The following is a 144,179-nucleotide window of genomic DNA, read 5'->3' on the forward strand; positions in this document are numbered from 1 at the left end:
AAACAAATCGGTCTTTTCTGGCCGTGAAAATGGGGATGTCACATAATGCCTTCATAAACTTGTTAAACTATTTTAAACTATTTTTCAAACTCTTAAATTGTTGTTTTTATCAAACTATATTCATATATATATATATATATATATATATATATATATATATATATATATATATGAATATTAAACACATTTCAATAGCATTGTTAATCATTCTTAGTACACACATAACAGTTGTAAACTATAATATGTATAGTTTTGAGATCCTTTCACACTATTATCTAGTTCAATGATACATTACATCAATTAATACATAAGTACAAATTACTTTTCATACAAGTACGTTATTCATTTACAAGAACAAGAAAACATATACACACTTTACGTAAACGAGTTAATACTAGAATGTGAGACACTACTTCATGGTACCTATTAAGGTTCATGCTAAGTCCTATTTTATAACTAGAGTCTCCTGGAAGGAAAGCGTGAATTTGTGTATAGATCTATACAGGACTGACAATCCCATACCTCGGTTGCTAGCTATAGTTTGACCAGCAGGTCTACAGGCGACAAATGTTATAACTTTTCGACGCTTGAAGAATGTCGTGTAGGCCACTAGTCAGTTTAGCATGGTTATAATCTCATTCACATTAAATATTAACTAAAATATTTTGGTTTACAAAAAAACATTACTTCAGTGGTTTTATGTTAAGTAATAGGACTACCTATCATTATTTTCCAGAACTATTACACTACGGAGTTCATACAAGTGCAGTACACTATTTTCTATCAAAGAAAACATACATTTATGGAAAACACACACTCACACCATTTCAGAGTACAATAACATACAAATATTTTGGTCTTAAGGCCTAAGACTGTCTTTCATTTAAATAGAGAAAATATGGGATTTTCTAGGGAACATACTAACATTTTCATGGAACAATTACAAGCTTCAATTACTAAATGCTTATGAACTCACTAACTTAAATGTTGATGCTAACTTTTCAAAATAACTTGTATTCTCAAGGAACCAGTAGATAAGTACACTCACCCAGGTTTTTGAGAAGATGGAGCCTATTCAAGACTCTTTCTTTTATTTTGCGATACATTTTTGGTGTCATACATTCAATTCTAAGAACACACATGTACTAACTGTATTTTTAAATACAATGGATGTTGTTGCTTGTTGTACTATTATGCAATTGTTATGATACTATAAAGGATATCCTCCGCTCCCGAACATTTCCGTCGTTCCAGTTTGGGGGTGTGACAACTTAGGAAGGGATTGCACTGCCGCCACCACCACACCCATGTTTTAGTTATGATATGCTTTCATTGCAATCAGAGGGACCAGAAGAAGGCCGATTATCCGAGTTTGGTTGGAGGAGCGGTTACATCACCCGCTTCGGTGATGTTGAGGATCATTGGTTGGAGGGAAAGCAGGTGGCCCCTATAGTGAAGAGCATGGCTTTTAGCTGCCGACCGAGGAGAGGAATGTGATGTCACACCCCAAAACCGAGAACGATGGAATACGTTCTGGGGTGGAGGACGTCATGTACAGTATCATAACAATGCATAATACTAAGGACAAGTAACAACATCCATTGCATTAGTTTAATAATTGTAATACAAACGTGTTTTGTATAGATAGACACCAAAAGTATAATCAAAATAAAAGATGAGTCTTGTATATATATACTCCATCTTCTCAAAAGCTGCATCTGTACCTGCCTACTGATGACCTGAGAATACAAGTTATTTTGAAAACGAGTATCAGCATAAAGCTGGTGAGTTCATAAGTATTTAGTGTCATTGATTGTATTACAAGAAATCAGAGGGACCACAAAAAGGTCGATTATTCGAGTTTGGTTGGAGGAGCGGTTGTATCACCCATTTCGGTGATGTTGAGGATCATTGGTTGGAGGGAAAGAAGGTGGCCCTTGTAGTGAAGAGCATGGCTTTTTAGCTGCCGGCCGAGGAGAGGCATGTGATGTCACATCCCAAAATCGAGAACGGCGGAATACGTTCTGGGGTGGAGGACATCTTGTACAGTATCATAACAATGCATAATAGTAAGGACAAGTAACAACATCCATTGCATTAGTATAATAATTGTAATACAAACGTGTTCTGTACAGATAGACACCAAAAGTATAATCAAAATAAAAGATGAGTCTTATATATATATACTCCATCTTCTCAAAAGCTGCATCTGTACCTGCCTACTGAAGACCTGAGAATACAAGTTATTCTGAAAACGAGTATCAGCGTAAAGTTGGTGAGTTCATAAGCATTTAGTGTCATTGCTTGTATAAAAGTGTTTAAAACCAAGTAATACAACAATTGTTATCAAGTTTTGAAAATAGTGTTAATCCTAGAAAATCCTATATTTTCCAGCAAAGGTAGCCTTTTACTAGGACTCGGGTATTTGTAAGTTTGATTCTTTGAAAATGTAAGAGTTTTCCCAGTAAAAATATCAGTGTGAAAATATAGTTTTAAAGTTCGTTCGTATAATGAAATTGGAAGAATAGATTTTTACCCCAGCAGTGTCACTGCCGACTTGATGTAGTAGAGATGTAAACTCCTAATAGTATTAAATGTGTACACACCCCGGAAAGTCTATTTTACCTTTAATTCTTAATATGACAATTAAGGTCTGAATGTGAATTCGTATGTAACCATGCTGAGTGACAATAGTATAACAGTTGACCCTCCAAGTCACATGCGCGTAGTGATGTTTTGTCATCCCTGGGCCTAGTCGGCTCGGACTATAGCTAGCAGTTGGGATGTGGGAGTGTCCGTCCCATATAGATCTATACACATAGTGTTCACTCTCCCTCCAGGAGGCTTTACTTACACGACAATCGCATAGCAAAGTGTCGTATCGAGAAGTAGTGCATCACATTCTACTTTAGTATATTTTCTCGTATAGTATATAGTATTCTCTTCATGTAGTATATAGCGTTCTCTTCGTATAGTGTTTAGTGTTCTCTTTGTATAGTATATAGTACGTATAGACTCATAACTGTACTAACAATAGTGAGTATCATAGTAGCAATAGTAATGAGTGGAAACCTTTAACTATACCTATTATAGTTAAATAGATGTTAGTTGAATGCCTTTGATACACAAAGGTGTTGAATGAAGCGAAGGCTTTTATATCCAACACAAATATATATGATATATAACTAAGAATTCAACGACAGTCGGACAGATAACAGAATACCCTAAGTCCACAATCAAACAAGAACAGGAAATATGGCGAGGTATCAGTTCTAAGTCCTTCAATCCTTACTTATATAAATATATTGGTGTAGATATGATTTGAAAACAAAAACAATTTTGAAAGTATTGGAAAATAGTTTTTAGAACAATTAAACATGAAAATAAGTTTGATAAACATTTAAAACAACTTTACTTGCATGGTATTTTGAAGATATAGAAAATCCTTTTGATAACAAGTTGTAAATCACATATGATTAGTACTATAGCTTGTTTGGTTCAACTTGTACTCCCCCCATAAAACGTATAAAAACATTTAGAAGGTTGATTAAGTGGTGTGAACTCACCTGTAGTGAGTGATGCGATGGTAGGATCAGTTTAGGAGGTTGAGTGTTAATTGCGGACTTGAGCACCAACGGATCCTATTAATCATATAATGACATATATATGGGTGTAATTGGTGTTTGGATTAACTATTTATTCTAGTGGGACCTCTTTAAGGACTAGTAAACACTTATTATGAAGTGTTACAACCATATAAGGTTGTATATGAGTGGTATATGACTACACAAGGGAGTGTATGGTCAAAATGTACAACAATTGCGTGTGTGCAGTTGCACACATGAGTGTGCGGCCCTACAATGGGGGTGTGCGGCTGTACACAGGAGTGTGTGGCCGTACACTCTTAATTGGAGCCCAAAACGCCGATTTTTGTGGTGTTCTTAAGTCTTATGAGTAATTGAAGGCCAAACTCTTCACTTTGGAGAGTTCTTAAGGTGAAGGTGTGCGGCCGCACTCCTTCAAAGAATGATGAACACATGAAGAACACTATGATTTTAGGCTTAGATTCAGATGTTTTACCAGAAACAAGCTTATTGATGGAGGTGATTCACATTCTTGAGGCCCTTAGAGTGTTCTTCGGACGAGATTTTTAGAGAGAGAAAGTAGAGAGAGAAGTAGATTGCAGCCAAAGGAGGAAAGAATGAATGAAGGGGGTGCTCCCCTATATATAGACGTGGGTGTGCGGCTGGAAATGGGTGTGCGGCCGCACACACCTATGTGTGGCTGTACACTCAAGTGTGTGGCCGCACACTCCATGTTTTTGAGTGCTTGGCCAGAGTTTGCTTGATACGCATTGTGTTATCCTGTTTCTTGGTTCCTACCTCATTTGTATTACATTTAGAACGCTCCAATAGACCCCAAACAATGTTGAAAGCTCACAAAATGAGTCTAACTTGGATTTAATTGGTCTCTTGTACAAGAAAGAAATTTCGGGTTGTCACATCATCCCCCCGTTAGAGGGAATTTCGTCCCGAAATTAGAGTTTAAATAACTAAGTCATTACACAATAACTAAGCAAAAAGATGAGGGTATTTTAGTTTCATTTGATCCTCGCGCTCCCAAGTGAACTCCGGTCCTCGTTTGGTGTTCCAACGAACTTTCACAATTTGGATGCGGCTTAGTTTCGTTCGTTTGACCTCTCGGTCCGTAATCTCCACAGGTTCTTCCACGAAGTTGAGGCTCTTGTTGATCTCAATCTCGTCGAGTAGGATTACAAGAGTCTCGTCGGATAGACACTTTTTCAGGTTCGAGATGTGGAAGGTAGGATGAATATTACTGAGTTCGCGGGGTAGATTGAGTTTGTAAGCCACGGGGCCAATTCTAGCGAGAATCTCGAAAGGCCCTATGCATCTTGGATTTAGCTTTCCATGCTTTCCAAAGCGTATCAAGCCCTTCCAGGGTGAGACTTTCAAAAGGACTCGGTCTCCCACCTGGAACTCCAAGGGTTTTCTTCGTTTGTCTGCGTAGCTTTTCTGTCGGTCTCTAGCGGCTTTCAATCGTTCACGAATCTGAACGATCTTCTCTGTCATTTCTCGAATGATCTCCGGACCCGTTAGAGTGCTTTCAGGAGTTCGTCCTCTAGCTAATTGAGTGTCACCCAATTCAGCCCAACACAGAGGGGAACTGCACTTTCGACCGTAGAGGGCTTCGAATGGAGCAGCCTTGATGCTCGTGTGATAACTGTTGTTGTAGGAAAACTTGACAAGGGGTAAGTGGGTGTCCCATGCCTTACCGAAGTCAATCACATAGGCTCGTAGCATATCTTCCAAGGTTTGGATAGTTCTCTCACTTTGTCCGTCGGTCTGCGGATGGTAGGTTGTACTCATGTCCAACCTCGTTCCCAAGGAGTTGTGCACCAACTGCCAAAATCTTGAAGTGAATCTGCTATCCCTATCAGAGATAATAGATATGGGAATACCATGCAGTCGTCCGATCTCCCTAATATATGTTCTTGTGAGCTTCTCCATCTTGTTTGTTTCTTTGATGGAAAGGAAGTGTGCGGACTTGGTCAATCTATCGACGATGACCCATATGGTATCATGCCCACCCGTTGTCTTGGGTAGCTTGGTTATGAAATCCATAGTGATCCACTCCCACTTCCATTCAGGTATCTCTGGCTGTTGTAGCAGACCTGATGGTTTCTGGTATTCGACCTTGATCTTGGCGCAAGTAAGGCATTTACTCACGAAGGTAGCGATCTCTGCTTTCATGTTAGGCCACTGGTATAACTTTTTAAGGTCCATATACATCTTATCTGAACCTGGGTGAACGAAGTATCGAGTGTTAAGGGCTTCCTTCAAGACTAAGTCTCTGAAGCCACCGTGGCGTGGCGTCCAGATTCGATCTATGAGATATAAGGCTCCGTCACCCTTGACTTCCAAGTTCTTATCCATTCCTCGTAGGGATTCTCCCACCACATTTTCAGGTTTCAAGGCTTCGAGCTGAGCCTCCTTAATCTGTGCGGATAGATGCGAATGGATAGTCATTGTTAATGACTTAACTCTTCGACCAGAATATCCTTTTCAACTTAGGGCGTCTGCTACTATATTCGCTTTACCCGGATGATAAAGAATTTCACATTCGTAGTCATTGAGTAGTTTGACCCACCGTCGCTGCCTCATATTGAGCTCCTTCTGGTTGAATATGTGTTGCAGGCTTTTGTGATCGGTGTATATCGTGCTCTTTGAACCGTACAGGTAGGTCTCCTGATCTTTAGGGTGAACACAACCGCCCCTAGTTCTAGGTCGTGTGTGGTGTAATTGACCTCGTGTGTCTTCAGCTGCCTTGAGGCGTAGGCGATGACCTTACCTCGTTGCATCAGAACACAACCGAGCCCTTGATTGGATGCATCGTAGTATACTACGAAATCTTCTGTCCCTTCGAGGAGGGATAGTATTAGTGCAGTGCATAAGGCTCGTTTCAGGGTTTGGAATGCCTTCTCTTGTTTTTCTCCCCAGTCGAAGGCCACATCTTTCTGAGTCAATGTTGTAAGGGGTTTCGCGATTCGAGAGAAGTTCTGTATGAATATGTGGTAGTAGCCAGCGAGACCTAGAAATTGGCGAATTTCTTTAGGAGTCTTCGGTGCTGACCAGTTCTCGATACCTTTAATCTTGGATGGGTCCACGTGGATTCCTTCTTCGCTAACCACGTGTCCTAAGAATTCGACTCTTTGGATCCAAAATTCACACTTAGAGAACTTTGCATAAAGCTTCTCCGATCGTAGGGTTTCCAGGACTTGTCGTAGATGACCGCTATGCTCTTCCTTACTTCGACAGTAGACGAGTATGTCATCAATGAAGATGATGACGAACCATTCTAAGTATGGATGGCATACCCTATTCATTAAATCCATGAATATTGCGGGCATGTTGGTAAGTCCGAATGGAATCACTAAGAACTCGTAGTGTCCGTAACGAGTTCGGAAGGCTGTTTTAGGGACATCCTCCTCTAGCACTCGTAAGTTGGTCAAATAAATTGTCTATGCGAGGAAGAGGGTAACGATTCTTGACCGTTAGTTTGTTGAATTCTCTGTAATCGATGCACATACGGAACGATCTGTCTTTCTTCTTTACGAACAAGACCGATGCTCCCCAGGGTGAGAAGCTTGGTCTTATAAAGCCCTTGCTGAGCAGCTCGTTAAGTTGACCAAACAATTCTTGCATCTCAGCAGGCGCTAAACGATAGGGCGATTTGGCTACGGGGGTAGCTCCTGGAATCAAGTCGATCCTGAACTCAACCTCACGTTGGGGAGGTAGTCCTGGTAGTTCTTCTGGAAAGACGTTGGGGAAATCACATACTACTGGGAAATCTTTTAGATCTTTCGCTTTCCGGCTCCTATCGACGACGTGTGCAAGGAATGCACGAGATTCTTTACGCAGGTATTTCTGGGCTTGAATACTTGAGATGATACGAAGGCTCGTACTGGGCTTGTCTCCGTAGATCATCAAGGTTTCGTTATTCGGTAGATTTAGATGGATGGCTTTTTCGAAGCACTGGATATCGGCATGATGAAGACTCAACCAATCCATGCCCACGATGACATCAAAACTTTTGATCGATACTGGTATGAGGTCGATTAGGAATGAGTGATTATCTAGCGTGAGAGTGCAACCCATGTAGATCTCGTTAGAACTCTCTGTCTTTCCGTTAGCCATTTCTATGACGAAGGTTTCTTTTAACGGTTGCGGGGATTGTTTAAGTAAGTGTTTAAAGTTTTGATTTACGAAGCTTCTTTCTGCCCTACTATCGAATAGGATACAAGCATAAGAGTTATCAATAAGGAACGTACCCGTGACTACTGTGGGGTCTGCTACTGCTTCATTGTGGCCAATAGCAAGTAGTCTTCCTGTTCGTCCAGTATTCCCAGTTTTCGGATAGTTTCTTTTGAAATGCCCTACTTCGCCACAGCCATAGCAGGCCTGGCTTACTCCCGTGCTGGGGACCTAAGAAATGGGTTTGGGTTGAGACTTGCAAAACCGGACGGTATGGCCCTTCCGGTTGTAGTTAGTGCAGTGCAATTCACGGCAGGGGCCGTTATCATGAAAAGGGCACTTGGTGCACTTGGGCAGGTTCCCTGCATATGTTTTGGTTGACACAGAGGCAGCAGGAGTAGTGGCAACATGGACAGCTACCACTTGTTGGTTCTTTGAAGACGATTGGGTCGATTTGCCCTTCTTCCAGTCCCACCATTTCCTCTTGTTGTCGGATGTCTTGATGGGTGCAGTAGCAATCGTCGTTATCGTCGATGGAGTGGAAGAAGCTTCATGATCAATCAACCTATGGGCCAATTCCTTGGCGCTATCAAAGGTCGCAGGGCGTGATGCCAAAGCGTTCCCTCGATACGGGGGTACTAAACCCCAGATGTATCGTTCAATCTTCTTGTCCTCAGTGGGGATCATGTTAGGGCACATAGTTACTGGGTCGCAGAACCTGTCCGTATAAGCCACCACGTTGGTCCCTTTCATCCGGAGGTTCCAGAGTTCCTCCTCGAGTTTCTAGATTTCTCCCCTATGGCAGCACTCCCTTGTTAGAAGGTCCTTTAGCGTGTCCCAGCCCATGGCATTGGCTGTTACCAAGGAGAGTGATTTGACATGGCCATTCCACCATGTCAAGGCCCTTTCGGTGAAGGTGCAAGCAACGAACTTAATCTTGCTTTCCTCGGGGCACGAGAAAATCTCGAAGACGGCTTCGGTTCTTTTGATCCATTGGGACAGTGCAATGATCCCTCCGGTTCCATTGAAGAACATGGGTTTGCAGCTCATGAAATCCTTATAGGTACACCCTTGTGTACGAGAGTGGATTTCACCATGTCTAGAGTTGGTACCCATTCCGGCTCCACTTGCATCGCCAAAATTTATTTGGACCATAGCTGCGGTTAATGCTGTCTGAAACATCACCGGATCAAACTGTGGAGGAGGAGGAGGAGGAGTTTGGTTTGTAGGCGTGCCTCTGATCGGATGCTTGCGAGGTGGCATCTTTTACTGAAAATTTATAAGGATGACGACAATAGTGAGAAACAATTGTGAGTATGATGAGAGCGTTTTATGAATTAAATCACCACAGAAAAGTTGTCAGACAGAGTCATATACCGAGTAGGGAGACATAAGAGTACAGACTTTTCCCAATAGGTTAGAAAACTGTCAATACTACTGGTATTACTGATGTAAATAGGTTCTAGAAAAATGGCCTAACAGTAGACCTTACATCAAACCATATGAGGGGAAAATGATTGACAGTTTAGAAGACTACATAGCATACTGAAAGATGGGAATATTATATAGGCAAGTGTTTCATTCAAGCGCAGATGCTAAAGGCTATTCCTAAGTCAAAAGAAAAGATGTGCTAGTCATCTTTTAACGGCGGTGGCGGATGTTTCTTGGGCGAACTCTAAGGTCGGCCAGTTGACGTTCTATGTCGAGGAGGTGTTGCTCGTAGACCTTCTGGCGAACCCGGAGCTCTATGACTTCAGCCCGAGTCTTAGCTAATGCCTGAAGCAAAGCCTCGTGATCTGCTACGGACCTCTCCCTAGTATGATCCAGGCGGCTGGTGAGAAGGGAGTGCAGTCCTCCATTTGTATCAACCTCTGCGATACGCTGGAGGGCTGTCTTGCCTTGGATTTCATTGCGGGCAACTCTTCGGACCAGGATGGGCAAGACTCTGTCTGCCGAACCTCCTTCGCTCGTGTCATAAAAGCTTCGGTCTCCATTGAATGGCATGGCTTGATTTTTCTCTTCACTCCACGTCTCTGTGCATTCCACCCATGCAGGCGTCGGGCCTTGGAAGGCCTGGCGGGGGTTAGGGTTTGGGACCGGGGCCACAGGGGGTAGGTTGTTGACTTCAGGTTCGGAGTCAGACCCATCCGAGAAGCCTTTTGCTTGGTGGTCATCCAAAGGGATTTAATGTTCCTCATCGGGCTCTTCTTCTAGCAATCCCGCATTGCCGTGATTTGGGAAGTACGGGTCACCATGATGAAATCCGGCCATGATATCTATGCGAGAAAAGGGAAAGAATAGTTAATTAGACATACTAATCTAAGATACTTATAAGAGGATCATTATTAGTCAGACCAATACTTGCATAGTACATACTAATTACATGCGACCGAAACAAGATAGACCTTCGAATAAGTGATCCTAACTCTAAATCCACAACCAAACAAGGAATAGGAAGTAAAGAAAAGATCACAGATTCTAAGTCTATAACGTCTTAGTCACATGTAACCGTAGAGTATCCACTTAGAAACTATTGCCCTACTAGTAACGACCTTTTTAGTTCTCACGGAATACTCCTATAGTATTCTTGTTGTAATGTTCTTGTAGTACAGTCGGTAAGTTTTTAGACTTGTTGAAACACCACAACCATCCTTAGGCACATGCTAGTCACTCCTAGGAAGATGTAGTTCATCAGGCTACATCCACTCAGATTTGACTATATGTCTCTAAGCCTAATTGTGTTGTTCAACAATTTTAATATTTTTGTTATGTTCTAGTATGATACTGACCCTGTGTATCGAGTGGATGTTTATATATACTTAGTTAAATATTTTATTACTTAAAAGTATATATTCTTAGTCAGAGTGTTTTAATCCCAAAGTGTTTATAGTCCGTATATCTTTTATGGGTTGATATACTTGATTCACTATAAACAATGCTCTGATACCAATCTGTCACACCCCAAAACCGAGAACGACGGAATACGTTCTGGGGTGGAGGACGTCATGTATAGTATCATAACAATGCATAATAGTAAGGACAAGTAACAACATCCATTGCATTAGTAAAATAATTGTAATACAAATGTGTTCTGTACAGATAGACACCAAAAGTATAATCAAAATAAAAGATGAGTCTTGTATATATATATATATATATATATATATATATATATATATATGTATGTATGTATATATATATATATACTCCATCTTCTCAAAAGCTGCATCTGTACCTGCCTACTGAAGACCTGAGAATACAAGTTATTCTGAAAACGAGTATCAGCATAAAGTTGGTGAGTTCATAAGTATTTAGTGTCATTGCTTGTATAAAAGTATTTAAAACCAAGTAATACAACAACTGTTATCAAGTTTTGAAAATAGTGTGAATCCTAGAAAATCCTATATTTTCCAGCAAAAGTAGCCTTTTACCAGGACTCGGGTATTTGTAAGTTTGATTCTTTGAAAATGTAAGAGTTTTCCCAGTGAAAATGTCAGTGTGAAAATATAGTTTTAAAGTTATGTCGTATAATGAAATTGGAATAATAGAGTTTTACCCCAGCAATGTCACTGCCGACTAGATGTAGTAGAGATGTAAACTCCTAATAGTATTAAATGTGTACACACCCCGAAAAGTCTGTTTTACCTTTAATTCTTAATATGATAATTAAGGTCTGAATGTGAATTCGTATGTAACCATGCTGAGTTACAATAGTATAACAGTTGACCCTCCAGGTCACATGTAGCGTAGTGATGTTTTGTCATCCCTGGGCCTAGTCGGCTCAGACTGTAGCTAGCAGTCGGGATGTGGGAGTGTTCGTCCCGTATAGATCTATACACATAGTGTTCACCTTCCCTCTAGGAGGCTCTAGTTACACGACAATCGCATAGCGAAGTGTCGTATCGAGAAGTAGTGCATCACATTCTACTTTAGTATATTTTCTCGTATAGTATATAGTATTCTCTTCATGTAGTATACAGTGTTCTCTTCGTATAGTGTTTAGTGTTCTCTTCATATAGTATATAGTACGTATAGAATCGTAACTGTACTGACCATAGTGAGTATCATAGTAGCAATAGTAATGAGTGGAAACCTTTAACTATACCTATTATAGTTAAATAGATATGTTAGTTGAATGCCTTTGATACACAAAGGTGTTGAATGAAGCGAAGACTTTTATATCCAACAAAAATATATATGATATATAACTAAGAGTTCAACGACAGTCGGACAGATAACAGAATACCCTAAGTCCACAATCAAACAAGAACAGCAAATAAGGCGAGCTATCAGTTCTAAGTCCTTCAATCCTTACTTATATAAATATATTGGTGTAGATATGATTTGAAAACAAAAACAATTTTGAAAGTATTGGAAAATAGTTTTTAGAACAATTAAACATGAAAATAAGTTTGACAAACATTTAAAACAACTTTACTGGCATGGTATTTTGAAGATATAGAAAATCCTTTTGATAACAAGTTGTAAATCACATATGATTAGTACTATATCTTGTTTGGTTCAACTTGTACTCCCCCCATAAAACGTATAAAAACATTTAAAAGGTTGATTAAGTGCTATGAACTCACCTGTAGTGAGTGATGCGATGGTAGGATCAGTTTAGGAGGTTGAGTGTTAATTGCGGACTTGAGCACCAACGGATCCTATTAATCATATAATGACATATATATATGGGTGTAATTAGTGTTTGGATTAACTATTTATTGTAGTGGGACCTCTTTAGGGACTAGTAAACACTTATTATGAAGTGTTACAACCATATAAGGTTGTATATGAGTGGTATATGACTACATAAGGGAGTGTATGGTCAAAATGTACAACAATTGTGTGTGTGCGGTTGCACACATGAGTGTGTGGCCGTACAGTGGAGGTGTGCGGTCGTACATAGGAGTATGCGGCCGTACACTCCTAATTTGAGCCCAAAACGTCGATTTTTGAGGTGTTCTTAAGTCTTATGAGTAATTGAAGGCCAAACTCTTCAGTTTGGAGAGTTTTTAAGGTGTGTGCGACCACCATATGAAGGTGTGCAGCCGCACTCCTTCAAAGGATGAAGAACACATGAAGAACACTATGGGTTTAGGCTTATATTTAGATGTTTTACCAGAAACAAGCTGATTGATGGAGGTGATTCACGTTCTTGAGGCCCTTAGAGTGTTCTTTGGATGAGATTTTTAAAGAGAGAAAGTAGAGAGAGAAGTAGATTGCATCCAAAGGAGGAAAGAATTAATGAAGGGGTCCTCCCCTATATATAGAGGTGAGTGTGTGACTGGAAACGGGTGTGCGGCTGCACACACCTGTGTGGGGCCGTACACTCAAGTGTGTGGCTGCACACTCCATGTTTTGGAGTGCTTGGCCTGATTTTGCTTGATACGCATTGTGTTATCCTGTTTCTCGGTTCCTACCTCATTTGTATTACGTTTAGAACGCTGCAATAGAGCCCAAACGGTGTTGAAAGCTAACAAAATGAGTCTAACTTGGATTCAATTGGTCTCTTGTACAAGAAAGAAATTTTGGGTTGTCACATGTGACTCCTGAAATGGTTACATGAATGTTTCCTTTTATTTATGCTCTTTTATTATTGTTTATTCTTATGTTTCATGTTATAATTCTTAGGAGATGTTCTTAGTGAATAGATTGCCTGTTTTGTTTTTTATTCGGGTGCTACCTGATCGTTTGTATCTATCGTAATCAACAAGATATTGGATGATGCTCCTGGGGAGCTAGATTATCCGTTGGAGGTGGAGATAGCCGATGATCATCCAGTAAGTGTATTGAGAGTTCATCGGGGTTGTACTCTTGAGTTATTCCAAGAGAGATATCTAATCGGTTTAGTTCCTATTCCTTTGTGCAAGAACAATGTCATTGTAGGGATGGATTGGTTGAGCATAATGGGGCATGATCGGCTGTTAGAACTAGTTAGTATGAGTTCAAACCCCAAGTAGGGCAGAACTAGTTACTCATGGCATGGGTGCTCAACGTGGACTGGCTCTATGGTCAACTGTGAGGGCTAGGAGATATCTGTAACATGGTTGTTCAGGTTTTGTGGCTTACGTATTGTACTCCAGGATGGAGAGGATATGGACGATTGAGGATGTGCCGATAGTTTGAGAGTATTCAGACGTGTTACCAGAGGACTTTCCTGGAGTGGCTCCGGAGAGACATATGGAGTTTTGTATTGATCTGGTACCAGGTATGGCTCTGATAGCCAAGGCACCTTATCGGTTGGCACCACCAGAGATGCAGGAGTTGTCTACCCTGCTGCAGGAGCTGTTAGACAATGGGGTTTGTCCAACCGAATAGTTCACCATGTGGATCACTGGTTTTTTTTTTTTTTTTGAAGAAGAAGGATACCTCCCATAGGACGTGTATTGATTATCGGGAGCTAAACAAGCTAAAGGTGAAGAACTGTTATACGCTTTCAAGGATTAATGATTTGTTCGACTAGTTGCAGGGTGTGTCTTGGTTCTCCAAGATCGATTTGTGTTCAGGCTACCATCAGATGCGATTTAGAGATGAGGATGTCCAGATTACTGCTTTCAGGAGTCTTTATGGTCATTACGAGTTTTGGTGATGCCTTTTGGGCTCACTAATTCCCTAGCAGTGCTCATAAATCTCATGAGCTGCGTATGTAGACCGATGTTGGATCGGTCTGTCATTGTATGTATTGATGATATCTTGGTCTATTCTAAGCCCAAGGAGTAGCATGAGGATCATCTATGAGAGGTTCCAGAGACTCTGAGGAGGCAGATGCTTTATGCCAATTTCTCTATGACATCCCCAATTTCACGGCAAAAAAAGACTGATTTCTTTATGCTTTATTTTTAAAATCAGAGTAATCTTTTAAAGAAAACAGTTGTAGAATTGTTCCTAAAACAAAATATGAGAAGAATTTATCAAAGCATTTCTTTAAAGAAATGTATTTTCATTATATAACAAAAATCTCGGGATGTCATGTTCAATATAGACCAAAAGCATAAACAGAACAAAATAGACCTTACAACAGTTATTCATAACTACTTGCCTACAATCCAAAATCTCTCGTTATGTCAGCCAACTTATGCTCTCGTGCCATAACTTGTAATATAAAGAAAACTGAGAGGGTAAGACTTGGGAGCCTGGTGAGCATATAGGGTTTTCAACCCACAATAATATAATTATTATATTCACTTATCAAACAATCAATCCAATTACCCACCCCTATTATCTTCATTTATTTCTTAAAGATTTACCCAATGAACCGATTACCCTTCTCCCATTAATTCCTAAGGATTTCCCTAAGGAATTGGCACAAATTTTAGTGATGCCATGGTTCTTAGATTACCATTGGTGAACATGCAGTTCAAAATAATTAACGAACACCTAGTTCAAGAACAACCAGTGAACACACTCCGTTCAATAATACCTGATGAACACCTAGTTCAAAAACACCTAATGAACACTTAGTTCAAATATCCCTGGTGAACACATAGTTCAAATATCCCTGGTGAACTCAATCACCTAAGGAACACAGAGTACGAAAGCTCTTAGTTCAAAAAAGGTGATAATAATGTATATCTCGATCCTGCAAAACCACTAATATTATTAACACATATAAATCATATTTCTAAAACAATCTATCCTATCCCATTGATCCCCACATATTGACCCTATACAATGACCTTACGAGATCCAGCCTAAAAAATCGATATGAACAACAAACTGACAAAGCTGCTTCGAAAATTCCCTGGCAGCAAACGAGGATCAATAAATACATCAATTGAGGGGAATGGAATAAGTTTCACCATGAACCTTTGGTCGTAAAAGAAAGAACCACAAGACAGTTAAGTCAGGGGTAGTTATCTAGATAACAATGCCTAGGCATGGTCCAACTATCATGAGGTATTATACCCCCAGACTCTCCCTATCCAGCATCGAACTTTGCCTAGCAATGGCCTGAATACATGAGGTATTTAACCCCCAGACGCACCCTATCCAGCAATATAACACTAGGCGTACCTAGCAGTGGTCTATTACCGACATACTTTATTAGGCAGTCTACAAAGTTCCCTTATTTACTTCGTGAAAGAAAACGCTGACATATGAAGCTCGGTCGATCACTTCATAAAAGAAACGCTGAATCCAAAGCTCTCTCAAAATAAAAGTATGGGGAAATACTACTAGAGTACTCCCGTACGCTCCGTAACCGACACATAAAATTGTCAAAAAGACTATGTACATGATAGTACTTTTGGCACATTATAGTACTCTGGTATGCAAAAGACTCGTACCCGAGAACATAATAGTACCTTAGCACAAGCAGGACCCAAGATACAGAGCTTTGTAAAGGACTTTGTACATAAAATGTACTTTTGTACGTAAGACATACTCCATCGATCATCAATCTCACCCCACACGTACTCTTAATAAGAGACTACCCAAAGTCCAATCTTAACTGAACTAAACATCCCTATTTAAGTCTCAACCCATCACCAGGCAAGCCTACAATGCCTATAATCAAATTTTGATACTACCTCCGTTTAGGCAACGCCAACTAGTGTATACTTAACACAAGGTTTTAAGTAATAATATCATATATACACATCTTAACACATATTGAACCATATCTGATTCGCACGTTGTATATCATCAAATATATCTAACACGTATTTCAGACAATTACCAATACTTCACATACATATGTAGATTTCATACTTTAATCAATACTCGTATTAAAATCGTGTTCCTAAAAGGGACTATACACATGATACCTTATCGAATGAACATGTAGTTCAAAAATACATAATCCGTACTCCTGGATCTTAAATTTGCCTCATTACCTAATCCATATTCTCAGATCTAAATCTAACCTCTTGATCTAATCCATACTCTCAGATTTAAAACTAACCTCTTGATCTGATCCATACTCTCGTATCTAAAACTAACCTCTTGATCTGATCGATACTCTCGGATCTAAAACGAACCTCATGATCTGACCCATACACCTAGATCTAAAACAAGTTTATCTCTTTATCCTTTTATCTCATGGTCCAACCCATATTTTATCACCTACCAACAACCTCATGTACCTATGTTCTACCCAACATATTTGTAGATACAAAATACATATATAGTTTAACTCATTAAAACTTATATAATTCCTCCATTCCACGATCATCTCAAATAAACAAAAATATAATATACACATAACACGTATTTCATAGAAAATACTTAATATTTATGTGTTAGAAGAAAGTGACTACACACTCACTTGATCAGAAGATGATCGGGCAGCACTATGGTTTGTATAAAATAGTATTCTTCGTTGAAACTGTGATCTCTTCACGCACCGGGTTTCTCGCGGGCAGAGCTTCGGCTCGGAAACTCTTTTCTTCTCAGGATCTTCAGGGATTCGGGACTTGCTTCGGGTGTCGGGATAATGTCAGGGCTTCGGGAGTACTTCAAGACAACTAGAGAAGGTATCAGGAGTGAGAGACTGAAGGAATTAGCAACCAAAACCCGACTGCCCTTCGATTCTATTTATAGGCCTGATTTTTCGATTTTCACGTCATGAACAGTGTTTTCACGTTGTGGGCTTGAACATCATTGCATGCGTCCACTTGCTCTATCAGGCTCTAGGAGGTGTCAGAAGACATGCAACGTCGTGACCACTGATTTCACGTCGTGGTCTCTGACAGTCTTGGGGTTTCGCACCCTGAACTAGAAATTCATAACTTTCACATACGAACTCCTTTTTCGACGTTCTTTCTATAGGCGCGTAGGTGTGATTATGCTCTACAACTCTCGTTTAGACGTTGTCGGCTAATTTTGACTCTATGTTTAATATATTGTCAATATATCATTTTTAGTAGGTCGAGACAGGAAAACTCTGTTCGAAATTCATAACTCCTTCATCTGAACTCCGTTTTGTCTGTCTTTTTACCGTTGAACTACTATTAACGAGATCTTCGACTCTTGTTTAGATTGTTTCGGCTAGAAATCACTCGATCTCAAATCGAGTATTCGGGTTGCATACCACTAAGCTGAAACTTCGGAAAATCATAACTTCTTCATGCGAAGTCAGATTTGGGCGTTCTTTTTATGCACACTCTCGGTTTAACGAACACTACGACTTTTGTTTAGATCACTAAGGCTAAAAATCACTCCAACGTAAATTCACTTTTTATGTCATTTAGTGTCGTGCCGGTTCTGTCGCGAAACTTCGACATGTCATAACTTCTTCGTTATAACTTGGATTTCGGCATTCTTTATATGTACGGAATCCTTCTAACATATACTACAACTTAGTTAAGATTATTCATCCTACATAATCTTCTATTAAAATGTCATTTTTGACGCTTATCGTCTCTAAATTTACTAGCCATGATCTATGGATGTTACATTCTCCAAGTGCGAGTTTTAGTTAAACGATGTGCAGTTTATTGGGCACATTGTCAATGAGAAGGGGAAACTAATTTATCCAGCCAAGATTGAGGTCGTAATGCAGTGGGAGATTTCGAAGTCTCCATTTTATATTCAGAGCTTTTTAAATTTAGCAGGTTATTATTGAAGGTTCATCAGGAATTTCTCCAGGATTGTAGTTCCATTGACCAGGTTGATAAAGAAGGCAGTTACTTTCCGTTGGGGGCCTGAGCAACAGGTGGCATTTATCACATAGAGACATAGACTATATGAAGCTCTGATCTTGACTCTTCCTCAAGGTGTGGGTAATTTTGTGGTATACTATAATGCGTCGATCTCAGGACTCAGTGTGGTTTTGATGTAGAGGGGTCAGGTTATTACATACAATTCAAGGCAACTAAAGCCTCATGAGGTGAACTACCCCGCTCATGATTTGGAATTAGGGCGGTGGTTTTCGCCCTCAAGATTTGGTAACATTACCTCTATTGGGTCCGTTGTACCATTTACATAGATCACAAGAGCTTGAGGTACTTGATGGGCTAGCTAAATCTGAATATGAGGCAGCATAGGTGGTTGGATGTAGTGAAGGATTATGATTGTTAGATCCTTTATCACCCAAGAAAGGCCAATGTGGTGGCCGACATACTCAATTGCAAGGTGACTAGCGAACCTATTCGAGTTATATGTTTTAGGATGACGGTAATTACTCCATTATTGGAGCAGATTAGTGAGGCTCAGGTCGAGGCCATGAAAGAGGAACACCACAAGAGTGAGCGCATTGTGGGACATGTCTCCTCTTTTTATTACGACTGTAGGGGACTGTTGAACTATCATCAGATGGTTCGGGTCCCGTACTGAGGTGGTGTATGGAAGGTAATGATGGAGGAGGCACACAAGTCAAGATTTTCTATTCGTCCGGATGTGATGCAAATGTACAGAGATCTCTGACCCGATTATTGGTGGCCCTAAATGAAGCGGGATGTGGCTTGGTACGTGGATAGATTCTTGAATTGCAGGAAAGTCAAAGCCGAGCATCAACGACCGCACACCAAAATGGAGTCGTTGGGTATTCCCTTTTGAAAATGGGAAGAGATCACGATAGAATTCATCACAAAGTTGCCATGAATAGCACGAGGGGTGGATTTGATTTGGGTCATCGTAGATCGGTTGAACAAGTGTGCACACTTTATTCCCATTCATGAAAGAATCTTTGTAGAGAAGTTGGCCGAAATTTATATCCGAGTGGTTGTGACATGACAGGGGGTTTCGGTATCAGTAGTCTAGGATTGGGATGTACGTTTAACTTTCAGATTTTAGAAGTGGTTTCATGAGGAGTTGGGTACTCGCCCGCACTTAAGCATGGCGTTTCATCCGCAAACTAATGGGAAGAGTGAGTGGACTATCCAAACTTTGGAGGATATGCTGTGGGCTTGTGTGTTGGATTTTGATGGTAGTTGGGATACGTATCTCCCACTGACCGAGTTTTCTTACAACAACACCTGCCACACCAGTATTTATCGGACTCCTTTTGAGATGCTCTATGAGAGGAAGTTTTAGACACCGATCTTTTGGGGCAAGGTCGGTCAACGAGTCCTGGGTAGCACATAGATGGTGCTCCAGACTATTGAGTTGATGCAACAGGAGTACGTGAGATTGCAGACTGCACAAAGTTGACAAAAGAGCTATGCAGATAGGCACTGATCCAATTTGGAGTTTTAGGTCGGAGATATGGTACTCCTGAAGGTGTCAGCTTGGAAAGATGTCATGCGGTTTAGGAAGCAGGGAAAGCTGGGACCCATATATATTGGTCCTTTTATGGTTATTGCATGGGTGGGCAGGTTTACGTATCGATTTGAGCTACCTAAAGAGCTTAGTCAGATCCAAAACACTTTTCACGTCTCTCAACTGTGAAAGCGTATGGTTGATGATTCCATAGTAATTTCCTTTGGAGGACATTTAACTGGACGAGCGCCTGAACTTCATAGAGAGACCGATCACAATTCTAGATAAGAAGACAAAGACCTTGCAGAACAAGGTTGTGAGCTTGGTAAAGGTGCAATTACAACACAACAAGGGTTTAGAGTGGACATGGAGCCCGGGGATGAGTTGAGGGAGCATTATTTAGAATTGTTTGCAATAGCGGACTTCAAGGACGAAGTCTGATTCAAGTAGGGGAGCGTTGTTACACACGTTTAAGGAATGATCTAATCTATCGTAATATAAATCTCCACTCTGGGTGGTCACAACATGATGAGGCATCACCACCATATGGCAAAATTAGAAGGACTCGCCACTACGTGGCCACAAGGGCCACAACATGGCAACTAATTTTAATGAAACCCTAATTTATGGGCTTTAAGTCCTATTTAAAGGAAAGTGGGAGGCTAAGGTTGTCCATCTTAAGCCTCCATCACTCTCAAACCCAGAAACCCTAACCCTAATCCTCATTATTGCTCTTGTGCTCATTTTAGTGAACTTTTAATGGTTTTGAAGGAAGAAGAAGAATTAGTGTTTGGTTCATCAAGTGATCCTTTCCTCTATTGGTGCGCATCTTCTAGACTCCTTGTAAGTCCTCAAGCTTCAACCTTTTTGTGTTCTTCTTCATAGATCTAGGTTTTGGATCATGATTGGTTCTTTTTGGAGTGGTTTGAGTGATATTAAGAGATAAATTTTGCAACTTTATGGTTCTCTATGTCCCTTAAATGACATATCTCTTAGATCTGGACTTTTGTAGTAAGATGGGAATCATGCTTACATTTTGGGTCATTTGTTCCCTTTTGACCTAGTTTGAATAAGGACATGCATGTCCATAATGTTTGGATTTTTATGGACCATTAGGAGTCCTAGAAGCATTCTGGAAAAGTTGGACTAAGGACTTTCGGGATTAAGTGCTTAATGTTTGAGCCCCTGCCATTTTTAGCCTTTTTGGATCTAAGACTTGAGATCTAGACCTCTTGGTGGGTCTCAAGGGATAAAGGTGGAAACATTCTCCATTTGGACATTTGAAATGATCAGATGTGGACCTTGGAACCTTTAGTTTTGTAGGATTCTACTTAATCCATTAAGATTTGAACCTAGTGCACACGGCGTGGCCTAGGTTACCACGACGTGGAAACTTCAAAAAACGCAAATGTCTTGTCGTTTAAAGGCTATGTTGTGGCAACGATGGCTACGACGTGGAGGGTCATATTTGATCATTGACTTTGACTTTTTGACTGGAATTAACTCTTCACCAACCCTTAGCTTTGGAAGGTAAACTAAAGGTTTACCTTGTAAGATTATCTAGGTATGGTATAGCGCTTGTCTTGTTAGCAGTAGAGCACTAGGAGTTGATCATCGTTGTTTGGTGGGTTCCTTCACTATACTCGTAGGTTGAAGGCACCAATACTGACCCATTGGATTATGTTTGTAGGATGATATTTGTCTTTGTGACACTTACTGTTATCCTTGTATGTGTTTATTGTCTTTGTGACTCTTGCTGATAGGATTGTATGCTTAGCTGTAGGGGGTGAAATAGACCCGATACCGGTTGAAAGAGACCAAAGAGGGTGAAATAGACCAGTACCGGTTGAAAGAGACCGAAGGGGGTAAAGTAGACCTAATACTGGTTGAAAGAGACCGAATGGGTAGACCTAATTATGTTTTGAACTGTTTTATATATATATATATATATATATATATATATATATATATATATATATATATATATATATATGGTATGGGGTATTTTGGGGAAACTCACTAAGCTTTGTGCTTACAGTTTTATGTTTATGGTTTTAGGTACTTGTAGTTTGAAAGGGAAGGGCCCAACATGATCGCACCATATCCACCAACATTCTTCATTTTATGACCTGATTTATACTTTGATAACTATTTTATTATCACGTTTTGATGGATTTTGAAATGAATTAATGATGTTATGTTGGTTCTTAAAATGAAATTTTTACTTAGTAATTTTTGGGACGTTACAATTTGCTTCCTTTCAACAATAGAGGTTGCTACAGTCGGCTTTCCTCTTCCCATCCTCTCCTCCCAATACTTGTTTTAGTTTCTTATCTCTACCCTGCTCCCTTTTGACTTTACAATCATCCTTGTCTCCAGATGACTCTCCCTTCTGTGGCATGATACAAAGGAAATGCCTGGGAATTGAAATTGAAACCTAGTGGAAAAGAGATTATTGGGGTTTGATTTATCTATAATCAAACTGGAGCATCAAAGCATAGGTCGTCTTTACTTTTAGTGATGTTCCTAAAACCAAACCCAAGAAAAACATTGCTCTCGTTTCTTTAATTGAATCAAACCAATTTATGTGCTTCGTACTTAGATAACCTAGTTTATGGCCTAATTGGAACGAAATTGTCTAAATAAAGAACAAGCTGATGTTGGGAACAAACTCGGAAACCAGGAAAATCAATTGGGTTCTTACCTAAAAGAATGTTGGCTTGATTTGGTAGGAGCATGGCTGACAGAAGTTTATCCAACCATTCCAAAAAAGATGAAGGGCTAGTTGACTTACTTAAAATAACGCTGGCTTGATTTGAGTGTTTTTATGATTTTTTTTTCAAATGTGTTCACTCTCGTATGTTGAAATTGGTACCGAAATCATTGAAACCAATCTGAGTTGTTGAATTCAGAACTGATATCACTAAAATCAGAACTGAAGTAACATGTTCAAATCGGAACTAGAATCTCCCTACGTTTTGAAATCTGAACTGAAATCACCGATGATTGAGCTAGGCATATAGGAAGGGGCGATGGAGGAACATAGAGAGAGTCTAAAGCTTATCTTCAAATAAATCCAATCACTTGAACAAGTCAACCATCGTCGCCACCGTCGAATAAAGCTTCACCACCTTCTCTTTCACATCCACCATCGTAACTTCAACCGACCATCATGTTTCCTTCAACCCTTTGGTAGCCGAAATTGAGCGCAAAAGTGAATACTAATTTTGTTTGAAACGACAATAAATTTATAAACCTATAACAAGAACTAACAAGAAGCTAGAACTCTAGAACGTTACAAAAGGTTACAATATTACAAAAAAGAGAACATATGGTTTTTGTAAGCATAAAGCCCAATCTATCTTAAACTTACCTCTATTAGAACACTAAAGGAAAGAATGAGAAACAATGCCATCAAAAAGAGAGGACTAATTATGGGGTCGGAGTGACGTGGATTTACTTTATTTTATTTTTACTTAAGTTAAGTTTAAGAAAATAGATAAAAAGAATTAAAAATGGAAAATAAGTCATTTTATGTGGCTACTAAGTCATATTTGATAAATCATACGGACTATTTCTGCAATTTTATATAAAATTAAGGTTAGAAAATGATTTGTACGGACTGCAGCTGACGTAGACATCAAAAGAGTTTACAAGGAAAAAGGTTTTTCAAAGGAGGCAAAAAGGAACTCCCACTACATTCGCTTTAACTTGTTTGTCGGTTCTTCAGCTGAAATGAAAAGCCCCACCTTTTTTTTTTTTTTTTTCGACCATATTTATGTACCACCTTACGTTTTTTAATAATTAAACACGCAATTATATTAAACTGTATTTGTTAGTGTAAAGAACTGACGTCACCTTTAGTCCCACTTTATGTATTTTCTTTTCGCATAAAAATATGGAATGAGTGACATATGCGTGTGTTTGATTTATTTATCAAATATTGGTATGATGTCAAAAAATTATAACCTACATTTTGTATTTTGTTTGGATAAGATCGTATATAGTTCTTTCCTTGGATTTTGTTTGTGATTGATGTCCGTTTTGAGACTAGTTGTTTGATAGTTTATTAATTTTTTAATTTTTTAGATTCAAAATTTTTGATACTCTCTTAAATCAATCGTAAACGAATGAATTGTATCTGAATAAAAAAAGAGGAACATGTTTCATGAATACCATAATTTTTTTGCAAATCTTTTTTCCACTTCCATTTTTATTTTAAACGAATGTTTTTTTTCTCTCTCAGTGTTCTCTCCTCTTTCTGATCTTTTTAAAATTCTTCATGAGCGGAGCTTCAACAAATATTATTATTATTATTTTTGAAGGGGGGGGGGGGGGGAGGGGGAAAGTATTAGAAACTAAAATTAACGTTCTTACACATAAAAAAACCAATTTTTTCGCAATTAAACACCAAAAATACCAAGGACTAAGGTATTGACACTGTGAACTTGGTGTCTCCACCTATTCCAAAGATATATGCCTATAAACCCATTTAGACTGTAAAACTGTAATTATTGTTTATCACAAAATCATAGGACTACTTGATTCCATCTTACCAAACACTCACCTATGTTTTATTTGGGAACTTAGTTTATGGTTGTGAGTGCATGGAATTATATGAATTTTACCTGACTAGTTTGAGTCTAGCATGAATCCATCATCTATAGCCTCAACATATTACCTGACTAGTTGTGACTACATGGAATGATATGAATTTTACTTGACTAGTTTGGGTCTAGCATGAATCCATCATCTATCGTCTCAACATATTTAGATTGTTGATATGACTCTATGAGTAGTTCCTTAGAAGCAAGTCTAGAGCTTATGTCGAGTTCTATGCTTTGTTTTTTTTTTTTTTTTTTTTTTTTTTTTTTTTTTTTTTTTTTTTTTTTTAATCTAAGATGGTCAAGTTTTGTTGAGCTTAACTACGCATCTACAAGTGAAGTTCTTATGATGCACTATTGAGAACATTGAGAATATGGGGTCATGAAAAATAGTTGATTTATTGCTACTGTCAAGTTCACAATTTCTTGGGTTGCAATGTATCTGCATAAGGGTTTGATTAGATACATTTTTTAAACATTTGGAAGGCAAGAAAACAAGAAGCTCAAGAACCAACAAGCCAAGTTCTGCAAAATCATTATTTCTAAAAATCTTATTTCTAACACACTAACATTGCTTCTAAATTTTGCAAATCATATTTCCACAAAATTTTGAAATCAATTAACTAACAATGTTCCTAAATTCTTCAAATCTTATTTATGAGAAATCAATTAATTAACAAAGAAACAATGCTACTAACTCCTAACAATCAGAAATCAGAAATCAATTATCTAACAATTTTATGAGAAAACTAAAAACATTAATTCACATTCACTGAACACTTGAACAAGAGAAGAGAGAAGAGAGAAATAGAGAGAACTGAGATTCTAATTGTTGAGAAAACAAAACTGACCTAATTGAGTGATTGTCGAGAGTCGATTGCTGATTGATTCTAGGTTTCCAACGGGGAGACTTTAGACTTGGAGAGGAGCAGTGATCAGTGATCAAATGTTCGAAACCCAAAATATCGATCATTTGAAGGAATTGACAGGGACTTTGTTCCAGATTTTAACGAACCATTTGTTTCAGTACCTACTTTCGATACTCCAAATTATATTCATTCGTTTTGTGTGATCTTGATCAAATGTTCGAAACCCACAACTTTTGTTATCCAACAAGATCCAAGTATAATTTTTAGGGGTGAGCATCGGAACAGGGTATCTGCTTTCGGAACCAGAACCGCTTCGGAACTGCCAGTTCTGGAACCGAAACCGCCTTAGGCGGTTCCGGTTTCGGTTCCTAAATTTTTGGAACCGCCTTAAGCGGTTCCGGTTCCGGTTCGCATTTTTTTGGAACCGCTAACCGTCGGGTACCCGTCTGAACCAATTTTTTTGGTATATATATATATATATATATATATATATATATATATATATATATATATATATATATATATATATATATATATATATATATAATGTCGTGTCTTTGATTGTGTTGAAGAATGTGAACTATATAAACTTTGTACCTAATATAGCGTCATTTTTGTGATGTGAGACAATAAGTTCAACAAAGAACAACTCATTTTATCAATGTTAACCACTCATGCACTAACATGTTTGGAAAACTTTAAACAACATGATATTAATATTACCAAGTTCTTTTATCAACATAAGCACAAAAAGGTTGAGGCGTTGCGACTTGGTTATTAAACAGTGAAAACTACCATGTATGAATATGATAAAACTCTTTGTGAATCAATAGATTTTAACAAAATTATTAGCATTATTTTAATGATAAAATACGTCAAACAAGACAATGTATCATAGTAAGGAAGCGAATTACTGGACATGATAAAATTGTTTATATATTAACAATCATAGATCTTTTATTACTTAATCGTGACAACTATATGTAACTAAATTCTTCTAATTTTTTTAAGTGGTTACCCGAAATCGGAACTGGAACCTTCGGTTCCGGTTCCGGTTCCAAAAATCGAGAACCGATACAACTGGTTACGGTTCCGGTTCCAACATCTTAGGAACCGCCGGTTCCGGTTCCGGTTCCGTCAAATTTAGCCAGGTAGGTGCCTATGCTCACCCCTAATAATTTTGTTTTGTGGAATATGATTTTAGTGTGAGTATCATTTTGAATATTCATCACCTGATAAATTTTTCCAAAGCTTACTTGTCACTGACTACACTGGTCATCCAGGAAATTTCATTTACAATTTGTCACTACACTGGTCATCCAGGAAATTTCATTTACAATTTGTCACTCTTATGTTTAGATGTGATTTGTAACAAAATTTTTAGCTACCCATGAATCCTGATAAAAGAAGCCCTTCGATAATTCTTTATAAGTATTCGATTGTAATCCACTAGAAACCACACAAGATGTTAGTCATCTCTCTTGATGAATAACGTACTCATCTTTGCCCAGGATCTTACTGCATTTATGTTGAAATATTTTCGACATCACAAAATCTAAAATTTTCTTGTCTTGCTTCTTATCTTTTTCTTTGGTACACTTTGCACTCACGAAATCCTTGAGGTTCTGAGTAATACCAACTCAGGATGATGATTTAGAAAGTCTAGCACATGATTTCACTTTTAAACCCAAAAGTGAAAGAACCCAACCTCCATATTGAAGGTTACTGACGGTTCTCATTCCATGGGGGCAAGAGAAACATATGACTGATGTGACATTTTGAGTTCCTGTCCGGTTTTCAAAGAAAAAGTGCTCATCACTTTTTCACACTAGGCTAATTTTCCGGCGATTGCTACGATTTTCAAGGAGCCACGTTAGCCACATTTAATGCCAGAACCCGCTTCAAATTCAAATTACGTTTACATATAAAAAGGGGTTTTGGGTTTCATTCCAATTTTACGCATTTTGCAAATCCCGAAATCAAAAAAATTCTCTGTCTTCTTTACCGATTCTTAAAACCCTAACCATGGCTGCACCAAATGTTCTTGTTGATCCATCACAAACCACTAACGACATCACATCACAACCGATGATGAAGATTCGAAGCACAAACTTTCAACTTCAACCAGATGTCTCTCTTTACCCTGAGGAATTGAAGACGCTCATCATTGCTCTTCAAATTTCCGTATTATCCAAGGCGATGTTCAGTTCTTTTTTAGTACTAGTTTCTTGGCTGTCTCTTGTTGGTTCTACGGCTACTTATAGCAAGACGATGAACAAGTGAAATTTAAAATTATGAATGACAAGAAGTTTCGATTGTTAAAAAATACTTTTGCTCAGATTCTCAGTATTCCTTTTGTTAAACCCTTGTACAAGGTAACAAATGAACAAATCATTCATATGTTCAATGAGATGGGTTATCAACCTACTATTACTAAAATCACTGAATTTAAGAAGTCTAGATTACCTTGTATATGGAATTTTTTCTTTGGGATATATCTACTATGTTTAACTGGAAGAACAGTAGGGTTAGATAAAGGTCGTTTTGAGGTTTATGCAATGGTGGTTGGATTATATTACGATTTGTCGGTGGATTATGCAACTCAACTCTGGAATGTGTTTGTGAAAAGTGTCGTGAACACGAATGTAGTTGATGAGTTTTTGTGTGCTTGGTACTGGAGCTTAATTTTACAATTTGCTTACGAGAAGGAAGGTATTTTGGTTCCAGAAAATGAAGAAACTATTGAATTTTCGATGTTCCATCATCCTAAAACTGTTGAAGACGATGAGGAAAATTTTCCAACTGTTGCAAGAATCCAAGATGCAATGCTTCGGAAGGTTGATCCATCTCATCTTGTTTTAGTGAGATATTTGAAAATGACTAATTCTGATATCAAAACTGGTGTTTTGTTAACTACAAACACTAGTCCATCAAAGAAGAAGAAGGGGTCTATGAAAGCAATAAAGGAAAGTCCATCAACAACACAACCTAAGCAAGTTGAGAAGGTTGTTAAGTCTACTACAAAGAAAAAAGTACACATTGTGCCACCTTCGATGGTTGTTTCTAAACTAGTTTCAAAGCCTGTAACGGAAATCTTACCTTCAAAATCTGGTGTGGTGAAAAAGATGGCTCATAAACCTCGCCATTCTCCTGAAAGATCGAAAAGTTTTTCACCAACCTTTAAAGTTAAGCCATAAGTAAGTCGAAAGGGGGTTATGTTTTGTGATGTTCAAGTACATATTTCTCCAGCTTCGAAGAAACAGTGTGCAAAAGACATGGCCAAACGTCTTTCCAAGAGATAAAAGAGGAAGCTAAGGAAGTTAGTTATCCATGATGATTTAATGGATGAGGAAGTTGTTCCCGAGTCTCCAATTCAAGATGATCAGATGGGCCATTCTTCACATGTGAGGGATTCTCCACTCAATTCGAATCTCAAGGCGACTGGAAATCCTGATGGCAATGTGGAAAGTTCTAAAGTAGACACACCCATCAATCCACGTGAACAAAAAAAGACGTCTACTACGAAGCAGACTGACGTCATACCACCCAAAGTGTCGACTGTCTAATCAACTCATGAGGAGGTTCGCACTTCAGGAATCACTACGAACATATCAAATATGGATATAAATGTCACTATGGGTGAGGAAGTATCGAATACATCCGCCCAACGTAATGCTCATCTTGTTGTCTCCTCTACCTTCGTAACATCTCTTTTTGATACTATAGTTTCTTTACCTTTATTTATTATTCCTACTTCAATCAAATCACCTCCATCAAATCATTCACCTACTTTTGATAATATCATGCAACAACCCATTACTTCCTTATTCCTATCCCAATCCCCAAAAGGTCCCAAAACAGTTAATGATGATGAAACTGATGATGGTGGGTTCGTGGGATCTTTTGCTGATATAGAGTTTCATCCTAATGAGGAGGACATTCCCGATCACATGTTGATGTCTGGAAAGCAATTTAAGATTCTTAATCGGAAGCTTAATTCATTGATACAATTACAAGCAGATGCTGGGGGTAAACATTCAGTTTTCGGGTATCAAGGTGGACGTCATGTTGAAAGCTCAAGAGCATCGTATTCAGGACAAACTTGATCGAATTGACAAGAATAATGAGTTAAGGGTCAAAGCTCAATCTGAGCACTTTAATAGAGCTCTTAGAGCTTTGAAGGATGTTGCGAAGGAAAGACATGTTCTGTATATTCAAGATGTCAAGACCATTTGTGAGAATGTCAATTTGAAACTTCAAGAGTTAAGAGATGACATGGCGAAAGAAATTAAAATTTTAACTCGCAATTACTCTACCCTTCATACGAAGGTTGATACAATTGATGATGCTGTCACGGAAGCTATGGAACAATATACTTCCTTGGTTCCCAAATTCAAAAAGAAGTTTGATGTTAATGCTATAAATTTTGGTAATATTGCAAAGTTGTTAGGTGAGTTAAAGGATCTCATGTCAAAATCTGGATCTTCGTCATCTTCTTTATTTACTCCCGAGTGCTTAACTCAAAAGTTTAGCTTTCTAGAGTTAACAATTCACAACGAATTGGCTCCACTTGTGAAACTTCTTCCTTTGATGCCAACGGGTGCCCCACCTGTTGTTACAAGGGTGAAAGGGGGAGAAGAAAGGAATGTTAGCATTGGTAAAAGTGAAGGAGGTTCTGGTAAACAGGTGAAGATGCGAAGGTAGTGGGAAAGGTAATAACTACTCAGATTCCAGTGACAATGCCAAGAAAAACTGATCCAATAACCTCAACAACAACAACAACAACATTGCCTTTGAAGAAGGGAATTATAATTGGTGGTACGAGTTCATCTTCGAAACCTAAGTCTACTGAAGTAGATAAAGGGAAATGGAAATACATAAGTATTGAGCTTTCGACAGAAGAAAAGAAAGCAACTATGGAACAAGAAATCAAAAAGAAAAGACAAACTTAGAGTATTCTTCAACAGAGAGCCAATGATCCACCTGGTCTCAACAAAGGTGATCCTACAAAGCTTTATCGTTATGAGTATATCGAAGCATTGCTTGTCTCTAGGGAGATGCATGAGTTTGAGAAGATTCCCAAGAAGAGCTTCGACACTGTAAACTCCAATATGAATCAATTAGACTTCCTAGTGAACATAATGATGTTCTTAGATAAGCAGTTCGAACTTGCTGACAAGTACAAAAATAAACTTGAGTACAGGAGTATGAAGTTTCGTTTCCACGCTGTACTTGGGAAGAAGGAAGAAGAGATATGGTTATTGGTCAAGATAGTTTGGGTTCTAGGCATAACCAAAGATGTTGGGTTCGAAGCTATGCTACAAAATTATCGATATCATGCAGTTCGAGCAAACAATGTTACATTCGACTTCTCGGTTGCAGACTTTCCGCTAATGAATCTTCATGATTTGTTAGTTGTGACGTTGATCATGAAGAGTGTTGATCTAACAAAACTGACAAACAAAGAAGATTTTTTGAATGCTTTTGATCATCTGAAGGTTTTTATTGATCGATATTATGGAGCTTTAGTCTTAACTAATGTTGAGTTGGCTATGTCTTTGGATAAACGGATCACTGTTCCACAAACTATGCTTATGAGTAAGGCTAGTTTGAAAGATTTCAAAGATGGAGAGATTACCTTGAAACCTTTAGGAATTGTTTTTATTGGAAAAAACAAGAAAGGCTATAATTCTAAATTCTTGTTTCAAGCGTGTGATGTTGAAAGGTATACAACACCTCATTACAAAAATCTCATGGTACGTATGAACAGTTATGGCATAAACAATGATAAGGAGAAAGCTGAGATTCAGAAGATTATAAACTGGTATGCTGAGATTCGAAGGACTATCCATCAAACTGCTAAGGTGTTAACAACTTAGATTCGACATTTCTCACAAAGGGGGAGAATGTAGGGTTTCGAAGGATATTGTGAGATGTCGAATATGTCTTCATTGTCTGTAATATCGAAGTCAGTTTGTAATGTTATTACAAAGGCATTTTATGTTTCGATGCTTACTGTATTTTGTCCATTGTATTTTTTGTGCTTTAAGTATCCCTATAAATATGGGATGGATACACTTAGAGATTAATACTTTGATTCTCATTTTGTACTCATTTTCTCTGATCCTCTTGTATTCACTGATTAAGCAATACAAGGAGCCAACCATATTTTATTTAGATCTCGTGTCTAAATTTATTCTTACTCTGATTTTGTTTCAATACTCGATTCAATCGTCTCTTCAATTAGCTCAATTCAATATATGATTCGTCGTCATATATTAGCTCATACGATTATTTACCCACTTTTCTATTTAACCCTAGGTGTAATGCCCGTAGATCCAGACTAGTCAATTTAGAGATATTAGGGGTCGAAAATGACTTTTTGACAAATGATTATTTAGAATAAATAATCTTAACCAAGATGTATAATATGTCTCAAGGGTTTTGTACATATAAAGAACGCCGAAATCCGAGTTATAACGAAGAAGTTATGGTCCGTCGAAGTTTTTCGGCAAAACCAACACGACACCGGGAGACGTAAATAGTGAATTTACGATGGAGGACTTTTTAGCCTTAGTGATATGAACCAAAGTTGTAGTATACGTTAAACCAAGAACATCCATAAAAAGAACGCCCAAATCTGACTTCGTATGAGGAAGTTGTGATTTTTCTAAGATTCGGCTTAGTAGTGCATGACCCGAAACTCGAATTTTAGTTCGAGCGGTTTTTGGATTACGCGACCTAAATGAGAGTTGAAGATATCATTAATAGGAACTCAACGGTAAAAATATAGACGAAAATGGAGTTCGTATGAAGGAATTACGAATTCTTCGCAGTCATTTAACAGTCTAAACTCCTCCTACTGTTAAATTTAAAATCATCGAGAATTAGGCAACAGAGTCTAAATAAAAGTTGTAGATCTTGTTTTTACCTACGCGTGAATATAAAGAACATCAAAAATAGAGCTCGTATGCAAAAGTTACGGGGTTTAGAAGTCGGCAGGGTGCTTCTGTAAAAGGGCTGATGTGGCTGAATATGGGCCAAGGCTTTCTCCCCAAGAAAAGCCGTCAGGTGATGACACGTGGCATCAACTCGACGAGTCCATGAACCGACTCGGCGAGTCCGTCAGGATTTCACCCTATAAATAGAGGTGTCGGGTTCCCTCATTTCCTCACCCCTCAACCCTCTTCTTTCTCTCTCTAAACTCTCTCTCTCTCTCTCTCTCTCTCTCTCTCTCTCTAAGCCTCCCTAACCCCCAAAAGCCTAGGGTAACTCCCTAGCACAAGGCGGAAGCCCCAGAGCACCCGACGGGTCCGAGAAAAGATCCTTTTGGCTCGGGAACGTTGCTCCAGCGAAGCCCGGTTTTGCGAAAAACCCGCTGTAAGTGAGTTACGCATACGCTAGTTTTAATATAGCTTCTAATTAATTATAGTAACATTATTAGGACCTTAAAATAATTATTTGGGCTATTATTATGAGTTATATTGAATGTTATTCAATGCTTATATAATAATAATAATAATAGCTAGACTATTAATTAGTCACGGTTAACGTCAGACTAAACCCTAGTCATATTGATACTAGGTTTTGTCAAGGAAATTGTTTTAAGAGTAACGAAGTGTTGTCCGAGTGCCGATTCACCACCTAATCAGGTGAGTGCATAGTTACTTTCATCTTACACATAGATATGAAGTATTTTATATAAACTACGTGCTATGTGTGCATATTATCTGAATACTTGTTGTCTATGTTGGATGAACGTTTTTTTTATACATGTTTTAAATGATTTGAACTGTATACGTATTTTAAATATACAAATATATTGGGTAAGAGATGGGTAGATGAATGATGAGAGATAAAAGATGATGTGAGTAAACATTGGTAGCTATAGACTTAGTGCCTAACAAATAACATCAGCAGCTATGGACTTAGTGCCTATTGGACAAACACTGGTAGCTATGGACTTAGTACCTGTTAGGAATTGGTCGCTATGGACTTAGTACCTATTAGATAAACACTGGTAGCTATGGATTTAGTACCCAGCAGCTATGGAATTAGTGCTTTACGAACGAGCATTGGCAGCTATGGATTTAGTGTCAGTCCTATAACTCTGGAAGCAAAGGACTTCAAAATGAACGAATGCAGGATAGATGACTCTTAGGATAGATCCTTAAGAGTAAAGAAGATAATGGGGATGGGTAATTGGGTCGATTGTTTGATTGGTTAAACATAATAATTATATTATTGTGGGTTGAAAAACCTATTTACTCACCAGGTTTCCCAACCTGACCCACTCAGTTTATTTATATTACAGGTGTTGAGATGATGTCACATTACACTGAGAGATTAAAGAGATGTAGATCATTAGTGTAAATAAATGTAAGTTCTGTTTATGCTTATGTTTCTGTATTGACGATGACATCTCAAATGTTTTAAGACAAATTAAAAATACTTTTCTTCGGAAATGCTTTGATAACGTATTTATCATGTTTTACTGGGAACAAATTCCACAACATTTTTATTAAAAGAGGTACTCTAATTTTTATAAAGCATAAACAAAATCGGTCTTTTCTGGCCGTGAAAATGGGGATGTCACACTAGGTTTTGTTGAAAACTCTAGTCCTATAATTTTGCAATTCACAAGATCATAAGATTCAAATTCAATTAAGAAATATTGTCATACAAACTTAATTAAATTCAACAATAAATAGAGAAAGCAGTTATCATAAGCACGGGAGGTTCTTTAATAAGCTAAATCACCAAATAAAAAATAAAACTAAATCCAAACCATAAATCAAACCATAATGAGTCAAGCAACCCTACACTAAAAGAAAGTCATAAGGTTTTAGCCCATGATTTCAGCAATCAAACACATAAAATGAATTTCAGTGTAATAGACATGATTAAACCAAAGTAGAAAGTTGTAATTTAGAGTTGTATTGCCTTAATATTCCTAATTCCCAGGCTATAATCGACTTCTTGACTTCCAAGCTATAAATCAGATACTTGGCCTTCAAAAATCGATAGTTGCTTCTAGGGAAAGTTCTGATTTCGGAGGAGAATGACGTGTATAGTTTCTCGAAAAACAGATCACCACAACGTGGTAAGGCCACCACGTCGTGTTCTTTGTTGTTATCTCGTATTCAGAAAGTCTCCTTAATCAATCAAGAAAGTCCAAATTTCCAAGTTGTGGGAAAGTCACCACGACATGGAGAGTGCATTTTTTCTTCTTTTAAAAATCTTCATTAAAACTTCTAGCTTCTAGCCTCCAACTTCCAGCTTCCTTTTCATTCCAAGCATATCTTTTACCCCGACAACATAATATACATCAAATTAAGTATCTTTTGTTCTATAAAGTACATAAAATTAATTAGAAATATTATGATATGATGTAAAATTATATGTATAGATATGCACATATCAAAAGACCCCACACTTATTCTATGCTTATCCCCAAGCAAGTTGATTTTTATTTCACCATCATTGTATAAAACAATCCATTTCAAATCCAACCATTATCCCAAGACCGTAATGCATGTATTTGTGTCTATGATTCCTAAGAACTTTTCATTCCTAAATACTCACAATCCTTATGAACCTTCACCCCTTAGCTTATACGACAATCATTTTTGCAACCCTCCGAACCCATCCCCATAAATCTTTCTTAAACTCAATATATTTTTGGTTTGACTACCAAGCATACATAAATTCTAGAAAAATTAAAAGTTTATACCACATTGGAGCTCTTTGGAATTCATATCTTCTTTGTTATTTGCCTTTTAATTTCTTTGAATTCGCCACCTTCTTGTTTGATTTTCGGTATCTTCAACTTTTTGAATTTCTTCAGAAATTTGATCTTTAAATTTAATACTTTGACTGCTACAAAATTCTTTCTACTTTTGGTAATTTCTCTCTTTTTTCTTCCTTATATATATATATATATATATATATATATATATATATATATATATATATATATATATATATATATATATATATATATATATATATATATCTCACTTTTTTTCGCTCAAATCCTACATGTTGAGGCAAAGGGTTTAGCTTCAACCTTTATTGATTAAGGTATTAGTCTATGTTCAATGACTACACAAGCTCTCCTGGATGGATTTCAGGTACAGGCTGCAGAACTTGTTACATCATATAAGCTACCACGTTACGTTTCATACCCCATGACTTTTCGCTAGGAAATGGGAAGCCACAAACACACTATAAAATATGTTGGCTCGGGTAAACATTTAAGCTTTTATTGGATCATCCCATCCAAAACTAGCAAAAATTTTAATTAGCTAAGTTTCCTTATTTAAACTATTATTTCAAGTTTATATGAATGCATATTTGTGAAAACTAGCAATGGAAATTTTGAAAAATCAAATGTTTGTTCTCTAATGAAATATACCCCTACCCCACACTTAATTCATGCAATGCCCTCATTGTATGCTATACAAGACATAAAAATAAAAAGCGACATAAAGGAACAGAATCCCCTGGGATAGAAGATGCATCATGAATCTTGTTGTTTGTGTGTAGGAGCGCTTGCTCATAAGTGTGAAAACGGAAGTGCTTAACCGCTACAAAATTTGACTTTAGCAAATGGACATGTGTACTTCATAATCTATAGGATAAGACTCAAAATTCTGACTCAAGAAGGCACCACCTCGTGGTAAGTGGTAACATGTCGTGGTGCGCTTTGTGAAAAATTTGTACGTCTTCTGTTAACGACACCACGTCATGGTTTAGCGTATCATGTCGTGGTGGTAATGAATTTAAAAAAATATGTGATTTTTGCAACAGATTTCTGCGTAATTTTTTTACCAACAAAGATATTCGTTTCTAGAAATGTGACTCTTCACTCAGTGGGTCAAAAAGATACTCGATATGCTCAAATCTCGCCCCTGTCGCCGTTTCTCTAATCTTTCTTTAAAATGCAGCACTCTCTCATGAAAATAACTCTATACTCTAACTTAAACTTCCTGGGAATCTAAAGACAAGAAAAACAAATGATAAAACAAGAAAACAAATATAAGCAACGAAATCCTAAGTGATCATTATCCAAAACAAACAACCAAACAAAACAAACTAAATAAACAAAACCAAAAAGAAATTGTCTTAAATCCACTTCAAATAAAGGATAAAAATCAATCACTCCTCATCATCATCATTAGCACCATCTCCACTTTTGCTTGCACCACCTTGCTGCTAATGCCACAACTCATTCCAACTTGGGACATATAGATATGTAACCGGGTATGCATTGGGTCTCTGAATGTCCATATGTTGCATCAGAATATCCAAATGCATGTTCGTGTAAGTAACACCACATCCCAAGTTATCTTGATATCTCCTTACGGAAACATTGTACAGGTCCATATGAAGCTCGTCTTCTTTCGGAATCACTGGAGGCTCCTCTTCACCCCATTACCACCTCTCTGTCTTACGCGTCTCCCGGGTTGGTTTTGGGAGTTATCAATGGGAATGGAATAATTACCATACCCATTATCATCAACAATGTGAACCCATTTGTAAAGAAGTGGAGAAGAATTTCCGAGCTTGATTATGAGAAAAGAGGCTTCCAGTTTTTCAAGGATTCCAAAAGAGCGTGCCAACTGGGTTATTAACATCCCACCATAAAGAGGAGAACCACGTCGATCCTTGCCCGCCCGAATCGTTAGAAATTCTTCCAATAAAAATGGAATGTCCACACGAATATCCGGTATGATGAGACTCTATAAGAAGAAGACATCCAGTGTTGGGAGTTTGTCCCCCTCTAGCCTTTGATTGATGGTGTGTGTGATTAATCTATGCAGGAGGGGTGTATAGGTCACCGGATCTCACTCTCTTGCGCAGTCCCCGAACTGTACGTGCCATTTGCAATTGTTGGCCAATAAGTTTCATCCTTGAAACCTTCGGTGGTTCGGATACAACTTGCAATGAACTCAAGATATGACACAATATGAACTTCAGATGGGAGATAAATCTCTATCCGCATCGCGAATTCGGCTAGGCTTAGATCGCGCCTCTTTCCCCCAAACAAAAGGTAAGATTTTTTTCCTCATGCGCACCAATTTATCTTTTGAATGAAACCGTTACCAAAAACTCAACCACCAACTCTTTGTAAACTGTTTCCTGAATGTGAAATAAACGCCTCCACACCATACATACAAATTTCCCTTGAATCCCATCCAAAGATTGAACCAAAAATGGTTCCATAGCCTCCTACAACCCGACTTGCTCCATCCAACCCCAATCAATTGTAGTGGGTACATGAACTCGGCGTTCTTTCATCCATGTGAGTCGTCCATTCCATTGTGCTAGAACCCCCAGACTCACTACTAGCGAGAAAGTATACCATGGGAAGTCAGGACGACTCCCAGGTTGGTTTTCCTTCCTCGGATGGCCATAATCTGCAAAAGAAACAAAAAACAAACCCAACGACCAAATACATGTTCACAAAGCAAATCAAAAACAATATGGTCAATTTAAACTGACCACGATGAGGACCATGACGAGTCGTCGTGGTCGACGAACTGGTCAAAGAAATGGGCATAAATCAAACTGATTCAGACCATAATCAACTGCAATCAAGTCTACGGTTTGCTAATGGCATAAAATCTTTTAATTTAATGTCAAATGCAAAGTAAAATCATCGAAAATTAGTTCCGATTTTGACAAAAATCAGAACCCTAACTTATGAAATTAGCCCAAATAATTGTTGAAATCAGTAAATGTTCACCAGTAACAACCAGATACTCGATTACTACTTAAGAAGAGAAGTTGAAAATGTTACCTTTTACTGGAACAAACAAGAAATCAAACGTAGGAGGGGAGGGAGTTCTTCGTGGGAAAGATAGCACTGCGATAGGAATGGAAAGTTGAAAAGTAAAGAAAAATGACCGAATGGTGAGAGTTTAACCCTAATTTTTTACTGTTGTCAAACCGACATCACGTCGTGATGAGTGACACCACGTGGTGAGGTTTTATTGAAATACATGAAATTGCTTTTTGTAAAGTCACCACGTCGTGGTGAATTTTACCATGTCATGGTGGGGGAAATGATTCAATTTTAACCAAATTTTCATAAAAACTACCACCCTACAATCATTCCATATAAAAATTCATAGGAATGAAAAATCAAAAATAAACAAACATACAGAAAATAAAAGAAAAGGAAAGAAAATGCAAACCCAAAACCACAGGTTGCCTCCTGCAAACGCTTCTTTTTGGGGATTCATGAGTCGGAAACCTTCCCGCTTTACGTTGATTCGGCTCGTGCAAATTTCACAATTTCCCCTTATTTTTCTTCATTTGGCATGCCTTCCTCATAGTGCTTTACCCTATGTCCATTAACTTTGAAGGGAGTTCCATCTCTTAATATTAACTCTATGACCCCATGTGGGAAAATTCATTTCACAATAAATGGCCCATCCCAACGAGTTTGTAATTTCCTGGGAAAAAGTTTTAGCCTTGAATTAAAAAGTAGAACCTTTTGCCCTTCTTGAAAATCCTTATGTCCTTCTAACCTTGCGTCGTGTCATTTCTTAGTTTTATCTTTGTAAATTAAAGAGTTAGTGTATACCTCATTTCTTAATTCTTCAAGAGAATTCATTTGCATCAAACGGTTGGTATGAAGTTCAGCTAATTCAAAGTTAAAAATCTTCAAATCCCAAAACGCTTTATATTCAATTTCCACTGGCAAATGGCAATTTTTTCCATATACCAACCTAGATGGTGTAATACCAACAGGTGTTATAAAGGCCGTACAAAATGCCCATAATGCATCATCAAGCTTCTCTAACCACTTCTTATTACTTCCAATTGAATGCTCCAAAATTCTTTTTAATGTCCGATTTGTAACTTCAGTTTGCCCACTTGTTTGCAGATGGTAGGGTGTTGCAAGCCTATGGTGTACACCATATTTTTGTAATACCTTTGCTAATTGTTCATTTGCAAAGTGGGTTCCCTGATCACTTATAAGATCCTTCGGGACACCGAATCATGAAGATAATCTTTGTAGAAAATGAAACAGTACTCGAGCATCATTTGTAGGTAATGTTTGTATTTCTGCCCATTTGGATACATAATCGATCACTACCAATATATATTTATTTCCTCGAGACATCAGGAAAGGTCCCATAAAGTCGATTCCCCAAACATCAAATATTTCATAACCTTGTATTGAATTTTGAGGCATCTTGTTTTGGTAGGAAAATTTTATTGACCTTTGGCATTAATCACATTCATTGAGAAATTGGGTAGCATCTTTAAAAATTTTAGGCCAATAAAATTCAGAATCAAAGACCTTCTTAGCCATATACTATGCTCTATGATGTCCTCTGGTAGGCCTATTATGGCAATGTTTCAAAATATCCAAAATTTCTTTATCGAACACACATCTTCTTATCATTCCATCCACACAACTTCTGAAGAGATACGACCCATCCCAAAAGTAATACTTGACGTTTGAAAATAGTTTCTTCTTTTGTTGGCGAGTTAATTCTTTTGGAAGATAATCACTATCTAAGAAATTGACTATATCTACATACCATGGTACCTATCCTGCGATTACCATCAAATATTCTTCGAGAAAGTCATCTCCAATCTTGTTCTCTTCTAATTCTTCCAAACCCGCATTTTCTAGTCTTGATAAGTGATCGGCAACTACATTCTCAATTCCTTTTTTATCCCTTATTTCTATGTAAAATTCTTGTAAAAGTAGCACCCATCGTATCAATCTTGGTTTAGCATCTTGTTTAGCGAAAGGATACTTGAGGGCAGAATGGTCAGTAAAAACAATAGTTTTAGATAAAACTAAGTAAAGACGAAATTTATCAAAAGCATAGACCACAGCAAGGAGTTCCTTTTTGCTAGTAATAAAATTCTCTTGAACCGGATTTAGAGTCTTACTTACATAATATATAGATTGAAAATGCTTTTCAAGTCTTTATCCAAGAACATCTACAACTGCAAAGTCACTTGCATCAACCATAGGCTCAAACGGAAGGCTCCAATTTGGGGCGATCATGATAGGGGTACTAGTCAATTTCTCTTTCAATAGTTGAAAAGCTTCAAGGCATTCTTTGGAGAAATCAAATATAGCATCTTATTGGATTAGGTGTATACGCCCATAACTATTTTTGGTATGTACTTGATTTGATTATGAGCATGGTCCTCTTGGGTTGACTTCACTCATGCAAATTGATAGGATGACAAGAGGAGAGAAAGTATAATTTATTATATGATTAATAAATTCATACTCAAAATGGTTTTTATTAATATATTACAAGATTAATATATTATTTGGAAATCATATTATTTAATTAGTATTGATCAGAAATTAATTTGGAATTAATGTGGTGATCAAAATAGACTAATTAAATAATTGTGGGACTGTTATGCAAATCATTGATAGTTGCATAATCGGGCTGATGGACTCCATAGAGTGGAGTGACGAAATTTATGGGGAAGCCCATAAGATTTTGTCCACCAGCTCTAAGGAAGGAGTTCATGGGTTGCTTGTTGCCTAAGTTAGGTATTAGGGTTTCCATCTAAAAACCCTACCAGCCCACACAACTATATATAGACCCTTTTGCTAGTATAATTTGTCCCTATAAGTTTCTAGGAAGCCCTAGCCGAATTCTTCCCCTCTCCTAATTCATTTTCTTGCATTGAGTGTTTGTGACTCCATTAGAGGTGCAACACTTGGGGCACTAGGCTTTCAGAAGTCAAGATCACAAAGGATTAAACCTGTTATTGCTACATAACAAGAGAGGTAAAGATTCTAACCCTACTTATATGTTAATTTTGATATATGTATGCAAGTCATAGGGTTATTGCTTTGGTATTCAATGTTGTATGTTCAAGTAAGAAAAACCTAGATCAAAACAATTAGGGTTGCATTTACACCATAGGAATGATGTTATGCTCAAAATCCAACAGTGATATCAGAGGCTAGGTCGTTTTTCAATTGAATAGATGCAAAAGTGAACTGCTAAAGATCAGAAAATCAAAATTTTTGCTATCTGACTGGCTGACTCGCCGAGTCCATGTATGGACTCGTCTAGTTTCATGAACTCAACGAGCTCCATAGTCGACTCGACGAGTCCAGGGCTCTGGTGTCGGGATTTTCAATTTTTTGGCCATATTTTGATGAAGATAACTACAAAAACTCGTTTTTCTTGCCAAAATTTGATTTTTTCAGTTTGGTATGGATATCCTTATCAAAATTTTTGGATTTGGTTAAATATGGATAATATAGGATTATTATGATTCAAATATTTGACCTACTAAGTTTGAAGAGTTTCAAATTACACCCCTTTAGGTTTTATAGTTTAAATTTGAACTTAAAAGTTTTAGTTTTTGAAATTTAAATAGCTAAACCCTAATATTTTGAAATGTTTCAAAATTTGTCCTCAAGTTTTGCAATTTAAAATTTAATTAAAAGTTATTAATTTTGAAATATTAAATTCTAAAACTCTAGTGTTTTGAAAAGTTCAAATTACACCCTTATGGATTTTTTTAAATTAATTAAGAGTTTAATAGAATTAATAAATCCATAATAATATGGTTTAAAGGTTAATCAAATTAAAAGTATAATTTATTAATAGAGTAAACCACCTAGTATTTTAAAAGTATAAAATACAACCCTATACTATATAGAATTAAAAAGTTAAATATTATATATGTATAAGTAAATGTCAGTCTTACCGTTAGTAGGCTTCATTCACGAAGCTGGTCTATAAGGGGTATTTAAGGAAGCGACCTGTAAAATGACCGCCATCGCGTATCCACTCTTACCCACGATACTCTTGACTAGTGGAGGGTCTTTAGCCGAATGGGTAGGATAGGAAACAACCATCCATTATAAGCATAATGAAATACAAAGTAACTAAACAATTTTATAAATTCCCAAATCTTAGTTACTTTAGGAAAAATGTGAATTTTGTGCTAATCCATGAAATTGCACATTGCACCTTGTTAGTCGTTAGTGGAGCATGTGTGGTTAACCGGCACACTAATATGGGACCAATGAAGGATGGCAATGGGTGATGGGTTTTGGTCATAAGACATCCTATGTGCTCATAAAAACCCTAATGCTTAGATCTAGGTTTCTCTATTGTACATGCTTTGAATCCAAGACTATGAACACTAATTCTAGCATATGGAAATCAATATTAACATATAATTAGGTTTAAGATATTACCTTGATTGTTATGTAGCAATAACAATCCCAATTCCTCCTTGAATTGACTTTGGAAGGCTTAGAGTCACAAGTGTCACTCCTCTAATGGCTTACAAACACCATAAGCAAGTGGAGAAGGTATATAGAGAGAGGAGGGAGGTTAGAATTCGTCCTTAGGACCTCTTGGGAAGGGTTACCCGAATTCATAAGCCCTATGGGGTTTATATAGGTGTAAAGATTAGAGTTTAAGTCCTTATCCTTATCTAGTTGCTTGCCCACCAAGCAACCATAAGATAAGTCTTAGAAACCCTTATCCTAGTCGAATTCTAAGGGATTTACACCTCAAATTCGTTCACCATATATATAAGATAATCCTTACCTTATTTTGTAACTATCACATAATTACAATTCAGCCCCTCTAGTTTAATTAATTACACTTGATCACAAAGTTAATTCTTAATTAATTATTGACCAATATTAATTAAACAAATATGATTTCTCCTTTAATATATTATTCTTATAACATATTAATAAATCATAATAACCTCTCTCTCTTTATTTATTTCTCCATTCAAGTTGCTTTGGTGAAGGCAACCCAAAAGGACCATGCACCATCGGGTCAAGTACATACCAAAATAGTTATGGACTTAGACACTAATCCAACAGTTTCCCACTTGGATAAGTCTAACAACTATTCTGCGTATGACTTCGGATCCCGATCTGCAATCGTACATACCAAAATAGTTATGGACTTAGACACTAATCCAACAGTCTCCCACTTGGATAAGTCTAACAACTATTCTGCGTATGACTTCGGATCCCGATCTGCAATCGTAGCTTTCAAAAGCCGCTGTCAACTCTGATCCTATCAAAAACGCGTGTCCTTAGATAAGGGATCATATATTCCTCCATTCTAGATATCATATGAGATATGATTTCAAATCATTCTCTTTGTACTACTTCTCGATTTCTGATTTATGACGACAGACTAATTGAACAAATCAAATTAGCCCTAGCCCGGCCGAGCATTTACGTTTGTCATCACTAAACCATCGAAGGGGCCCAAAGATATCGCTTTTATCCTACTTTGAATAAAAGGAATGGATAAACTTTGATACAATGCTCGCTTGCACTCACGCACCAAATCACACACAACAATATGTTTTATAACACCAAGTTACTGGTGCGTTTACATATTATCAATGTGCAACCGATTCGCAAGATATAACTTACACATCTCGGTTTCAAGAATATAAGATGTTATCATCTCACCAATCACTCGTGATACAATTTCATGGAGTGATCCAAGTGAGCGTGGGTTTAATCCAATGCTCAAATCATATTCATAAGCACTCATGAACGTTGCAGCAAACATTTGCTTATGTCTAATGCTCTTTAGACAATCCACACACCAATTCACGACAGTCTTCATTCATATCTACTTCCAACATATGAACGACTGCGGCCCGTTCGAATAATTCAATTATTCTTAATAAACTCAATTATTCTGGAAGTCAAAACATGCAAAGTAAAACACAAGAATAATACTAATCCCATATGGCCTCAAACCTTTGAGTATAAATAAAACACCTTTTATTTATCACCATATCGATTACTCATTATTTGTCGTTTCGGTTAATCAACTTCTTACTTGAATTTCAACACTTGTCCCATGCTCCTAGCATGCACACAATGTTTACCTATGGTTCTTACTTTGTGAAATAGATCACATTGAACACATTTCCAATCCTTCTCATTTCACAACTCCAAATCCGTTTTCCATAAGTTAAAGAATATCAAATTCATGCTACTTATAGAATATGCTAGATTCTAACATTCTATACAGCTTATCCTTTCGTAATGTCACTGCACCAAAGTCACAAAGACTATTGCCAATGATATTACAAAGTCCTCTATCGTAGATTGTTACAAGACAATTCCATAGATGTGTTGTCTCTTACTCAAAGTACATTCTTTGAACATCCTTTTGCATAGAAGTTTCTAATCTAGTCATAGATTTCTCAATATTCAATTCCCAATATGGACACACTTCCATATGTTCCATATGACAACTCATTCTTAATAGAATCTTATCTATTCGTAATGATGTCGATACGGTCCATCCAATATGGAAACATTTTCATATTTTCCAATACTATACTTCCAACTACTCACAAGCGACCAATCCTCGTTGAACTTTGGGTTGTCCTTTGATAGTTGTTTAATTGTTTTAGTCAAAACCAATTCTAGTCCCTTTTCCCTCTAAATGCGCTAGACATTTGGAAAATTTTAGAATGGTCAAACATTAAAGCATTTGCAATCGATCCTATACCCGAAGCGTATGGGACACGACCCATAATGTTTTATGTGCTATGTTCTCAAAATTCGAATTGTGAAGAGGGATGCCGTAATCATAATCGAAATTTTAAGAACACACTTTGTACCTTTGACTAAATTTTATTAACATTTCTCAACCTAAACCTTTAGATTTGAAATGAAGCATAATATTCTCTCCCTTAATTATAGCAAAACAACCTTTCAACTCTTACAACTTTGCAAAGTATGACTCTTGTTTTCTATAATTAATATTGCTAACCTTGCAATACTTTCCTTAATAATCATACAATCATAACATTTATGCTCCCACTATCATGATGATTATTATGAAACATAACACTTATGCTCCCACTAGCTTCGACATGTATTCATAAACATCTTAACTTCCAGAAAGACAATACTTATTGAATTTCTTAAGTTCATGTTTTTAATACTTAGTGCTTTGATAATCTTTTATCAAGGTTTCTTGAACTTATACACATTTGCCTTCGATAGTTCATATGTGTGTCTAAACAATTAAGACTAATTGCCAAACCTCACAATTCAAATTATGGAAAGGGATACCGTAAGCATAATCGAATTCGAGAATGCAATTTTACAATCACTATCTTCTTAAATCTTTCTTAGTGAAAGCATTTCCTCACAATCATTTTCATGAAGGAGGAAATCTGATGACACTTAGATTTGAGAGGTGTATGTGTTCCTATCCATGTGAGTTTGTCAAAACCAAAGTTTACGACAAATTCAAACTCTTATGGATCCAACTTTCTTGATCTCGATTTCTTGCCTTTATGGTAGCACAGCTACCCACCATGTCTTCCAAGTAGTTAAGCAACTCATCCTTTCCTATCAATGTACCTTTCATTGATTAAGGTGCTTTGCCTTTTATGCGATCAAAATGAGAACTCATAGAACTCACATGCATAATTAACTCGATTGGATTGGCACAGAATCAAAATAATGTCAACACGATAGGTTGTAAACCTCAACTCGTGTGCTAGTGATGATCGATAAGGTTTATTTGATTTGTTCTTGAAACCTTTCAAGACAATTAAGACTCCCACTGACTCCTTGACATATAAGGTTCTCTTGTCAATAACCATTTCTTGACAAACAAATATTCAAGAGTTAGTGTAGCTTTTATCAGAACACTTCATAAATTGGTCCTAGTTGGTCTTTGTCTTATCCAAGACATCACAACCTTACACATTTAATGAAAGTTACAAACCTTCTTAATACCTTTCACTCAATGTCACAATCTTAACTTTAAGACTTGTTATTGGAACGAAGTATGACTGACTTGTTGATTTAACCATTTCTTCAATTCTTGATTCCTCTTCTTAGACATACAATTGTACTAAGACTCACTTAGAGGATCAATTGAGATAAGGTTCTTAATCATTAAGACCTATCATAAAGCATAAAAGGTACTCTCCCTTCTTCTTAGAATGGAGAAACTTTTATCTCTCTGCCTACTTGATTCTTGTTATTCGTTCTGCTATTGATCTAAACCCTTTAATCAATTAAAAGTTACACTTAATCTTGTAAGTATAATCATATTTACTAAACCTTTAGTAAATCATGACGAATATCATTGTTACTCTTATGGTTGACTTTGATCGACACACAACTTTGTGTACTCGATCTCTAGTCCTTCACTTGACACTTTGTCAATGAATTAGTCTAATTTCCAAATACGAAATTTCTCATTCATCGTGCAACCAAGTTGCATGATTCCAAATTTCTGTCCAATTGAAACTTGGGCGATGAGAAAACTCTCCCTATTTGGTAAATTCTCAACTTTCCATAAATAACATAATAAGAACCAAATCCATTATTGCTAATAATAGAAACATTTTAACATCAATTTTTCATACACGCCATTGTAAGGATAAATAAATAAAATTTAAAATCAAAATTTATTTTATTGCGGAAAAATTTGTCCTTACAATGCAATTCATTGAAAAACTTATGCTAATACATCTTTCTTAGCAATCTAATTCTAACTCTAAGTAGTAGCTCAAGAATCTAATCTTCGAGAAACGCGATCGAAATCCATTCCTTCACGGTTAGATTCAGCTCACTTCTTCCCTTAAGCTCCCTTTCTTTTCTTCGATCCTACAAAACATCAATTGTAATCTTATTACATTATGTATTAAGAATCTAGAATAGAAGCTTAAAAGAGTTAGTAAATGGATTTTACCTATATTAGAGCCATACGTTTCGACTCTCCTATCTCTTAGATCTCTTAGGTAAATGGGGCAGCTTCGTCTCCAATGCCCATTCTCTTGGCAATAAAAGCAAATCGACTCTTTTGGAACAGGACATGGAACTACTTCAGACATCGCCTTTCTCTTATGATCAAACTTTTCGATCATAGCATGTATTTCGTTGCCATTGTCTATATCCATAGAAGTCTCGAAGGCAGATTCACCAATCAACTTTGCTTTTCTATTGCGCCAAATCATTGCAGATTCAGCAGCAACAAGCATATAGGTGAGATCTATAAGGATCACGTCGTAGTTCATCATATAGTACTCTCTTACGAACTCACTATATGAGTTGGGAAGTGACTGAAGAACCCAATCAACAGCCATTTCCTCATAGACAACGGATCCCAACATTCTTAACTTATCAATGTGTGACTTCATCCCTAGGACGTGTGCACACACGGACTTTCCTTCTTTATGTTTACTTGCCAAAAGGGCTTAAGTGATCTTGAACTTTTAAAGCCTTTGAACTTGTGGTTTAGGGAGAATAATTGGAGGAGGTAGAGGAAGTGAAGCATGATTTCTTATTCCTCGATCGAATCGTGGAATATCATCTTCATGTGGAATGCTTGTTCCACGGGATTTGATAAGACCATAGTTGTCGAACTTCGACATCTACAAAACGGGAGAAAAACGAATTCAAGTTAGTTGATTGATTAAGTCCTTAGTAAATCACCCAAATGAGATACTAAGGCTAGGACCCAACACAATATTCTACAACTCGGGAGAGGGATGCCGTAACCCTAATTGCAGAATATTTGAAGGTAAGTGAATGACGATTCACTAATTTCCACCACGAAAACATAAAAGAAATTTAAGTTTTAAATCTATGAAAACTCCTAGATCCTTTGAGATTCATTGAACTTTCAATGGCATGTTTGAATCTCGATATTCCCCTCTTGTTTGTGACTGGGATGCCGAGGATCACAAAGCGGGTGTGAATAACCATGCAAACTTACATGGTGCCCTCACATGTTACAGTCACCTATTCGATGTGCCGGTAAACCACACACACTCCACCGAACTATGACAAACATTGAGTCACCCTTTGCTACCTTTGCTTAGACCCATTTAGTGTGCCGGTTAACCACACACGCTCCACTAACGTCTTCGCAAGGGCACAAAGTGTAATTTCATGGAATTGCAGCAATTCACTTTTGCCTAAGTAACTAAGATTGGGAATTTTATGAAAACATTTAGTTACTTTAGTAATTCATTATACTTATAATGGAAGGTTTCGTCCTATCCTACCCGTTTGGCTAACGACCCTCCACTAGTCAAGAGTGCGGTGGGTAAGAGTGGATACCCATTCAATCGCCATTTTATAGGCAATTTCCTTAAACACCCCTTATAGACCAGCTTCGTGAATGAGGCCTACTAACGGTAAGACTGACTTTTACTCATACATATATATAATGTTAGACTTTTAATGTTATATATAGTATAGGGTGTATTTTATACTTTCAAAATACTAGGTGGTTAAATTTAACAATTATACTTTTAATTCAATTAAATTGTTAACCTAAACTTTTATGGATTTATTAAACCTCTTTTAATTATACTCCTTAATTAATTAATAAAACCATAAGGGTGTGATTTGAACTTTTTCAAAACTATACTAGGGTTTTAGAATTTAACATTCCCAATTAAACTTTTAATCAACTTTTAAATTCCAAAACTTGACGGCAAGTTTTGAAACCTTTTTCAAAACATTAGGGTTTCAACTATTTAAATTTCAAAACAACAAAACTTTTGGGGTTCAAATTTAAACTATAAAACCTAAAGGGCCAAATATGAAGCTTTTCATAACAACAAGGTTCAAATAACAAATAATTCAAATTAACATTTAATTACATACTTATCCATATTTGATGATTTCTTGCAAAACAATTTATCAATTTACTCAAAATAATTAACCAATTATCTTATAAGGAAACAATTATCTTACTAATTGATAAATATCTTCAATTAGATCAAAATTATAGTCAAATATATCATATAATCGGATTAATAATGATCTAACATGATAAGGTAACTATCCGTAAGCAAAAACAGCAAGAAATCCCGAAGTACCCTCCATCTGACGAGCTGATTCGTCGAGTCAGGCTTGGACTCGTCGAGTCACCTTGGACTCGGCGAGTTCAGCTATGGACTCGGCGAGTCCAGCCTCCAAAACACCAAAAAATGAATTTTTTTAGATATATCAAGCATCAATACAATAGAAACCAATCAAGGCTCTGATACCACTGATGGGTTTTGGTCATAAGACATTCTATGTGCTCATACAAACCCTAATGCTTGGATCTAGGTTTCTCTATTATACATGCTTTAAATCCAAGACTATGAACACTAATTCTAGCATATGGAAATCAATATTAACATATAATTAGGTTTAAGATATTACCTTGATTGTTATGTAGCAATAACAATCCCAATTCCTCCTTGAATTGACTTTGGAAGGCTTAGAGTCACAAGTGTCACTCCTCTAATGGCTTACAAACACCATAAGCAAGTGGAGAAGGTATATAGAGAGAGGAGGGAGGTTAGAATTCGTCCTTAGAACCTCTTGGGATGGGTTACCCGAATTCATAAGCCCTATGGGGTTTATATAGGTGTAAAGATTAGGGTTTTAGTCCTTATCCTTATCTAGTTGCTTGCCCACCAAGCAACCATAAGATAAGTCTTAGAAACCCTTATCCTAGTCGAATTCTAAGGGATTTACACCTCAAATTCGTTCACCATATATATAAGATAATCCTTACCTTATTTTGTAACTATCACATAATTACAATTCAGCCCCTCTAGTTTAATTAATTACACTTGATCACAAAGTTAATTCTTAATTAATTATTGACCAATATTAATTAAACAAATATGATTTCTCCTTTAATATATTATTCTTATAACATATTAATAAATCATAATAACCTCTCTCTCTTTATTTATTTCTCCATTCAAGTTGCTTTGGTGAAGGCAACCCAAAAGGACCATGCACCATCGGGTCAAGTACATACCAAAATAGTTATGGACTTAGACACTAATCCAACAATGGGTAGCTCGTAGATTATCATAGATCAATGGAGCGTTTGTGGTTAACCGGCACACTAATATGGGACCAATGAAGGATGGAAATGGGTAGCTCGTAGATTATCATAGATCAATGAAGTGTGTGTAGTTAACGGGCACATTGATTAGGTGATATACGTCTTCGAGAGTAAGAAGCTAATTTGCGTTATTATTCGCACCTTGTTTGTGATCCTCGGTATCCCAGTCACAAACTTGAAGGGCATAATCGAGATTAAACATGCCATTGAAAAGTTCAATAAATATCAAAATATCTAGGAATTAAATTCATTTAAAACCGAATTTTCATTTTAGTTTTTCATGATGGAAATTGGTAAATCATCATTTACCTACCTTCAAATATTCTGCAGCTGGATTACGAGATCCCTCTTCCGACTTGTAGAATATTGTGTTGGGTCCTAGCCTTAATATTTCATTTGGGTGTTATATTAAGGATTAAATCAACTAACTTGAATTTCTCCCGTTTTGTAGATGTCAAAATCTAACAACTATGGTCTTCCCGAATCCTTTGGAAAAAGCTTTCTGCGTGAAGATGATGTTCCACAATTGGATCATGGAAATGGAAATCATGATTCTCTTCCTACACCTCCTCCAATAATTCTCCCTGACCCACGTGTTAGAATACTTGAAAAGTTCAAGGTCACTCACGCCCTATTGGCAAGCAAACATGAAGATGGAAAGTCTATATGTGCTCACGTCTTAGAGATGAAGTTACATATTGACAAGTTGGGAATGTTGGGTGTCGATGTCTCAAGGAAGTTTGCTATTAACTTGGTTCTTCAATCACCTCCTGATTTATATAGTGAGTTCATAAAAGTTTACTATATGATGAACCACGACGTGAACCTCATTGATCTTACCTATTTGCCAATTGCTGCTGAATCAACAATGATTTGGTGCATTGGTAAATCAAATTTGACTGGTAAGTCAACTTCCCAAACTTCCATGGATATCGTTGATGGCAACATTGGAAGTCCAGAAAAGTCTTCTCTTCCCAATGGAAAGGGATTGGCCAAGGTCAAATCGTTTGACTGAATGGTAAAGAGAAAGGCTGAATCTGAGATTTTCCCATGTGCTATTCCGAAAGAATCCGTTTGTTTATACTGCCAAGAGAAGGGGAATTGGATACGAAGCTTCCTTATCTATGTGAAGGATCGTGAAGATGGGAGAGTCAAGATGTATGACTCTGCTTCAGGTAAAATTCACTATCTAACTCTATTAAGTTCCTATTTGTAGATTCTTAATACATGATGTGATAAGATTGCATTTTGATGTTTTGTAGGATCGAAGAAACAAAGGAAGCTTAAAGGAAGAGTGAGCTTCCGATCAAAAAGAAATGGATTTCAGTCACATGGTTCGAAGATCATATTTTTGAGCTGCTATTTAAGAATGAGGATAGATTGCTTAGAAATGTATAGTAACATAGTTTTCATTTATAATGGCATTGTAAGGACAAGTTTTTCCGCACTTTTATAAATAAAATAAATTTTGTTTTGTCTTATTTATATATCCTTGCAATGGCATTTGTAAATATTGATGGTTGTATGTCTTATTGATAGCAATATTGAAAAGGATGTGATTCTTAGTTATGCTATTTGTGGTAGTGTCAGAAATTTACAAATAAGGAATATTCTCATCACCCAAGTTTCAATTCGACAGAAACTTGGAATCATGCGACTTATATTGTATGATGAATGAGAACATTCGTATTTGGGAAATTAAGACTAATTCCTTGTTCACATAAGTATGTGAGTCAAGTGAAGGACTGGGGGATCTAGTACGTATTGTTGTGCACTAGGTCAAGTCCACCAAAAAGAACAATAAGAATATTCATCATGATTTGCTAAAAGTTTATGCTTACAAAATTAACTGTAATTTTGAATCATTGAAAAAGTTTCAATGTATAGCAGAACGAATAAGAAGAATCAATTAGGCAGAAAGATAAAAGTTTCTCCAATCTGAAAAGAAAGGAGAGTACTTAAGTATCGTATTTTATGATTAACTTAGTGATTATGAAACCATGTCACAATTGATCCTTTAAGGAAACCTTAGTGCACTAGTGTGGCTAAGAAGAGGAATCGTAAATTTTTGGAATGGTTAAATCAAAAGGTGCGTCATACTTCGTTCCAAAATCAAATATTATAGTTGAACTCCAAGATTGTGACTTGAGTGACACGTCTAAAAGAAGGTTTATAACAAACTCATCAAATGTGGACTAGAAATTATCTTATTATTCCTGCACATTTGAAATTGGTAAGTTGTGATGTCTTAGATAAGACAAAGATCAACTAAAACCAATTGTGTGAAGTGTTTGTCTTGATAAGAACCCGCACTAACTCTTGAATATTCATTTGTCAAGGAATGTTTCTTGACAAGAGAATCTTATATGTCAAGAGGTCAGTGGGAGTCTAAATGATCTTGAAAAGTTTCAAGAACTAATCAAGAGTAAACCTATTGTTAAACACTAGCACACGACTTGAGGTTTGTAACCTATTGTGTTGAGATATTCTTGTTCTGTACCATTCCAGTTAAGTTGACTATGCATGTGAGTTCTATGAGTTCTCATTTGAATGCATAAAGGCAAAGCACCTTAATCAATGAAAGTTCATTGATCTGTATGGTTGAGATGCACAACTCCTTGGAAGACATGGTAGACCCTTGTGCTGTGAGATGGCAAGAAATAAAGATTGACCAAGTTCAGACCATATGAGTTTGGATTTGTCACAAACATTGTCTTGTGATAATGGTGATGACAAAGTCACATGGATAGGAATGCATACACCATAAAATCTAAGTGGTAAGGTTTCTCTCTGCTTCATTGTGAGGAAACGCTTTCACTAGGAAGATTTTAAGGAGATAGTGATTGTGTAAATTGCATTCTCAAATTCGATTATGACTACGACATCCCTCTTCATAGTTCAAATTGTGAGATTTGGAAATTAGTTTAACATTTAAGACTTATTGTTGTAAGTTCTGAAATGTTAGACACACATATGAGCTTTCTAATGTAAGGTGTATGGGCTTATCGAAGCATCACGTATCAGAAATATGAACTTTGGTAAGAAAGTCAATAAGTATTGATTTCTAGAAGTCCAACTATTTTCTGAATACATGTCAAAGCTAGTGGGAGCATAAGTGTTACGTTGGTAAAGATATAATTATCATGTTAGTGGGAGCATGATTATTATGTTAAGTGTTGCAAGTTAGCAATATTAATTATAGAAAACGAAAATTTCAATTTGCAAAGTTGTGGAGGTTGAAAAGTTTTTTTTTGCTATAATTAAGGGAGAGAAATTTATACTTCATTTCAAATCTAAAAGCTTAGATCGAGAAATTTTAATCAAATTTAGTCAAAGGACATATATGAATGTTATGTTGAAAAGGTTCAACATAAGGAAAATCTATATATTGCAATATTATAGCAAGAGACTAGTAAAGTATCATGTCTTTATGTAAGACATTATGAATCGTATCTCATACTCTTTGGGTATAGGATCAACTACATATGCTGTAATATTCGACCGTTCTGTCTTTTCCAAATGCCTAAGGCATTAAGAGGGAAAAGGACCAGAACCGGATATAACTAAAGTAGTTAAACAACTTTCAACGACAATCTAAGGTTCCCTAAGCATTGTCGCTTGTGGGTAGTTGGAAGCATAGTAGTAGATGGACCATATTGACATTATTATGAATAGATAGGATTCTATTTAGAATGTGTTGTCATATGTAAAATATGGAAATGTTTCCATAATGGGAGTTAGATATTAAGAATTTATGTAGATTAGGAATTTTTATGCAAGAAGGATGTTCAAAGGAATGTACTTTGAATTTGAGACTTCATGTCTATGGAGTTGTCTTGTAATAATCTCCAACAGAGCACTTTGTAATATCATTGGCAAAGTCTCGGTGACTTTGGTGCTATGTCATTACAAAAGGATCATTGCATAAAATGTTGGAATCTAACATATTCTAATAGTGGTAAGAATCTGTTATTCTTACACTTGTGGTAAGGGTTGGGAATTGTGAAATGAGCATCATTGGAAATGTGTCCAATTGATCTATTTCTCAAAGTAAGGACCATAGGTAAACATAGTGTGCATGCTTGGAGCATGGGATGACTATTGTTGCAATTTAAGTATTAAGTTGATTATCCGAAACATTATACAGTAAATAATGTGTAATCGATATGGTGATTAAATAAACGGTGTTTTATTTATACTCAAAGTGTTGAGGCCATATTGGATTCAATTATTCTTGTGTTTCACTTCGCATGTTTTGAATTCCATAATAAATAGGTTATTCAAACATCTACAGTCAATCATACATTGGAAGTATGTAATGACGTAAGATTGTCATGAATCCAACTGTAGATTGTCTAAAGTGTTTTAGACATAGCATATGTTTGCTGCAGTGTTCATGAGTACTTCTATAATAAGATTCGAGTATTGGATTAAACCCATGCTCATCTGAATCACTTCATGGATTTTATCACGAGTGATTGTGAGACGATAATATCTTATATTCTTGAAACCAAGACATGTGAGTTGTAGTTTACAAGTCGGTTGCACATTGACATATGTAAACGCACCAGTAACTTGGTGTAATAAAACATATTGTTGTGTGTGGTTTGATGAGTAAGTACAAGCAAGCATTTGAGTCAAATTTTATCCGTTCCTTTTACCCAATGTGGGATAAAAGTGATATATATGGTCCCCTTGATGATTTAGTGATGACACCCTAAGCGCTTGGCCAAGCCTGGACTAAGTTGATGTGTTTAATTGTAGTCTGTTGTTAGTTGGCATAAATCAGAAATTAGGAAACAACAAATTAACAGAGAGAATGATTATAATCTATGTCTCAGTTCATATGATATCTAGAATGGAGGAATATATGATACCTTATCTAAAGGATGCGTTACTGATATGATCAGAGTTCGACATCGGCTTTTGAAATATACGATTACTAATCAGATTCTGAAGTCGTACTTGCAGTAATAGTTATTAGACTTATCCAAGTGGGAGACTGTTGGATTACGTGTCTAAGCCCATTACTATTTTTGGTATGTACTTGATTTGATTATGAGCATGGTCCTTTTGGGTTGCCTTCACTCATGCAACTTGATAGGATGACAAGAGGAGAGAAACTATAATTTATTATATGATTAATAAATTCATACTCAAAATGGTTTTATTAATATATTACAAGATTAATATATTATTTTGAAATCATATTATTTAATTAGTATTGATCATAAATTAATTTGGAATTAATGTGGTGACCAAAAGAGACTGATTAAATAATTAGGGGACTGTTATGCAAATCATTGATAGTTGCATAATTGGGCTGATGGACTCCATAGAGTGGAGTGGATGAAATTTATGGGGAACCCATAAGATTTCGTCCATAGGCTCTAAGGAAGGAGTTCATGGGCTGCTTGTTGCCTAAGTTAGGTATTAGGGTTTCCACCTGAAAACCCTAGCAGCCTACACACCTATATATAGACCCTTTTGCTAGTAGAATTTCTCCCTATGAGTTTCTAGGAAGCCCTAGCCAAATTCTTCCCCTCTCCTAAGTCATCTTCTTGCATTAAGTGTTTTTGAATCTATTAGAGGTGCAACACTTGAGGCACCAGGCTTCCAGAAGTCAAGATCAAGAAGGATTAAACTTGTTATTGCTATATAACAAGATGGTAAAAATTCTAACCCTACTCGTATGTTAATTTCGATATATTTATGCTAGTCATAGGGTTATTGCTTTGGTATTCAATGTTGTATGTTCAAGTTAGAAAAACCTAGATCAAAGAAATTAGGGTTGCATGTACACCATAGGAATGATGTTATGCTCAAAATCCAACACATCTTTCAAGAGAATTTGGGTTAATGGTCTTGTGATTTTAGAGAAATCCTTGATGAATCAGAGGTAAAATCTTGCATGGCCTAGAAAACTTCTCACCCCTTTTGCATTTATTAGAGGTGGCAACTTGGCTATAGTGTCCACCTTTGCGTGGTCTTGTGATTTTAAAACCAAGTTGGTGTTTTCACATCAAAAATTTTAGAGAAATCCTTGAAAGATGTGTTGGTTTTAAAATCCAACTTGATTTTAGAGAAATCCTTGATCCTAATATAATTCCTACTTTGACCATAAAGTGACATTTTTCCCAATTTAACACCAAGTTGGTCTGTTTACATCTTGCAAGCATTAGATCAAGTTTGGACATCCAATCTTCAAAAGTAGAGCCAAAAACCAAGAAATTGTCCATGAAAACCTCCATAAACTTTTCAATCATGTCGTAGATGATGTCCATCATGCACCTTTTGAATGTGGCTGGTTCGTTGAACAATCCAAATGGCATTCATCTGTATGCAAAAGTCCCACTTGGTCAAGTGAACGTGGTTTTTTCTTGGTCTTGAGGATCGATAGAAATTTGAAAGTATCCTGAAAAACATCTAAAAAACAGTAATAGAGATGACCGGATAACCTTTCGAGCATTTGATTAACAAATGGTAAAGGGAAATGATCTTTGCATGTGGTATCGTTTAACTTACGATAATCAATGCACACTTGCCAACCGGTTACCGTTCTTATTGGAATGAACTCATTTTCTTTGTTGATGACTACCATCATTCCTCCTTTTTTACGTACCACATGCACCGGACTCACCCATTGGCTATCGAATATTGAAGAAATGACACCAACATCCAAGAGTTTGACTACCTCCTTCTTCACTACTTCTTGCATGTCCGGGTTTAGTCTTCCTTGGCGTTGCACCACTGACTTAGTCCCTTCTTCAAGATTGATTTTATGCGAACAATATGTGGGACTAATTCCTTTGATGTCGATAATCTTCCATGCTATGGCATTTTTTCATTTCTTGAGTACCTCAACTAGGCTTTCTTTTTCATGTTTAGCGAGACTAGTTGCTTTGATGACCGGTTTTTGTTGATCTTCTTCCAAAAATGCATACTCTAGATGTTCGAGCAAAGCTTTCAACATAATTTTAGGTTTTTGATCATCCACCACGATGTGGGCCTCTTGCCATGTCGTGTTGTCGCAATATTTATTGTTTGATCGTGAAAAATTGGATGACCATGTCGTGGTGTTAGTTCCACATCGTGGTGTTTCTTCAACCTCTTTTTTCAATTTGATGTACTCTCTCCATTCTAGTAGTTTCTCTAACTCTTGTATATCAAGTTCAACATCAAAATCTCCTTATTTTAGTACCATACATCCCTCGGTTTGTTTTTCTTTCCAACCTCCAAGCTCTGTCTCTAGTAATTCATTAAACACATTAACTAAGAAATCCATATCATCACTTATCCTTGAGTGTTGGATTGTTATATTAACTCTAAAAGTGACCGCTTCTTCTCCAACTCAAAGAGTGAGTTTGGACTCTCTAATATCAATTAAGTCTCGGGCGGTGCTCAAGAAGGTCCTTCCAAGAATGATTGGGACTTGTTCGTCTTTCTCCATATCTAAAACAAAAAAATTAGCGGGAAAAACAAACTTGTCAACTTTCACTAATAAGTCTTCACATATTCCTCTTGGAAAGGTCATTGTCTTGTTTGCTAAATAGATGACCATACAGACTGGTCTTGCTTCATAGAAATCTAGTTTCTTGAAGAGAAAAAATGCATCAAGTTAACACTTGCTCTTGAGTTGGCAAGAGCGTGGCTAGTGGCTAGATTTCAAAATTGACACAGAAGTGTTAAGCTTCGCGGAACACCCATCTTCTTTGGTAGCATATTCAACATTGCAGCTAAGCATGTTTCATTAAGTACCACCTTAGACATTCCTTCCATCTTCTTTTGGTTAGTTAAGAGGGCTTTGAGAAACATAGCATATTTTGGCATTTGCGCCAAGGCTTCAAGGAATGGAATATTGATTTCAAGGGACTTGATATGATCAAAGAAGTTTAGGTAGTCTTCAACATTCTTCTCTTGTCTTGATCTACTTGGAAAGGGAAACGGTGGATGATATGGCTTAACAGGATCAACATTTTTCTTTATAGAATCTTGCCACAACATGGTATCACCACCACGTCGTGGCGACTGTTCAAACTCCTTTCTTTAACTTTCTTCTCGACTTTCCTGCTCAACATCCGGGTTGTTTCTGTTAATGGGAGTCAAATGGGTAACAATTTTTCCATATTCTAGTTGTTATATCTTGGATGTGAGCTCCCTTCGAGTTTTATTCGGTGTTTCTTAGAAGTCCGCCTGGTGATCGTTCATTAAACTGCTTAGGTAGTTGCCCAAGTTGTCTTTTGATGTTGAGGATTGAAGCTTTCTTGTTTCTTAGTAAAACTTGTTGATATTTAATTAGAGCTTTTTGTTCAATAATTGTTGCTTTGACATTTCTCGGATGCGGATGCAAAACGTGTAAGCATTGACTCGAAATCGGGTTTCTTTTCAGGAGTTGGTTCCTCTCTCTGGTAAAAGCCTCTTCCTTTTTGTTCATACTTCTCTTCCTTGGCTTTCTTGTACTCATCATAAGGTAACCAATTCTTATTGGGCTTTCTCCAATCTTCATCATATCGATCACCTCTCGAGTAGAAAGCTTGAACCTTTCGGTTTCCATTTTCATCAAGATCACATTATTTGTTTAAATGCATCCTACTACAGTTTTCACACCCCACTCATATAACATGGATTGTTTGATCCATCTTATTCATTCTCTTATCCATGTTATGCAACACTGCTAAGACTGCAAACATGTCCTCTGAAGCTAAATTGTCCGATCCCCTTGCTACATCATCCCTCAGGTTATGCTATTCTCTTGAATGTTTAGAGAATTCCTCAATAATCTCCTTAATTTCATCGGGATTCTTCTTTGTTAATGGTCCTTGAGAATCAAGGAGTTGCCTTGTCATGACAATTACCCCATCATAGAAGATTGAGACTTCTTGCTCTACATTTAGATCGTTTTAGGGGAAATTGTGAAGTAATCCCTTGTAGCGCTCCCATGCTTCATATAATGACTCACCCATTTGTTGTTCAAAATTAGCTATGGCCTTTTTGAGTTTAGCCACCTTTGATGGCGTACGAAAATGTTCTAAAAATTATTTATGCATCTTTGCCCATGTAGTTATTGCGCCTGGTGGTAATGTCTTTAACCAGTCCTTGGCAGCTCCTTTGAAAGTGACTGGAAGCATTCTCAAGATGTTTGTATGCATCTTCATGATCTTCCAGTGAATGGGATCTCTTTTAGAGTGGAAAGGATGTGTCCTTTGAGTTCAAATATGGCAGTAGCTGGAATGGTGGGTTACACAAGACCCGGTATGGTGTTATCACGAATTCTTTTCTTTTATGCCTCCATTGAAATATCAACAATGTCCACCATGACGTTGTCGGGTTCGTTGTCTTGTTCACTTTCTTTTTCCGATTTGGGTTCACTTTCTTTCTTGTCTGTTTCGTAATCAGCGTCCTCTTTTGTAGGATAGTTCTCAATGCCTTTGTCTTTCAGGGTTTTGTTGGATTCTCCCACTTGCTTTACATTCTTCTTACTAAAAACCGATTTGAGATTCTTGAAAGGTGATTTCTTTGGTGTGTTTGATTCTCCTACGGTCATAAACGTATTTTTACGAAAAGCTGACTCCGGGTCTTCAAGTGGTGGAATCTAAGGTGTATTTGATCCATGAGTTATAAACTACCGCAGCAAAAACAAATAAAACATGTAAAAAAACAAAAACAAAAACTAAAATTAAACTATTACGATACCACGACATGGTGAATGATCACGACATGGTAAGCAAAATAGAATAAAGAATAAAAACAAAAATTATAAAGAAAATAGACAAAGAAACCTAATAAAATAGCAGATTCAAAATAACTAAAAATGGACTGTTCCGCAACAACGACGCCAAAAACTTGATGCGTAATATAATTGTGCACTTGTTTATCCTACTAATGTGACTAATTATTACCTTAGACAATGTACATTGTTGAAAATAGTATAGCACAATAGAAAGGTATCGAACACAAGGACAGTATTTTAGCTAATTTTTATCTACTACTAACTAAATTACAAATAAATTTAGAAAAAGGATTTTCTCTAGTGTTGCAGAAATCGACCTTGGCGGCTGATTAATCGTTTGGTGGTCTTCAACCGATTACGATTAGGGTGTTTGGCGGATTGGTCAAAATCGGTAAAAGTCAGGTTTGGCGGTCCTTGGCGGGTCTTGGCGGTCATTGGCGGAAAATATTTGAAAGTTTTATAATTTTTAATTTTCAAATATTATACCAAAATTTTTTAAGTTTTCAAATTTTAAAATATTATACTAAAATTTTCAAATTTTCATATTTTTAAAATTTTAAATTTTCAAATACTTAATTTTTTAGGTAATATTAATTTTTTAAATAATTTTATTTATAATTTAGGGTCACTGATTAATCGCTGATTAATCTCCGCCTAGTCCGATTCATCGCTAATTGCCAGTCGACCATCGCGCTACCGCCGAGCGATTTTTACAACATGTCTATTAAGGCAATTATTAAACTAAAAGCAAGAAACACAATAGATGATTTAAACCGTGGTAATAGATAGACTTTCGTTTAGGTTTGAATTTACTTGCTATTATGGTTGATTTATGAAAGTGTAATGGATTATTGTTTTATTTATTACCGATTCCTAAAATGACTAGGTTAATGTTTATTAATAATCCTTATAACGAATTGATTAAATTGGTTTTTTTTGCTCAATTCAATATATGATTGGTCGTCATATATTAGCTCCTACAATTATTACCCACTTTTCTTTTTAACCCTAGGTTTTGTTCAAAACTCTAGTCCTACAATTTTGCAATTCAAAAGATCATAAGATTCAAATTCAATTAAGAAAGGTGGTCATACAAAATTAATTAAATTCAACAATAAATAGAGAAAGCAGTTATCATAAGCACGTGATGTTTTTTAATAAGATAAATTAACAAATAACCAATAAACTAAATCCAAACCATAATTAGTCAAGCAACCCTACACTAAACGAAAGTCATAGGGTTTTAGCCCATGATTTCAGCAGTCAAACGCATAATTAATTAAATTCTACAATAAATAGAGAAAGCAGTTATCATAAGCACGTGATGTTTTTAATAAGCTAAATCAACAAATAACCAATAAAACTAAATCCAAACCATAATTAGTCAAGCAACCCTACACTAAACGAAAGTCATAGGGTTTTAACCCATGATTTCAGCAATCAAACACATAATAACGAATTTCAGTGTAATAGACATTAAACCTAAGTAGAAAAGTTGTAATTTAGAGTTGTATTGTCGTAATGCTCCCAATTCCCAAGCTATAATCAACTTTTTCACTTCCAAGCTTCAAATCAGATACTTGGCATTCAAAAATCGATAGCTGCTTCTAGGAAAAGTTCTGATTAAGGAGGAGAATGGCATGTATTTATAGTTTCCGGAAAAACAGATCACCGCGACGTTGTAAGGCCACCACGTTGTGGCCTTTTTTGTTATCCCGTATTTAGCAATTCTCCTTAATCAATTGGGAAAGTCCACATTGCCACGTCATAGGAAAGTCACCACGACGTGGAGAGTGCATTTTTTCTTCTTTTTAAAATCTTCATTCAAACTCCTAGCTTCCAGCTTCTTTTTCGTTCCAAGCATATCTTTTACCCCTACAATACACTATACAACAAAATAAGTAAGTTTTGTTCTATAAAGGACATAAAAATAACTAGAAATATTATGATATGATGTCAAATTATATGTATAGATATGCACATATCATGCACCAGTAGTGGTCATCTGCTATTGGTGCAGAATAAACAGAGGACAACACCATGGGCGCTACAAGTGTTGCTTTGGGAAACGACCAACTGTTTTTATATTATTATAGAACAGAGACTGTCATTATGGGTTGGACCTGGGGATGAGGGCACTAAGGATGAGGGTCCTAGCAATAGGGCGAGGGCCCATTTATGGTGTTAGGCCAAATTGCGAACGTTAGATAGGTCCTCCTAAAGATAGCAACTATGTTATCTTTAACATATTTTTAATGGGATATCTTAACATGTCCTCTAGGATAGTAGACGTCAACATTGGCCTAGCGTATTTGAGTTATTCTATCTTAGATCAAGACTCGTGTTTGGCGAAGATGGCCTTGACCTCCGCTGATGTGACGGAGCTGTCTATACAGTTGGTTTCGTCATGGTAATTGTTCGATATTCCCGCTTTGCAATTAAAACTTCTCTTATCATGGACTGTTTTAGTCTTTACACTTCCCATTCTTCAACTACATCTATCTTTTCTTTGTTTACCCTCTTATATTTTCTTCAAACCCATTTCGATTTTATGCCAGAACATGGGGTGTGATATCACAGGAAGGGGGCGAACATTTCTTGACCACCGGAGGATAAGGTCGGAGTACCCATTACGATCTTCGAGACATGTTTGAGGCTGCCGATGACCAAGTTTTTGAAGAGAACATGCATCAATATGGATTCTTCGTGCATGAATTAACTCCCAATGCCATCTACAATATAGTGGATTTCGAATTAGCCTGTCGATCCCTTGTAGTGTTGCCTTAGTTTTGGGCTTTCAAAGCCTATTTCAACTCTTCCAGCCAATTTGGCATCCATACTTTTTCTTAGAGGCGAGGCATTCATGTGTTCATTGATAAACAGAAAGAGCCCAAGAAAAATAGTAGGAAAAGTGGCTTTGGGTGAATCGCAACCTGGTTGGTTACGACTACCCCGGGTGACCATCTTCTCCAACTGAATGCCTCAACTGTGAGGTGCTAGCCTAACAGTGGTGTAAGCGCTGAGGGGAATTTGCTTTAATGTGGAGGACTGGGAGATCACATCCTAGCCGCGGTAGGTATGAGTGTCGCAAGGGACGATGTGACATCCCCATTTTCACGGCCAGAAAAGACCGATTTTGTTTATGATTTATAAATAATCAGAGTACTTCTTTTAATAAAAATGTTGCGGAATTTGTTCCCAGTAAAACATGATAAATACATTATCAAAACATTTCCGAAGAAAGGTATTTTTATTCACTTTAAAACATTTGGGATGTCATCGTCAATACCGAAACATAAGCATAAACAGAACTTACATTCATTTACGCTAGTGTTCTACACCTCTTTAATCTCTCAGTGTAATGTAACTTCGTATCAGCACTTGTGATTAAAATAAGCTTGAGTGGGTCAGGATGGGAAACCTGGTTAGTACATAGGGTTTTCAACCCACAATAATATAATCATTATGTTTAATCATCAAACAATCAATCAACCCAATTACCCATCCCCATTATCTTATTTAATCTTAAGGATCTACCCTAAGAATCAGCTATTCCTCGTTCATTCAATTCTAGGGATTATCCTAAGGAATAGGCATGAAATCCATCGTTGTTAATGACACATCTGTCAAGCACAACTGCTAATATTATCACTTACGCGTGACTTCCAGATTTGTGACATTCTTTATGGGGCGCATCTGCCGGTATAGTCCTTTAGGCGCATCTGACGGGGTTATGAGGTTCTCTATTAAGCGCTTCTGCTGGTAGAGTCCTTTAGGTGCATCTGCCAGGGTTATCTCGCTTATTGACAATATTGTTTTCGAGAGTCCACTCGCAATACATGTAATGGGTTTTTAGAGTACACCGGTGAACTCATCGTTCACAACACCTACAGGTTGTGAGCCTGCTAGTATTCCACTGGACTGTCTAGAATAGTATGTGGTTGTCATTCATACTCTGCTAAATGACGGGGCCATCATTTCGAAAAAAAGGTTTCTCACATCGTCCACCTCTCACCCTTACCTCATGGTATATATTACCTCTCAACTTATCGTCCAACTCATATTTCATCTACCCATGTTTTCCCCAACATATTATGTAGATTAGTAGATATAAATACATATACAGTTTAAATCATATAAAACTTGTATAAAATCGTTCATCCAGCATAGATAGCAAGTATACAGATAATATGCACACATAGCATGTAGTTTATATAAAATACTTCATATCTATGTGTAAGATGAAAGTAACTACGCACTCACCTGATAAGGTGATGACTCGGTACTCGGACATCACTTCGTTACTGTTAAAACAATTTCCCTCGGACAAAACCTAGTATCATTACCACTAGAGTTTAGTCTAATATTCACCAAGACTAATTAATAGTCTTGCTATTATCAATATTATATATAGACAGGGGCAAAACATAAAACACCGGAGGGCAGGACCATTTTGGCATATAGCACTTCAGAAATCCAACAACCCTATGCGGCCCTTTAAACCCGATTCCCCGTACCGTGAGTAGATTAAAAGGTATTTTAACGACACTTATATAACTCATAATAATGGCCCAAATACTTATTATAAGGCCCTAATAACATTACTATATTAAAACATAAGATATACTAACAATAGGCTAGGCGTAGCTCAATTACAACGGGTTTTTCGCAAAACCGGGCTTCATTGGAGCAGCGTTCCCGAGCCAAAAGGCTCTTTTCTCGAGGATTCGGGAACCTCCAGGCTTCCTTTGGGTGCTAGGGGATTTACCTAGGCTTGGGGGGGGGGGGGGTTGGGGCTAGAGAGAGAGAGTTTAGAGAGAGAGAGAAGAGGTTGGAATGGTGTGAAGAATAATGGAACCCGACACCTCTATTTATAGGCTGGAAAAAAGCTCTACTCATCGAGTAGGTCCTCCTACTTGTCAAGTCCATGCCACATGTCACCTTCTGGTGGCTTGCCTTGAGGAGGAAGCCTTGGCCCATATTCAGCTACGTCACCCGATTTCGCACAGCACCATGTCGACTTCTAAACCCTGTAACTTTCGCATACGAGTTCTGTTTTCAACGTTATTTATATCCACACGTAGGTAAAAACAAGATCTATAACTTTCATTTAGACTTCATCGGCTCATTCTCGACTGATCTTAAATTTAATAGTAGGAGGATATTATACTGTTAAATGTCCGCGTAACATTCATAACTTCTTCATACAGACTTCATTTTCGCCTGTCTTTTTGTAGTTGAGTTCCTACTAATGATATCTCCAACTCTTATTTAGGTCATGTAGGCAAAAAAACAGCTCGAACTAAAATTCAAGTTTCGGGTCATGCACTGCTATGCCAAATCTTAGAAAATTCATAACTTCCTCATACGAAGTTACATTTGGGCGTTCTTTTTATTGACACTCTCGGTTTAACGTATACTACAACTTTTGTTTAGATCATTAAGTATAAAAATTCCTTTATCAAAAATTCACTATTTACGTCTCCCGGTGTCGTGTCGGTTTTGTCGTAAAACTTCGACAGACCACAACTTCTTCGTTATAACTCGGATTTCAGCGTTCTTTATATGTACGGAACCCTTGAGATATATTCTATAAATAAGCTTTTGTCTAAAAGTCATTTTCGACCCATATTATCTCTAGATTGACTAGCCCGGATCTACAGGCATTACAGATGATGCCCCAATACTTTGTGGAGAAGGATGGTAAATACTTTTTCCCCCCATCCAAAATAAATATTTTTTGAGAAAATAGGTGTACCCATTTCGTTTACTGTTTTTCTTTGTAGGTCATGAGAGGATTTTTCCCTTTGAAATGGTTATGTGGGGAAAATATAAGGGCAATCGCCAGTACTGTGAGGTACCCTTGGTGGAGATCCTCCCACGCCCATTAGTGCTGATTGAGCCCTTGCGCTTGGTGAAACCCTTATTGTTGGGAATGGAGGACTTAGTCCTTAAGTTGATATGGAATTGGTAAATGACTTATTCGAAGGTTTTTCTCATAATGACCCTATGCCTCAGAACTCTAAAGATGAGTCAGCGAAAGAGGCGGCAATTGGTGGCAGCTGGGAAACTACCAAACGACGGATAGCTTGTGTGGACTCCCCTCTTACCGGAGGCATTTGTTCCAGTACCAGTGGCAAACGTCTTCGCAAGAGTCACAATATGGACTTCTTGTTGGGGGTACCAGATGTTTTGATTACTATCCCTGATGATGATGCTTTGTGCCTGTCGGAGGGGATGGACACCAAGGCAACATAACCTCCTCCTAAACCAAAAGAAGAGTTGAAGGACGACATTGAAATTGGTGGTGGTAATCTTAGGAAAGAGCTAGAGGTCAAAGTTCCAACCTCCTCTAGCTTCACTTCGTCTTCATTGAGAGACATTGCTGACGTGGGTGTTCCCCCTTCACCTCCGATGACTTCTGGTGTTTTTCTCTCGGAGTGGATGCTCACTTGTGAGTGTCTACTTACACAACATTCAGTTACGTACAAGTGGAGTCATCACACGTTACCTCTGGCCACCAAAAAAACATTGGAGGTCCTCTCCAACTCCCACATGGATAACAACTTGTAGTATTCGGCGACCAATGTTACCCCTTAATTGGTGGTGGTGGTCGGGCACCTGCGTTACATTAGCTCGGATTTAGCAGACTTTACTGTCGTCAAGGCTGAGCGTGATGAGCTAAGGGAGAGGGTGTTGGGCCTTGAGATCGGGAATCATAAGTTAGAGGGTCACTACGACATACTGGATAGGTAGAAAGCATCTGTAGAGGAGCATGTAGCGATTTTGGACGTGGAGGTGGAGCGTTTGTCGCAGCGGGTGGCACTACTAGAAAAATAGCCTTTTACGACACGCAAATTACGACACTCATTAATATATGTTACGCAAACGAGAGTGACATTAAAAAAGTGTCATCTCTTCAGAAAATTTAAGGATTTAGGTCACTCATTATTGCGTGCCTTTAAATTAGTGTCAAAAGAAAAAAAATTAAAAACATGGAGGGCGCTGTACCTTAAATGTGCGCCCTCTATATGTGTCGCTTTATAATTTTAATGAACGCGCGTTCCTTAGTTACAAGCGGGAAAAGAAAAGCCAAAAAATTAGAAAAGCCCGCTACCCTCCCTTCCCTGAGCATTTTCACGCATCTTTCATTCTCCTCACACTGTTGTGCACTCTCTTGTATCTCCCTTCCTTCTCTCTGTAAAAGCTAAATTGCCACCACCATTGAACCCTAAAAACTCAATCCATACTTCATGCCTTCTGTGATTCTCTCCTCTTCGACTGTCTAATCTACGATTTCAGTCTGAAAACATCTATAGACCTCCCTGCTTCGATTAGAAAGCCAAAAAATTAGAAAATGTCACATCATCGAGCATGTTGGCGCCGGTGCTCTGGTGTGTACCTTGTCACCATTTTATAAATTTTCCGACCCTTTAATTTTAGCAAACCCACCGGAACCCTAAGTCTTGCCTTTTATGCATTCACATCTTTCCTTCCCTAACCGCCGATATTTAACTCACTATTAGGGCATTTTGGTAAGAACTTAACGATTTCACTATGCCCATGGCAAGTCTCGCAAATTCTGCCATGGAAGCAGCCTCTCGCTCGTTAGCTTCTAATGATTGCAGTACCAGATTCACTTTTTGGAAAATGGCTACAAATCGTTTTAGTCAGAGATGTCGATGGAAAAAGCCTTTTGGGACGCCTTGAACAACGCAATTTCATCCACAATTAAATCACGAAACGCATTTGATGAAACCTCTCTCTCTGATTTCCTTGGTATCTTTCAAGAATGGTGATTTCACCCATAATCTAATCACTAACGTCTCACATTCTCTCCTCCCCTCTCAATTCTAATGGCGATTTTGGTTTATAATTGTTTGTTTTCAGGCGATTTCACCCACACCATCAATTTAATGTTATTTTTTTCGGTGAACAAGCTATGTCCCGAACAATGTAAGTGTTTTCCTAGTAATTTCTTATTTTTAATATTTTCAATTGTTCGATGGCTAATAATCATACTGCTTCTGCTCAAAATTCTTGATTTTAGGTTTCTCGTTCCCAATATTATTTTGGTCCATATGACAAATGGTCAGTTACATGGTAATTTTTTTGCTCTACATTGTATACGTATCATCAAGTCACTTGTTTAATTGATTTGTGGTATGATTTCATTACCTTAGAGAGTTTAATGGGACGAGTTAAATAAGTTGTATCATGTTTGAGTATAAAATCCCATATCGACTCTCTCTGTTCAGGGATAGCTTGAAGTTTATACATCTTTTGTATATTCTCTAAAATCTTGCAGCTAATTTACTTTTCTTATTTTAAACCAAGGATTTGAATGGATAGATGGTTTCATTTTTTTTAATTCAAAAATTGGAACTCTTATAATCTGTAATATTTTTTTTCAGCTGATTTGATACAAGAAATTGACAGCAAACTACCTGTTGTACAACTTGCTCTTGAGCTCACTCACAAGATCTTTGGTTCTTGTCCACCTATGCAAAGTTTTGATCCAGCCAAGATGCTCACAGTAAGATTTTATTTAACTATAACATTGATGCAATTTTCCCTTTTTCCTATTCCTAAAATGAACTGATGGTATAGTAATTAGGACTACGGGAAGCTTCAAACACTTGATATAACGGTTGCATGCAGGAAATCATCATGTTCTCCTGTTTGCTCGCAAATCCCATTTTGGCTCTGTTTTTTTTAATCAAGTGCTGTTAAAAAAAATATATTTTATAAAATGAAAATGCACTTGAAAAATGAAAATGTTTGATGCTTTCAAGAAAAGATACAAACATGTTGCAGGGTGAGAAGCAAGTTGTAGTGAGGAGAAAATTAATGGTGACAAGTCAAGCCTTTTGTCTTTGCCTTTTCTCCTTGTGAAACCAAGGGCTCACATGTACACACTTCAACTATTCAACACACACTCACATACATATTTTTATATGTATTTCAACACGTCTTCCTGTTCACACCCTCCAACTGTTTGATTTAATGTCCCAGTGAGTTTTTATTTTCTATCACTTTTATTATTGCTTCTCTCTCTCTCTCTCTCTCTCTCACAGAAGAAAAAGAAGGGGAGACTCAATTCAGTGTTTTGATTTGAGAAGAAAGAAGAAGATCAATATCTGGATCAAGATGGGTTTTTGTTTCAGTGTTAGACTGAAAATTGAAAGTTCACGTTGTTATAACTTTTATATTTTTGTGATGAATTTTTATATGTTTGTCTAGAAGAACTTATACTTCTCATTTCATTTTCTTATCGATAATCTGTGGATGCATTGTGTAAATATAAAAATAGAACATAATAAAGTTGAATTTCTTCTCATTTCATTTTCTTATCGATAATCTGCCATTTTGTAAGACAACAAAGAGGCAACAAGGTTTCCATCACTGTAATTTCAAATTATAAGATCAGGAGTATCATGTAACGCGGGTGACCCCTAGCAACCATAACCTGCATTTCTCCTCTGAAATCACTTGAATCGTCCTTATTTGCAAATCTCTATTCTTGGCAACAACAGTTGGCTTCTTCATATCATGCTTCCGAAATTACCCCTGCATAATCCTTGGCAGCTAGTAATAACTTAACATTTAGTACTTTGACCTGAAAATTTAAATAGAATTTGTGAGCGAGATGAATATAAAGAAATTTTGAAAATTAAAGGGCTTTATACTTGAAGTAATTGTGAACTAAACGCCCAACTTCAAATCATCAAAATTATTTATAAGATGATCACAGCCTGTTGGTATACGAGTTTTTTCAACTTGTTTTGTCCTCTCCGTAGGCTCCTTTTTATACTTTTTTAAACTTGTTTTTTTTTATCAAAAACTTTCCTAACATATTATTTATTTTTACGTGAAGGAGTTTGGATTGGGAATTGTTACTTAAACTATCAATGAAAATAATGAAGCTTCAAGTTTCCTTTTAAGGTTTTGTATTACATTTTTTTAGGTTTGTGTTATTATATACAAATTGTTCTACTCAATAAACAAGATGTTTGCCTAAAAGAAAGAGAAACATTTGGGAAGGTCTATGGAAGCTCAAAACAAGCTGATCAGGCTGTTGTAAGTCCCCTGTATTTTACAGTTCCTTTGATAGATTCATTCATATAAATCAACCAAAAGCCCTTTGTTACATTGTTTCTGATTTGCAGCTGACAGAAGCATTTGGGAAGTTCTATGGAAACTCAAAACAAGGAACCAACAATGATAAATCTCTTGGTGGTGTTCATGAGAACTGCATCAAGTATATAATCATTCTTACTTTTTTTTCTAATTTAATTTATTATTCTTAATGTAAATGTTGTGAAGGCATAATGACATATATATAGGTTCCACTTCAAGTTTTGGTTCGAAGACAAATAGCTCGGTTGTTGGATCATTGTCTTCAATGTGTTAGACTTGTATACAATGAATTAGTTTCTTTTTCTTTTTCTTTTTTTATAATTCAGAATAAATAAATATTTGGGAAATATTTCAGATCACCCATAGTTGTCTAGTGCATGAACTACAATAGTTTCTTGTTCTTAAGATGCACATTAATGACATTGCTGGGAGTTTTTTGTTTGAAGGTCTTCAACCTTCACAAACAATGATTGGACACTTACTAGAAATGGAGGTATTAGACCAAAGTACTTCAATTGCGATTTTTATACATACATGTTCCTGTTTATTAAACCAAAGTATTTATGGTGTCAGATTACTTCAATAAAAACTTGTAGTTGGTATTCACCATTTACTATTGATTGACTTACTTTTTTTTGTTTGATGCAGAGTCAATTGGTAGGGAAATTGTTAATTTTTCAAAGTAAAACAAAGGGTTGATTGAATGAGAGAAAAGAAAACACCAACACTCCATGGCTAATAAAAATAAAAAAAATAAAGATATGAGGAAAAAAGGTAAAACAAACTCGTATGTATGAATATGATTTGTATGGTAATTAAATTTATAGTGTATGTATGTTTTGGTTTGCATGCAATCTTTGTTTGGAAGCTTGGACAAACTTTGTAGCACCTGATCGTCCATGCCACTCTTGGTAAAACAAATTTATAGTGTACTTCTTCCAATTCATGTTAGTAATTTCTCATTATGATGTGTTGTTTCTTGTGCATTTTTATTTTTAGGAGGTATTTTACTTTCTTTAATATTTAAAGTTACAGGACATGAGTATCGGCACATCATGGAACATTTAGGTTAGTTGTTGTTTTTCCTCTTGGTGATCCATCAATGAAGTGGCCAACATCATGTAATAACATTTTAGGGGAAGACGTATGTATATGTTTTTCTTAATGAATAATGTAATCATATGTATGAATATAAAATACAGTTTGTTATTTGTATGACAAAAAATTTTATGCAATGGATAGTATTTTTTATATATGGTATTTTATTTTCTTGTTATGAGACATTAAATGCAAATTTAATTTAAAAATTAATAAATATATAAATAATTTTTTTAGAACATTTAAAATTATGATACGCAAAAATGTGTGTCATCTTCATTTATGACATGGCCTTTCTTGACAGGGGCTTCCTTGATACGCATTGCATGTCATAAACACGCGCGTCGTAAGGTTACGACACGCAAATGCGTGTCGTCTTCATTTATGTCAAGGCCTTCCTTGATACGCATTGCGTGTCATAACCGCGCGTCGTAAATGCACGTCATAAATGAGCGTCGTAAATGCGCGTCGTCTATAGATGACGCGCAAAAGCGCATCATCTCGCTTTATGACAGGGCCTTCCTTGACGCGCATTTGCGCGTCGTCTGAGCGTTTTACGACGCGCAATGAGCGTCGTAAAAGGCCTTTTTTCTAGTAGTGTGGAGGGCTTGGAGGTAGAGAAAGAGGCATTAGAGAAGAGAGTGAAGTTGTAGGGAAGAAAGTTTGTTGTAGAGGAAAGTTTTAAAGGAAGATGTAGCTTGGCTCCTCCAGAAGGGATTCGTCCATGTGGTGGACCAAGTGATTGAGAGCACTGAGTTCTTACTAGGGATCAGACTGATGAAGGCAGAGTGTATGGCTGCCAGCATGGAGGGTGGAAAATAAGTTGTTCAGGAGCAAGTTTCCACTTGGAAGTTTCCCCTGGAGATCCAAGTGTTATTATGGAGCATACCCAGGTGATGTACCTCTATGAAAACGTTCATGGAGACAGACTTTACCTCCTACCTTTGTCTTGGTGAGACCGATATGGAATGCCACATCAATTATGCGGCGATTCTGGTTCTGAAGATAACCAACCTAAAGGTAGCTCCTCCAAAGGTGGTCCTGCCTCCATTCCTCTTAGAAGGTGATCTTTTCTCTCATGTTTGATGTTTAAGAAACAAGTTTGAACAACATTTGGCTTCGCTTTTGGCTCTGTGTGGCCTTTATCTAATTATGGGGAATGTCCAGCAAACAATATACTTTTACTTGTGGTGCTTATGTTATGGTTGTTCTTGGTAAAAAATTTCATTACTTCTCATCCCAGGTGGTTTATGTTGGCCATTGTGGGTTTGAATTCATCCTAAAGGTTAGAGTTGGCCCTTTGGGGTAGTATACTTTGTGTGTTTTTTTCACCAAAAATTATTGTTGTTTTCCTTAGGAATTTGTCGAGTGTGATTCCCACTCATTTGGTAGGATTTTGGGACCCAAATCATGTTCCCTTTTGGTTAATTAGAGTTTTTTGTTCTTATTCATGATTTTTCAGTTTTAGCCTGAAGGCTCACTCTATTAAGCTCGGGCCTCGTCCCCTTTTTGAGTCATGAGCCTATATTTTTGGGTTAAGGATTTGGCTGGCATTTCACGTGAACCTTGGCTGGTCTATTTTTTTTATTAAGGTATTCCTTTTTGGGTATGGTTTTGCTATTACCATTTCAATACTTTGTTCTAAGTATTGGCCTAAGGGATTTAAACTCCAGTCCTAGTGGTCTAAGTATTGGGCCTAAGGGAAGTTTATGATTCTTTGAAGCCTTTGTTCATATCATAGGCAAAGGTGATAGTCCTTTGATTCAGATTAACACGTTTAGGGAAAGGTTATGAGCCTTTAAAACCTATGGTTGCATTCTTGCAACGATTTCGCTCAAGTGACGTGGATGATCAGTCCTTGTAGTCACTTGGTAAATGTGTACAACCTTTTATTGAAGTGGTACCAAGATTTGATATTAATAAATATATGAATTGTTTTTTGAAATAGTCAATTTTTATCATTCAATTGATAATACTTTTGAGACATCAACTTCCTCAATCAAGAATAACAATGACTAAATGTTGGCACGAAAGTGGGCCTAACACTAGAGCTATTTAATGGGGTGTGATTATCTGCTTGGAGTTAGATCACATTACCCTCGCCCTCAGTGTGCCTTGTTTTACCTTTTCTCCTTGTTCTAGGAGTAAATGTGGTGCAAATTTTGTGTGTTCTAGGTTCGTGGGATAGGACTCTTGTCTTGTACTTCTAGAACATAAGTTCTATTTCTATATGTTTCTATACTCTTTTATGGGCCTTCCCAGGTGACACTTAGTTTTTCCTAAGGTTGTGTATGGCTTGAATCGTTATTCCTCAACATCCATTTTCCAACCTTGAAGTTCTTTACCTACACATGTTTATTGTAGTAATTTTTGGTGTAGACTTTGTAGACAACTTGGCGTAGCTGGGCGGCTTTGCATTTCTCATAAAGTGTGTCCAGTCTTGACGTTGCTTAGTTTCTTTGGCATTTGTTTTGAAGTCCGTTACTCGTAGCGATCCTACCAATATCGCATGTGGAAGAGCTACTTCCATGCCACACGTCAAACTTAATGGTGTCTCTCCAGTGCTGGATCTTAAGGTCATGCAATTCAACCACAGTTTTCTACCCAGGCCCCTTAGACCTTATCATGTGATTTTTATGGCCGTTAACGATGATCATGTTTGGGGGGTGCCACCGAGGTAAACCAATGATGGATTTGTTTTTCTTCACACCATTCTTTGAAGGGAGTTACTTCAAATTAAGTGTCACTTCCCTTGATCAAGACCCTTGGTGTGCCAAACCGTGTGAGGATTCTTTTATACATGAATTTTATCATTTGTCTCCCATGAAGGTAGTTAGGGGCTCGACCTCGATCCACTTGGTGAAGTAATCGATAGCAAGAAACAAGAACTTATCTCCACCTGGGGCGATAGGGAATAGACCAACAATGTCTATACCCATTGGTGAAAGGGCCAGGGGCTGCTGAGACTAGTAAGCGGGACGAAGGGTTGGTTTTCAAAAGGAGAGAAATCTAACACTCCGAGCACCTTTTAGTGAGCTTGGTTGCGTCCTTGTAGATGTCTGGCCAGTATACCCCACGACAAAGTATATTTTCGGTGAGTAGCCATGCATTCTCTTGTGCTCCAAATTCCCCCCACGTGGCTTTCCTCCAGAAGAGAATGTCCTTTGGAGTTTGTTATGCATTTTAGCCATGGTGTCAAATATCTCGTCGTGTATAGTTGCATATCTCTTTGCAAACTATGGTGCCTTAATCTTGATCCTTTTGGCCTATGTAGGATCATCTGGGAAAATCCCATGCAACAAATAATATATGAAGGGTACGGTCCAATTTGGAGTTGTTGTGATAACGCCAACTTGTTTGTTATCAACGCTTCTTTCTAGGAGACTTTCCACCAGGACCGTCTTGGTTAGGTGATCGAATGATGTTGAGGCTAGCTTGCTAAGATCATCAACCCTTGAATTTTATCCTTGGGGGATCTAATTGATCTAGAAACTCTTGAATGATTGCCCCAACTATCATACTATGTTAAGGTACATTTTCATCCTTTGATCATTGGCCTCGTACGTGCCATTGACCTGGTTGGTAATGAGAAGAGAGTCACCGAGGTCTGCGAGGTGTTTTGCTCCAACTTCTTGAGCTACCTGAAGACTTGATAGAAGTGCTTTGTATTCGACCTCATTAGTGGAAACCTGGAAGTTAAAACATAAGGCGTACATGATTTCATCATCATTAGGGTTCTTGAGGATTAAGCGTGCTCTTGACCCCTCCTTGCTTGTGTCTCCATCGGTGTGCAATTCCCATATGTCCCGACTTGCCTACGGCTCTACGGGATTTATTAGGAGAACTGCCAATACATTCTTGAGTGTGTCGGGGATCTTGACTAGGAAGTCTACCAGTGCTTGAGCTTTGATGCTGATATGTGATCGATAATCTATGTCATGCTCACCCAGCTCGATCGCCCACTTCGCTAGATGTCTCAACTTCTCTAGCCTTAATAGGATTTGCTTTATTGAATATCTAGTTGGAACATCAATCTTGTGTGCTTGATAATAGCGTCTGAGTCGCGTGGCTGCATAGATTAATGCATGGACCAACTTTTCCAAGATTTGGTAATTGAGCGCAGGACCCTGTAATGCTCTACTCACGAAGTGTATTCTCAATTGCTTCTTGTCTCTGTCAAGGGTTAGAACTGATGAGATAGCTTCGCCAGATGCAACCAAGCACATCTGCAAAGTTTCTCCCAGGAGGGGGCTCTCCATGGTCGTGATTTGGTTAAGAGATTCTTTCAAATGTTATAGAGCTTTGTCGGCCTACGTTGGCCATTTGAATTAGTTTTTGTCAATGCATGCTTTCAAATTTTGGAAAAGTGGGAGGGCTTTCTCGGCCTACTTGGCGATGAATTTCCCAAGTGCTGTTAATCTTCCATTGATCTCTTGCAATTCCTTGAAGTGGGGGGGGGGGGGGTTAGAGTGGAGGAACTCCTGTATTTTGGCCTGTTTGGGCGATATTCCCTCATTGGTTATCTGATAACCCAAAAACCGGCCTTCCTCCACCCTAAAAGTTCATTTGCCTGGGTTAAGTTTCGTCTGCTCCTTCTGTTGGATTAGCTATCTAAGCAAATAACTAAATTAGTATGATATTGAATTATTAGCAAAGTCCTTTTCAGTTGTCCTTAAGCCTAATAATTGTCTGGATTGCTTTTTGGAGAGAGAGACCAATTTATTAATTTATTATATGACTAATAAATTATTTAGAAATCAAAATAAATAATTTATTAATATATTATCATAATAATGTATTAATTAGAAATAGTATTGTTTAATTAAAAACTAATCAAAAATTAATTGGAATTAATTTTGGGTTTAATTTGATTAATTAAAAGTCGAAGGACTAAAGGTGACAATGTTCAAAAGTAGAACATTGACCAATTCTAGAACCTCCCATGAGACGGGGGACGAATTATAGATGGTTAAGGAGCTTTTCTTGGGAATTAAGGAAACCTAGGAAACCTTAGGGAGTAAGAAATGGGATAAGTGCTTATCTAAGGAAACCTTCCTTATCCATAGCCTCTCTATCACCAATATAAACCCCTTGGGTTATGAACTTTGAAATTCACCTCATTCAAACGAGAATTTTGAAAACTTCTGGTGCTTGCTTTCTGAAGACGTACAAAGGAAAGAATACTAGTTTATTTGCAATATTATACTAAGGTATGTATTTTCTAACAACCTTTTAGTAATTTTGAAAATAGCAATGTAGTTCCAGGGTTCCTAATATTCAATAGTTGTTTGCAAATAATAGTGAGAACATAGATCCTTTAGGATGTATGTGAACTTAGGGTATATGTTTTTCCGCCAAAATAAGATTTGTTTAACATACAAAATCCATCAGCGGTATCAGAGCCATTGTTCTTATTGTTCTTGCACAAAGTTGAATACATCAAAATTAGGGTTTATAGAAACTAAACCATAAGAGGGTATTTTTGAGAATTCCATAGGATCCTTGAAACCCATCAAACCCTAGCCTTTAGGTGCGGGATTTGATGGGTTTTAGCCATAAGAACTTTCCTATGTGCGCATGCAAAACCCTAATACTTGGATCTAGGCTTTCTAATAAACATGCTTTGAATCCAAGACTTCTAATGACTAACTAGGTTAAATAACAACATTGAAATAGATCTAGAACCATACCTTTGTGTTCCTTGTTGATCTTGAGGTCTTGGAGCTTCTAGAGTCACAAATGTCACTCCTCTAATGGCTTACAAACACCAATAGCAAGGAAGATGATTTAGGAGAGAGGAGAGGGGAGGAAATCGGCCAGGGTTCTCTTGCTTTAGGAGAGGTGCCGATTTTCTTATGCCATGGGGTCTATTTATACTTGTAGACTCCTTAAGGGTTACAACCTAAACCCTAATTGGATAATCTTCTCTTAAGGCTATCCATATCCTTTCCATAGATAAGCCTTGGACGATTTTGAAGCTATCCTAGCGTCTAGAATCCATCCCTAGCATATCCATAAGGATTTACAGTCTAAAGCTTAACTATCAAACAATTGACAGTTTATATCCCTTTATTTAATTAATCTCTTTAAGTCACCAAAATTAATTCTAATTAATTCTATGACTTATATTAATCAAATAACAAATATATTATTCATTATATTATTCTCATAATATATTAATAATATTTACTCTCTCGTAATAAATCATCCTATCAAGTTGCTATGGTGAAGGCAACCCAAAAGGACTATGCACAACCAGGTCAAATACTTGCCTAATATAGTTGCAGCCTTAGACACTATTCCAACAGTCTCCCACTTGGATAAGTCTAGTAACTATATTGACAAGTACAATTCAGTTTGCAATTGTAGCTCTCAAAGACGCTGTCAAACTCTGATCTAATCAATCTTGTCCTTTAGATAAGGGAACGTACAATCCTCTGTTAGATATCATGCTGACAATCCTATGGAATGGTTAGTCAAGCATTTAGGTTTCTCGATCTCTGATTTATTTGACATAGAACTTAATCGAACACATTAATTCAGTTCTGACCGGGCCCGACACATAAGTCAAATCAAATCATCGAGTGGCCGAGATATCGCTTTTACCTTCTTAGATAAAAGTTACAGATAAACTTTGACTTATATGCATTTACTTATTCATTAACCAACTATACACAACAATGCGTTTTATAACACCGAGTTACTGATGCGTTTTCGTATTATCAATGTACAATCAATTAACAAATAACAAATCATATATCTAGGTTTTAAGACCATATGATATTATCGTCTTGCGATCACCTTTTATATCATATTCCATAAGGTGATTCCAGCAAGCGCGGGTTTGTTCCAATGCTCAAAACTAGTTCATAAGCACTCATGAACATTGCAGCAATCCTTTGCTATGTCTAACACCATTTAGACATTCTACACACCAATTTATGACAATCTTCATTCATATCTACTCCCAACATATGAACGATTGTGGACCATTTGAACACTTTCTATTATTCTTAATAATCTTAATTATTCTGGAAGTCAAAACATGCAAAATGAAACAATAGCTAAACAATTAACATAAGATAGTAACATTACTCATAAATAAAACTCCTTTATTTAATCATCAAATGTCAATTACATTTATCTATTACACGTTTCTAATACTATCTAATCTATGCTAATATCATCCTTCAGCCCAATACTCCTAGCATGCTGCAAGTGCTTAACCCTACTCAGTCCCTTCGTAAGCGGATTTGCTGGGTTATCTTCTGATGATATCCTCTTTACTACGAGTTGTCCTTCTTCTACACGATGTCTGATAAAGTGATATTTTCTGTCGATATGTCTTGATCTACCATGATCCCTCGGTTCCTTGGTCAAGGCAACCGCGCCTTCGTTATCACAGAAAGTCTCCATTGGCTCTTTTATGGCAGGAACAACTCCAAGATCACCGATGAAGTTCTTTATCCATATTGCCTCCTTCGACACTTCGCTCGCTGCAATGTACTCTGATTCGCACGTTGAATCAGCTACGGTTTCCTGCTTGGAACTCTTCCATGTCAATGCTCCTCCATTTAGGGTAAAGACCCAGCCCGACTGCGAACGGTAGTTGTCCCTGTCGGTCTGAAAACTGGCGTCACTATACCCTCGCACCTTCAAGTAATCACTCCCTCCGAGGACTAAGAACCATTCCTTTGTCCTCCGAAGGTACTTAAGGATGTTTTTCACCGCAATCCAATGTGCTTTGCCAGGATTCCCTTGATATCTGCTAACCATGCTCAAAGCGAAGGCTACATCAGGGCGAGTACAATTCATAGCGTACATGATTGAGCCAACTGCGGAAGCGTATGGTACTCGGCTCGTTTTTGCTATCTCAGCTTCGGTACTCGGACTTTGAGTCTTACTCAATTTGGCACTACTTTGTATCGGTAGTTCTCCCTTCTTTGAGTTTTCCATACTAAAACGTTTTAGTACCTTCTCTAAGTAAGTATTCTGACTAAGTCCAATTAGTCTCTTACTTCTTTCTCTTACTATCCTTATTCCCAAAATGTAAGAAACCTCTCCGAGGTCCTTCATAGCGAAGCACTTCCCGAGCCAAGACTTAACCTCCTGCAGATTTGGGATGTCGTTTCCTATGAGTAATATGTCATCGACATATAGAACGAGGAAGCTTACTATACTCCCACTGGCTTTGACATATACACAAGATTCGTCTTCACTTCGTACAAAACCAAACTCTTTGACTTTCTCATCGAAGCAAAGATTCCATCTGCGAGACGCTTGCTTAAGACCATAAATGGACTTCTCAAGCTTACACACTCTATTCGGATGCTTCGGATCCACAAACCCCTCTGGCTGAGCCATGTAAACATCCTCAGCCAACTTTCCGTTAAGGAAAGCGGTCTTGACATCCATTTGCCAAATCTCATAATCATGAAATGCGGCAATTGCTAGCATCACTCTAATAGATTTAATCTTCGCAACTGGTGAGAAGGTCTCATCATAGTCAACTCCGGGAGTTTGAGTAAAGCCCTTCGCAACCAATCGCGCTTTATATGTGTGTATGTTTCCATCCACATCGGTCTTCTTCTTGAAGATCCATTTGCACCCAACGGTCTTACGTCCGGACACATAATCAACCAAATTCCAAACTTGGTTATCATACATGGATTGGATCTCGCTATCCATTGCCTCTTTCCACTTTGCAAACTCCGGCCCTGCCATGGCTTCCTTATAGCTATTAGGTTCATCAAGATTTATTAGTGTACCATCACTAATATACGTGTCCCCTTCGGTAGTAATATGAAATCCATTAAACTGGGGATGAACTTTAACTCTATCGGAACGTCTAAGAGGTAAGGATTCATCAATCGGTTCAACCGGAGTTTCCTCCTCGGGTTGAGTGCCAGCGGTCGAGGTTCCTTCATCTATCGACTCTTGAATCTCTTCAAGTTCGATTTGCCTCCCACTGTCCCCTTGGCTTATGAGTTCTCGCTCTCGGAAAACTCCTCTCCTTGCAACAAAGACAACATTGTCCTTCGGTCTATAGAAGAGGTATCCAAAGGATGTCTGCGGGTAGCCGATGAAAATACATCGCTCACTTCGAGGTTCAAGCTTGTCGTGAGTATCTCGTCTTACGAAAGCCTCGCAACCCCAAACCTTGATATGTGCCAACGAGGGAGCTTTCCCTTGTCCACATCTCGTGAGGTGTTTTGGAAACCTTCTTAGTAGGGACTCGGTTAAGGATATGGGCGGCAGTCTCTAAGGCATACCCCCAAAAAGAGATTGGTAGTGAAGAACGACTCATCATAGAGCGAACCATATCCAATAAGGTTCGATTACGCCTTTCTGCCACACCATTCAACTGCGGTGTCCTAGGAGGCATCAATTGTGAAACTATTCCACACTCCTTGAGATAATCGTGGAATTCAAGATTTAGGTACTCTACTCCTCGATCGGATCGAAGCATCTTGATTTTCCTGCCCAATTGATTCTCCACTTCATTCTTGAACTCTTTGAACTTTTCAAAGGTTTCTGAGTTTTGCTTGATTAAGTAGATATACCCATATCTACTATAGTCATCGGTAAAACTCACATAGAAGCGGTTCCCATCCTTCGTGGTTGATCTAAACGGTCCACATACATCGGTATGTATTAGGTCCAATAGACCCTCGCCCCTTTCACACGTACTCGTGAAGGGTGACTTAGTCATCTTTCCAAGCAAACAAGACTCGCATGTGTCATCTTCCCTAAGGTCGAATGACTCCAACACTCCATCCTTTTGGAGTTGGGCTATGCGTTTCTTGTTGACATGTCCAAGACGACAATGCCACAAGGATGCTTTATCCATACTGGAAGAATCAATGTTCAAAACATCATTTCCTAAGTTATCAACAATCATAACGGTTTCATATATTTCATTACATGGTATAGCTTCAAAGTAAAAGACACCATTTAGATAAGCTAAAATAGAACCATTCTCATTTTTAAAAGAAAATCTAAATCCTTGTCTATATAAACCATGAAATGAAATGATGTTTCTAGCCATTTCTGGCGAATAGCAACAATTGTTCAAATCTAAAACGAAACTATTCCTAAGCACTAAAGAATACACTCCAATCTTGGTCACAGGCGACGATCTTCTGTTCCCCATGATTAGATTGATCCTTCCTTGCTCCACATCCCTACTTCTTCTTAGTCCCTCCACATTAGAACAAATGTGATAACCACAACCGGTATCAAGAACCCAAGAAATAGCATGATTAGAATCGTTAGATTTGATTGTCTATATACCTGCGAAAGATGGCTTGATCTTTCCTTCTTTGATTGCTTGCAGGTAATCTGGGCAGCTTCTCTTCCAATGTCCTATCTTGTGGCAGTGGTGGCACTCTGCCTCCTTTGGGTTAGGGCAGGGCTTAGCGGGATCAACTTTGGTCCCACTAGAAGGGGCACCATCTCGGGCTTTCACCTTGTGATAGTTCTTCGATGAAGCTTTCCTCTTCTTTCCCTTTCCTTGACCAATAGCCAAGACAGGAGCAACGGGCGGATTGGGAGTAGGTGCAACAGACTTGTCCTTGAAGTTGCTCTCAGCGACCCTCAAGAGACCTTGGAGTTTGCTTAGGGTGACCTCTTCTTTGTTCATGTGGTAGGTCATCCTAAATTGGTTGTACATCGGAGGCAAGGAGTGAAGCACCATATCGATCGCCAAGTCTTCACCGAAGTCAACATTTAACTTGCGAAGGCGGTCGACATACCTTTACATCTTTTGCAGGTGCACGGTAAGAGATTATCCATGACCCATCTTAGCGGAAATCATGTTGGTGAAAATCTCATCACGCTCTTGTCTCGCGTTTTGGTGGTATCTCTCCAATAAGTCTTGGTGCATCTCGTACGGGTACATGTCCTCGTAGGACTTTTGGAATTCGGAGTTCATGGTAGCGATCATGATGCAATGTACCTTCGTTGCATCTCGCTCATGAGTCTCAAAAGCGGTAATTTCGGCGTTGATTTTCTCAAGCTTCTCATCGAGGACATACTCCTTATCCTCATAGCGAGCAATGGTGCGAATGTATCTTATCCATTCGCTAAAGTTCGTTCCATCGAAGGTGACCTTTTGGCAAAGGCTCATCAACGTGAAAGAACTAGCAGCAGCGTTGATTGCGTTCGACATCTACAATTAGAAAGGGAAAAGATAGATTAGAATAAGAATCCCTAATTATCACCCAATAAGAAAAATTAGGGCTAGGATCCAACAATAACATTTACATACTAGAAAAGGGATGCCGTAATCTAACATGCAAATAAATTGAAGGTAAGTGAATGACGATTCACTAATTCTCCATCACAAAACTTAAACTATTAGTCCTAAGTGTTTTTGAGAATTCCTAGGTTCGGATGAGATTCATTGAAACTATTCAACGGCATGTTTAAATCTCGATATGCCTCTCTAGTTTGTGACTGGGATACCGAGGATTACAAAGCGGGTGTGAATTACCATGCAAATTCACATGGTGTCTTCATTGTAACGATCACCTATTCGATGTGCCAGTAAACCACACACGCTCCATCAAACTATGATAAACAATGAATCACCCTTTGCCACCTTCGCTTAGAACCAATTAGTGTGTCGGTAAACCACACACGCTCCACTAACTTCTTAGCAAGATGCAAAGTGTAATTTCATGGGATTGCATCAATTCAGTTTTCCTAAAGTAACTAAGATTTGGAAATTTTTAAAATAAGTGTAGTTACTTTATATTTCTTATTATACTTTTAATGAGAGGATGAGGTTGCCCTATCCTACCCATTCGGCTAACGACCCTCCACCAATCAAGCAAGCGGTGGGTGTGAGTGTACACCCATTAAGCGCCATTTTATAGGCCGCAACCTTATACCCACCTTATAGATCGGCTTCGTGAATGAGGCCTACTAACGGTAAGACTAGCATTTAGTTATACATATATATATTATTCTAGTAATATCATATTAGTATAGGGCTATATTTTAAAACTTTTAAAATCTAGGATTAGAAATTTAAATTGTCTAAATTAAAACTTTTAATCACAAATATAAATTTCAAAACTTGTGGGTAAGTTTTAAACATTTAAAACATGGAGGATCAAATAACAAATAATTCCAATTAACAATTAATATCCTAATTATCTATATTTGATTTTATTCAAGATTTCTTTGAAAGATAATTACCAAAATAATTAAAATAATTAATTAATTATCATATAAGGAAATTAAATATTTTATTAGTTGATAAATACCTTTAACTAGATCAAGATAATAGTCATATATATCAAAAAATCGGATTTAGATTGATCTATTATGATTAAGGTAAGTTTCCATAAGATAATTATGAAAAAATCCCGAATCTGGCCATTCCTGACGCCTGGACTCGCCGAGTGCACAAGGGGACTCGCCGAGTCAGGCCTACTCGCCGAGTCCACCTTGGAACTCGCCGAGTCCATGACTCAGAAACCTAAAAATCGAATTTTTGCAGGTTTGTTTCAGTTAATCAAGCAACAATTTAAAGAAAACCAAGCTAGGGTCTGATACCACTGATGGGTTTTAGCCATAAGAACTTTCCTATGTGCGCATGCAAAACCCTAATACTTAGATCTAGGCTTTCTAATAAACATGCTTTGAATCCAAGACTTCTAATGACTAACTAGGTTAAATAACAACATTGAAATAGATCTAGAACCATACCTTTGTGTTCCTTGTTGATCTTGAGGTCTTGGAACTTCTAGAGTCACAAATGTCACTCCTCTAATGGCTTACAAACACCAATAGCAAGGAAGATGATTTAGGAGAGAGGAGAGGGGAGGAAATCGGCCAGGGTTCTCTTGCTTTAGGAGAGGTGCCGATTTCCTTATGCCATGGGGTCTATTTATACTTGTAGACTCCTTAAGGGTTACAACCTAAACCCTAATTGGATAATCTTCTCTTAAGGCTATCCATATCCTTTCCATAGATAAGCCTTGGACGATTTTGAAGCTATCCTAGCTTCTAGAATCCGTCCCTAGCATATCCATAAGGATTTACAGTCTAAAGCTTAACTATCAAGCAATTGATAGTTTATACCCCTTTATTTAATTAATCTCTTTAAGTCACCAAAATTAATTCTAATTAATTCTATGACTTATATTAATCAAATAACAAATATATTATTCATTATATTATTCTCATAATATATTAATAATATTTACTCTCTCGTAACAAATCATCCTATCAAGTTGCTATGGTGAAGGCAACCCAAAAGGACTATGCACAACCGGGTCAAATACTTGCCTAATATAGTTGCAGCCTTAGACACTATTTCAATAGGATTGTCAATCCCGTATAGATCTATACACAAGTATCACGCTCTCCCTACAAGAGATTATATTATATAATATAGGACTTTAATTACATACTTGAAAGTACGTGAAGTTGAATGTCTCACAAAATTTAGTATCAAATATATTTACGTATGAAAAGTCCATTCGTTCTTGTATATGAAAGTATTTCCTTGATATAGTACTTATAGTATGTAAAATCTCATTAATATCTACTAAACTATACCTATTATAGTTTTTCCAAATGTGTGATTCGTTTGTATAATAAACCCTAGTGTAGTGTCGACTTTGTATGTAAAGTATAACATTTGTAATAACATTATTGAACATTTATACTCAAAATATAAATAAAGTGTTTGATATTTATATAACAACATGTTTCATTCCAGAAAGACAAAGTGTTATCGTGATATGTTGTATGAGAACGTTTTCGTATGATAGTTATAAATCACATATGATTTATTATATAACAAAAGTATAGCAAAAGATTGATGTTTTTCACACGAGGATAACCGTGTGTACTTGTATTCCCCCCCCCCCCCCCCCTAAAAGTGTATAAAAGCATTTACAAAACATTTGAAAAACATAGTTATAAGGGTATGAACTCACTTGATAGATTGAAGAAGGTGAGATGAAAACCGAGTAGAACTTTGACTTGAGAAAGTTGATTTCTCAGGATTCTTGGGAATCTCAGGAATCTCGGGAGTGTAAAACCTTCCTTCAGAACTTGGGTGAGAAGACCGGGGCTTCGGGATGGCTTCGTGGGTTTAAACGCAAAGCATCAGCACGAGAAAGAGAAGAAACGAGCACCTAAACCTGAAACCATCGACTTCTATTTATAGCCCTATTTTTGGGTGCCACGTCGTGGTGTTGATCCTATCCTCTTCCATGGACGAGACGTTTGCTGACAACCCTGGCACCCATCAGTCACAGTAGCACGTCGTGACCATCTGTGCCACGTCGTGGCCAGCCTGACAGCCTCAAATTATGTGCCTCGAACTTGTAAAATCCATAACTTCAGCATACGAGCTCAGTTTTTGACGTTCTATATATGCACGCGTAGGTGAGAATATGATCTACAACTCTCGTTTAGATTTCGTCGGCTAATTTTGACTTTATTTTTAATTAATTATTTAACAGGCCGGGACACGAAAACTCCGTCATAAATCCATAACTTCTTCATCTGACCTCCGTTTTTGTCAGACTGTTTACCGTTGCACTACTATTGTTGAGATCTTTGATTCTCATTTAGGTTGTTTCGGCCAAAAGTCACTCGATCTCTATTTCGAGTTTTTAGCTTTTTACTGTTATATCCGGAACATGGAAAGATCATAACTTCCTCATACAAAGTTAGACTTGGAAGTTCTTTTCACGTACGTTTATAGTTTAATGATATCTACAATTTTGATTTAGATACCTAAGGCTAAATATTATTGTATTGAAACTTCGCGTTTTACGTTTAACCGTATTGACGGTTTTGCTGTGAATCTTAGGTTGGTTATAACTTCTTCGTTATAACTCGGATTTTAGTGTTCTTTATATTTTTGAAACCCTTGACACGATATCTATCATTTATGAAATCCAGTAGAGACTTTTGAACATTTTATTTTTGACGATAATTTCATTAAATCAAAAGAGATTACAATTCTTCACTTTTTAGGTCCTCACATTGATTCGAAATATCGGGTTGTCACATCATCCCCCCGTTAGAGGGAATTTCATCCCGAAATTAAATGTAAGGTAAATATTTGTGGATTAGGGAAACAGATGCGGGTACTTTTGTTTCATTTGATCTCCGCGTTCCCAAGTATATTCAGGTCCCTGCTTTGCATTCCAGCGGACCTGCACAATGGGTATGCGACTTTGTTTTGTTCTTTTAATTTCCCTATCCATGACCTCAAATGGTTCCTCTATAAAGTGGAGAATCTCGTTGTTTTCGATTTCGTCTAGAGGGACGACGAGGGTCTCATCGGACAAACATTTCTTCAAGTTTGACACATGAAATGTAGGATGTACGTTATTGAGTTCCTGCGGTAGTTGAAGTTTGTATGCTACCGAGCCGATCCTTACAAGGATCTTAAATGGTCCGATATACCTTGGGTTTAGTTTCCCATGTTTTCTAAAACGTATTAACCCTTTCTAGGGCGAGACCTTCAATAGCACTCGGTCCCCAACCTGAAATTCTATGGGCTTCCGTCTTTTGTCCGCATAGCTCTTTTGTCTGTCTCTTGAAGCCATTAGTCATTCCCGAATTTGAACAATCTTCTCAGTTGTTTCTTTTATAATTTCCAAGCCTGTGAGAGTGTTGTCGGGTACTTGTCCCTTGGCTAGTTGCATGTCACCCACTTCAGCCCAACACAGTGGTGATCTGCACTTGCGGCCATAGAGGGCTTAGAATGGAGCAGCTTTAATGCTGGAGTGATAGCTATTGTTGTATGAGAATTCAACTAGTGGTAAATGGGTATCCCATGCTTTACCAAAACCGATTACACAAGCTCTTAACATATCTTCCAAGGTTTGTATGGTCCTCTCACTTTGACCGTCGATTTGTGGATGGTAAGCGGTACTCATGTCTAGTCTCGTCCCTAGAGATTTTTGCAGTGACAACCAGAATCGAGAGGTGAACCTACATCTCTGTCAGAGATAATGGATATTGGTACACCATGCAGTCGTACAATCTCTCGGATGTATGTTCGAGCTAGCTTCTCTATCTTGTCGGTTTCCTTTATTGGTAGGAAGTGTGCAGATTTTGTTAATTTATCAATGATCACCCAGATGGTGTCTAGCTCACCTGTTGTCTTGGGTAATTTGGTTATGAAATCCATGGTTACCCTCTCCCACTTCCAATCGGGCATTTCAAGCTGTTGTAGTAATCCCGAGGGCTTTTGGTACTCTACCTTGACTTTGGTGCAAGTCAGACACTTGCCCACATAGGTAGCGATCTCTGATTTCATATTCGTCCACCAATATAGTTTCTTGAGGTCCAAATACATCTTGTCTGAACCTAATTGCACGGAGTATCGAGTCTTATGAGCATCATTCATGACCACGTCTCTGAATCCATAAAACTTCGGTGTCCAGATCCTATCCACGAAGTAACAAACTCCGTCACCCTTGACTTCAAGATTCTTATCCATTCCCCTTAAGGCTTCATCCGTCACATTCTCTGTTTTCAAGGCTTCCGTCTGAGCTTCCTTGATTTGTGTGGACAGGTGTGAATGGATCGTCATGGTTAAGGATTTCACTCGGCGGCACGATTATTCCTTTTGACTAAGAGCATTAGCTACCACATTTGCTTTTCCTGGATGATAACGAATTTCACATTCGTAGTCATTCAACAGTTAAACCCATCATCTTTGCCTCATGTCGAGTTCCTTTTGATTGAGGATGTGTTGAAGGCTCTTACAATCGGTAAAGATTGTGCATTTCGTGCCATAGAGATAGTGTCTCCAGATCTTTAGCACGAAAATGACTGCTCCCAGTTCGAGGTCGTGTGTAGTGTAGTTGACCTCGTACATCTTGAGTTGTCTCGTGGCGTAAGGGATGACCTTTCCTCGTTGCATTAGAACACATCCAAGACCTTTGTAACACTCATAAAAATTGCTCCAATTTAAAACATTTTAATTCATCCAAAATCCATTAAGTTATTACAATTTGTTTTCAAAAGAGTTTAAAAATCAGAGTATCCCCAGAACCAGATCACAAAATCATGAAGTATGAGGAGTGGTACGATCACGCCTTTGCCTTACCACGATCTCCTGAAGTACCTGAAACCAAAACACTACAACTGTAAGCCCAAAAGCTTAGTGAGTCACCCCCAAAATACCAACCACATATAACCATACTCATATCATATCACAATACAAAACAACCATGCATATCAAGTCTATAGTGTGATTGGTCCACACGCATCGAGCCTTTAATCCTCCTGGTCCACTCTCTGAGTCTATAGTATGACTGGTCCGCCCGCATTCAGTCGGCCTGGTCCACTCTCCGAGCCTCGGCACGTCTGGATCGCCCTCTTAGGGCCTTCAGCCTATCCGGACCGTTTGCTGGGCCTTCGGTCTATTCGGTCTGCCCTGGGTATGTTGGCCTACAACACAAAGGAGGACCCGCCTCAACCCAACCCCAGCCAAACATCCATTTGCATATAAGATAGTTAATCACATAAAAATCCTTAGCCTAGCAAATGAATCGATCAGATCATGCAGCATAGCAACATCCTAACCAGTATACCGACCCAACCGGTCACTAACATAACATTACCTTACATACCAGGATACCGACCTTAACCAGGCCACTAACATAACACCATTCTAAAACCAGGATGCAGATCTAGCAAATCAAAACATATCAAACAAATACCCGGATTCCCATCCGATAAAGTGTCGGCCTTGGTGCCGTAGACCCTGTTGATATAGTGAGGATAACTCACCTTGCAACTGCCGAACCGAATCATGAAAACACAAACCCCAAGCACTACCTCCAACTTCAACACTTATAATCATCAATGATCCCATGAAATAAATATCCGAAAATTACCATCATACCCCTGAAGGTCAGACCGGTCAAAGTCCACCTTCGTGATTGACTCTACTCGTTGACTCAACCCGTTCACTCGCCGAGTTCTCAAACTCAGAAAACTCTCACAACACTACTCAACTCGCCAAGTCACCCCAAGACTCGTCGAGTCCAACGATCTCTGAGTCCCATCCTGTCCAACTCACTGAGTCGCCAACCGACTCACTAATCTAAGGATTTAACCAAAAGAGGTTGGGCATCTGCGACCAGACTCGCCGAGTCCAAAAACAGACTCGTCGAGTCCACGACAATCTTCAATAGACTCGCCGGGTTGTTCTTCCAACTCGTCGAGGTCATGCCCATCTTCATATGACTCACCGAGTCCACCCATGCACTCGCCAAGTCACTACGCGACTTAATGCCTGAAACCCTGGCCCAAGTCGCCGAGTCATCTCCCAGACTCGCCAAGTTCATACATACATTCTCATATCCGAAAGATACAGAGCTACTCCTTTGCTCCAAACAATAGATCTGGGACCCTAGAGTGCATTAGCAACATAAAGTTGCTACCTTTACGTGCTTCATGTCCCATAATTCCAAAACCAAGCTAGAAGGGAACTTATATCATGGGGAATGGCTTTTGCATAACAACTAAAAGGGCTTTCTGCATATTTGATTCAAATAGGACTCAGATTTGGAGTTTCAACTCCAGATCTAACTCATGCACCAAGATCTCATCAAAATATCTCCAAACAAACCCTAAAACTCCATGAAAGATGGATCTAGAAAGGCGAAGGCCAAGGATAACGATTCATTACCTCCAAAACGACCTCCCACGGAAGAATAATCCGAATCCTACTGCAACACACCATTCTAAATGATACTCCCACAATGCATCTACTGATCTCACACCGGCCCAGATTCCTTCCAACACTACTATCCAATCCCTATAAAAATCCATATCTTCCCCTGCAGGGTCCTAACAACTGCTTCAAGTCGGCCACCGGCTTCTCTTCTCCGATGACAACACTCATCAACTAAGTGCCACCCGAAGATACTACAATATCCCCGACTTACGCATTTATTCCCCGACTGTGAAAACTGGACACCGTTACCCAGTCTTAACCTGCTAACCCTTGCCCAACTGGCGCTACTTCCATCAAAATGCACTGATGGAAACTTATCATGTTTCCTCCCTGAATCAAATCCATTACCGCACTAACATGATAATACCTTCCACGGCTTCCAAGCAACTCTCATGAACACCCATCTATAACGCATATACATATCGTTTCTGGCCTAAACAGCCTCGGGTTGGAAAACCAGGCATGCCTACGATGGGTCCAACCCTCCCTATGATGGAACACCAGCACATACATAACTCATGACTACCCTCCTAATTAGACCCCAAGGGTCTACCCTTGCATCACTACCGAACCCTCTGAGTCGACATCAGCGCTAACCATTCCACAACCTCAACGAACATCCTACCCGGATGTGCTTCCATACAACTGATACATTCTCAGTGCTCACTATCAATAACTGAAATACTTTCGATCATCCATTTACACTACTATCTTCCCTTCAGATGACCAACACTCCTTCCCGGAGCTACACACCTTTCCCTTCCATTCTTCCAGGAAGTCTACTCAACAACCTTTACCACATCCGTAGGTGCCATGGTGCTAAAACTCCACTCTACACTACCCATGTAGAGCAACTGCTATTCTCTAACTCACATATACTCCGAATCTGATCACAAAACTAACAAGCCCATGCACAACCTTTATTTAACTCCATCATCATGATCAATACTTGGGGCCAGACCTTATCGATTGCTATCGCATGGCGACATACTCACTCATTCCCCGTATACAGGTCTACTAACACATACAGAGTCTTCAGCATGACTGGACCGCCTTACCAGGCCTTCAGCCTATTTGTACCACCCTCAAAACCTTCAGCATGTCTGGACTGTTCTTCGAGCCTTCGGCCTGACTGATACACCCACCGACCTTCAGTCTATCCGTACCGCTCAAAATTTTCGTACATCACCCTGAACCATCCTTCCTGGGAGTCTCTCCCATGCAGTCTGTTCTAGCCCTCTAAGGGTTCCAAACTCCAGACCCATTCTATGAATTTTCACCCCGGACTAATCCCAGGCCTCACGTCGATCAACAACCTTCCCTGATACCACAGTCTATTCCCTGCCCCATGAGTCTATCACCTGCTCTAACCATACTACACTCTCAGCCAATAACACTGCTGAATTCAAAGAACTAAACAACCTTGGACGCTTGTTGTTTCACCTGAGAATATTTCCAACTCTCCCCACTGAGCACACCAACTACTAACTACCGATGACAAAACTGACATGGCTCGATCGACCCCACTTGGTATCGACCCCTTCTCCATGAACTGATTCCCTCTGGAGTGAGCAACCTCCACCGAACAACTCTCCTGTCATCACATATCCCGAACTCTATGGAAGTTCGAATCTCAATTGAACACTTCTCACATCGTAGCTGCTATTCCTAACAGGGAGATCATATATCATACCTTTCTATCATCAATCCTCCTGGACACTAACCGACTACCACTCCTAACTACTAATATCCTCAATCATACTAAAAATCATGCGGGGAAAGGCAGACAGGTTTACAATATCACACAAATAACAAGATAACAAGATGGAAACATACCCGCAGTTGCATCTGGCTCTGCCCTGACCTCCTCTGCTATAAGCTGGAAAACGTGTCCCTAAGCCCTCGGAGGCTCCATTCCACCCTGATCCCTAACCGTAATCCTCAAATTGGCCGGTGCCGGAGCCGGCACCGGTCTTGCAACAAGCTGTGGATAGTTGACCCTCAAGTGTCCAACTTGATGGCAGTGATAACAAATCCTCATAACCTGAATCGGGGCCGAATGATGGCCATCCCTCGCATAATGCCCCTCTCTCCTGCAATTGTGACACGCACCACCGGATCTGCAAACTCCAGCATGACCCTTCCCACACTTCTCACAAGTGGGGCTGCTCTGACCCCCAATCCTAGAGTCAATGGTTTCGAACCGTTTCGATGCCGGCTGCGACTGCGCCGGGGCCTGCCTCTGCTATCGCAACTACAACTCAATCTCCAACTCATGTTGCCTGGCGGCCTCCCGCAACTCTAACAAGGCATCACATCTCTGCGATGACACAAACTGCCGGATATCCCTCTTGAGCATACTCAGATATCGGGTCATCTGAGCCTGCTCTGAAGCAAACTTCGAGCAAAACATCGCCCTCTCAGTGAAAATCCTGGTGATCTCCATCACCGACTCTGAATCCTGCTTCAGCTCTAAGAACTCTTGAGCCAACCTCTCTCTCTCTCTCTCTCTCAACCCACGGAACATAATGAGTACTGAACATCTCCTAGAACTGATCCCAAGTAACCGTAGCTCGTTGTGCATCAGAATATGATCTCGTAGTCAACCTCCACCAATCCTTCGCTCCAAGCCTCAAAAGGTTCAGAGCACACCTCTCCCTCTGATCCACAGGGCATGAACACGTGAAGAAACAACCCTCTATGTCTGACAACCATCTCATAGCAGTGATAGGATCCTAAAATCCATCAAAGGTAGGGGGCTTCGTATTATCGAAGTCTCGATACTAAAAACCCCCTACCGGTTCCTCCCCCTGCCGCTGCTACAGCCGTTGTAGTTGTCGTGGCAGCCGTCTCCGCAAGAGTTGCATAGCGCTCATCAAAGTACTCAACCATGGCGGTCTTGAACGACCCAAACATCTCCGGCGACTCAGCCAGGAACATAGCAGCAACCTCATCATGTAGGATCTCATGAATCCTGGCATCCAACTCATTCGTACTCATCTGACCAATGACCTCGGGTGGTACTGATCCATCCTGATCACCCTCTCCTGATCCCGATCCCGAACCGGATCCTGCCCCGTAACGGCTCGTAATCACCATATTGAAATACGCCACATGATATTAGGCATTCCTCATAATAACCCCGAGAACTAGCTCGCAACAAAACCCTAGGGGTTGTGACTTCCTTGATATGCGTATAGGTCTTGTTCTTTCAGTAGTACGGGCCCATACTACCTTCCACACCTACCCATACTTGTATCAAGTATCACCACAACACCCTAACAATAACATATACATAAGGAACACTCAATCCTCACTTCTAGAGGAGCACAACTATCTCATAACCGACCTACTGGTCCCACACAACCCACCCATCCATGAAACTTCCACCAACCCTGCAGCACTAGTGTATGCTAGTCATACATAATGCTGGACATTATAGACTTTCGAATATCGAATCCTACCCTAAGCTCCCAATCATACAAGAATAGAACATAAGGCCAAATCAAACATTCTCAGGCTATAAGATCTTAATTATATGTAACCGTGATGCATACACTAAATAACTACAGTAATTATATCAATTTCATACAAAGGAAACCCTAGGCTAGTAGGCATCATATAATCAGACAATTCTATCATGCAATTCCTGAAGATCCCTAGCCTAGTACTAACATGTTGTTCTAACATATCACATAATCAAATAACTTGTATGGTATTTTAGGGGCTACTTACTCGCTCTGGCTGATCGTACCCTCTGCATCCTCCTTTACTTATTTCGAAAAACCTTTTGAAAACTATTTTGAATATCCCTCCTTGATTTTAGACTGGATTCACACGAATGTTTCTCAAATTCACTCAAACCAAGGCTCTGATACCAACTTGTAACACTCATAAAAATTGCTCCAATTTAAAACATTTGAATGCATCCAAAAGCCATTAAGTTATTACAATTTGTTTTCAAAAGAGTTTAAACATCATAGTATCCCCAGAACCAGATCACAAAATCATGAAGTATGAGGAGCGGTACGATCATGCCTTCGCCTTACCACAATCTCTTGAAGTACCTGAAACCAAAACACTACAAATGTAAGCCCGAAAGCTTAGTGAGTTACCCCCAAAATACCAACTACATATAACCATACTCATATCATATCACAATATAGAACAACCATGCATATCAAGTCTACAGTGTGATTGGTCCGCCCGTGTGGGGCCTTCAATCCTCCCGGTCAACTCTCTGAGTCTACAGTATGACTGGTCCGCCCGCACCGGGCTTTAGTCGGCCTGGTCCACTCTCCGAGCCTCGGCATGTCTGGACCGCCCTCTTGGGGCCTTCAGCCTATCCGGACCACTCGCTGGGCCTTCGTTCTATTCGGTCCGCCCTGGGTATGTTGGCCTACAGCACAAAGCAGGACCCGCCTCAACCCAACCCCAACCAAACAACTATGTGCACATAAGACAGTTAATCACATAAAAATCCTTAGCCCAACAAACAAATCTATCAGATCATGCAGCATAGCAACATCCTAACCAGTATACCGACCCAACCGGTCACTAACATAACATTACCCTACATACCAGGATACCGACCTTAACCAGGACACTAACATAACACCATCCTAAAACCAGGATGCAGATCTATCAACTCAAAACATATCAAACAAATACTCGGATTCCCATCCGATAAAGGGTCGGCGGTGGTGCCGTAGACCCTGTTGATATAGTGAGGATTACTCACTTTGCAACTGCCGAACCGAATCACGAAAGCCCACACCCCAAGCACTGCCTCCAACTTCAACATCTATAATCATCAATGATCCCATGAAATAAATATTTGAAAATTACCATAATACCCCTGAAGGACAGATAGGTCAAAGGCCACCTTCCTGATTGACTCTACTCGCCAACTCAACCCGTCGACTCGCCGAGTTCTCAAACTCAGAAAACTCTCACAGCACTACTCAACTCGCCGAGTCACCTCAATCTCGTCGAGTCCAATGATCTCTGAGTCCCATCCTGTCCAACTCACTGAGTCGCCAACCGACTCACTAATCTGAGGCTTTAACCAAAAGAGGTTGGGGTTTTGCGACTAGACTCGCCGATTCTAAGAACATACTCGCCGAGTCCACGACAATCTTCAATAGACTCACCGTGTTGTTCTTCCAACTCGTCGAGGTCATGCCCATCTTCATATGACTCGCCGAGTCAACCCATGCACTCGCCGAGTCAGTACGCGACTTAATGCCTGAAACCCTGGCCCAACTCGCCGAGTTTATACATGCATTCTCATATCCGAAAGATACAGAGCTACTCCTTTTGCTCCAAACAATAGATTTGGGTCCCTAGAGTGCATTAGCAACATAAAGTTACCACCTTTACGTGCTTCATGACCCATAAATCCAAAACCAAGCTAGAAGGGAACTTATCTCAGGGGGATGGCTTTTGCATAACAACTAAAAGGGCTTTCTGCATATTTGATTCAAATAGGATTCAAATCTGGAGTTTCAACTCCAGATCTAACTCATCCACCAAGATCTCATCACAATATCCCCAAACAAATCCTAATACTCCATCAAAGATGCATCTAGAAAGGAGAAGGCCAAGGATAACGATTCATTACCTCCAAAACGACCTCCCACGGAAGAATAATCTGAATCTCCACAAATCTCCTTGATCCAAGCTTCTTGATCTTCAAAATCTCTTCACAAATCAGTTATCCAAGCTCCAATTTGCTTCCCAAGGACTCTCACACACGAATTTAGGGTTTCTGGATCTCCAAGGGTGCTAAGGAGGCTGAGGGTAGGACATTAAGTCCTTTAAATAGGGTGCAAACCCTAAGATTAGGGTTTTCCTCTTCCAGCACTGAATCGTCGAGTCCAGCCGCCGACTCGGCGAGTTAGGACACCTAATCACTTGCCCGGCACTCGCTTCGTCTAGATGAGTCAAGATACCTACTCATCGAGTCTCTTCCTTAATTTTTCACATAACACCCTTCAACTTCTTGCTTCTGAACTTGGGATTTTACAACCTTGATTAGATGCATCACAGTAGACCGCAAAGTCTTCTGTTCCTTCTGGAAAGGACAATATAGGTGCATTGCATAGTGCTTGCTTCAGTGTTTGGAATGCAGCGTGTTGTCTTTCTTCCCAATTGAAAGTTACACCCTTCTGGGTCAAGGTGGTAAGTGGTTTAGCAATCCTTGAGAAGTTTTGTATAAATCTTTGGTAATAGCCAGTAAGGCCCAAGAATTGTCGGATTACCGTTGGGGTTCTGGGAGCTGACCAGTTCTCGATTGACTTGATTTTGGAAGGGTCCACGTGTATCCCGTCTTTGCTAACCACGTGACCGAGGAAATCTACTTTCCAAATCCAAAATTCGTACTTTGAGAATTTTGCGTATAACTTCTCTTTTCTTAACGTTTCCAAGATTTATCGGAGGTGTTGACCATGTTCCTAATTACTCTTCGAATAAATGAGTATATCGTCTATGAACACTATCACAAATTTCTCAAGGAATGAATGACACACTCGGTTCATTAAGTCCATGAACACCGTCGGTGCATTTGTTAATCCAAAAGGCATCACTACAAACTCGTAATGACCATAACGAGTTTGAAAGGCTGTTTTGGGAACATCTCCTTCCAAGACTCGTAACTGATGATACCCGGATCTCAAATCGATCTTTGAGAAATAACTCGCTCCTTGGAGTTGGTCGAACAAGTCGTCAATGTGTGGTAGGGGACATCGGTTCTTGATAGTGAGCTTGTTGAGTTCCCGGTAATCAATGCACATGCGGAAAGATCCATCCTTTTTCTTTACGAACAAGACTGGTGCTCCCCAAGGTGAGAAGCTCGGTTTGATGAATCCTTTGCTGAGTAGTTCGTTTAATTGGCTGGATAATTCTTGCATCTCAGCTGGCGCTAGACGATATGACGATTTAGCTACTCGGGTAGCTCCGGGAATTAAATCGATCCTGAACTCGACTTGTCGTTCTGGTGGGACTCCTGGAAGATCTTCAGGGAAGACATCGGGAAAATCGCAGACTTCTGGAATGTCTTTGAGGTCTTTTGCTTCTTTTTCCTTATCTACTACGTGGGCTAAGAAGGCATGCTACTCCTTATGTAGGTATTTTTGGGCGTTGATGCAAGAGATGATTTGTAAATTGGTACCGAGTTTGTCACCATAAATAACAAGAGTTTCGCTGTTTGGCAGATTTAGGAAAACGGCCCTTTCGTGACAAAGTATATCGGCATGGTGCAGGCTTAACCAATCCATACCGATGATGACATAAAAGAACCTTATAGTGATCGGGATTAGATCGATTTGAAATGAATGTTCATTTAGAGTTAGTGTGCAGCCTACGTACATATCGTTTGTGCTTTTTGTTCTTCTGTTTGCCATTTCTACTGTAGATATTGTATTGAGTGATTGAGGGTTCTGTTTTAGTAAGTGTTTGAATGTATGACTCGCGAAACTCTTCTCCGCACCACAATCAAAGAGTATGCATGCATAAGTGTTATTGAGGAGAAACGTACCCATAACCACCGTGGGATCAACTATTGCTTCGTTCTGCCCTATTGCCAGCACTCTTCCTATGCTGCTACCATTCCTTTCCTTATGGCAGTCCCTCTTTTAGTGTCCAGCCTCACCGCACCCATAACACGCCTGGCCCACACCGACTCCAGGGACTTGGGTGATTGGTCGTGCTGGTGCCTTACAAAAACGGGCAGTGTGCTCTTTTCTGTTGCAGTTGTTGCAGTGCATCTCCCGAAAATTTCCGTTGTGATGGAAATTGCATTTGCTGCAGTTCGGTAGGTTCCCAACATATTGCTTTGCTGGTGTAGGGGTAACAGGAGCAGCAGTGGGGGTAGTAGCGGCATGGACTACCACTATCTGTTGCTTCTTGGAAGGTTCTTGTGAAAACTGACTCTTCCTCTTGTTCCAAAACTTCTTGTTGTTGTTGTTGTTGGTATTGTTGTTGTTGTTGTTGTTGCTCTTTCCTATGGTTTGCACCGGAACAGCAGTTGTGAAGCCTTGGCAGACTCCATCGTCAACGAGAGCTTGTGCCAACTGTTTGGCACTATCGAAAGTGACTGGTTTGGAAGCTATTACACTTCCTTGAATCTGGGGTGATAGTCCCCAGATGTACCTCTCGATCTTCTTGCTCTCTAGAGCAACCATCCTTAGGCAAAGGATTTCCAAATCACTACACCTATTGGTATAGGTTGTGATGTCCAAGCCTACCATAGTAATGCCCCAAAGTTCCTGCTCTAGCTTTTGTACTTCACCCCTTGGACAGTAGTCTTGCATTAACATTTGCGTTAGATTCTCCCAGCCCATAGAATTAGCCACTACCAGAGTTAGTGACTTGACATGGCCATTCCACCACGTCAGAGCTCTCTCGGAGAATGTATAAGCAGCAAAGTTTACCTTGCTCCCTTCCAGACATGCATAGATCTCAAAACCGCTTCTGTTTTCTCTATCCACTGCGATAGAGCCATTATCCCTCCGGATCCATTAAAAGATATGGGATTGATATTGGTGAAGTCCTTGAAGGTGCAATCCCCTAAAAGACCCCTGATGTTGGCCATTCGTAGAGCTATTTAGTCCCCCTCCGGACCTAATATTACTCATCTGTGCCATTGTTGTTGTCACTTCAGTTGTTACAGTAGCTATTAAGACAGCATTATCCATTGATGGAGGTGGTGGTGGTGGAGGTGTTGCGTTTTTGACATGGCGTGTAGATCTACAGTGCAGCATCGTGCTACTAAAGAAATAGAATGAAGAACATAAGGCTTTAATGATTGGAAGTCGTGTGTTAATAAATTTGCTATTTTCATCAATTCATGAATTTGACTGACCTAACCAAGGTTTAGAGCTTGATTCATAATAAAAGTTTGTATAATGATAGATAAACTTATGAATCTGAGTGCTATCCAAAGAATTAACGCACAAAGGAATTTCTTCATATATATTAAACATACATTGAGTTACATTTTGAAGTTAGGAAAATTTTGACCCTTCTTAGGGTCTCCGAAACAGAAGTTAAAGAAAAGTAAGACTTTTACCTGAGTTCCTATTCTATAACAAAATTTTTTGGGGTTTGGACAAGTACTACTTGCGACGTAGGTTGCGTTTGGAGCTCGACTCAATGTCTGATTGTTTTGCTTCCATAAGACGCCTATCAAATGCGGCTTCCTGTTCCCTCATTTCCCTTATCTCAGAGAGGGCTGCAATCAGTTGCTCTTGGAATGTGTCGGTGCAGAGTTGGGCATTATCCTGCAACTTGTCCAGTCGACAGATGTCGGAAGTGTGAACTTGTACTTCCACGTTGACTTCACGAATCCGGTTTGCTTGAACCCCGGATTGATATGACTGGTTGGCTAGTTTGCCCACCATGACATGGAGTGCTCGTTCGGCTGAACCTCCACCACTGACGTCGTAGAAGTCCCGACACATACCATAGTGAGGACGTAATCCTTGTTGTCGGCTCCAATGGTGAATGTGACTTCCCCAAATGGGAGTTGGTTCCTGAAAGTTTCTCTTAAAGGCAGGAGGCTAGGCGACTGGTGGGTTGATTACTTTCTGCTTTGAGTTTGTCCCAGAGTCTTCCCCTTCCTCCAACTCTATAGGTTCCTCATCTTCTTCAGGGTCCTCCTCTACCCATCCTCCATTGCCCTAATTCAGGTAGTAGGGATCCCCGGGTGGATAGAATCTAGCCATTTCGACTGTATGAGAATAGGGTCATAAAAATTGTCCAAAATTTGAAACATGTAAGTCTAAATATGTAGGTTAAACTATTGCATTTACCAACTACTCCTATAGAATTTAAATTTGTATGTTTGATACTAGTGTTATTTTGGTACGTTTACCAACTACTCCTAGTGTTATTTTGGTACGTTTTGTCCCAAATCTGATTACATATTCTGAGGCCTAGTCGTAGTGTCCAACTTGTCTTAATACTTCTTGTATAGTTCTAACTATGAAAATAAATCGTTGTATGCATGTATTTGGGCTTTTACGGCCCAACTAATTTAAGTTAAATGAAACGCGGTTTAGGTGTAACAACGTTTTGTCAGAGAGTTTTAGTCCCTATGAATTTATAGTTTGTATATCCTATGTGGTTCGATATACTTAGTTCACTATAAACAATGCTCTGATACCAATCTGTCATACCCCCAAACCAGAACGGCGGAATCGTTCGATGGCGGATGACTTCATGTAGTATAGTGACAGTTGAATACATAGTAAAGAAAGTAAAGCAACCATCATATATATAATTTAAAAGTTACATTGTTGAATGATACTTGTTTCAAAACAAATTAAAATATGATGACAAAATGAGTTTTAAACCGACGCCTTAGCGTCACTTCTCCAAAAGCTGAAGTTTACCAGTATTACTGAATCCCTGAGAAATACAAGTAGATTTGAAAGAGTAGAACAACATTTAAGCTGGTGAGTTCATAAGTATTTAATGTCAATGTTTGTATAAATTTGAATGAAATTGTTTGTAGATGTTTGAAAACTCCTGGAAAATCCCATATTTCCTACTAGTATAAAAGTAGTCTTTTACCAAGACCCGACTGTTTTGAATGTTTGCTTCTAGAAATCCAATATTTTTCCATAAGTGTGTGGTAGTTTAAAAGTTCCAAAACTATAATGCAATAGTGTTTTTCATGCCTAGAATAGTAGATTTATGTATGTATAAAATCACTAAGGCATTTGATAACCCCGTAAATCAACGTGTTTTTAATACTCCATGTGAGTTTTATAACCATGCTATTGACCCAGACTGCCTGTAACAACGTTCTTCAGGCGTTGGAATGTTATGACGTTTGTCACCCCAGACCTGCTGGTCTAACTGTAGCTAACATTTTAGGTGCGGGATTGTCAATCCCGTATAGATCTATACAAAAGTATCACGCTCTCGCTACAAGAGATTATATTATATAATACAGGACTTTAACTACATACTTGAAAGTACATGAAGTTGAATGTCTCAAAAAACTTAGTATCAAATAGATTTACGTATGAAAAGTCCATCCGTTCTTGTATATGAAAGTATTTCCTTGATATAGTACATATAGTATGTAAAAATCTCATGAATATCTATTAAACTATACCTATTATAGTTTTTCCAAATGTGTGATTCGTTTGTATGATAAACCCTAGTGTAGTGTTGACTTTGTATGTAAAGTATAACATTTGTAATAACATTATTGAACATTTATTCTCAAAAGTATAAATAAAGTGTTTGATATTTATATAACAACATGTTTCATTCCAGAAAGACAAAGTGTTATCGTGATATGTTGTATGAGAACGTTTTCGTATGATAGTTATAAATCACATATGCTTTATTACATAACAAAAGTATAGCAAAAGATTGATGTTTTTCACATGAGGATAACCGCGTGTGTACTTGTATTCCCTCCCCCCCCCCCCCCATCATCAGTCACAATACCACGCTGTGCCCATCTGTGCCACGTCGTGGCTAGCCTGACAGCCTCAAATTTTGTGTCTCGAACTTGTAAAATCCCTAACTTTCGCGTACAAGCTCCGTTTTTGATGTTCTATATATGCATGCGTAGGTGAGAATATGCTATACAACTCTCGTTTAGATTTCATCGGCTAATTTTGACTTTATTTTTAATTAACTATTTTTAATAGGCTAGGACACGAAAACTCCGTCATAAATCCATAACTTCTTCATCCGACCTCCGTTATCGTCAGACTTTTTACCGTTGCACTACTATTGTTGAGATTTTCGATTCTCATTTAGGTTGTTTCGGCCAAAATTCTCTCAATCTCTATTTCGAGTTTTTAGTTGTCTACTGATATATGTGGAACTTGGAAAAATTATAACTTCCTCATACGAAGTCAGACTTGGACGTTCTTTTCACGTACGTTTATGGTTTAATGATATCTAAAATTTTCATTTAGATACCTAACACTAAAAATTATTGTATTGAAACTTCGAGTTTTACGTTTAACCCTATTGACGGTTTTGCTGTGAATCTTAGGTTAGTCATAACTTCTTCGTTATAACTCGGATTTTAGTGTTCTTTATATTTCTGAAACCCTTTACACGATATTTATCATTTATGGAATCCAGTAGAGACTTTTTAACATTTTATTTTTGACGATAATTTCATTATATCATAAGAGATTACAATTCTTGACTTTTTAGGTCATTACATTGATTCGAAATATCAGGTTGTCACACCTAGCCCCCTTGCCTAATTTTCGAAATTCAAGGAATGCTTCTTGGATTTGTCTTGTTTTCCTTGTTTGTTATTTTAAGAATCTTAAAATTCGAACAATTAAAACCTAGTAAACCTTAGCCCTTATTTCAACAAATAAAAGGCTTATGATAAGGATTAAATTGAATTATTTTATTAATTGGTTAAAAATAAATAATTATTTAATCCATAATGATTTAATTAACTGTTTAATTAAAAGAAAAAGATAAATCATAATTGGTTAATATTAATTAATTAAATATTAATTTAAATAATTAATATTTGAACCTCATATTTTCAAAGGTTTTAAAATACACTTTATATATATATATATATATATATATATATATATATATATATATATATATATATATATATATATATATATATATAGACACACACACACACACATAATTAAAGGTTTAATATATTATATGTATAAGAAAAGTTAGTCAAATCGCTAATACGCTTCATTCACGAAACCATGCTATAAAGAGGGTATAAGGAAGCGACCTATAAAATGGTTTTTGAATGTGTGTCTATTGTCATCCACCACTCTCCTGTATGGTGGAGGGTCATTAGTCGAATGGATTTGATTGGACATAATCTCATTAATAAGTATAATGATATAAAGTAACTAAACCATTTTCAAAATCTCACTCTTAGTTACTTTAGGAAAAATGTGAAAAGTATACTAATCCATGAAAATGCACATCATGTTTTATATGTCGTTAGTGGGGCATGTGTGGTTAACCGACACACTAATAGGGACTATAAAGAGATATGACGGACATCTTGAAAATTATGATTGTTGATGGCATGTGTGTGGTTAACCGGCACATCAATGTGAGATGGTAAATGACATCAAGGTTGTCAAGCGGATTTGCATGGTTATTCAAATCTCGTTTGTGTTCCTCGGTGTACCAGTTACAAAAGTGAGAGCATAATCTGAGATTAAACATGCCATTGATAAGAATCAATGGATCTCAAAAGATCTAGAAATTTCATAAGATTGGAATTGTTAAAAGCCTTACCTACCTAAAATAGATTCAAATTTGATTACAACATCCCCCATCAAAGTTCAGATTGAAAATATGGATCCTATCCTTAATTTAAATTTATGGGTTATTAATTAAGGATTAAAATCAACTAACTTGAATTCTCATTTTCTCCTATTTTAAAAATATCTTATGAAGATAGAAATGGTCTTCCTCATTCTTAAGGAAATAGTTTTCCTCAATATTCTAGAGATGGTCTTCCAATTTCAAGTCAAGGTGAAATTATTATCCTTTCCTTAGGAAATGATGGAACTAGACATCATCTTTCTTCCACCACCTCCTATGACTCTCCCAAAGTCATGTAGAAAGATACGAGACTACTTAATCCCTATTGGCATGTAAACATCAAGATTGAAACTTTTTGTGTGTACACATGTTCTGAAAAGAAATCATACATTAATAAGTTGGATAGAATAGGTGTCATTTCCCAAGGAAGCGAGCCATTGATTAGGTTCTTCTCTCACTTCCAAAGTCATATAATCAGTTCATTGAAGACTTTTATATGAGGAGTATTGACGTGACCCTAATTGATCTGAACAAAATGTTAATTATTGCTGAAGCGGAAGTGCTTAAGACCACATCTAAAGTAGAGATGCTTATTGGGTCTAATTCCAATTTTTCCATGGACATTAGCAATGATGACAATAGTGGTCCAAAAAAGATTTCTCTTCCCAATGAAAATGGGTTGTCTAAGATCAAACTGTTTGATCATATGGTAAAGAGAAATGGCTAGTTCTAGGATCGTTCCATGTTTTGAACCCAAAGATTCTATTTGTTTTACTACCAACTGAAGGGACATCAGAAACAAAGATGGCCAAGATACTTGAAATATCTTAGAGATAGTAAAGTCAAGTCGTGTGACTCTACTTCAGGTACATCAGTTATCTGACTCCATTGTTTTATACGTTCCTATTCATAGAATCTTAATACATGATGTGATTATCAAGGTGAGTTAAATCTGATTGTGGGAAATGGACTTTGGTCACATGGTTCAAAGATAAGAATTTGGATCTACTATTAAGGAGTTGGGATATTTTAATAGCTTGTTATTATTCTTAGGAGATGTCTAGAAACATAGTTTTTCATTTTATGCATTTTAAGGACAAGTTCCAATTTTTCATTTAATTTCTACAAAGGTGAAATTTTGGTTTATCTGGTTGGCTTATTTTATATATTTCCTTGCAATGGAATTTATGAAAGTGTTGGTTACATTTCTAATATTATTAATTGTGGATTTGATTCTTATGATATCTCTTTTGATATTGTCATAAATAACCAAGTGAAAAGAAAATCATCACCAACTAGATAGATACCGGGTGTTCTACAAGTCGTATTATATAGTATATGTGAATCTTGTTCATTAGAAAATTATGACTAATTCATTGATCATAGGTTTACGTGAGTCAAGTGAAGGACTAATGGATCTTGTAAATGTTTATATGGAATATTCAGATCCACCACAAAGGACGATAATTCTATTTGTCATGATTTAATGATGATTCAATAAATATGATCGTGTTTATAAAATTAAGCATAATTCTGATACTTTGAAAATATTTAAAGAGTAGCTGAACGAATACCAAAAATCTATTAGGCAGAAAGATAAAAGTTTCTCTAATCGGAGAAGAAAGGAGAAGACTTTAGTATCATATTTCATGATCATCTTAATCATTGTGGATTTATATCACAATTGATCCTTGAAAGACATCTTAGTACAATTTTACGACCAAGAAGAGGAATCATATTTTGTTGAAAAATAGTTCAATAAAGAGATGGGTCATACTACAGTCCAAATCAAGTTGTAGAGCAATGCTCTAGTAACTAAAAATCGTATCTTGAATCTCATTTCAAACTAAGAGGGTTGAAAACAACTCGAAATATTTCGAGTAAAAAATGTTTTTCTTACTCTAGCACATATAGAATTAGAGTTGTTCTTTTCGTTAATCGAGAAACAAAGGTTAAACTAAGACCTATTCTATGAAGTGATTTCTTGTCGGGAATCCACACGAGCTTTTGAATAATTGTTTTAGTTCGTCAAGGAATGTTCCTTAAGAGAAAAATCATATATCAAGAAGTCATATGGGAATCGTGTTGAACTTGAGAGTTTCAAGAATCAACTGAAAATAAACCTTTTAGTTATCATTGGCACGCAACCTGAGGTGGATAACCTATCATGTTTGGTTGACACGTTCTTATTTGTGTGCACTTCTAGTTGACTTAGAAATGCTTATGAGTTATATGTTTTTCATTTATCTACAAAAGCAAAAATCACTTTGGTTAGTGAATATACATTGATGAATATCGGTGAGCTGCTAACAACATGGAAGCATTGGTAGGCCCTTGAGCTACCAGAGGGCTAGAATTTTAGAATTGTGAAGTTTAGTCCATGAAGGAAAGCTAAATTTGAATTTGGTTTGTCCTAAACCTTATCTTATGATTGTTGGCTGCAAATGATAGATTCATACAGATGGGAACGTATGCACCAAAAAATCTAGGCGACAAAGTTTTCGCTCTAATTCATAAGAATTATTATGAGAAAACACTTTCATTAGTAGACATTAAAGGATCTGATAAAGACCTGTATGAATATTGCTTGTATTAATTACATTCTCAAATTCATAATATGATTATGACATCCCTTTTCATATTTCGAATTGTGAGGAATGACAAGGAATTGTTTGAACTTTCATGACATATATCTATAAGTTTTGAAAGGGTTTAAACACACACACATATGCTATCCAAGGAAGGTGTATAAGCTTAAGAAGTCTAGTTGGAGACTTATCAAAGCACCGCTTAATAGAAATTAATACTTCAGTAAGAAAGTCAAGACTATTGATTTCTACAATTCCAGTTGATTTCAAGGTACATGTCAAAGATAGTGGGAGCATAATTATTATTCTAGTATTGCATGTTGAGAATACTATTCGTAGGGAACAAAGTTTTTCATTTTGCAAATTGCAAATTTTGGGAATTGTTTCGCTATAATAGACTTAAGGGAGAGGGCACTTATACTTCTTTTTGAATCTAAAGTCTTAGATTTCATAGGCTAATAGAACTTAGTCATAAACATATGTGAATATCATGTGAAATGGTTCAAAATAGGAAAAACCATATATGAAAATATTATAGCAAGAGATTGAACAGATATCGAATATAATGAATCAAGTCCCATATGCTTCGAATATAGGATCGATTACATATGCTATAATATTCACTTATTATAAATTTTCAAAAGCTTAGAGCATTGTGACAGAAAAGAACTAGAATTTTGTATGAATCAAGTTATTAAATGACTATCAAGAACATTTTAAGGTTATACCAAAAAAAACTAGTTGCTTGTAGAAAGTTGGAAGTATGGTGTTAATATGGATGGACCATAGTGATGGTTTTTGAGCATTCTAACACCCCTAAGTGTACATGCAACCCTAGAAAACCTTGGATCTATGTTTGTCTAAAATACATGCAAAATATGATTTCCAAGGTTCATAAACCTATCTAGCATACATGGGGAACTTTTAATCTAAAAGATGGCTAGAATTACATACCTTGTAGTTGATTTGATTCCTTGAAAACCTTGAGAGCCTAGCACCCCAAGTGTGATGCCTCAAATGATTCACACAATACCAAATGCTTTGGAATAACTTTTGAGAGAATGTATAACACTCAAAATCGGCCTAGCCCTCTCCATTTTCTTAGTGTATCCGATTTTTGATGGATAACATGTTCCTTATATAATGTGTCACATCTAGGGTTACACCATGTAAACCCTAATGTAACATGACTCTTCATTTCCATGACCCATGGGTTTGTAACTCCCATGGAGCATATTTGGAGCATCTTATGGGTTTTGCCCAACTTGATAATCCATGGAGCCTTTTAGACCACTATATAAGTTATGGATGATTTACATAATCAACCCATATATTTAATTAGTTATCTTTTGATCACTTAATTAATTCCAAATTAATCTTTGATCAATACTAATTAAATAATACTATTAATATATTAGAACTTATAATATATTAATAAACCACAAGTGTTATTTCTCTCATTTAGTTTATCCAAATGCATGATGCCATGCAACCCAAATGGACCATGTCGGGTCGGGTCAAGTACATAGCAGATATAGTTATGGACTTAGACACCTTATCAATCATACAGTGACATGATTATGGATCGAGATGATTCTTTATCAGAATTTATGTTCATATGGAAATATGGATATGTTTCCATAATTGGGTTTGACTATTAAGTCTACATGTGAGTGGGAAAGTTTAATGCAAGAGAAGTGTTCAAGGAGTATACCTTGAGTTTGGACCTTCATTATCATGGAATTGTTTCTAATAACAATGTTCCAACGGAACATTCTGTAATATCGTTGCCTCAGTCTCTATGACTTTGAAGCCTCGAAATGACAAAATGTCATTTCTTGTGATGTTGGAATTCCAATACAAGACAATGAAAAGAATTTGGAATTGTGTAATTAACATCATTGGAATGGTGTCCAGTCGATCTATTCACAAAGGAAGAACCATAAAGGGGCATAGTAAGCATGTTCATAACATGACACAACTGATGTAAATTAATTCAAGTGGTTAGTTGATTACTCGGAACATTATACAATGAATAATGTCATAATTATGATGGTGATTAAATAGCAAATATTATTTATATTCAATAGTGTTGAGACCATTGTTAATTAGTTTATTATTGTTTCACTTTTCCTTTTTACTTCCTGAATAATTTGATTATTCAGAATTCCACATTCGCTCATACTTTTGGAAGTACGTAGTGAAATTAGACTATCATGAATTGGATTGTAGATTGTCTAAGTAGTTTAGACAAAGCAATTGTGTTGCTACAATATTCATGAGTAATTAGAAAATGGAGATTTTCAGTATTAGATAAATGCACACTAAAAGAATTACTTCATGGATTTTTTCACGAGTAATTCTGAGATGATAATATCTTATATTCTTGAAATGGAGATATATGAGTTGTAATTTACAAGTCAGCTGTGCATTGGTGTTATATAAACGCATCAGTAACATGATGCCATAAACATAGTGTCATGTATGATTTCGTGAGTAAAAGATACAAGAATATGAGTCAAAATTTATTCGTTGCTTTTTCCCTAACAGGAAAAACGATATCTTTGGGACCCTCGATGATTTGATGTCGACATCTGAAGTGCTTGGCCAAGCCCGGACTGAATTGATGTGTTCAATTAGCAGTCTAAATTTATTCGTCATAAATCATGAAATCGGGAAACTGAGAAACAAAATTTTGGACAATAAGATTGATTTTAATACATGTCTCATATTCATATGATATCTAGAATAAAGGAGGAAGATTTGATCACTTCTCTAAAGTACAAACACTTGATTAGATAAGAGTTCGACAGTTGCTTTGGAAAGCACCCTTTGCTGGTTGATTTAGAGGTTGTACTTATAATTTAGTTTTAGACTTATGCAAGTGGGAGACTATTGGATTAGGTGTCTAAGCTAATAACTAAATTAGTATAATTTTGAATTATTAGCAAAGTCCTTTTGGGTTGCCCACAAGCCTAGTAATTGACTAGATTGCTTTTTGGAGAGAGAGACTAGTTTACTAAATTAAAAATAAATAATTTATTACTATATTATGACAATAATATATTAATTAGAAATAGTATTGTTTAATTAAGAATTAATCAGAAATTAATTGAAACTAGTTTTAGGATTAATTGGATTAATTAAATATGGAAGGACTAAAGGTGAAAATGTTCAAAAGTTAAACATTGACCAATTCTAGAACTTCCCATGAGGTGGGGACGACTTTTAGATGGCTAAGGAGCTTTTCTTGGACATTAAGGAAGCCTAAGAATCCTTAGGGAGCAAGAAAAGGTATAAGGGCTTATCTAAGGAAACATGCCTTATCCTTAGCCTCCCTATCACCTATATAAACCAATTGGGATATGAATTTAGAAATTCACCTCATTCCAAAGAGAATTTCAAAGAATCCCTTCCATCTCCTCTCTCCTCTTTAGCCTCCAATTTACTAGGGTTTAGGTGTGAGCCATTAGAGGCACGAGACTTCTAGTGCTTGCTTTTTGAGGACCTAAAAAGGAAGGAATAATAGTTTATTTGAAATAATAAACTAAGGTATGTATTTTATAACAACCATTTAGTAATTTCGAAAATAACAATGTAATTCTAGGGTTCTTGATATTTAATAGTTGTTTGCAAATCATGGTGAAAACATAGATCGTTTAGGGTGCATGTGAACTTAGGGTTTATGTTTTTCCTCAAAAATAAGATTTATGTGACATATAAAACCCATCACCTTCATCAATATTTGAAAAGTTTCCTCGATATGATGGAGCAATGCTGCTTCGTCATGGATTTTGATGACCATATCATCGACGTATAGCTCGACATTCCTTCATTGTTGGTATGCAAACACTTTTTCCAGGCGGTAGTAAGTTTCCCTGATGTTCTTGAGACCGAATGGAATTTTATGGTAGTATAATGTGCCACAATTGGTATGAAAGGACGTTTTCTCCTCATCTTCTCTTTCCATTTAGACTCGACGATAGCCCTTGTAGGCATCGAGGAAGCACTTGAACTGGAATCCTTCCAAGGATTCAAACTTTTGATTTATCTCCGGGAGGGGGTAATGATCCTTTGGGAAATAATTGTTCAAATTAGATTAGTCAATGCACATCCACCATGATCCATCGTGCTTCTTCACCATCACTACGTTCACTATCTTGGTATGGAAAATTTCCTCCCGAAGGATGCCGACATCCACCAGCTTTTCCACGTATGCGTTGATTTCCTTGCTTCTATCACCTGCTTTCCCCATCTTTTTTATGCTTAATAGTGGTGCTCCCAGGAAGAATATTTAAGCTATGCTCAATTACCTCGCGATCGACCCCTATCATATTTGTAGGTTGCCATACGAAGACCTTGTAGTAATGCTTCAAGAGAGAGCCTAGCTTTAGTTTTTCTTCTTCTGATAGGTTGGAACCTATTCGGGCTGTTTTCTCTAGGTAATCCAGGTGAATGATGTGTTTTATGTTTGGAAACCTTCCTTTGAATTTTCTGGTGCTAGCACCAGCTTTGGTTCGGCAATGACTTGATGGTAGTTGTGTGCTTGTGGGTTAATGGTAACTATTGTGGTTGACCCAACACTATAGCGATCGTCTTCTGAGGTATTAATTAATTTAATTTCTTGAATGTTAGTGGGCTTTGATTGGTAATTGTCATCTTGGATTGGATTGGACCTTCATGATTTTTGGGCCGAGATGTAAGCTGCCTATAAGCCGTACGCAGGGCGTAACCCGTCGTACGCGGGGCGTAGTGCCTTTAGTTTGTGCGGGTTGTGAGAGGCGTACGCGCAACGTACCTAGAGGTACGCCTAGCGTACGCGACCAACTGGCGAAACCCTAATTGTAGGGTTTGAGACATATTTAAACCCCATTATAGCCTCCCATTTGGCCTCCTCACTTATCCTTCACCCCCCCCCCCCCCCAGAAACCCTAGTTCGTCCCTTTTTCCTTGTTATGTGTGTGATTGATCTTTTGGGTTCTTTTTTGTGAAGAAAAGTTGGGAAGAAGAAGAAGAGAAGTGGAAGAAGGAGAACTTGAGTATCTTGAGCTCAAAGATCTGGGATCTTTCCTTCATTTGGCATTCAAAAGAGGTATAAAGCTTCCAACTTTCCTCTTGTAAGCTTAGATCTAGGAGTTTTGGAAGTTTGGACATTTTAGGTCCAAAGGAAGAACCTTTATCATGAAACTTCATTTTTGGAGCATGGGATTGCTATCCTTGAAGCTCAAAGTGTCCCCATAACAATAAAGTTTCGATTTTTGAGGCTTTCATGAAGCCATGCATGAGATCTAGCCACCTTCTTGGTTATAAATGGTTTTTTTAGAAGTTTGAGCTTAAGGGAGTCTTGTAAGCCATCAAGTAAGCAACTTTATGGTTTAAGACGTGGGATAAGACCTGGATCTAACATTTTAGCTTCTGACTCGGATTATTAAGCACTTAATGAGATTTTTGGCTTATCAGGGCTATACGTTGGGCGTACAAGGAGGTACGTGCCGCATACAAGCCAGCAGCCAGTACGCTCAGTGTACCTTGGTGTACGCCCCGCATACGCTGCCAGTTTGGGCTTTGAGCGTTTGGGCCTCGGTGTGGGTTGAGTTTTGGACTTAGGGTCTTTGGGCCTTAGTGGGCATTAGAATTCAGTTGTTATGGGCCAAGGATTAGTATTGGGCTTGAGTAAGGCCCAATAAAGGGCTTTGGGCCCAATGGAGCAAATTGCGCCATTAATGGGCCAGTAGTAAGCTTGGAAAGCCTATCTTGCTGTTGGATCTCCAGAAGTTAGATTATGGGCCCATACGAGGACATAAGCCCAATTTAGAAAATTGGGCCATTAGTGGGCCTTTAGTGGGCCATGGATGGACTTAGAAGGAATTGAGGGTTTTGGGCCATGTTGTGACCCATGCCATAACAGGGTAAAATGCTCATTTTACCCATAGGAGAATCCCTATTCTGATTTAGTATTTTATTTCCCATGATAGCTGGGAAGCAGCCGGAGCAGCAATTAGGGATTTCTCATTCAGGAGTTCAGCAGTCAGCATCACGAGGTGAGTTTCCTTCTAGTAGGAATGGGTCTAAGGCCATAATGCTGGCTCGTTTAACTAGTAGTAGTTTCCGGACTTCGGTCCGATGCAGTAATTAGAATGTTTGGTGCCTTCGTGGCTCAGACAGGGTTTATGTGTTATGTGTTCCGGGCTACAGCTCGATGCAGTATGCAGTTTATGTGTTCAGGCTAGTTGATATGTTATTGCTATGCTATATTATGCTCAGTCAGTTTCCGGACTTCGGTCCGATGCAATTAGTTCCGGACTTCTATCCGATGCAGGGGAAAAGGTCCCAGTCAGTACCGGACTTCGGTCCAATGCAAAGGTCAAGGCCCTGGTTAGTTTCGGACTATGGTCCGATGCAGTTTCCAGACTTCATTCCAATGCAGATGGCAAGGCCCTGGTTAGTTCTGGACTTTGGTCCGATGTAGTTTCCGGACTCTGGTCCGATGCAGTGGGCAAGGCCCAGTATGCGTTATACGTTATTGTATAGTATGTGGTAGTTTGGGGGAGCTTACTAAGCTTCGTGCTTACAGTTTCAGTTTTGGTTTCAGGTACTTCTGCAAGTAAAGAGAAGAGTTCGGGATGATGGCATCGCACACACCACAGCTTTAGTTTGTCCTGGGAGTTGATTTAGCTTTTCATCGATATGTTTTGATTCAGTCTTGATACAGTTTTCTTGTTATACGTGTTATGGTTTTGGAGATATTGACGTATGGGTTTTATTTTATGGTATTGATATAATGATTTTAGCAATGATTAAACAAAAAATTTTGGGTCGTATTTTAGGATGTTACAAGTTGGTATCATAGCCTTGGTTTAAGGGATTCGGATACATTTTCGGGTGTGTCTGAACTCAAACTAAGGAAACGGTAAAAGATTTTCAAAGGAAAAACGTTTTCGAAAAAGGAATTTTTTTTAAGAACTTAGCAAGAAAAAAAAAAGAGTTTTGATAAAGAGAAAAAAGTGTGGTGCGTGCGATCAGCCGAGCTCAAGTAAGTACTCCCAAATTGCCCATACAAGTTTATATTATTAGTTTCAGTTTCATTTCTAGATCAGTTCAGTTTCAGTTTCAGTAGAACAACATGCTAGTATAGGACTGAGGATCTAGGAGGATGCCTTATGTGCCTGCTTTATGTATTTCAGCTTGATAAGAACTGCATGCTAGTAGTGAATAGACAGTAGTAGGATAGCCTGTGTAGGTTATGTCTGATAGTATGAGCTTAGCATTATATGCTAGTACAGTTTCTTGCTATGAGAATAGTTTGCATGAGTATGTTTCCTTTATTCGAATATTGCTTGCTTTGTGATTTGTGGGGCTCTGAGTAATGGGAGTTAGCCATTAGGTGAATACGTCACGTCAAATGTGGTCAGGATTGAATAATCTCAGAGTGTCGGATTTGACCCTATTGCGCAGCTCTCGTTTGAGTCTAACCGTTGTAGGGATGAGTCTTTCACTCGAAGGATTATTCGAGCCTCATTGCATGTGATGGTATTCAGGTGGTGGCTAATTGGCATTACAAGGAGGCCTTCAGCAGCTGAGGACTAGTTTGGGTGAAGTCAAAGGTTTCCCTAGGGCAAGCCTAGGATGTGAGTAGCAGAAATCAGTAGCAGTAGAGTGACTTGGTGGAGTCAAGGCAGTTCTTGAGGAAAGTACGGATAGATGTGGAAGGTAGTATGGGCCCGTACTACTGAATGTAGAGGATCCGTACTCGAATCAAGGAAGGCTGAGATGAGGTCGGGAAGCTTGTAGTAGCAGCGATCCCTTGAGATATTTCAGTGTACTAATGTTTGCCATGATATGTTTTCAGAATGGTGGTTTTGCGACCTAGGCCAGCAGCCGGCAGTTCAGGTGCCGGAGAGGGATCCGAATCAAGCTCGGGAGCCGAGCATCTAGATGAGCAGACTAGAGAGTTTTTCACTTCTGAGGTGACCCATATTATTCTTGAGCAGACTCCAGTGATCTTTGGTTCGATCAAGGAGGGTATACTAGAGTTGATGGAAGAGAGACTAGGCACCTTTCGTGCTGAGGTGGCATCCATGATGGGGTCGCGCACGCTTACGTTTAGGGAGTTCCGGGCATGTGGAGCTCCATATTATCATGGGGCGCGGGACCCCATAGCGAGTACTAGATGGTTGGCGGATGTGACCAACGCTTTCCGCACGAGTAGATGTCCCGAGGGGGACAAGGTCAGATTGGCGTCCTGTCTTCTGAAGGACGGGGCACAAGGATTGGTGGGAGGAGGTTGGACATGTCATTGGAGATGACGCGGCTTTGGATGCTATGACTTGGGCTGACTTTACTACCAGGTTCAGGGCTGAGTTTGCACCGGTTATTGAGGTGCAGCAGTTGGCTAGAGAGTTTCAGGACCTCACCCAGACGACAGAGACAGTGGCGGAGATCACCACCAAGTTCAGGGAGAGGGCACTTCTCATTCCTTAGTACACAGCTGATGAGGAAATGAAGAAGGCCCGGTATCATGAGATGCTGCGGAGTGATATCCGCCAGTTTGTGAGCCGGTCCAGCTATAAAACGCTGGATCACATGATTGTTAGGGCGAGAGAGAGAGAGAGAGAGAGAGAGAGAGAGAGACTGACCTTGAGATGGAGAGAAAGAGGAAGCCGGAGGTGGCTCCAGGTACAGGGAGTTCGGGTAAAAAGCCCAAAGGTTCAGATCACAGAGTTAGGAGTCAGCAGAGCCACGGTCGTTGTGGCAAGTGTGGGAGATTGCACGATGGGGCATGCAAGGCAGGTAGTGCCGGCTGCTACAAGTGCGGCCGGACTGGGCATATGAGCAAAGATTGTACAGCCACTACTACCGCCATTGTGGCATCAAATCTGATTTGCTTCCAGTGCAATCAGAGGGGGCATAAAAAGTCCCAGTGTCCGAGTTTAGCTGCGGGGAAAGTGTCAGCACTTGCACCTGCTACTTTGAGGATTACAGATGGCCTTCAGGGCCGAGTTGAGACGCCGGAGGCGAAGAGTAGAGCTTTTCAGCTGACAGCAGAGGAGGCGTGAGCGACTCCTGACCTGGTGACGGGTATGTATTTTTCCCTTATCTCTGCATTTATTATTGATTGTTTCTTATGGTTATATGTTTTGTATAGGGTCGTTCTCAGTGAACGGCATTTCCGCCACATTATTGTTTGATTCGGGGGCTACCCGATCATTCGTCTCTCTTGCGCTTAGCAAGAGGATTAGCAGAGCTCCAGGGGAGCTAGATTGTCCACTTGAGGTTGAGATAGCAGTTGACAAGACCATTAGGGTGGCGAGAGTACACAGAGGATGTTCTCTACAGTTATTCGATGAGCAGTTTCCGGTGGACTTGGTCCCTATTCCCCTGCGAGGGAATAAGGTCATAGTAGGCATGGATTGGCTGAGACCCAGTGGGGCGGTGATAGACTGTGAGCTGCAGTTAGTGAAGGTTCGCATTCCCAGTGGGGGAGAGTTAGTGATTCAGGGCGAGAGGCCACAACGCGAACTAGTTCTGTGTTCAGCAGCGAGAGCGAGGCGCTATTTCCATCAGGGTTGTGCCAGTTATATTGCCTGTATTTTAGATGCCCAGGAGAAGGGCAAGACGACGGTTGATGATGTTCCGGTAGTGCGAGACTACCTGGATGTATTTCCAGAGGATTTGCTTAGAATACCTCCCGAGAGACAGGTTGAGTTCAGGATTGACCTGATCCCTGGTGTGGCTCCGATTGCTAAGGCACCGTATCGGTTGGCTCCCCTAGAGATGCAGGAGTTTTCAACGCAGCTGCATGAGCTGCTAGACAAGGGTTTTATCAGGCCGAGCAGTTCGCCCTGAGGAGCACCAATTTTGTTCGTGAAGAAGAAGGACGGGTCGCACTGTATGTGTCTTGATTATCGAGAGTTAAATAAGGTAACAGTGAAGAACCGTTACCCACTCCCAAGGATAGATGATTTGTTAGATCAGTTGCAGGGAGCGTATGGTTTTCCAAGATTGATTTACACTCCGGGTATCATCAGATGCGATTCAGGGATGAGGATGTGCAGAAGACTGCTTTCACGACCCGGTATGGTCATTATGAGTTTGTGGTGATGCCGTTTGGGCTGAACAACGCTCCAGCCACATTCATGGATCTCATGAACCGCGTATGTAGGTCGTTGTTGGATTGATCGGTGATAGTATTCATTGATGACATCTTGGTTTATCCCAAGACTCAGGAGCAGCACGAGGAGCACCTGACGGAGGTGCTAGAGATTTTGAGGAGGGAGAGACTTTTCGTGAAGTTCTCCAAGTGCGAGTTCTGGTTACGCGAGGTGCAGTTCCTTGGACACCTCGTCAACCAGAAGGGTATTTCGGTAGATCCGACCAAGATAGAGGCCATGATGCAGTGGGAAGTCCCGAGATCTCCATCTAAGATTCGGAGCTTCCTAGGTTTAGCAGGGTACTACAGGAGATTCATCCAGGATTTCTTCAAGATAGCTGTACCGCTCACCCGACTAACTAAGAAGTCGGTGGTGTTTTGTTGTGGGCCTGAGTAGTAGGCAGCATTTGAGACCCTCAGGCATAGATTGTGCGAGGCACCGATTCTTATCCTGCCAGAGGGAGTAGAGGATTTAGTAGTCTACTGTGATGCTTCGATCGCAGGTATGGGAGCAGTCACAACTAGAAAACAGACCTTTAATGACACGCTTTTTACGACACGCACTGATTAATGATACTCAAAAGGGCGTGCCCTAAAAATAATGTCAGATCTTTAGAAATCTGAAGAATCTTGGACGCGCATTTTTGCGTGCCCTAAAATTAGTGTCTCACAAAAAAAACACGGAGGGCACTTATGTTAGAGGCGTGTCGTTTAGAAATATCGCTTTATAATTTTACAAACGCGCTCTTCAGCAACCGTCAGCGGGAAAAAGGAAATTAAAAATATTAGAAAATCCGCCTTCCTCCCTTGTTTCCTCTCTTTAGCTCTGGGTGTGTTCTTTGACCACAAAAATCTTCTTCGGTCTTCCTCCGCCTCCCTACATCGAGTGTTGCTTGCTTTTTTCCCTTGCACTCCGACCGCCGCCACCGATTCTTCCCCGTTCGTTGACATAAATTAAGTCTCACTTACTTCTACCCACTGGACCCACCATATCTCCCACTCGATGTTGAAATTGTCAAAAAAAACCTAATTCAGTATTATACTCTCAAGTCTCAATATTAGGAATGCAAATCTTGATTCTCGTCTGTTTTCGATTCTCCACAGATAAATCGAAAAACACACAGACAAAGAACCGTAACTTTGCTCCATTAGCTTCCCGATTGCATCTTGTCATCACCATTGAAACTTCTGCGTCAAAGAGCCAGGTAATCAATTTATTTTTTGTTTCTTCACATACTTTTTTCTAGTTTTGAATGATTTGGTGGTTCCTTTGTAAAAATTGGGATCGTATCCTACAAAAAAATTGAACATGTTTGAATAGAAAGCGAATCTGAATGTAGCACTCTCGATATCCCAATCATCGCAATCAATTTCGTTCAATTTTACTAAGTATCTTATTCAATTTGAGTAATTTTACAGTTTAATATCCCAAATCTTCATATTGGCACTCTGGATTCGCTTTTAGCCCTCAGCGATGACTTACTCAAGGTTAATATTATAATAGTTTGTGAAACTGGTTATTGATATGGTTGTGTGTGGAATTATCTAGTCGAATACCTTCATCGAAGCATGTTCTCACAAGATACGACATCAGATTGAAAGATTATAGAAGCCCAAAAGTGGATACTTTGAATTTCTAGAAACATGGGCCCAAACACGAATGTTACGCTCAAAGGCCGAAGCACTGCACTCCCAAATCTTCATGTTTTATGGAAACATCGGAATCACAATCCGGAAACCCTCCAACATCATTTGATCAAACAAGATTTCGTTCTTCTCTTCAGGTACCCCTATGCTCTTTCTCGATTTTTGTTCTACCCTTTCTGGTTCTTTTAGGGTTTGGATGCTCATGCTCTTCACATACATGTCTTTGAATTTTCAATCGCTTGCAACTCTTTCAACTGTTTAAAATTAATAAAGGTATGAAAGCTTCTCCTGAGGTCACTGATTCATTACAGGTAAGAAACAATATATTTTTTTGTTAAGGTTTTTGGTTTTATCTTTTCTATCCTCTCATTGATTAGTCATTACAATTTTGTTGTAGATTTCAATGATTTAGCTTCTTACTTTGTAATAGTGTGTCTATTCTATTGATAATCTCATGGACATGAATGAAATCAAACTACAGATTCCTTACAAATTGCGATTTGCAAATATGAGAATGTAAATATCTTTGAATTTGAAACCTGGAAATATTATTATGGGATTTTTACTTTTTACTGTAAGCAGTCATTTGTCTAATAAATTTGTGAAGCTTATGGATAATTTTGTATGTATCTAATCACTATCATTAAACTTTTTGAAAAAGATTGCAAGTAAATTCCAAACCCTAAACCCATAATCATAATGATAAGCAAACTGGGGAGTAAAATTACTCATGAAGCTCATCAATTCCAAATGTTAAATGAAGATAGATCATTTTCAGTTGTAGAATAGTTGTCATTGAATTGTAAATTTTAGAATGTATCTATATACTCTAATTCTTGCAATGAGTGCATTTTTTTAAGTTTTACATTCTAATCTATACGCTCTAAATTTGGTCATTATTTGTATTAGTTTCATGCTAAAAGTTCAAGTCAAACTAAATTTGGTCATTATTTTTAAGTTTTACATTCTAATCTATCGCTTGCAACTCTTTCAACTGTTTAAAATTAATAAAGGTATGAATTTTCAATCGATTTTTGTTCTACCCTTTATGGTTCTTTTTGTTCTACCCTTTCTATTTCTCTTTCCTAGGAGGATTTCCCAATATGTCTTGCTAATTATCTTTTGACACTTCTAGTTCTTTAGAATGACCAATACCTGAAAGTCTTTCTTGTTGAGAAATTTAACAAAACTGTAAGTTAAACATATACTCCCTCCATAAGATCTTCGGTTCTTAATTTCTATTCCTGCAGTAAGTACCAATCAACATGTCTTTATCTAATCCGTGTGCAGACAAATTTTTGATTTAAGTGGAGAGGGCTTTCGTTTTCCAAATCTGAATAGGTTGACAAGCATGAATAAGTTGTAAGTAATAGGGTGTAGAAATCTATTAACAAGACTTTAATTTCAAAACTGGTACCTTCATAAACTTTGGTGGATGTTGCAGGACGTTGAGAAGCTGATTATAACTGGGAGTATTCTGGGTTATATATCACAAATGTTCAATTTGAGACATCTGTAAGTCCTCCCTCTTTAGTCCATATCCGTTAGCATTATCTTATATATTTCTACATGATAAGCTTCTTTGGTTTCTATTTAACTTTCCTGAAGTATTCTCTATATCTATTTTCATATACTTACACAGAGATCTCAGTTTCAACAATCTGAATGGTGGTATACCAGATCTAAGTGAACTGAATCTTGAAAGAATGTAAGAAAGCTATGCATTTACTTTTTCCCTGTATGATTATTGATTTTCTTCAAAACTATTTTTTCTCTTTATTTATGAATCATATATGTTTGCAGTAGTATTCTACGAGTATCTTTGATTTAGTGAAATGACTTGACTAGGTATCTGACTGGTAACTCCCTAGACAACAGTTATCCTACATGGATCACCGATAACAAAGGAAGCATGTGGTCTGCTAATGACAATGTTGCAAATTATATCGAAATGAATGCATTTTTACTCACTATGAATGGCTATGAACTTTATAAGAAGGCTCACCACACTCTCCTGTCTCTCACTTACTATGGTCGTTGCTTAGCAAATGGAAAGTATACTATGACTCTGCATTTTGTAGAGTTAGTTTTCAGAAATAAACAATCTTACTAGAGTCTGGGAAGACATGTTTATGATGTTTATGTTCATGTTGAATATTCTTTTTTCCTAAACTAGTGGACTATTTTGTTGTGTTTCTTTAGTCTTTATATCCCCTCTTTTATTCACATTCATAAACACACAACATCATTTCATGCACTAATTCCATACATAAGGGTAAATTTGTACTTAAATCTCACTCACTAGACATCTTGAAGAAAATTTAGATGAGTGGTTAACAGAAGAGCTGGAGAATTACACGGAAGATTATTAAAAAAAAAAGTGTTGTGTTGAGTGTATATTCTTTTTTACTTAATATGTGAGTGTATATTCTTTTTGACTTAATGCACAAAATATTAAATGACTAGTTTACCCTTCTTGTTATAGGATTTGCTGACTTGAATAGCCACATACCAAGGTATCTCCTTTTACTGGATTATTTAGTGCCTTTTTATTAATAACTTGTGGTGATCTTTAGCTGCGTTAATTGTATTGAAACTTGAAATGTTGGGATGGACTGATGGGTTACAAAAGAATATTGCAATTCAACTGAGACTTGAAAATTTTAAGCACTCTAGCAAAAAAAGATGCATTTTCCATTAAAAATGGATTCTTTAGTGCATGTTTCTATTTTTGTCTTTACCTGTTAATAGGGACAGATCTTATAAGGGACTAGGGGGTTGTCCCCACCCCCCCCCCCCCCTTCACCTGTTTTTTTTTATAATTAGTCAATTAGTATTAAAAATTTACATATTTGGCCTAAAGCTAAAAAGTTTAACTGTTCCCCCCCCCCCCTGATCTTTAAGTTTTATACATGCTATACTTTCAGCCCCCCCAACTCAAAAGTTCAAGCTCCGTTACACTGCCTGTTAATTTTATTTCTTACATTTTGATTCAGAATGTGCAACCAATCTAAGATTTTGCATTGCAACTACTAATTAGCATGGAAAATACCCATTTTCTTCTAACCATGGACAAATTCTCAAACTACCCATAAAATTGCATCAAATGGCTCATTATAGATCACTGACATGTCACTTCCGACATGGCATTGGTGTTATTTAGTATATTTCTATAAGCAAACAATTCTTATCAATTTTGCAGTTAAAACACTCTGTTGGACCCTTGTTGCATAGAGGTAATAGTGTACTAATATTCATAATAAGTTATTCGTTCATGGGCATAATTGTCTTTTTCTATTCTCACTCGATGCAAAACAGAGTTATTGAGCAGATACCTCTGGATCAACTTACCAATAAGACCGAAGATGTCTGGCATATGTTTTTGAAAGGAGATTTTACAGACATGCTCTATGGATACAAATTTTCTGGAGACTTTTGTCTTGAGGAACGACATTACTATGGTTCTTCACGAATGTTTTTAGATCCTTATGCTAAAGTTGGTAGCTTGTTTCATCTATTACATTTAGACATTTATTATTATTGAAATCTTTAAGCTGCAACATGTTTATTTCTTTACTCCTGATTGTGCTTGTGACCTTGGATTTGCACAATTTCATATTCCTTCTAAAAGGTGATAGGCCTTCACTTTGTGGTTCTTATTCATGTTGCAGTAGTTGTTATTCAGAAGCCTTATGCTACAACTATTTTACAAGAGTAATGGCCATTTATGTAATTTTATCAGTGCCTAAATCTTGTATCAAAATGCAGATTGTACAATTGACAACATCTGGAAACTTTGAGGAAGCTTTGGCATTGTGTAAGCTACTTTACTAGAAAAATCAAACCTTTGATACTCAAAGTAGCAGTCAATTCATATCAGGTAATATTTATCATTTGTATAGGGAAGGGGGTATTCTTGTCATTGTTGATATTTAAATCCTAATGGATTTGTTTACATATCATTTGTTGAGCAATTTGATCTATATATTTCTTGCAGTTCAATCGTCGCCATCGATCCAAGTCGACCTCGATCTAGATCAAGGTCACCTAGGGTTGTTAGTTTTATAGGAATGTATAACCCATGTTAGCAATGTATTGTTTTTGTTTTACATTTGAATGATTATTTTTATGACATATTATAATTTGTGCAATTTATTTTATTTTTTGTGTATGAAATTTTATTTTATATTATCAGACATTAAATGTGTGATGTAATTTGAAAATTAGTAAATTTATATATATATATATATATATATATATATATATATATATATATATATATATATATTAAAACAATTAAACTTTATGACACGCAAAAATGAGTGTCTTCTTACTTTATGACACAGGCTTCCTTGATACGCTTTGCGTGTCATAAACACGCGCGTCGTAAGGTTACGACACGCAAATGCGTGTCGTCTTTCTTTATGACAGGGTCTTTCTTGATATGCATTGCGCGTCATAACTGCGCGTCGTAAATGCGCGTCGTAAACAGACGACGCGCAATTGTGCGTCGTCTTTCGTTATGACAGGGCCTTTTTTGACGCGCATTTGCACATCGTCTGAGCAATTTACGACACGCATTGCGCGTCATAAAAGGCTCTTTTTCTAGTAGTGAGTGTTGATGCAGCGAGGCCGTGTGATAGCTTACGCCTCGAGACAGTTGAAGCCTCACGAGGCTAACTACCCTACGCATGATTTAGAGTTGGGGGCAGTGGTGTTTTCCCTCAAGATTTGGAGACATTACCTCTATGGGGCGTTGTACCATTTACACAGATCAGAAGAGCTTAAGGTACCTTATGGATCAGCCGAATCTGAACATGAGGCAGAGGCGATGGTTAGATGTGTTGAAGGATTATGATTGTGAGATCCTTTATCACCCAGGGAAGGCCAACGTAGTGGCCGACGCCCTGAGCCGCAAGGCGGCAGTGGCCCCAATCAGGGACATATGTTTGAGGATGATAGTAATTACTCCGTTGTTAGAGCAGATCAAAGAGGCTTAGGTCGAGGGCCTCAAGGAGGAGAGGCAAAAGTGTGAGAGGATTGTGGGCCGAGTAGCTTCCTTCGACTATGATAGTCGAGGATTGTTGACCCTGTTGGGTTTTGAGCATTCTAACACTCCTAAGTGTACATGCAACCCTAAATACCTTGGATCAATGTTTTCTCTATTATACATGCAAATAAGAACTTCCAAGGTATTATCCTAATCTAGCATACAAAAACAAAGAATGTAACAAGATAGAATACATACCTCTTTGAAGTATAAAGTCTTCATGAAGCTTGAGTGCCTAGCCCCAATAGTATGGAAGCCTCAAATGGAATCACAATTCACCAAAACACTTCGAATAACTTGAGAGAATTATACACTCATGAAATCGGCTAGCCCTTTTACACCACACACTAGTGGCCGATTTTTGGTCAAGAATAAGATGCTTATATAGTTAAGGTTACACCATGTAAACCCTAATTGACATGGCCTTTCATTTCCATGATCCATGGGTACAAATACACCATGGAGCATCCATGGACCATCCTATGGGTTTTAGCCCAACTTGATTATCCATGGAGCATTAGCCCACTATACAAGTATGGATGATTTACACAATCAACCCATATATTTAATTAGTCTTCTTTTGATCACTTAATTAATCCTAGATTAATTCTTGATCAATGCTAATTAGATAATCTTATTATTCTTATTATTAATATACTAGGACTTATAATATATTAATAACCATAAGTGTCTTATTTCTCTCATTATAGTCTATCCAAGTGCATGATGATATGCAACCCAAATGGACCATGCCGGGTCGGGTCAAGTCTTACCAATTATAGTTATGGACTTAGACATTAATCCAACAGTCTCCCACTTGGATAAGTCTAAAACTATTATTGCGTATGACTTCAGGAACCAACTGGCAATCGTAGCTCTCAAAAGCTTCTGTCGAACTCTGACCTTGTAGATGAACTCTGACCTTTGTCAATGACTTGTCCATTAGATAAGGGATCATATATTCCTCCATTCTAGATATCGTATGGACTGAGACATGGATTATAATCATTCTCTCTGTCCATTTGTTGTTTCCCGATTTACGATTTACGACGACTGACTAATTGAACAAATCAAATCAGTCCTGGCCCGGCCGAGCACTTCCATTTGTCATCATCAAATCATCGAGGGGCCCACAGATATCGCTTTTATCCCGAAGGTAAAAGGAACGGATAAACTTCGACTCATATGGCTTGTTCTACTACTTGTTGAATCATACACAAAGGCACGTTTTATAGCACCGAGTTACCAAATGCGTTTTCGTGCAATCAATGTACTATCAACTCATAGTAACAACTCATATCTCTAGGTTTAAAGAATATAAGATATTATCGTCTCATGATCACTCGTGATAAAATCCATGAAGTGATTCCAATGAGCGCGGGTTGAATCCAATACTCAGAACTTATGAGCACTCATGAGTGTTGTAGCCCTTTGTCCAACACCTTAGACCTCTACAAGCCAACCCATGACAGTCTTAATTCATATCTACTTCCAACATATGACCGACTGTGGATGGTTTGAATAACTTAGTCATTCCGGAAGAATAACCTAGTTTATTCGGGAAGTCAAAACATGCAAAGTGAAACACAATAATAATTGAATCCAATATGGTATCAAAACCTATGAACATAAATAAAACACCTTTTATTTATCACCATATGATTACACATTATTCATTGTATACTGTTTCAGCTATCAACTTTATTCTTGAATTTAAAACAATAGTTGTCCCATGCTCCAAGCATGTACACTATGTTTTCTTAAACACTCGTCATGCCATACACCAAGTATGCATACTATGTTTGTCTATGATCTTTACTTTGTGAACTAGATCAATTGAACAAAACATCAATGATTCTCTTTTCGCAGTCCCAAATCCTTACTGCAAATGCAAGAATTCCAAACTCATGCCATTTACTGAAATCTGATAGATTCTAAACTTATATGCATTGAACCTCTTGTAATGATTATGCACAAAGTCAGAAAGACTTGACAACAACCATTACAGAGTATTCCAAAGGAGATCAGCTCCTTGGAATCACCCTTCTTGCATTAAGTTTCCTTAATCTTACACAGATTGAAAATTCTAACTTTGAAACATTTCCAGATTCCATTTTGACTATCACTTCTGAAAAAGAGTTGCCTCCTTATAGATTATGTCAATATGGTCCTTCCAGAATTATCACTATACTTCCAACTGTCCTTGAGCAACCAATCTTTGGTAAACCTTAGATTGTCCTCGACAATTGTTTAATCATTTTAGTCATATCCAGTTCTAAACCTTTTCCCTTCTTAATGCCCCAGGCATTTGGAAAATTTTTAGAAAGGGTGAATATAGCACATGTAATCGATCCTATATCCGAAGCATATGGGACACGATTCATGATGTCTCACATAAAGACTAAACCAGTCTTTTGCTATAATGTTTCCATTTCAATTTGCCAAGTTCTCATAATTCAGATTATGAAAAGGGATGTCGTAATCATAATCGAATTTTAGAACGCAAATAATGGACCTATATACAGAATTTCCTTATGTGCACCATTCCAACATGAAATTCATATATATCCTTGACTAAATGATTAAAACCTCACGATCTAAGCTTATAGATTTGAGATGAAGTATAATTTCCTCTCCCTTAATTATAGCAAAACAACTCTTTCCCAATTGAAACCTTTTGTTTTCTATAATTAACATTGCTAACTTGCAATACTTATCATAATTATCATGCTCCCACTAACATGATGATTATTAGCATAACACTTATGCTCCCACTAGCTTTGACATGTACTAAAAAATCAACTAACTTTCTTACCAAAGTTCAGATTTCTGATACTAGATTGTTTTGATAAAACTTTATCAAAAGCATACACCTTCCCTTAGATAGCGCACTTGTGTGTCTAAACAATTATGAAGAGGTATGTCGTAATCATAATGGTTAGACCTTTTTTCCACTTCTCACAAGTCCAGGTTAGTGTGCCGGTAAACCACACACGCTCCACTAACGACTTTGAGAATGCAAATATCACAATTGCTATCTAGCTAAAATCTACTTAGTGAAAGTGTTTCCTCACCATCATTTTCATGAATCGGAGAGAAACCTTATGACACTTAGATTTACTGGTGTATGTGTTCTTATCCACGTGAATTGTCAAAATCATAGTCACAAGACAAGGATAATGACAAATCCAAACTCATATGGACTGAACTCAATCTTAATTTATTGCCACCTGGCAGCTCAAGGGCCTGCCATTGCTTCCAAGTTGTTAAGCAACCAATTGAGAACTCTAAGAACTCATATGCAAAGCTAACTTTTATTGGAAGGGGCACAGAATATGTCAACACGATAGGTTGTGAACCTCAAGTCGTGTGCTAGTAAGGAACTTTAGGTTCTATTCTTGATTAGTTCTTGAGACTTTCAAGACCTTTAAGACTCCCACTGTCCTCTTGACCTATAAGACTCCCTTGTCAAATATCCAACAGATAGTGTAGATTCTAATCAAGACAAACACTTCACACAATTGGCCTAAGTTGGTCTTTGTTTTATCCAAAATATCACAACTTACCAATTTCAAATGTACAAGAGTAGAAAATTTTTACTCTTACATTTGACGAGTGTTTTAAACCTTCTTTAAGACATGTCACTCAAGTTACAATCTTGGAGTATGACTCTAAGACTTGTATTGGAACGAAGTATGACTCGCCTTCTTGATTTAACCATTTCAACAATTCAAGATCCCTCTTCTTAGTCATAAGAATGCACTAAGACTTCCTTAGAGAACTAATTTTGATATGGTTTCTTAATCATTAAGATGATCACAAAACTGATACTAAAGTACTCTCCCATCTTTTCAGATTTGAGAAACTTTTATCCTTCTGCCTAGATTTGATTCTTCTTATTCGCTCTGTTATACATTGGAACCTTTTTCCAATGTCTCAGAATTACACTTAAGCATGTAAGTATAATCATATTTACTGAGCTTTTGTAAACTATGACGAATAGTTTAATCAATCTTTTTGTGGTGGACTTGACCAGTGCACAAGAATGTGTACTCGATCCCTTAGTCCTTCACTTGACTCACACATCCATGTGAACAAGTAATTAGTCTTAATTTTCCAATACTTGAAAGTTCTCATTCATCATGCTATACAACTTTCATGATTCCAAGTTCTGGTCCAATTGAAACTTGGGTGATGAGAATCTTTCCTTATTTGGTAAATCTAGACATTACCACAAATGAAAGAATCAATTTCATATTTCCACTCTTGCTCTTAATGGAATCATATAAGCAACAATTTTTCCTCAAATGCCATTATAAGGATATCTTAAAATAAATAAAATCAAAAATTTTTCTTTTATTTTAAAACTTTGCGGAAAAACTTATCCTTACAATCCATATGAAAACTTGTTGTTATCTATTCCTAAGCAATATCTCATAACTCCTAAGAAGTAGCTCAAGAATCCAATCTTCAAACTACGCGATAGAAATCCATCTATGCAATCAGATTCAGCATATTCTTTCTTTAAGTTTCTTCACTTTTTCTTTGATTCTTAAAACATCACCATGTGACCCAGTCACATCATGTATCAATAATCTCAAAATAGAAACTTAACAGAGTTAGATAGTGGACTTTACCTGAAGTAGAGTCAAACTCATTGACTTTAACATCCTTAGGTAAATCTGGCAGCTTCGCAACCAATGCCCATTCCTTTGGCAATATAAACATATGGGCCCTTTGGTAATGGTACACGGGACTATCACAGACTTAGTTTCTCTCTTTACCATTTGGTCAACCGAGTTGACTATGGCCGATCCCTTTCCATTGGGAAGAGAATGCTTTTCTGCATTTCCTGTGTCACTATTGTCAATGTCCATTAAGTTTTAGGAAGTTGATCTTAGCAAACAGATAAGATCATTAAGGGTCTTGTCATAGTCTGTTTCATAGGTGTTCCAAAAGAACTCACTATGTGACTTAGAAAGTAGTTGAACCACCAACTTTCTCAAGACTTTGACACCCAACTCTCCCGGCTTGTCAATATGTGACTACATCTCCAAGACGTGACCACACCTAGACCTTGCCCTGCCAATTGGGCTTGAGTGACCTTAAACTTTTCAAGAACTTGTGGGTTAGGGAGAATAATTGGAAAAGGTGAAAGAAGTATGATTTCCAAGGGACATCATCTTCATTTAGGACACCTTGTTTCAAGAGATTTGGGAAGATCATAGGTATCTACCAGACATCTTTTGGGAGATATTCAAGATAGTTGATTTAAAGTCCTTAATATGACACCCAATATGAAATATTAAGGCTAGGACCCAACAAACTATTTTATAACTTAGAAGAGGTATGCCGTAATCCAAGCTATAAAATATTTGAAGGTAGGTGAATGACGATTCACCAATTTCCACCAAGATAAACGAAATGTATTATTAGGTTTTAATTGGTTTTGAAACTCCTAGATCTTTGAGATTCATTGAACTGTTCAAAGGCATGTTTCAATCTCGAGTGTGCCCTTCAGGTTTTGTGACTGGGATGCCGAGGATCACAAAACAAGGTGTGAAGTAACCATGCAAATTACTTGGTACCCTTAAGTGTTTACCCCTTAATCGATGTGCCGGTTAACCACACACGCTCCATCGATACTATGATAAACATTAAGTTACCCTTTGCCTACCTTGTTAAATACGAGTTAGTGTGCCGGTTAACCACACACGCTCCACTAACCGACTTAAACAAAGTGCAAAGTGTAATTTCATGGATTAGCACCTTATTCACTTTTTCCTAAGTAACTAAGATTGGGTATTTATTAAGAGTTTAGTTACTTAGTATTTATCATTAATACTTTTAATGAAGGGAGAATTATAGTCCTGTCAAACCCGTTCGGCTAACGACCCTCCACCGGTCAAGCAAGCGGTGGGTGAGAGTGAACACCCATTAAGTTGCCATTTTATAGGCAACAACCTTATACCCACCTTATAGACCGGCTTCGTGAATGAGGCGTACTAGCGGTAAGACTGACTTTACTCTTATACATATATATATTATTAACTTATAATATTATAAAGTATAAGGGTTGAATTTTAACTTTTAAAATTCTAAGGGCTAACTTGGAATTAAAGTATTCATAAGAGAAAACTTTACAAATACCAAAACTTGAGGGCAAGTTTTGAAACTATTCAAAACTAATTAATTCCATAACTTATGTGTTTAAAGTAGTTTTAATCCAAAAACTCTTCAAGTTCCATAACTTGAGGACAAGTTATGGAAGACTTTAAACTAATAAAAGAATTAACTTTTCTTTATTTTATAACTTATGGATTTAATTATGGTTACATATTTTATTACTTAATGAAGTGACTCTTGAACCTCCATAACTTAAGGACAAGACTCTTCATCTTTTGTAACCATTGCCAACTTTTATGAGTTTTATGAAACTTAAATGTGACTTTTCATATAACTTGAGGACAAGTTACACAAACACATTTTAGAATCAACTCTTAGATTAATTTGGATTGAAAACACATAATCAATTAACTTTTCTATTAATCTAAGCAACTCATAAGAACAAGATAATTCAAATCAAACATTTCCATGTAATTAGTCTAAACCTTAAACTAATACAAAACATGAATCTATTGACAATTATCTTTGAAAATGGATTAGCATGAACATTACCACATCAAAAACAAGTTTATAAGTTCAAAAACAACTTAGGGTAATGTTCCTAGTCCATTTCTAGCCAAAAAACTCGAAAATATGTTGTCTGGGGGTCCAACTCGTCGAGTGCATGAACCAACTCGGCGAGTTGGATCGATTTGATCACTTTTTAGGCATGGACTCGCCGAGTCTCCTGATGGACTCGCCGAGTCTGATGATCAGACAGCAACAACTTCGATTTTTTAAGCAGTTTTGCAAGTATAACAAGAAAACAAAACCAGGCTCTGATACCACTGTTGGGTTTTGAGCATTCTAACACTCCTAAGTGTACATGCAACCCTAAATACCTTGGATCTATGTTTTCTCTATTATACATGCAAATAAGAACTTCCAAGGTATTATCCTAATCTAGCATACAAAAACAAAGAATGTAACAAGATAGAATACATACCTCTTTGAAGTATAAAGTCTTCATGAAGCTTGAGTACCTAGCCCCAATAGTGTGGAAGCCTTAAATGGAATCACAATTCACCAAAACACTTAGAATAACTTGAGAGAATTCTACACTCATGAAATCGGCTAGCCCTTTTACACCACACACTAGTGGCCGATTTTTGGTCAAGAATAAGATGCTTATATAGTTAGGGTTACACCATGTAAACCCTAATTGACATGGCCTTTCATTTCCATGATCCATGGGTACAAATACACCATGGAGCATCCATGGACAATCCTATGGGTTTTAGCCCAACTTGATTATCCATGGAGCATTAGCCCACTATACAAGTATGGATGATTTACACAATCAACCCATATATTTAATTAGTCTTCTTTTGATCACTTAATTAATCCTAGATTAATTCTTGATCAATGCTAATTAGATAATCTTATTATTCTTATTATTAATATACTAGGACTTATAATATATTAATAACCATAAGTGTCTTATTTCTCTCATTATAGTCTATCCAAGTGCATGATGATATGCAACCCAAATGGACCATGCCGGGTCGGGTCAAGTCTTACCAATTATAGTTATGGACTTAGACAATAATCCAATAGACCCTTCATGGGAGAATTTGGGTACCGTACTGGGGTGGTGTGTGGCAGGTATTGATAGACGAGGCCCATAAGTCTCGATTTTCCATCCATCCAGGGGTGACAAAGATGTATAGAGATCTTCGGCCCTATTATTGGTGGCCCTGCATGAAGTGGGATGTCGCTTGGTATGTGGAGAGGTGCCTGACCTACAGGAAGGTCAAGGTAGAGCACCAGAGGCCTCATGGAAAGATGCAGCCGTTAGACATTCCAGTGTGGAAATGGGAAGACATCACCATGGATTTCATCACTAATCTTCCTAGGACCGCACGTGGAGTGGATTCGATTTGGGTTATTGTGGATCGGTTGACAAAGAGTGCTCATTTTATACCGATCCAGGAGAGCATATCAGCGGAAAAGCTAGCCGATATTTATGTGCGAGAGGTTGTGGGACGGCATGGAGTGCCTGTTTCGGTGGTGTCAGACCGAGACGTCTGTTTTACTTCCAGATTCTGGAAGCGGTTTCATGACGAGATGGGAACTCGTCTCCATTTCAGCATCGCTTTCCACCCCCATACGGATGGGCGGAGCGAGAGGACGATTCAGACTATCGAGGACATGCTCCGGGCATGTGTTCTAGATTTCGGTGGCAATTGGGATACGTATCTTCCGTTAGCGGAATTTTCATAAAACAACAGTTACCATGCGAGTATTGACAGTCCCCCTTTCGAGATGCTCTACGGGAGGAAGTGTAGGACCCCGATTTGTTGGGGCGAGGTCAGTTAGCGTGTCATTGGGTGCACCGAGGTGGTGCTTAAGACGACGGAGTTGATCCAGCAGGTTCGTAGTAGACTGCAGACTGTGCAGAGTCGGAAGAAGAGTTACGCCAAAAGGATGCGTTCAGACTTGGAGTTTCAGGTGGGTAACATGGTCATCCTGAAGGTATCACCCTGGAAGGGTGTCATCAGGTTTTGGAAGAGGGGCAAGTTGGGCCCCAGGTTTATCAGTCCTTTTAGGGTTTTGGCCCATGTGGGTCGTGTGGCTTACCGGTTGGATCTTCCGGCCAAGCTCAGCCAGATCCACAACACCTTCCATGTTTCCCAATTACGGAAGTGTTTAGTGGATGAGTCAGCAGTTGTACCCTTAGAGGACATTCAGGTTGATAGCAGCCTGAATTACATTGATAGACCAGTCTCGACTATCGACCGAAAGACAAAGACCTTGAGGGACAAGGTAGTTTAGCTAGTGAAGGTGCAGTGGCAACACCGGAAGGGTTCGGAGTGGACGTGGGAATCCGAGGAGGAGATGTTTGAGCATTACCCAGAATTGTTTTCAGATTCAGTGGCAGCGGACTTCGAGGACGAAGTCTGATTCAAGTGGGGCAGATTTGTAGCGATCGTCTTCTGAGGTATTAATTAATTTAATTTCTTGAATGTTAGTGGGCTTTGATTGGTAATTGTCATCTTGGATTGGATTGGACCTTCATGATTTTTGCGCCAAGATGTAAGCTGCCCATAAGCCATATGCGGGGCGTAACCCGTCATACGCGGGGCGTAGTGCCTTTAGGTTGCACGGGTTGTGAGAGGCGTACGCGCAGCGTACCTAGAGGTACACCCAGCATACGCGACTAGGTGGCGAAACCCTAATTTTAGGGTTTGAGACGTATTTCAACCCCATTATAGCCTCCTATTTGGCCTCCTCACTTATCCTTCACCCCCCAGAAAACCCTAGTCCGTCCCTTTTTCCTTGTTGTGCGTGTAATTGATCTTTTGGGTTCTTTTTTTGTGAAGAAAAGTTGGGAAGAAGAAGAAGAGAAGTGGAAAAAGGAGAACTTGAGTACCTTGAGCTCAAAGATCTGGGATCATTCCTTCATTTGGCATTCAAAAGAGGTATAAAGCTTCCAACTTTCCTCTTGTAAGCTTCGATCTAGGAGTTTTTGGAAGTTTGGACCTTTTAGGTCCAAAGGAAGAACCTTTATCATGCAGCTTCGTTTTTGGAGCTTGGGATCGCTATCCTTGAAGCTCAAAGTGTCCCCATAGCAGTAAAGTTTCGATTTTTGAGGCTTTCATGAAGCCATGCATTGGATCTAGCCACCTTCTTGGTTATAAATGGTTGTTTTTAGAAGATTGAGCTTAAGGGAGTCTTGTAAGCCATCAAGTAAGCAACTTTATGGTTTAAGACGTAGGATAAGACCTGGATCTAAGATTTTAGCTTCTGACTCGGATTATTAAGCACTTAATGAGATTTTTGGCTTATCAGGGTTGTACGTTGGGCGTACAAGGAGGTACGTGCCGCGTACAAGCCAGCAGCCAGTACGCTCAGCGTACCTTGGTGTACGCCCCGCGTACGCTGCCAATTTGGGCTTCAAGCGTTTGGGCCTTGGTGTGGGCTGAGTTTTGGACTTAGGGTCTTTGGGCCTTAGTGGCCATCAGAATTCAGTTGTTATGGGCCAAGGATTAGTATTGGGCTTGAGTAAGGCCCAATAAAGAGCTTTGAGCCCAATAGAGCAAATTGGGTCATTAATGGGCCAATAGTAAGCTTGGAAAGCCTATCTTGTTGTTGGATCTCCAGAAGTTAGATTATGGGCCCATACGAGGACATAGGCCCAATTTAGAAAATTAGGCCATTAGTGGGCCTTTAGTGGGGCCATGGATGGAGTTAGAAGGAATTGAGGGTTTTGGGCCATGTTGTGACCCATGCCATAACAGGGGTAAAATGGTCATTTTACCCATAGGAGAATCCCTATTCTGATTTAGTATTTTATTTCCCATGATAGTTGGGAAGCAGCCGGAGCAGCAGTCAGGGATTTCTCATTCAGGAGTTCAGCAGTCAACATCACGAGGTGAGTTTCCTTCCAGTAGGAACGGTCTAAGGTCACAATGTCGGCCTGTTTAACTAGCAGTAGTTTTTGGACTCTGGTCCGATGCAGTAGTTAGAATGTTTGGTGCCTTCGTGACTCAGACAGGGTTTATGTGTTATGTGTTCCGGGCTACGGCCCGATGCAGTATGCAGTTTATGTGTTCAGGTTAGTTGATATGTTATTGTTATGCTATATTATGCTCAGTCAGTTTCCGGACTTCGGTCCGATGCAGTTAGTTCCGGACTTCTGTCCGATGTAGGGGACAAGGTCCCAGTCAGTTCCGAACATCGGTCCGATGCAGAGGGCAAGGCCCTGGTTAGTTCCGGACTTTGGTTCGATGTAGTTTCCGGACTTCGGTTCGATGTAGTTTCCGGACTTCGGTCTGATGCAGAGGGTAAGGCCCTGGTTAGTTCCGAACTTCGGTCCGATGCAGTTTCTGGACTCCGGCCCGATGCAGTGGGCAAGGCCCAGTATGTGTTATATGTTATTGTATGGTATGTGGTAGTTTGGGGGAGCTCACTAAGCTTCGTGCTTACAGTTTCAGTTTTGGTTCCAGGTACTTCCTCAAGTAAAGGGAAGAGCTCGGGATGATGGCATCGCACACACCACAGCTTCAGTTTGTCCTGGGAATTGATTTAGCTTTTCATTGATATGTTTTGATTCAGTCTTGATACAGTTTTCTTGTGATACGTGTTATGGTTTTGAAGATATTGACGTATGGGTTTTATTTTATGGTATTGATATAATGATTTTAGTAATGACTAAACAAAAAAATTTGGGTCGTATTTTGGGATGTTACAAACACATGTGTTAAAGTTTAAAATACCATGGATAGTTGATGGTATGGCCTAAAGTTGGAAAAGCACCAGTCGCCCGAGCAAGATTTTCTTCTCTGTTGGTAGACGCATTACTGAAAATTCGTATGTTCGCCTGATCATATCCCTCCCATTGTGACTGACCAAGGTGAACGGTAAATCTATGGTGCCCAACAGCCATAGGCTATGCCCTGTGAAGCCTATTAACGGTCCACCTGTAGGGGGATTCAGTTCTTCCTTCTAGGAGGTGGGCAACTGCCAAAGGCAATGTTCGTACAATATATCTATACTACTACTGTTGTTTATGTAGACACGATGAACTTACATTTTTCATATATAAACAGTGATTATGATTGGATCCATGAGATACCAGTTTTTTGGCCTTAGTTCATCTATCGATAATTTGATATTGAGTATGTTACCAAATAATACCTTAGTGTCATCCGTTGCTTTGTTGCTCTTTTTCTCTGGTCACTTTCCTGTTTCTCTTTGAGTTCGGGCATTCTTCAGATCGGCATCGAACTTGGATCTCAGGTCCTTTGCAATATCAGAGAGGTCTCTCTTTCTTCAGCACCGTGCACTCGCTAGCATTGTGAGTTTTTCCCTTCTGAAACTCACATTACTTTCCCTTTTTTTTCATTTTCAGAGGAGTTTTCGAGATGGCATGGACATCTATTCAGTGGCTCTTATGTTCATCTTTTCCAAATGGACGATATCTCCAGAATGGGTGTTCCAAGTATTGGCTATGCTTTTCATGGCCCCCGTCCTGGCGCTCTCGATGGCCAGCGTTAGGACGAGAGACTGCTTCCTCCTGTTTTATGTACGCATTGGCAAGATCCTTTATATTGGCTTCTTCTCTCTCTTCACCTTCAACCTCTCTAAGATATTTCTTGACTCTATACTTAAGCTCATCCCTTGACTGAGGTACCATCCCTTGCATCTTCTTCGATAAAGAGCCATGGAGTAAGCATTGGACAAAGGCGTCGGTTACAAGGAATTCCTCATGGCCCAGGATGTTTTGCGTTGCCAGAGTGAATCTATCGTAATACACCCTTATCGACTCTCCTTTTTTTGCTTGCATGCCATTGTTGAGTTCGAATCTCCTTGCCCTTCCTTAGTTGCACGAAATTGTTGAGGAAAGGTACCATAACTGCTCAAAACTGGAGATGCTATCAAGTCGTAGTATCTTGAACCATTTTCCTGCGACATCATCATCCACTCACAATTTTCGATATGCTCGACTGTATTGATTATACCATTATATTTGGAGATGTTTGGTATCACTGTCATGTCTGGGATCTCATAATGGAAGACCCCTGACAGAAAGTAGAACTTTTACTCCTCGCCGGGTTTTCCACATGTGGATATGAAAAACCACCATACATCATGAATTGTTGAACAAAATACGAGTTCCAATACGCTTGACTGTACATCATTGTTTGCAAGATGTATGGTTGTTGTTGTGAGCTTGTTTGTGTTATTTGCTACAGTTGTGAGCTCAATCCTATCTGTTGGGGCAAGTATAGGTTCGGCCCTACGACTGTTGAGCATAGGCATTGAGATGTTGTGCTGATGAAGAGTGAGGGTTGGATTCTTTTGACTGTGGTACTTAGGGTATGGATCCCTGCAACGACTGGAAGTAGGGGTTAAGCATCAAAGGTTAATTAGTGAGGAGTAGAATGTGCAACATGCCCGCTATTGGAGAGAACTGATAGTTCAACATTGGATGTTGTGCATAAGATAATATGGTTCCTTAGGACCAAGTGCCCGTCCATGCCTGCTGCGGTAGCGATTGCGGTTAAGAAACTAGTGAATGTGACTACTGAGTGGATAGTTGTGACTGTTGGGTCAGTGTTTGCGACTACTGAATTGCCGTTATCTGAGGCACTTCTGTTGTGGTTGTAACCAAATGCTTTGTTGTGACGGGTGGCGGTCGCTATAAAGCAGGTATTGTTGTCCTTGTGGTTTTCGTTGTGAAACCTGGTGCTTATGTTGCTAGAGTTTGGGTGGAGGCTTGTACCTATTATGTAGATGCTTGCGTGGAATCGACTGATGACATGGATCTGAATGGGCTCATCTCTCCTCCATCGGACGCCATAGGTCCCTTTCTCGTCATCGTCGACATCTAGAGTTGTATCAAGGTTGTATAACTCCGAGTACATTCCCAGATGGCGCCAAATGTGTGATATGAGCTTTGGACTTGAAACTGTTACTTGATAATTTCCACTATGTAGAGTCCTTTAATCACGACATTAAAGAGATAACGTTAGTCGACGTCCTAGAGGTGGTCGTGGGACGAAGCTTGGGCGATCTAATTAGTGTATGTTTGAGAATAAGGTGATTACGGTTTTTGATAGAGAGAAGGTGATCCCTTATTCTAGAGAAGAAGGGTCCTTTTATACCTATAGTTCACTTCACATGATCCCAACGGTGTCCTTTGTCCCGTATAGGCCGACAGGACATGGAGGAGTCCTATTGGTGGATCATGCACCACTAGTGATCGTCTGCTATTAGTGCAGAATAAACAGAGGATAACACAGTGGGTGTTACACGTGTCGCTCTGGTAAACGACCAACTGCATTTTTTCTTATTATAGATTGGAGATTGTCATTAGGGGTTGGACCTTGTAAGGTCACACCTTATAATCCAATGAGTCAAACACCTTACACACTAACCGCTAGCACCAATGCAAACATTAGCATCATCGCTAACATCTCAAGACCTTATTAGCGTCAGCATATATAAAGTAATGTTATGTAATATATTTATATTAGGAAATTATACGGATATGTACAGATTAGACAACAGATCGATATCTTTGTTATAAAGATCTGTTTATATGTCGATTAGATGTGATCCCTTGATTAATGAGATATACTATTATAGTTTAGTATATATAAAACATAGGGTGAAACCCTAATGTGGACGTCTCGGTGACCATCTTTGTGACATCCGTTCTCTTTGTGAGAACAACCCCTTTCTTGGTAAAAACATCTTTGTGATTAATTCGTGTTCTTTACTTTTTCTGTTATTTTCTTTGGTTTAGTTAATTCATTCTTTGTTATTTATACTTGAAGTATATCCGATCGATATAAATCGTCAATTGGTATCGAAGCATGTTTTTGATACACTCAAGTTATCATATCGACTTCTTATAATCCTAAATCTTTTGGTATCAACAAGATTCCACCTTTCGAGGAGCATAACTTTGCCATGTGGAAAACTAAGGCTATAGTTGTTATTGTATCCATGGTCTATGATATGCTTAAAACTATTGAAAAGGGTCCTCACATTCCTATGTATCAACCTATGGTTAACAACGTTCCTGTTGGTCCTTTGAAGCAAAACCAAAGACTAGTTATTACAATGATGACAAGAAATTGATTAGTCTTGATGTGAAAGCTAGAGTAGCCATATGAAACTCTCTTCCCTATCACATGTATCATCTTGTACAATATTGTGAATCAACACAAGAGATGATGGAAATGCTAATTATTTGGTAAATGATAGGTGCAGGCTGGGGAATTGTCAAACATTCTTCTCAGTTGGTCCTGAAGTTCTTGGATTCTCTTGGAAAAAGGTCAATGCCATGGATCTTAACTCCTTGTTTTGAAATCTACAAAATTACAAAGAGACCAAAGCTCTTCGTAAAGACATCATGAATGACACAAGAAAGGATAAGTCTCTAGCTTTGGTTTCTTGAAAGGAAGCAATGAAGCTCATTAACGACTCAGATGAATCGGATTAGGGTGAAAAGAGTGGTGAAGAAATTACTGATGAACTTGTTTCCTACGCTGCACTTATTCTCAAACATTACGAAGAAAGCAGGTCAAATGGGGTTCGAAGAAATCAATTTAAGGGGGGCAGTTCAGCAAGGAGATCTACTTTATAGAAGAGAAACTCAAGTAACTGTCTTTACTATGGAAGCCTAAACCATTTTACCAAGGACTGCATAGAGAAGAAAGAAGCTTAAAGTATAGGGAACTATGAACTCTTGTATAGTAAGCTTTTAGACGAGGAGAACATCTCTTTGCTAAAATCCTTCATTAAAAAACAAGAGGATTGTGAAGAATGGGTGGAAGATGAGGACACTTTTGAAGATGAGGGGCTAAATGTTAAGGGTCTTATGACTCTTGTCAATTATTCCCCTGATTGTGGTAGTAACATGTATGACCCTAATATCTCTCAAGTTGTCCAAGTCTCAAGTCAAAATCCAGAACATACTTGGTTCATTGATAGTGGATGCTCTAGACACATGACTGGTCTCAAGTCCCTCTTAACAGATTTTAAGTAGAAAGTTGGTCTGATGGTGGTCTTTGGTGACAATAGTGAAGGAGTTGCCATGGGAGTTGGAACATTTGAGTGCATGACATTCAAGTTAAAGAATGTGTTCTATGTTAAGGGTGTAAAAGGCAATCTAATCTCCATCAGTCAACTTTGTGATGCTGGTTACAAGGTTTTCTTTGATTGTAATGAAGGAAAGGTTTTTAACTCTAAGAACAAAATTGTGTTCACTACAATCAGGGTCAAAAACATTTATATGCTTTTATTTTATTTGTTTATACAATTCTACTTTATTTTTTTAACATTATGCTTCGCTACCTTAAAACTTTTGAACATAAGCTACTAAAATCTTAGTTTACTATTATTTTTTTTCTCTTTCGCTTGAAAAAATTCGTAGTTTACTATTATTTTTTTCTCTTTCGCTTGAAAAAAATAATTTTTAACTCTTACCAAAGGAGTATACATTGTACATTTTGCTACTAACATTGCCCATATATATTCTTCTCTCTCAACTTCTATATCTCAGGATCTTCTATCTTCATCTCAACATTGATCTTAATTGATTTGTTTTTCTAGAAAATATTAGTGTGTCATTCCTTCAGTGTATCATCTTTATATTAGAGCTAGTTGAAGTTGGCTCTGCATCTTTTCTGCAGCGCCAACTGCTCGCTCCTTGAGCTGATATTGATGCTGATAGACATGAAGCACCCTCTTGATGAGGCCAGATATGAGAGAACTGTGCCAAAATGTGTTCTTCTAGGCAAATATCTCTTCCTTCCTAGACGACCTATCTTTGTTGCAATGGAATAAAGTGAAGCTAGGTGATGTAGCATGACTAAATTCCATAGACGTTGTGACAGCAACATCGATTCCCATATGAGATCTAAAGACCTCTTCAACGGGATAGTGCTCCTCATCTGTTCTATCATAGATAACAATGAGTGGAAGACCCCAAAATACCTTACAGATTATTTGATTTTGTGATATTATAGAACAACATTCTAGTACTAGGCTGGGGATCTTTATGAATTGCATGATTATATGATTCCTGATAGCCGAGGGTTTTTCCTTATATGAAATTGACATCATTACTGTAGGTTCTTAGTGTATACATCACGACCGTACATAATTAAGATCTTATAACCTGAGAATGTTTGGTTTGGCCTTATTTCCTGTTATTGTATGATGAAGGGCTTAGGGTAGGATCAGGTATTCGAAAGTCTATAGGGTCCAGCATTATGTATGGCTAGCATACACGAGTGTTGCAGGTTTGGTGGAAGTTTCATGGGTGGGATGTGCGGGGTCAATAGGCCAGTTATGAGATATTTAGCCTTCCTTTAGGAGTGAGGATTGAGCGCTCGCCATGCATATGTATATTGTTAGGGCGTTGTGATGATACTTGAGACAAATACGGGTAGGTGTGGAAGGGAGTATGGGCCCATACTACTGAAAGCATAGGACCCATACACGTCGCAAGGAAGTCACAACCCCTAGGGATTTATTAGGAGTTAGTTCCCAGATTATTATATGGAATATCTAATATCTTCCTGGTATATTTTTCAGCATGGTGGTTACTATACGATTTGTGACTGGATTCGGATCAGGATCAGGAGATGGCGGTCAAGAGGGACCGGTAGTGCCCGAGGTCATTGGTCAGATGTGTTCGGATGAGCTGGATGTCGGGATTGGAGAGATACTACACGATGAGGTTGCTACTATGTTCCGAGCACAGCTGCTGGAAATGTTTGGGTCTATTAAGACTGCCATGGTTGAGTACTTTGACAAGCGTTATGCAACCATTACGGAGATAGCTGCCGCAGCAGCTACAATAGTTGTAAAGATGGCATGGGGAGGAGCCATTCGGGCTTTTCAGTACCGGGACTTCAATAACACGAAGCCTTCGACCTTCGAGGGCATTCAGGATCTGATCATATCCATAAGGTGGGTATCTGACGTGGAGGGATGCTTCATCACATGTTCATGCCCTGCTGACCGAAGGTCAGGTTTGCTCTAAACCTACTGAGGTCCACAGCAAAGGATTGGTGGAGGTTGATTACTAGGTCATATTCTGACGATCAGGGAGCTGTGGTTATGTGGGATCAGTTCATGGAGCTGTTTCGTACTCGATGCATTCCGCGGGTCGAGCAGGAGGGTTTTGCTCAGGAGTTTTTGGAGATGAGACAGGGTACGGAGTTGGTGATGGAGATCACCTGCATGTTTACTGAGAGGGCGATGTTTTGCCCTAAGTTTGAGCAGGCTCAGATGACCCGATATCTGAGCAAGCTAAAGATGGACATCATACTGTTCGTGTCCACGCAGAGATGTGATACTTTGCTAGGGTTACAGGAGGCTGCCAGGTGGTGTGAGTTGGAGATTGAGATTCAGTTGAGGGAGCAGAGGCAAGCCCCGACGCAGTCACAGACTGTGCCAATATAGTTTAGGGCCGCTAATTCCAAGCAAGAGAGTCAGAGGGCTCACACTTGTAGGAAGTGCAGCAAGGTGGATGATGGGGTTTCTTGATCTTCTTCAGGATGTGACAAGTGTGGCAAGGAGGGTCACACCGCGAAGGATTGTAGACAACAGGTTCCAGGTTCTGGTGTCAGACTTTGTTACCATTGCGAGCAGGTGGGCCATATGAAGGCCCGGTGTCCCATGCTAGCTGCCAGGCCAGCACCAGCTCTAACGTCGTCTACCTTAAGGATTGCTGGCAGGAGTCAGGGTAGATCAAAGCCCTTGAGGGATCAGGGACATGCCTTCCAGCTTACTGTCGAGGAGACCATGACAACATCTGATGTGTCGACTGGTATGTCTTTACCTCTTATCTTATTGTTTATGGTTGTATTGTGGACATTCATTTTCCTTCTACATGAGACGTTATGACCTAGGAGGGCCACTGGAATTTAGTATCAAAGGGTTGTAGATGGTTAGGATCCAGGAATGCATTAAGGATGAGAAGTTAGGGTAAAGAATCACCATTCCAGGGTCAGTAGTTGTAATTTGGAGATTCAAAAGTATTCAGTTGAGATTCAGCTTTCTCTTGAAGTTCGGTTGCTCCGTGTCGGGAGGGTTGTTTTGCATAGATTATTCATTCCAGGGTTAATCATTCCATGGTTAAGCATGTTAATACATAGTAGGGACGGTTAAGTTGTGTTTTGGTTTCGCCACCAGTACATAGTGGTTGGTGTCCCAAGTGGGGGAGAATTGGGAATTCTCTGATGGAGCATCAGCCATTGAGGGTTTTGTCTGTTGTTCGTATTTCGGTTTCCAGAAGGGTTAGGTCAGGAATATGGTCTGCGAATTGAATCAAGAGTTTGAACCAACAAGATAGGTTGAGGGTTTTGCTCAATAGACCTAGGGCGACCCGGGTAGATTGAAGGCCAACGAGATGTACCAGTCAGGTCGAAGGCCCGGAGAACGGTCCAGAAACGCTGAAGGCCGAGAGAGGCGGTCCAGATATGTTGAAGGTTTTGAGAGTGGTCCATAAAGGTTGATGGCTCGGTGAGGCGGTCCAGTCATGTTGAAGACTCTATATGTATTTGATTAGGTGTACGTTCGGGTATGGAGTGTGTTGCGACACTGTAGAAATTAGTAGGTTTGTCTCCTGGTATTGAGCATGCTGCCTTGTGATAATGACCATTGGAACCGTATATTATTTGTGCTTGTTGGTTATCACTTATGGAATGCCCTTAGGGACTGTCGGTGGTCATGAGGGAGAACTACCCATGCAGCAACTTGTTATATAAGGGAATTATGCATGGTAGAGTTTAAGATTTCAATTTAGATCAAGAGTTCGAGCATTATCCTATTGAGGATCGTATACGACTTTGTTTTTGCAAGAATTGCTTGGGTAGCAACTATACAGGGCCTAGTGGTATTGGGGAATGCCGTCGAGGTCTGTGGGTCAGAAGCATTCGAGTCATGGGCTGTGGGCCTAGTTATCATAAAGATTCATTCTTTCTGCTTGTGGTACTCTCGGGATTGACGCGTTGATGGAGGCTTGGCGAGTCGTAAATCCGTTGGTTAGATAAGGAAGCAGTAAAGACTGAAGGGAGTATCAGTCAGGCATCAGATTGAATCTGTGAGATGTTTGCCCCATATTCCTGCATTTTTGCAAGTTGTTGTTAGGAATCGGAAGAAACACGAAAGGTCTTGGTTGATCATCTTCTTCGTCGCTTCGAAGATTGGAAATAGCATGGTAAGGAGTCAAAGGTTATACTATGGTTCTGGTGTATCATATGGATTCAAATTGTGAAAGGTCTGCTATCAAACTATTTGAGGATCCTTGTTGTATGATTTGTGGTAGTTTCGGTCGGAAACTTGGGGGTGGATTCATGGACGACCATTTTGGGATGAGTTATAGTGGAAAATTATGTTGGAAATCGCAAGTGTATTGGTGTGATGCATGCACTCTACAGGTTAGTGATGTAAACAGGGGAAACTTTTACTTGTAGGGTGAATCGCGAGTTGCAGGCGAAAGGTATGATATCATCTATGGGAAATTGAGGGTTGCTAGGTTAGAGCGTCCCTGTCTTTTAGGTTTTGAGAACCGGGTTAGATCTTTCTCCTGATTATCTATGGCGACACATCGTGTTGGGAAGGTTGAGGCGGTCATGCTCTATGCAATAGGCCAAGATACCCGGTACGGACTGACTGTAAGTTATAGGCACGGAGACTCAAGAGGAGCAGTAGGGTTGAGGCAGTAGGCCAAGATACCCGGTGCGGGTCAACTGTAAGTCGTAGGGATGAAGGCCAGTAGGAGTGGTAGGGTTGAGGCGGTAGGTCGAAAAACCCTGAGAATTTCAATCCGATTGTTGATTGGATTCGACATATTAATATTCCAGCTCGAGGATGATCGGGCCAGTCATAGGTGTTTGTGTTTATGCGTTAGCAGTTGGCTGTTACTGAATGTAGGATCGGGAGCTGAAGAAAGTATTATCTTGTCATCACGAGAAGGGTTCATCTCCTAGTTTGCCTCCCGTAGTCCGTGTTATCTCTGAAAATTCAGTCACTGAATGAGTTCCGTTGAAAGAGTATATATAATCTCTTCTCCAGCAGAGAATTATTGGCAGTCGCGTATGATCCATGATTGTGTTCAGGAAAGGACTCCAGGTTTTCAGGGTGTGATCCGCTTCAGGAAGAAGGGAATTTGGGTTCCCGATATATCTGGCCATTTTGGGTTTTGCCAAGGTTAGCAAGGCAGCGTATTGATTGGGTCTCCAAGAGTAGCTCAGTCAAATTCATAGCACTTCCTTTGTCTTGTAGTTATGAAAGTGTGTGTCGGGCGAGGATGTCATGGCATCATTGGGTGATCTTCAGGGCGATGAGCGCCTAAACTACGTCGAGAGGCCGGTGGACGTCTTAGAACGAGAGGTAAAGGTTCTTCGTAGCAAGGAGGTACCTTTGGTAAAGGTACAAGTGGCAACATCGGAGGGGATTCGAGTACGTTTGGGAGCCGGAGGCTGGAATGCAAAAGCATTGTCCGGATTTGTCCACTACAGTAGGCTTCGAGGACGAAGCCTAGTTCAAGTGCGGGAGAATTGTAACATCCCGATTTCCGGGAATGAGATTTTAGGGATTTCATGCAATTAAAGAAGCCTACTCGACGAGTTGGAGGCCCCAACTTGTCGTGTAGGGATTAGTCAGTCCACATGATTTATGAGGTCTACTCGACAAGTCGGAGGACCCTAACTCGACGAGTAGGAGCTGAATGAGAAAACCCTAATTTCTAGGGTTTTACACCCTATTTAAAGGGTCATTAGCCTCCCTCTGTCTCCCTTATCGTCC

At 38.4% G+C, this 144,179-nt stretch overlaps 1 non-coding gene across 1 annotated transcript; it reads left to right on the plus strand.

Moving 5' to 3' along the window:
- The first annotated feature begins 59,186 nt into the window (after nucleotides 1-59,186).
- Nucleotides 59,187-59,293, plus strand: LOC111882945 (small nucleolar RNA R71). The gene has a single exon (XR_002847309.1). It is a non-coding gene; the product is annotated as a small nucleolar RNA R71 (small nucleolar RNA).
- Nucleotides 59,294-144,179: the final 84,886 nt, after the last annotated feature.

This window comes from Lactuca sativa, chromosome 5 (genome assembly GCF_002870075.4).
Source record: "Lactuca sativa cultivar Salinas chromosome 5, Lsat_Salinas_v11, whole genome shotgun sequence".
Classification (NCBI taxonomy): domain Eukaryota; kingdom Viridiplantae; phylum Streptophyta; class Magnoliopsida; order Asterales; family Asteraceae; genus Lactuca; species Lactuca sativa.